General features: G+C 41.0%; 3 protein-coding genes across 5 annotated transcripts; 2 read left to right on the top strand and 1 right to left on the bottom strand.

Moving 5' to 3' along the window:
* Positions 1-16,835: 16,835 nt before the first annotated feature.
* On the bottom strand, positions 16,836-19,033 carry LOC121723280. Of its 2 annotated transcripts, XM_042108840.1 has the most exons (5): positions 18,748-19,033; positions 18,625-18,641; positions 18,270-18,415; positions 17,669-17,956; positions 16,836-17,493 (listed from the first exon to the last, which is right to left on the bottom strand). In XM_042108840.1, the coding sequence occupies exons 1-5, from the start codon at positions 18,829-18,831 to the stop codon at positions 17,024-17,026; spliced, it is 1,005 nt and encodes a 334-aa protein (XP_041964774.1). In that variant the 5' UTR covers positions 18,832-19,033; the 3' UTR covers positions 16,836-17,023. The 2 variants fall into 2 exon arrangements, with proteins under 2 accessions (XP_041964774.1, XP_041964775.1); XM_042108841.1 differs by lacking the exon at positions 18,625-18,641.
* Positions 19,034-27,704: 8,671 nt separating this feature from the next.
* LOC121723284 lies at positions 27,705-30,381 on the top strand. The gene is made up of 5 exons (XM_042108854.1): positions 27,705-28,417; positions 28,616-28,809; positions 29,317-29,464; positions 29,553-29,757; positions 29,836-30,381. Exons 1-5 carry the CDS (start codon positions 28,316-28,318, stop codon positions 30,138-30,140), a joined length of 954 nt encoding a protein of 317 aa, XP_041964788.1. The 5' UTR covers positions 27,705-28,315; the 3' UTR covers positions 30,141-30,381.
* Positions 30,382-34,762: 4,381 nt separating this feature from the next.
* tmtc3 (transmembrane O-mannosyltransferase targeting cadherins 3) lies at positions 34,763-107,286 on the top strand. Of its 2 annotated transcripts, XM_042108748.1 has the most exons (15): positions 34,763-35,014; positions 35,125-35,171; positions 41,316-41,524; positions 49,068-49,286; positions 51,414-51,513; positions 53,566-53,681; positions 67,705-67,877; positions 70,568-70,820; positions 77,010-77,158; positions 84,016-84,136; positions 84,271-84,382; positions 90,677-90,780; positions 98,697-98,866; positions 104,918-105,144; positions 105,413-107,286. In XM_042108748.1, exons 3-15 carry the CDS (start codon positions 41,336-41,338, stop codon positions 106,258-106,260), a joined length of 2,781 nt encoding a protein of 926 aa, XP_041964682.1. In that variant the 5' UTR covers positions 34,763-35,014; positions 35,125-35,171; positions 41,316-41,335; the 3' UTR covers positions 106,261-107,286. The 2 variants fall into 2 exon arrangements, with proteins under 2 accessions (XP_041964682.1, XP_041964683.1); XM_042108749.1 differs by lacking the exons at positions 34,763-35,014; positions 35,125-35,171; positions 41,316-41,524 and adding an exon at positions 47,094-47,219.
* Positions 107,287-144,179: the final 36,893 nt, after the last annotated feature.

The following is a 144,179-nucleotide window of genomic DNA, read 5'->3' as shown; positions in this document are numbered from 1 at the left end:
TATCATTAGGCTGTTGATTAATTTCACATTGATGTTTATTATTGTTATTTTCCTTAATGTAATCCTACCATGCTATTGTTATTATATTATTGATTGAATGGACAATATTGTTTATTATTGCTATTTTCCCTCATTTTCATTGTTTATTTCAATATGCTATTGACTGAATTAACATTGTTTATTACTATTGTCCTTATTATAGTCTGACCAACGTCTCATTCTGTTCCCTGTTTAATTTAAGTATTTTATTGTTTTGTATTTGTATGTCGCTTTTGACCAAAGCATAACCATAACCACAAATATATGTTCATGTTCAATTTGATGCCAGCAACATGATTCAAAAGACAATTTAAAGAGATTTGCAGATTATTACATTCTATTTTCATTCACATTTTACACAATGTCCCAACTTGTTCTGTTTTGGGGTTGTATATTAATTTAGACCTTTATGTAAAACCACCTTACTTTCACTGCTTCCTTGATTGTTTCTGTTTCTATTTCTTCTAGGTGTTCTTCCGCTCGGACATTCACTTCATCTGTCTCTTCATACTCTTTTGTTACAGATGCTGATGCTGTTACTAGACACTTCAACCCTTCGACACCTAAAAGATGAAGACGGCCTGCACTTCAGCTGCTGCTATTTTCTGCTGTCCAACTATACATATGGGCAATACCTACCAGTATTTTCAAATCTTTCCAAGACACGGCGTCTACCATGACTCGATGGAGGGGGGTTAGGGCAGTTAATCAGGGTTGGCACAGCATTGTCAGTTAGACGCTTTCTTTGTTGCTGCAAAATACATTATCATCAGAAAGAACCTTTCCTTAATCATGTATTGTTATGCTTATTTAGGTGAACTGTGATGTAGTTGACAACCTGAAAATCAAATAAGACTGTACCATTTGGTAAATCATGTCCGGTTCAAAATGAACCTCGCAGACTCCATAACTGCCTTTTCTGGGCTTGGGGCAGATGAATGGAGAGATCGGCGCGCTTGATATTAATAAGCCACCTCTTTCTCCTAGTAGTTCAATAAAATGGTATAAACAAATTTTCTTTTTTTTACTAGTCTTTGTACTTCATTCAAGACATGTGGAATGCCCTTTGAAAATGAGCTGATACACACACACTTTAACATCCTGCTGTACCCTAAATTATGTTGTATGAGTATGAGTACCAAAGTTTCATGCTGATTGTAACATTGCTATTCTGCCAGTAGGTTTGGCTGGCATTATTGATTCACAATTACAATATGTGTAAACTTTATGTAATGTTAACAACTAGGAGGTACTTATTGGAGTTGATAACATTATTTTAGAGTGTTATGTAATGCAACAAAAAAATGTGTAATGTACCTGCATCTTCTACCTTACGTAACGTTATGCTCGATCGTACTACTAACAACTAAGATAACCTATTATCTAGCAAATACATACCTTTCTGCGTCTTTTGGGAATGAAAATACGGACACATTTTTGTTGGAACAGCCAATTGCCAAGCAGAATTTGGGCATTTTCAATGTAGACTTAATAGTTTGTTCAACAACTACAAGGTAGGCTACTATAGTTATACCTAAAGTACGTTATTTTAGCAACGGTTCCTGGGCTAGTGTGCTTTGAGAACAGGTAGCCTGCACGAGCGCTGGGCTTAGCGGAGACAGAGACAGACCACAAACAAAGTCATTTTTCTCTTTATTTATTTCGCTGAAAAATACAATTTCAATGTGGGAATGTTAGAAAGACACGTGGCTTGTAGAAAATGGGTTCATAACTTACATCGCTGAATGTAGGGCTAAGGGAATGGTCATAATCCGAGAAAATGTTCATTTCTCCCATAGGAATACATAGACACTGGACCTCCCGCTAGACTCCTAAAAAGGCGTGGCAGTTTCGAACCCTACGTCATAGCGTGCCAGAATTTACCCCCTTATGAATCGTCTCGCTTTATCAACCGTCTCTACTTTAAGCATACCAACTGGCCCTATTAAGACTACACACCCTATTCAACTGCTTCAAAATAAAAGTCCTCACTACAATATTTCACTGTTAAACAATTTAACCCTTTAAACTACTGAACTTTTCAACTGTTCAGCCATTTTAACTGTTTGTCTGCTTGTCATCAACTATGACTCCTACCCACTGTAGCTAGTTAGCTAAGTTAGCTAAGTAACATGGTTAGCATAGTTAGCATGCTAGCATGTTATCATGCTAGTTAGCATTTTTAGCAAAACTGCTAAAAACGATTAGTTAAGTTAGCTAAGTAACATGGTTAGCATGCTAGCATGCTAGTTAGCATAACTGTTAAAAATGATTAGCTAAGTTAGCTAAGTAACATGGTTAGCATAGTTAGCATGCTAGTTAGCATTTTTAGCAAAACTGCTAAAAATGATTAGCATAGTTAGCATGCTACCATGCTAGTTAGCTAAGGTTTTCATATTTAGTAGTTATGCTAAGTTAACTAAGTTAGGTAACTTGGTTAACATTATTATCTTTGATAACATAGTTAGCATAACTGCTAGCAAACATTAGAGCCATTCCAACTGTCAGTTATCGTCAATTATCTACCTAAATAATTTAACCATTTAAATTATTCATCTATTTAACCGTTCAATCATTCCAACTATATTAAACCTTATCTACCAAGCAAATCATTTAACTATATAAACTATCCACCTATTTAACTGTTCAGTCATTCCAACTATATTAAACCTCATCTACCTAGCAACCAATATAGTTTGTTTTTACTCTGTATGATATTTTACATCATATTTATTGCATTTTCATGCACTGTATTTCCTTCAGGAAATGCTTTTCTAGTTATTATTATTCCGCTTACCACTTTTTCCGTACGCTATTTCTCTTGAACAGTTTAACTTAGAAACTTCATTCAAATTTTGTTACGTAGGTCTTCAAACAGATCGGGTTGGTATGACTTTTCAACTTTGAAACTTTTATACTTTTTAAACTATTAAAGAAAAACTTTTTAAAAATCCCCATAGACTTAACATTGCCGATTGTGACATCATAATACGGCCGTTAAGCAATTAGAATCCTATGGCAGGTGTTCAGGCCACCTGCAGCCTCAGGCTTTAAGCATACAATCTGGGTCAATTAAGACTACACATCCTATTCAACTGTTTCCTCTGCCCAAAACTGTTTCAAAATAAAAGTCCTCACTACAATAATCCACTGTTAAACAATGTAACCCATTAAACTACTGAACTTTTTACATTCAACTTTTAAACGGTCTACTTTTAAACTATCATTAAACTATCTATCTATTAAACTAGCTGTCTATCAACAACTTTTAACTTGTCATCAACTATGTCAACACTTTTCATCAACTATGACTCCTACCCACTGTAGCTAGTTAGCATGGTTAGCAAAGTTAGCATATTAGCATTGCTAACATTGTTAACATTTTTAACAAAACTGCTAAAAATGATTAGCTAGGTTAGCTAAGTCACATGGTTAGCATGCTAGCATGTTAGTTAGCATTTTTAGCAAAACTGCTAAAAATGATTAGCTAAGTTAGCTAAGTAACATGGTTAGCATAGTTAGCATGTTAGTTAGCATTTTTAGCAAAACTGCTAAAAATGATTGTAGTTAACTGTTCAAGAGAAATAGCGTACGGAAAAAGTGGTAAGCGGAATAATAATAACTAGAAAAACATTTCCTGAAGGAAATACAGTGCATGAAAATGCAATAAATATGATGTAAAATATCATACAGAGTAAAAATAAACTATATTGGTTGCTAGGTAGAATTTTTAATAGAGGTAGAGGTTTAATATAATTGGAATGACTGAACAGTTAAATAGGTGGATAGTTTATATAGTTAAATAGATGAATAATTTAAATGGTTAAATTATTTAGGTAGATAATTGACGATAACTGACAGTTAAACTGCTAAAAATGATGCTAGTTAGCATTTTTAGCAAAACTGCTAAAAATGATTAGCTCGGTTAGCTAAGTAACATGGTTAGCATAGTTAGCATGTTAGTTAGCATTTTTAGCAAAACTGCTAAAAATAATTAGCTCGGTTAGCTAAGTAACATGGTTAGCATAGTTAACATAACTGCTAAAAATGATTAGCTAAGTTAGCTAAGTAACATGGTTAACATAGTTAGCATGCTAACATTGTTAGCATTTTAATTAGCATAGTTAACATAACTACTAAAATGATAAGCTTGGTTAGCTAAGTCACATGGTTAACATAGTTAGCATTGCTAGCATAATTAGCATGTTTAGCAAAACTACTAGAAAATGTTAGTTAAGTTAGCTAAGTAGCATGGTTAGCATGTTAGCATTGCTAGCACTGCTATAAAACATTAGCTAAGTAGCATGGTTAGCAGAATTAAAAATCTTAGCATAACTGCTAGCAAACATTAGAGCCATTCCAACTTTCAGTTATCGTCAAATATCTACCTATACACAGCCATTAAACTATTTGAATATCAACATTCATTCAACTTCCAGTCTGTCAACAACTTTTAAACTATTTACCTTCAACTTTTAAACGGTCTACTTTTAAACTATCATTAAACTATCTATTAAACTAGCTGTCTATCAACAACTTTTAAACTATCTACTGTCTATCAACAACTTTTAAACTATCTACATTCAGCTTTTAAACAGTCTACTTTTAAACTATCAACTTTTATTAAGCTATGCAACCACCATGTCTATCCTAGCATCACCGCAGTAACCATCTCTGTATTATCTGTTTTAACTATACATGATATTTTACATCACAACTTTAGCATTTTCATGCACTGGTAATTCCTTGGAATTGCATTTATAGTTGTATATTGATTTACTAATTGCAGCACAAGTCAAATTTCATTCAACATGTGCGTGTCATTTTTTTATATAATTAAGTGTTCCACGTGCGCTAAAAAGTGCCCCCCTCCCCCTCCTGAGCACCTGCCCCCCAAAATGTCTGTGCACGCCACTGTCAATATCCCAAAACCCGTGTATATGGCCTGCATCATTTGCACCACTAACATATTTCTCATTCCATGTCATTCCAGTTCCATGCCACAATTTGTCCTGACAGAGGAGTCATGCAACCTGTTACTGTTGACAAAAATTTACATGGGTGCTGTGTGTGCTTTAAGCGGGGCAGTTACGCTTCTATGGTAGCTCATGTGCAGACACATGAACGGTCGGCTGTGAAGCAAACAAAACCTTTGACTGTGTTAGTTGTCATCAACATAATATTAGATACGTTTTTTTATCATGTGGAGCAGTCTTGCTCACAACACAAAGTAGAAATGGTAGGTTACCTGGAGTGTTCCAAGAAAATTTCCCATTATCACTGTTTTTGTTCTAAAATAATCATTCGGACAAATCTTTTTATAAATCATCTGAAAAAGTGCCCAGACAGCCCCAGTCCACAGTCTTCCTCCAGCTGCCCGCACAGCCAGTCTCAAACTTTTTTCACATCTTAGACAAATCTTTACTCTAGTCTTTACTTTAAGTGTGGCATTATGGCCCATATAGGCAAGTTTTAGATTTGCATTATTTGCATCATTTGCATTATTATATATTTGTTTGGCGGAATGAGATTTAAACATTCAGACCACATTGTACATTTGGATATATGACTTGTGAGAGTAATGTTGGGTGGCGGAATGTAATGGGTTGCGGAACCACACGTGATCCGCTATATCTTTTCTTATATCTTCAAACAGAATGACATTCGCACAAAAGAATTCATTATAATTCCAATTTGGACACCAGGACATTACCAGCTATGTGTAAGTTACAGTTCTCAGTTCTTTGTTCCAAAAGCTAATAGAAATTTCTGTAATCTCATATGAATATAAAACGGATTGTTGCATCTCTTGAGAACTTTAACATTATGAAATGTTTATTGCTTAAGTTGTAGTGTCCATTCAACTCTAACTGCATATCTGCATGTTACGGATATACTGCATGTCTTCATTAGGTGTTGAAGCCTGTCATTTGGGAGATTCTTTTACTTGATTCTAGGTGTTTTGAGACCCCGCATGACTTTGATCAGAGATATACCGCTCTGTTGAGGTTACAATAATGGAATTATGTTCTGTTCAAGGTAGGGGTGGGAATTGAGAGCCCGGAATAGAGTAGAGTCAAGAATCAAATGCTTCAATTCACTGGAATCGTATCCCTCTGACATAATCAATTCGTAATTATAAGCTAGTCATCTAGTAGAATTGATAAAAAATTGGACTGATATGACGTTGATAAAATCCTATCAATTCCCACCCCTAGTTCTAGGATGGTCACGTTCATATGACCATTCTTATAGACGTTACAGTGTTTTGTTCAGTTCCTTTATTTCTGTGGTGTCAAACTCATTTTTAGCACGGCCACATGTGAATCATTCAAACTGATTTCAAGCAGGCCACAGAGCTGCAATTGTTGTTCAAGCATTTAAGTATAAGTAAGTAAGTATAAGTATATATACTCTTTTGATCCCGTGAGGGAAATTTGGTCTCTGCATTTATCCCAATCCGTGAATTAGTGAAACACACTGCACACAGTGAACACAGTCAGGTAAAGCACACACACTAATCCTGGCGCAGTGAGCTGCCTGCAACAACAGCGGCGCTCGGGGAGCAGTGAGGGGTTAGGTGCCTTGCTCAAGGGCACTTCAGCCGGGGCAACCCTCCGGTTACAAGTCCGAAGTGCTAACCAGTAGGCCACGGCTGCCCCATTTGGGATCAGGCCGCATGAAATAATGTGAAGGGGTGGTTTCAGCCCTGGACCATATGTTTGACACCCCTGCTTTATGTTATAAGGTCATGTTCATGTGGACCTTACGCTAGGACAGTCACCTTCATATGCCCTCATAAAGACAAGAATGATAGTGAGTGCATCAGGGGTTTACTGTTTCTTTCTGATTAGTTGCACAATACACAGAGATCTTGCACAAAGGATAAATCCTGGGGAATGGACAGAGAAAACTGGGTACCATTTTGAGGTAAGTGATATTCATTTGTATCAAGCTTTACAGCCTGCATTTATTTGCAATAGTAAACTTCAATTGGCACCATTGCAATCAATGCTGATGGTGGTATTATTCTGTTAGAAGTTTCCTCGTCAAACCAGTGGGAATGACTGTGGAGTCTTCATGATAATGGTAAGGCGTATTTAAATGTTTTCATGTCTTGCTGTCATTCGGGTGTTCACCAATTCATGTTTTACTTGTTTGTTGTTTTTTGTGCAGTTGGCCTTGTACGTTGCACTTGATGCTCCCTTCGATTACACCATCGTAAGGAATGATTATTTATATTCGGTGTGATGGAATTTATAATAACTACATATAAATATGTCATAAGTCTACGTATTTTATGTTTAGGTGGATATGCCAGCCCTTAGGAGGTGGTGGTGTATCATGCTGATGGAAAACTTCACACTGGACAAGTACTTATTTAACATTAGGGCATTTACAGATTCTCACATGATTCAACCTTTAATAGCAGGATTCACACTTCAAGTCATTGCATTTCTGATAATTTTTGCATTTTCCACTCTTACCTTCCTCCACTACCTCATTTAGCCACGGCAAGCTTTTTTTACACTGGACCAATGAAGCAATGGATCTCCTAAAAGGTCATCGGCAGCCTGTGATGCGTCTGAGGAAGCACAAGTTTGAGGAGATGGAGGTAATAGGTTTGCCTTTCATAGAATGCCTGGTCATAAGTATAAAAGCAAAATCACTGTTATGGAGAAGCAATATTTAGTATGAAAGGTGGTGGTGTGGCCACCCGGTAAATGTTATAATAAATGCAAAATGGTCACAAATGAATGACAATGAAAAAATTACATGTGAAGGCTTTCTCATAACTATCCTCCTGTTAGTGAGATTGTTCTTGTCTGGTTTCTATCAGTAATATTTATTTTAATTCATTGTTTTTTATCATTCTTTTTCGTTTTGCCATGGGGGCACGTCTCTTTTGGAACTTGGTTGCCAAGGTGAGGAAGACCACCAGCTGTGCTGACTGACAACAAACTGAGGGCTAGTCCACACGTACGAAACCAATCTTTTTTTCCTCCGTCTTCCCTGAAACCGCATCAAGAATATTTGCGTCCAAACGGATCCATCTCAACACGACTCAACACATTACTTCATACTCCAGGCCTATAGGTGGCACTGTTTCTTTACAGAAATTGACCAAAGTTTGTGCTTTACAAACAGACAGAATAAGCTATGACAAAATGGCTAGTGCAAGGAAACCAGAATTGTTTGTGTGGACTGATGGTGAACTGTCAACTGTAGTCAACTGTAAAACTAATAAACTTTATTTTACGGTTTGTGAATGGTGCAGTCCCGTCCTTTATATGGCTAACGCAGGTAGGCCTACTAATCACCTTTACTTTCTTTGGTTGTAGTCCGTGATTCACATTAGTTTTGGCTATCACTAAACGCAAGGCTTACCCAAGTTCTAGGCTATTCTGTCGCCACATTTATAATATTGCTATAAAACCTTCGTTAGTAACAATACGTTTGCCTGCATCAAATCAAATCGCGCATTTGCAATCAGTGTTCTACCGAACTGTGAATGCATGTATATATGTTGTAAGACATGTCAAATAAATGAATGACACTGGCACTACGCACAAATTAATGTAGCCTGAACTTACACCGCACTTTCCTAATAACTTAAGTTCTCTCGCGTCACTGACAGTAGCTAGAATGCATTAAAAAAAAAACGGGAAAAACAGTGTTCAGTCCACCAAGTCATAAGCTATCGGCGCTGCGCAGCACCAGTTGTGATATTTATCTTACGGAGTGTAATCGTAGGTAATGTCATGTATGAAAACTAGTATTGTTAGGCAATACTATAAGTGCAAGTCCAGGGCAGCTGAGGTGACATCATCGATACGCAAGCAGGATGTGCGGTTTCGCTGTCTAAACGAATTCAAACGGGCTACGGTTTCAGATTTCTCCACTCTGGGACCAGGTTTCAGAAAAGTGCGGTTTCGGGCAGTGCGTTTACAGGATTCGTTTGGACGCTCGGCCAAGACGAAGCAAAACCTCTGCGTTTAACCTAAAAAGCGTCTCCGTGTGGATGGGCCCTGAAAGAACGGTAAAATGGCTCTTGAGGAATACACAGAGTTTATCACAGAACTACGACGGAGTATTAGGGCCACACATGAAGGAAGAAATATTTTTGCCATGACGAGATTAAACTCGCCATGTCGACATTAAACTCGACATTTCGAGAATAAAGTTGAAATGTAATGTCGACTTTAATCTCAATGTATCGACTTTAAAGTCGCCATGTCGACATTAAACTCGACATTTCGAGAATAAAGTTGAAATATCATGTCGATTTTAATCTCGACGTGTCGACATTAAACTCAACATTTTGAGAATAAAGTTAGTTTGGAGAGAGAAGGACTGCTCGGGACGATTGAAAGGGAGGACGAATTAAACATTCCAGTTTTCTTCGACTGCAACAATGATTAGACATAGGCCTATATCATGTGAACAAAACATAAAACATTAACCTCCGTTGCTCAGCCAAATACTGTAGGTCCTTATCACGGAGTTAAGGCCCATTCACACCAAGAACGATAACGATAACTATAAATAAATATCGTTCTCGTTAATATGAATGATGACGTTCACACATAAACTATAACGATAACGACATGAAGAACGATATCGTTGGGGATCACTTTCAGAGCGATTTTCACAACGATAAAATGCTAATAGCCAATCAGAACCCATCGAATTTTAGCCGTCACATTTATTAACACAAGGAGAGACTTTGTTTATCGTTGTTCAGTGTGAGCGCTTTTATCGTTATGGTTATAGTTATCGTTATCGTTATCGTTCTTGGTGTGAATGGGCCTTTACAGGCGATAAATGCGATTCAAAAGTAGCCTAAACGTCATTAGCGTTTTTTTTTTATTTATTGTAGGCCTATTATTAAAGTGTGTGTAAAGAGTGTTTTTCATCTAAAGGTTCAACTTAATGCTTATGCACTAGACTAGGCATACTAGGTGCTCTCCCCAATCCTAGAATTTCACATTGCTTGTTTGTAATGGATGCAAAACAGCCTATTGCTGAATGTCTAGGGACGAATGAAGCTGTCCTCCTCCCGACCACCCCATGTACTAGTAGCCTACATGCGCACATATGCACACACAGTGCATAAATAAAGTATACATGCACACATATTCCCTCACGGGATCAAAATAGTATATATGCTTAGGCTATACCTGTGTTTATAGCCTCCTATGTTTATTGCAGGTGAGACATGGAAAAGCAGTTTTAGAGAAATTAGTTAAACTATGATGGCCTGGTTCATGAAGGGCAGTTATTTGAATGTGCGGTGGCCTTACCCACGTAAAACAGAGTGAAATAGCATTTTGTATAGAAACATATCATTGGATACATGTATTATTCTAGCTATATACTAAACGGCATAGTGCATGGTATTTCCAACTGCAAGATACAGCACTTCACGATGACGGCAATGAGTAACAGACAAGACGCAATCTATCTGAAAGTCGACACGTCGAGATTAAAGTAGATATTATATTTCAACTTTATTCTCGAAATGTCGAGTTTAATGTCGACATGGCGACTTTAAAGTCAACATGTCGAGTTTAATCTCGCCATGGCAAAAATATATTTTTTTCTTCATGTGTAGCCCTAATACTCCGTCGTACAGAACTGTTTGAGAGTGGGAAAACCCATTCTGAAATTGCCACTGAGCTACAGTGAGTCGGTGCACAAAGCTGCTCATTAATGACAGTGAGAAGGTTTTGTTCAGAGCACAATCTCCGAAGGAGAAACTTCGTCTCAGACGAGAGCTTGGGATGCGAGGTGTTGTCTGCCATTAACCAGGTATGTTTGTATTTTAACTATTTTGTGTAGCTAAAGTCCAAAGTTAGACAGCGACTTTGGATCTATCTACATGTATTTATTTCGCTATCAACCCTGAGTAAAGCGAGCAAGCTGCGAGCTACAGTAGTGACCATAGACTGTATATAAAGAACTGGACAGTGTGCCGTCTGTTAAGAGTGATGCGAGCGCTAGTCCAGAGCCCCCTGGTGGCTGGTTGCAGTACAAAGCGTAACTCCGCCCATCTCCATGTATTTCAATGGGCAAGTAGCCAACTTTCCGTGTCACTTTTCTCACCTAAAACTATTTTTGCATCTACAACTTTTTATTCGAAAAAATAGTTTTCAAGATGCTTCAATACACACTATTTTTCTTTTCTCGCTGAAATTATTTTTTTAAATGTTATTTTAACAAATCTAAAAAGGGCGTGTTTACACCTATGATTGACAGCTGGCTGGCAGCAGACTCGACTCTTTGTCGCTACCTTATTTTAACGACACCTGATATCAACACATAATCTAACCTAAATAAGTGTTGCTGTTATTATCATTAGGCTATATCTTATCACAGTCTGATTAAATACATATTGATAGTCATACATTGTGTGATTGTAAGAGACATCGTTGTTAGTTGTGACAGATTCTTAGTGAAACAATGTGCTGTTCTTTCGTAGATGCTAAGTATATTAGCTTATAGCATGCTAAATCATGCTAGCATTAGCCAGTTGATAGGTAAAGTAAAAGGGCTCTGCTATATTCATCCGAAGTAACGTTAGCCATTGTCACGATCATTTACAGTCCTACTTGTTTCAAATGGTTTAATGTAACCAGTGATTGCCTCCACCACCGTTGCAACTTCATTTGAATACACTTAAGTCACTGGGAGAAGGCGATGTTAAGTTTCATTAACGTTAACTCTTGCTTAGTTTTGCACGAATGGCAATAAACGTCACCTAGCCTGCTAGGTCGACAACCTCGGTATGACCATTTATTAATAAGCCAGACAAATAACGTTACTTGTTTTTTAGTGAACACATATTGGACCATAGCTTAACGTGAGGAGGGATTCAAAGTTACAAATGGACAATTTGCTTAGTATGCTCATAACAGCGGTATCTGAAAATGCTGAGTTAAGGTATCATTGTTACCTGCGATTGCACTGCTGGAGAAACATTTTGCATTTGTATGATTTGATCAGGTCTTGCCAGTGATGTGTAAATCCTCCCGTAGACGTACCCCATTTCAATACGTCTAAATTGAAAACTGTGACAACTCATCATAGGCTCTCTCAATATGTCTGTAATCGTATGACTCTACCACAGGGTTGCTAGTACTAGTCTTTCACCAGAGAGGGTGCTCCATTATAAATCAAAAATGTAATATTGCAGCCTTCATGTCAGCTGTAAAAATATGAGAACATAGACCTACTACATCAGGATACTCTGTAGACATTGTACACATAATCAGGAAGCTACTTTGCTGTTCAGTGAGTCATGTGTTTAAAGTGGTACTACATTTAAAGAAACATATTTTTATTTTTTGCTTCAAGTGCATAAGAAAATACCACATTATGATGGCTAGGTTACACTTTTGTCCAAAGCCATATACAAATACAAAACAATATAATACTTACATTTAACAGGGATCAATCAATAGCCTAATGAAATAAACAATGAAAATGAGGGGGGGGGGGGCAATAATAAATAACAATGCCAACAATTACATGGTAACACTACATTAAGGAGAATATCAATAAAAAAACAATGTCAAATTAATCAACAGCCTAATGAAAATAACACAGTACTATACAAACCATAACACTTAAGAAGCGCTTAATGAACTAAGTGCATGTTGAACAGATATGCCTTTAGACCACTCTTAAAAGACCAAAAACTATTACAGGAATGAAGAGCGCTGGGCAACTCATTCCACCAACATGGAACCACTGAGGGAAAGAGTCTTGAATTTGACCTAGCGTTTAAGACTGGTCGACATAACAGATGCTCAACAGAAGACTGCAGTGGGCGGTTGGGGATGTACATCTTGATCGTTAAATCAAAATAACAAGAAGCAGATCCAGTCGGTGTCCTATAGACCAAAGTGAGAGATTTAAATTTAATTCTGGCTACTATAGGGAGCCAATGGAGAGTAACTAGGAGAGGAGTTACATGTGTCCTCTTAGGCTGATTGAAGACCAGGCGGCATTCTGAATGATACTTCAAACTAAATAAATAAATAAAAACATTCAAAATTGATTTAGTATCAACCAATAATTATTCTGATATTAATGTTCTTCTAACTTCTACATCTGTGTGTAGGCTACTGTTAAATACCAAGGCAGTTAAATGCAGTGGTATAGTCTATGTGATACACAGGACTACACAGTAAACCCACTTAAAAAGCATCACCATCTCAGTATACCCATTTAAAATAGGCAAGGATTGCTCACAGTATACCCACCACTACAGCTAACTAGACTACACCACTGGTTAAATGGCGCATTGCAATTTACAATTTGTGTGAGTTCAGGGGCATACAGAAAGTTGAAGTTTGGGTGGCATCAATAAAGAAAATAGAAACAAAGTGATGTGTACAGCCTCAAGTATGAATGATGTCAAGTTAACAGAAGGTTCAGAGCAGCGGCAGACCTATCTTGGTGCCACGTAAATTATTGAAAGTCATGTGTTTCGTAGTGGTGCTGTGCCCTGTCCCATGTATAAGGGGCTTCAGGTTGATCCATTGACAGTAGGTGGTGTCAGGGAGATGAATGTCTGGGAACTTTGGAGAAAGGGGGAGGACATGCCACCTCAGACCACCCCAGCCAAACCACTTCACGTAGGCATTCCCTTGCAGACTAATGGAGACCTCCTTGCCGCCACCTCCAGTACATTCAGCCATCACCCATACCTTATCTGCAAAAAGGAAAGTTACAATAAAGTTAGTCAACAATTTTACAATATCACAAAGCATATAATGAGGCACTCAACACCACTAGTAATACCAATTAATTAAATATATGTGTGCAATAAATGTCACTGCCTACCTAATGTTAACTACACGTTTAAACATGCGATTTTAATATTAAATTCTATATTTAAATATGTGAATGTTATCAACTTGCGTCAGCTTGAAAAATAACGTTATCAGTATGACTGATCATGGACGTTAGATGACAAATTGAGGTGTTACTTTCTTAATATTCACCGATATCCCTGGGAATTTGTGACTGGTTCTTGGCGTAGTGTTTAATGCAGGCGTTGCATTTATCGATCATTCACTTATGCGGTCTACAACTACCGACCTACCGTCACAGATGTAGCTCTAACGGAGGTGTCTTTGTTGTTAACGTTAGAAAAAATGCAACGTTGGCAAACTGGCTAGTAGTTACATTAATATGACAAGTTGATGAGGTCCATGCTTCATATAACGTTAACTTACGTTGCTTTATCACATCATAAACTGTACTGACTGTGCAATCTCCATGTACAGTCAATGGTTACTCCATGTTGAGATGGCATACATTCAGATTGAGATATTTGAAAACAGCAAAAACTAATAAAACCGACTAAACATGCATCGACTCTTACGGGAGCTGTTTGCTAATCTTCACCTCAATGACTAACTTAGCCTACAGTTTACAGTAACGTTAATATAGCTGCTAACGTTAGCATGTAATTCGCTGTCCGTATTTCTGTTGTTAGCTGATTAGTATTCACCATACTAATTTCTCACAGTCTGTAATCAACATAATAAGCTCTCTTAGACGTATTTAAGAACAACAATAGACAAAAAAACGTTTCAGTTGATACACAACACTTACCAGCAAAGAACAAACCGAAGACTGTTGTTTGTGCTGTTTAGCTAACTCACAGCCGCTAAATTCATCCAGCCAGCTAGCCTTCGGCGCCGAGTCGACCTCATTATCGACCTGTGTTGTGGAAAGGACAAGGGGGCGGGTTTCTATCGACAAGGGGCGTGTTTAACTCGTTGAGTGGGCGTGCCTGACCATAGATATATATAGAACACTAGATCAGAGAGGGTTCAAGCGGAGCTAGTAATCAAGGATCTTTGACTAGATGTCTCGTCCGCATCGCTGGCCAACGGAGTCGAACGTCCGCACACGGCGGCCATCTTGCTACAGGCAGCTCACTCCCCATAACATTGTGTTAGGGGTAAGGGGTAAGTGTACTTTTTAAATAACCGTAACTTGCTCAATTTTCAACCATTTTTTAAACGGATTGGTTCGTTATAAATGTCAGAGATGTATTTATGACACTGCATACTTATGAATAATCATGTTATGTCCTAAAAAATAGAATAATGTTCTAAAATATGTAGATTACAATATTCACAAATAGGCTATAAGGCTGCATGTTGAAATCCCCACCCTGTACACCATGCATTTATAACACTGCATACTTATGAATAATTGAGGCCTTGAGACAAATAACCATACATGTCCATATTTCCATATTTTTAGTGGAGGCTAAACATAAGTGAAGTTTTACCTCTGAAATTTCAGAAATAGTTTAACCACCTCTCAATAAATCTCATGCACCTCATAATATAGCATAATCACAAAATGCACTGTATGAAGTACCACTAGTATTGGTGTAAACATTAAATAACCTTCAGCATCATCAACTCTGTTCTGAATGTCTTTTTTAAACAAGCGCATTACACAGTCAACCTTACTGCGATCACAGAATTAATAGTTTACCCACCTCTTATTTTACCACTAGACCCCTATTTACATGAAATGGTAGTAAACCAGTCTGAAACACATTGTTTACAAATATTTACTTCATTACATATTATAAAGGTACTTTTCAAATATTTTTGAAGATTTCCTAAAATCAGAATGTTTGAACAAAGGTGTTACAGAAGCATGATGATCCTTTAAAAAATATGGTCCTCATCCAGCTGGGCCCACAGCCAGTTCAGCCTCAGCAGCCATCGGAGTTCAGGTGACGCATCATCTCCACAAGCTCAGTGGAAATTAAACAATTCTTCTTTTTATGCCAGAGTGAGTGTATGTTTGCGAGAGTGTGTTAGACACAGATAGAGACATAGGCGCACACAGAAGCACACCCTTCAAATGACAAGCTAATTTTCAACAAAAACTCTCAACCACACACATCAATTCACAAACACATACATTTCAATTAAATTTTACTCAGAGGGCGCCAAAACATTACACATGTACGACGGAGTATTAGGGCCACACATGAAGAAAAAAAAATATTTTTGCCATGGCGAGATTCTCATGTCTGAGTCCAGTGTAGGAAATAAATTGTCCATAGGGATTAGGAATTGTCAAGTAGAGCCAGGTTTTGGGTCGCTAGGCTGTGCGGGCCAGGAAGTCCGGGCAAGGGGACAGCAACAAGAGATGGTAGGGTAGTTGTAGGGATGGGATTTCAGGTGCGATGAGAGTCAGTGGGACATCAAATACAAGGATGGCTGAGGACTGGTAAAGGTTGACCTCACAAGTGAGGTAAGAGGGGAAGAAAGAGAAATAGAGTGGATTAGTGTTACTATAAGTCATGATGGTTAGTATTAATAAGTACACTACACAAACACAAGACAGGACCTGTTTAGTTGAGAAGCTCGCTCACCACGGCAAGGTACAGATCTTTGAGCGAGAAGACGAGACGAGACAAGAGACAATATTATTAGCTTATTTCTTTTTTCAAAGTTTTGTTAAACACGAAGCAGACAAAGATACAAATATCACAGACATGAAGCTGACAAAAAACGTACAAACTCCACGGGTACATGCACACAAAACATTAGTTATTAAGAGCACATAGAAACATACAGTAGATTACTCCCAAACAACACGAACACTATAGAGGATCACATATTACAGAACAAAGTCTAATAAAACTATCTACATATCTATATTCATTCCAAAACAACAACTATACTACCACCATCCTACCGCATAACCATTACACAACTAATAACCTCATTACATACATACCATACCTTGCTGACGATTTCTCCAAAATACTGTAGAGGATCACACTAAATTCACAATAACTAATTACAGAACAAAGTCTAATAAAACTATCCAAGATGCATACAAACCATTCCATACAACATGGGTGGGGGTGAGGGGTGCTGAAACCCAGTGTCCAGCCTCACGGGAAGACCCAACAGAAACTCACATTGGGCTAATGCCCTTTGAAAAGGACTGTTTTGTTGAGTTTCTGTCGCATGTTGTTGCTCTGTAAGCTAAGTGTAGTCATCTTAGCGATGTGGTGCAGCCTTAGCTTAAAAAACAAGGACGCAACTAATGTCAACAGCCTATGGTGGTGGCTGTCTATGACATACTGAGTGCCCCTGATGTGCTCCCCGAGCTCAAACACATCCTCCGACCCAATCCTCTTCCGTACAATGTACGTGATATCCAGCAGTTGGATGGGCCGTGATCGTCTGCAACTATCTGAGGCCTGGCGAATTACCCACTCTGCTGCCCTGACGACCCTAACTGTTCCCCCTGATGGAATCACCAGGCCTCCATTGTTTCTTAGACACAGCAGGTGATAGCTCTGGTCCTTGATGGCAGATGCAGCGTCGGTCACCAGGCTGGCACGGCAGACATCACATGACAGCTTCTTCAGAGCCCGTCGCACAACAAATCCTAAAATAATAATAATCATCAATAATCTTATAATCATCAATAATCTATAAATGAATAAGCATGAATATAAATGAAGACATTTCTCTTTTTATGACTATCGTCATTGTTGTTTTCCCACTGATTTGACTATTGGCACTATTGGTTACAGCAAAATCAACTTTCAGTCAGCCTTTACCTGAAATGTACACAAGAGCATTGTCCGCAAGACCATTGAAGCGGACGGGAAGATAGCTGTGATCATGGACTAGGGCCGGAATGTCTGCAAACGGAGAGGGAAGATCTTCTCCTCCTGCTGCAGAGGACACATCTACAGCTGACAGGCTTGTAGAGATGTCGATGGTGGCTGACTCTGTGTCATCCTGTTCTGTAACATTGCCTCTGCTACTCACAACTCCACACCGGGCCATCAGCTTCCTAAATATATACTTAAACTGTCTGGCATTGGGGTTGTTATTCCAGCCGCCTTAAAAAAACACAAGATTATCAAACAATTCAGACTGTATCAGTGGTGATGAATTCTGCAAACAGGTCAAATAGAGACATTTTTTTAGATACTCAGTTTGTGACACTTGCATGAAATGTGTATGTCTTCAGAAAACACACACAAAAATATATATACATACACAGTATATACAGTACAGGATATATATATATATATATATATATATATACACACACACACACACATATATAAATGGACCGACAACCATAAAAGCATTTGCTGAAACTTTGTGTCACTTGTGTTGTAGCTGGTAAATATAAATTATGAACCCTACCAGATGCTCTGATGGAGTTAAAGAGAAGCTCCAAGTGGTCCTGGCTGAATCTGTAGGTCAGGACATAACGCTGGCCTTCAAGTAACACAGGGACCATCGACATCAACGTGTCAATGTTGATGACGAAGCCCAGGACAGAGAGGAACCTTCAAAAGCAAATATTGTATTACTATGATGATTCTGCCAAAACAGGACACAAGAAAGCAGGGATGCAAACTAACAGTATAGGATGAAAATAGTGAATGCTCCCAGAGCAGCACTCACTTCTCAGGGCAGACACAAATTCACATTTAAAACAATTTTAAACCTTCTTGAATTAATTCATAACATAACATGCAGACCATGCAATACATACCATTTTGACACAGGCATCTGGGGAGAAAAAAAACTGAATACAAGAATTGGAACACAGACAAAGCTGCAGACAGCAAACACATTGGAGCAAGATAGTATCATATGAATAATATATAATACGTACCACTTTATGAACTTGACGCAGACTGAAAAGAGCATCTAATGAACTCGATGCAGAAAGGACAGAACATCTCACAGGAAAGAGCATCTTATGAACTCAATGCAGGCATGAGGACAGAGCATCTGAACTTGATGCAGAAGATGGTAGATAAACAAGAGAACAGAACTTATTTCATGGACTTGAGGGATGCACTGAAACCGGTAGAGTATTACCTTAGATAATTTAATTATCTAAGGTAATACTCTAATTTAATAATCTCTTAGATAATTTAATGATTTGTAAATTCACTACTTGTGTCAGACACCAAACAGGACGAGGACCACAATTGCGTCACGTTCAAAAGTTTATTTAAGGGTTGGGGGTTTCAGGGGTTCCGGGGGGGGTACAGGAGTTCCAAGAGTCTGCGTGTGTGTGTTCCCCCAGTAGCCGAACAGCGAAGGCAGGAGCTGGATGATCCGGGAAGTCCTGGGGGAAACACACACACAACAGCAATTGAAACGAAGCAGCAGTACAGTCAAGGACTAGGCGGTATTCGTAGAAGAGGGACGGAAGGCAGGTCAAGATTACCGGGGCTGGAGAACACAGAAGTAGTCGAGCGGGTCCGGGATCACAGGCAAAGAGTCAGAGGCGTTTTCAATAAACAGGCAGGTAACTGGTGCTGGTTGCAGACGATCTGACAAGTGTGGACTGAAAAGCAAGGCTTTATATAGAGGGCATGATGAGTGGTGAATGCAGTGCAGCTGGTAGGTAACGAGGGTGAGGCAGAGCAGAGCAGGAACAGGTGGAGGTCATCAGACTTCAATCAGCACGTGTTACCAGGCAGAGAGAGAGCTCATGACAGAACCCCCCCCCTAAGGGACGGCCCCAGAAGTCCCCAAGAGTGACACCACGTCGGGAGGGCGGAGGGGAGCCGGTGGAGGGCTAGAATTCCTCCGAGCGGTCCGAGTGAACATCCTCATCCTCGGAGGGAGCTGGAGGGTCGTGGACAGAAGACGGGACAGGTACCGAGACAGGGTCAGGGTCAGGCACATGACAGGAAGCCGGGCGGGCAGGACGGTTAGGGACCCCTCTGGGGCGGCCCCTACGGATTGCAGGTTGATCAGGATGCAGACGGTGGAAGTCGGCGATGAGTGTCCGGTCCACAATCCGACTGGCTGGCACCCAGGTTCTCTCCTCAGGTCCATAGCCCTCCCAGTCGACGAGATACTGGAGGCCCCTACCTCGCCGTCTGGACCGAAGCAGGCGTCGAACGGTGTACACCAGCCCACCGTCAACGAGGCGAGGAGGAGGAGGAGGAAGCGGCACGGGGACCAGCGGGCTTTCATGCGTCGGCTTGACTTTCGAAACATGGAAAGTAGGGTGCACCCTCATGGAGGTTGGCAACTGGAGCCGGACTGCGGTTGGGCTGATGACCCTCTGGATAGGGAACGGGCCGAGGAATCGAGGTGCCAGTTTACGCGATTCCACCCGCAGTGGGAGATCCTTGGCTGACAGCCACACCTTCTGGCCAACACGGTAGGCGGGTGCCGGCGATCTTCGGCGGTTAGCCCCAGTGGCATAGCTGACAGCTGACTTGAGTAGCGTGGCACGAGCTTGTGACCAGGTACGACGGCAACGGCGGGCATAGGCGAGGGCAGACGGGCAGGACACATCTCCTTCCTGGCTGGGGAACAGGGGGGGCTGGTAGCCATACACACACTGGAAAGGTGACATACCAGTGGCAGAGCAGGTGAGGGAGTTGTGAGCATACTCTATCCACATCAGTTGTTGTGCCCAAGCCTGGGGTTTGCGAGAAACCATGCACCGCAGCGCCTTCTCCAGCTCCTGGTTTGCCCGCTCGGATTGACCATTGGACTGGGGGTGGAACCCAGAGGTGAGACTCACTGTGGCCCCTAGAAGACGGCAGAACTCCTTCCAGAATGTAGAGGTAAATTGCGGGCCTCGGTCAGAGACAACATCCCTGGGCAGCCCGTGTAGACGGAAGACATGATCAAGAACAGCCTGGGCAGTCTCTCTGGCAGATGGCAGTTTAGGGAGGGGAATGAAGTGTGCCATCTTGCTAAACCGGTCAACCACAGTGAGAATGACAGTCATCCCACCTGATGGTGGGAGGCCAGTTACAAAGTCCAAGGAGACGTGGGACCAGGGTCGTGTGGGCACAGGCAAGGGCTGGAGTAAACCAGCGGGGGGCCGAGTGGAGGACTTGTTCTGATTGCAGGTGGGGCAGGCACGGACGAATTCTCGGACATCCCTTCTCAAAGACGACCACCAAAAGCGCTGGGCAAGGAGATGGCAGGTGCGGGCGGAGCCCGGGTGGCAGGCAAGGCGGGAGTTGTGTCCCCACTGTATGACCCGGGACCTCAAATTATCTGGGACGAAGAGACGACCGTCTGGGCATGCACTGGGACTGGGATGGTCACGGAGGGCCTCTTGAATTTCCTCCTCGATATCCCAGGTCAGGGCAGCTACGACGCAGGGATCGGGCAGAATTGATGCAGGTTCCTGGGAAGGGGAGTCATCCTTATGAAACTGACGGGAGAGAGCGTCCGGCTTGGTGTTCCGAGAACCTGGGCGGTATGACAGGGTGAAGTTGAATCTGGTGAAAAACAAGGCCCAGCGGGACTGTCTGGGGTTAAGACGTTTGGCATTGCGGATGTATTCGAGGTTTTTGTGATCGGTCCAGACCAGGAACGGAACTGTGGACCCCTCCAGCCAGTGACGCCACTCCTCCAGGGCAAGCTTGACAGCCAACAGCTCACGGTTTCCAACATCATAATTGCGCTCTGCAGGTGAAAGCCGGCGAGAGAAAAATGCACAGGGGTGCAACTTGTTGTCCTCCTCTGCCCGTTGAGAGAGTATGGCCCCGACTCCCACGTCTGAGGCATCCACCTCGACAACGAACTGCCGGTCTGAATCCGGCATCTGGAGGATGGGGGCAGTGGTGAACCGGGCCTTGAGGGTATGAAAGGCTGTGTTGGCCTCTGGGGTCCAGGAAAAGGGGTGTTTGATGCTGGTCAGAGCTGTGAGGGGAGCGGCGACGGAGCTGTAGTTCCGGATGAATTTCCGGTAGAAATTGGCAAAACCGAGGAATTGCTGCAGCTTCTTCCTATTCCCCGGAACTGGCCAGGAGGTAACTGCCGAGACCTTTGCGGGGTCCATCTGGATATTGCCTTCAGCGACGATGTATCCCAGGAATGACACAGTCTGAGCATGGAACTCGCATTTCTCCGCCTTGACATAGAGAGAGTTCTCCAGGAGCCGTCGAAGAACCAGCTGGACATGACGGGTGTGTTCGGACAGAGTTCTGGAGAAAATTAAGATGTCGTCCAGGTACACGAAGACGAATTTATTCAGCATGTCCCGCAGCACATCATTCACCAGCGCCTGGAATACCGCTGGGGCGTTGGTGAGGCCAAATGGCATTACCAGGTACTCATAATGGCCGGTGTGGGTGTTGAATGCTGTCTTCCACTCGTCACCCTCCCTTACTCGCACTAGGTGGTAAGCATTTCTAAGGTCCAGTTTGGTGAAAATAGTGGATCCCTGGAGCAATTCAAAAGCAGAGGTGAGTAAAGGCAGAGGGTACCGGTTCTTCACTGTGACATCATTCAGACCTCGATAATCAATGCAGGGGCGAAGAGAACCATCTTTCTTTCCCACAAAGAAGAACCCGGCACCAGCAGGAGAGGAAGACGGGCGGATGAGTCCAGCTGCCAGGGAGTCCCTGATGTAATCCTCCATAGTTTTTCTTTCAGGAGGGGATAGTGAGTAGAGGTGACCTTTGGGTGGAGCAGTCCCAGGGAGGAGATCAATGGCACAGTCGTACGGACGGTGTGGGGGCAGAGATGTGGCTTTGGTCTTGTTGAACACCTCTCGGAGGCCATGGTAACATTCAGGGACATTAGAAATGTCGTGGGCAATGCTGGGGGGTACTGAGCCGGGGGGCAGCGAGGCAGCACGCAAACAGGTCAGGTGGCAGGCATTTCCCCACTCTTTCACAGTTCCGGAGGCCCAATCAAGGTGAGGATTGTGGAGACGGAGCCAAGGGTAGCCCAGGATTAGGGGTTGGCCTGGAGAGCTGAGCAGGTGGAAGCGGATGGTCTCTCGGTGGTTTCCTGACACCATCATTGAGATGGGGGCTGTGATGCTGGTAACTGTGCCAATTGCGTGACCGTCCAGGGCCCGGGCTGGAACAGGAGTGGACAAGCGATGGCTTTCCAAGCCCAGCTGACGAGCAAGTCCTGTGTCAATAATGTTTGCTTCTGCGCCAGAGTCCACCAGGGCTGCCAGTGTGTGGGTGGAATCAGACAGGTGAAGACAGACTTGGATGAGGGGTTTACGGCTGATGGAGGGCTGAATGTTCATTGAGCTCATCCGGATTCCTCCTACATCTGGTGAGCTCCGGCTTTTGCTGGACAGGTGGCGACTCGATGACCATCACCACCACAGTACAGGCACAAGTTGGAGGTGATGCGTCGCTGGCGCTCTGCAGGGGTTAGGGAGGTGCGGCCGATCTCCATCGGTTCAGACTGGTCCGGCTGGCTAGATGGTGTGGCAGGTGCGGACAGAAGGGCAGTTGGGACACTCCGTGTGCTGGTGGATGGACTCTGGCGCCCTCTCTCATGACGGCGGGCCTGGATCCTGCGGTCGATGCGGACAGCCAGAGCAATGGCTTCATCAAGAGTGGGGGGTTGATCATGGGAAACCAGCTCGTCCTTTATGTAGTCCGCCAGGCTGTGGAGGAAAGCATCCACCAATGCTTCCATGTTCCAGGAGCTTCGACTTGCCACGGTTCGAAAGTCGATGGAGTAATCCGCAACAGTCCTTCTGCCTTGGCGAATACTCATCAGGATCCGAGATGCCTCGGCTATTGTGGATTCCAAATCGAATACCTTGAGCATCTCCTCTGCGAATAGGTTGAAGGTTGCACATGCTGGGGTCTGGCGCTCGAACTCCGCCGTTCCCCAGAGTCGAGCTCGGCCCGTCAGGTGAGTGACCACGTAACCGACCCTCGCCCCTTCAGTGGCAAAAGTCCTGGGTTGCAGGGTAAACTGGACACGGCAGCTCGTCAGGAACGCCCGTACCTGGGTTGGGTCGCCGCTGAACCGCTCTGGATTGCCGATCCTGGGTTCTGGGGCTCCGGCAGCCACGGTAGCAGTGGACTGGGCAGGAGACTCGGATGCTGGGCCGGTGAGCAGGCTGGCTGGGGCTGGGCCGGTGGGAGCAGGCAGAGGAGAAAGGTTGGTGAGAAGTTGAATGATCATTGCAAGTTGTTGCTGTTGCTGCTGGAACTGCTGACGCTGGCTCAAGCCGGCTTGAAGTAGGGAGGCAATGTCAGCAGTGTTGCGGTTTACCTCTCTCTCTGTCTCTTCCAGGCGTTGCATGGCGGTGGGTGGTTCTGGTTCGTCGGTTTCCATGCTGGTTCGACCGTGCGCTGGGTCCATGTTTGGTCAGATCGTACTGTCAGACACCAAACAGGACGAGGACCACAATTGCGTCACGTTCAAAAGTTTATTTAAGGGTTGGGGGTTTCAGGGGTTCCGGGGGGGGTACAGGAGTTCCAAGAGTCTGCGTGTGTGTGTTCCCCCAGTAGCCGAACAGCGAAGGCAGGAGCTGGATGATCCGGGAAGTCCTGGGGGAAACACACACACAACAGCAATTGAAACGAAGCAGCAGTACAGTCAAGGACTAGGCGGTATTCGTAGAAGAGGGACGGAAGGCAGGTCAAGATTACCGGGGCTGGAGAACACAGAAGTAGTCGAGCGGGTCCGGGATCACAGGCAAAGAGTCAGAGGCGTTTTCAATAAACAGGCAGGTAACTGGTGCTGGTTGCAGACGATCTGACAAGTGTGGACTGAAAAGCAAGGCTTTATATAGAGGGCATGATGAGTGGTGAATGCAGTGCAGCTGGTAGGTAACGAGGGTGAGGCAGAGCAGAGCAGGAACAGGTGGAGGTCATCAGACTTCAATCAGCACGTGTTACCAGGCAGAGAGAGAGCTCATGACAACTTGTAATTAATTAATTTAATTAGGAATTTGTACTGGGTATTGGTGACTACAAATGGTGTCAGTGCATCACTAATTGAACAGTCACTATTTTAAAAGACCTCTTTGTTCGATGAAGGGGTTTGCCATCCTCCATCTTCAAAGAGAGCAAAAACTCCCTGGCTTTTACCAAGAACTCCCTGGTGCTTGCCCAATTCCTAGAACCAAGGGGGGCTTTGAACCCTTTGGCTCTGGGATTGCGACTGTTCAGGATGTCAAACAGCCTGTCTGTTATCTATAAACAAATATCTTAATTAACTGATAGCATGTAAATCATCACTATAACTTAGTGTCAACAGGTATCAGATAGTAAACACCCAACTATGAGGCATAGTTTCCATTTCCATCCCATTTCCTCTGTGGCGATGCGTTTTAAAATTAACTTCCCTCATCCAGCTGATCCTTCACAACTGGTGTTTCATTTTTGGATGTTCCCATCTTACTGAAATTGGTTGGGCACACTTTGGCTAAGAAAAAAAGTGCTACAGACAGCAGGTGGGCAAATAAGATGGCAGTACATAGTGAAACTGGGTAGACTCCATAAAAGAGGACTGAGTCATCCAGACAATGGGACACAGAGTGGCAAATGCAGTGATGAAGGTGGACAAATATTCAGTCACAGTGTAGCAGATGACCTGCAGTACTGCAATGAAGAGCTGCACCTTCCTCAGTTCCAGGGGTGTGAGGACGAGAGACCGTTTAGTTCATTCGTGGTAGTCCTTGAGCAAGGTAGTTGTTCTGGGGAGATATAAAATAAATAAATAAATAAATGAAAAGGGATTTGAGAGGTATCTTATTCTTGTTAGGATAAATTACATGTGAATAGCCTAATACAGTGTTGGGCAAGCTACTTCGAAATTGTAGTGAGCTAAACTATCAGTTACTCTGCCATGAATAAAACACTACACAAAACTACCACCGAGTCAAATGTATTAGTAACACAAACACAGCAGTAGGCTAGTTCACTACATAGGGAGCTACTTTAAATTGCGCTAATTTCACATGACAAGAAAAAGTGTAGCTTGTGTGGCCAAGCTACTTGATAAATAAAGAAGTTAAGCTATTGAAAAGTTACTTTGTTCAGGAGAGTGAAGCTACCACCAACACACTTAAGCTACAAGTAGCGACTGCCCAATACCACTTGTATAAAATTCGCCGGCCAATGTTACACCAGTAATATTTGATTTATATCTACAATAGCATTCTTGTGTCAGTTGTAATCTAAGTCAGTGTTATGGAATATGACTTATCAAGTCTTAGTTTAGCCGGGTGAACACTGAGAAAACATAGCCTAGCTAGCTGGCTACGATTTTCATACAGTAATATCAAAGATTGCTCCTTCTCAATTCTCTGGTAATATTCTATTCCCAAAATACAACCAATAGTATGGTAATGTTAAATCTTACTTGTGAAAAGTAATCCCCCGAGCCCTGTTTGCGATGGTCCGCCGATTTGAGCAGGAATATGCTGCACAGTGCTCTGACATCTGGTGTCTTCTGCTGCAACGCAACGAGGAGTATGACCGGTCCAAGATGGTGGCCGCATTTCTTATTTCCAGCAGCCAATGCGCGCGTCTATGTATATTATGTATATGGTTGTTCTAGGCTTTCATTACGTTACATACTTCCAATGTTTCCCGCCGCAGTACTTTGTTGCAAATTTCAGCCTCTTCCTCGATCATTCGATTACCTCAGGCAGGCAGCCAGATCAAGAAAATGACGTCTCCGAAGATACGCCACTTAATGTTTAGTTTGGAGGAGACGGGCTTTACACTGAATCGCAACCCAGTTTTCCGACTCCGATGTCAGTGACACTAGTCTTATAGCCTTTATTCTACTGTCCGTAATAATATAGCGATCATATTCTCCATCGCTCGCATGCGGGAAAAATTAAGACAGTAATTAAACAGTGGGCGAGCTGCTAGATACGTTAGCTAAATCCACCCAACTTCCAATATCTCCTCAGTCACCTCATTTGGGTCATCTTTTTGTGTGAAGTAAAACAACAATATATTAATACTATTGTCATAGCCCCGCTGTTCCTGTGTAACATAACCTGTATAGAACATACTTCCACTAAGTAACTAACGATTATCCTAAAAATAAATCATAATAATGTGCTAATATCTTACCGGTGAAAGGTAATCCCACGGGTTCTCACTTCCAGACAACGTCGATTAGCGCATCCATAGGCTGCACAAAAGTCTGGCATCTTATGTCAGCAATTTCTTGTAGAAATCATGATGTAAGATGTTTTTAACAAACCAACCCGAAAATAAAAACCATGAGCAACTTCAGTTATATTGAAAATAAAGACCAATTCTGCCTCTCCCATCGATGTAAAATGATTGGGTGCTAGCTAGTAGCCTAGCCATGATACACAACTAAGCTGCAAGATTAAGTCGTTTTTAGAAGAGAAAAGCTGCGATTTTAACATGTTCAAGCATCCAGGATTATAACCACGCTAATAACGTTTTAAAGAAACCAAACTGTTTGTAAATCCATCAAAATGTCAGCGAGATAAGAGTATTTATGTTTGTGCAGATCACGGACCTTACCTCAGTTTGCCTCAGGTTCCACAGATTCTGACAGAAAGCTTGACTGTAGTAAGATGGCCGACCTCTGCGGACGTTCTGGACGCCGCCGTAAGACATCTAGTGTTCTATATATATCTATGTGCCTGACCACGACTCCTCTTTACTGCGCATGCTTCAACTTCTGCTGCGCAGCCGCACTTCAAATTGGTTGCAAATTTTCCAAGATGGCGTCGCCTCGGCGGCTTCAATTCCATAGAACACTGCTGAATGCAACCACACTGTCCAGTTCTATATATACAGTCTATGGTAGTGACAGTGGGGGCTAGCAAGGATAGCGATAACCTAGTCTAGCTATCTACCTGTCAGATTTGTTTAACGTTACCTAGCAACTAGTCATCTACAATCGCTGTAGCTTAGATCCCTCCCATCTGATCTTTGACAAACTCCAAGGCTTCTGGTCATGTTGTAAACACGTTGGCTTTGTCTTTTTACTCAAAACTCTACGATGTTAGTTGACACAGCTGGTTCGCTCAATGCAAAGCGACATGACTCAAGTAGATCAGTAGGCCTACTCCCAACTCTAGGCTGTTGTGCAGATGTTTCTGCTGTGATCTGAGAAATCTGAGTAAAATTGCTAAAACATGTAAAATGTTTCTTTGGCCTCATCCCATGAAGTGATTTAGCTTTAAAGTCAATCCTGTAATTTAATAGGAACCAGGGATTTCAGTACTGGGGTATTAAAGAGAAAATAGGTAGCCTACTGTACATAAATTAGTCCATCTGAACTTACACACATTGGCCCCAATGTAAACTTAAATCAGCATTTTTTTCCCTAAATAATGAATTATAGATGTATACTATAAATTACATAAATATAAGATGGAACTACCCTCCCTGTCACACACACATACACACTATCATTGTGAATCCTTAACATAACCTCACTCTCCCCACCCCTCACAGACGGGCCCGTCTTATGGATGTAAATTTATGACTGGATATCTGTCAACTCTGGGCATCAAGGCAGGCGAAGGACGTGTCGGGAGGATACTAAGGGAGGTGCATCAGCCATATAATATCTTGCGTCGTCAGGTAAGATTGATATAGACAAAAAGTCAGTGACAAAACAGTTTTAACAAAAGGTCATCATCGGCTGTGTCGTATATCCTGTGTTATATTTGATCAATACTGAGTATATGCCAGTTACACAGAACCAGACATGCCATGTGCTTGCAAAGTATTTTCATGATTAGGCCTATTTTAGTTAAATTTGTATGTTCTTTGTTTTAGGGAGCACGCAATCTAAACCCTATTCCATATCATGCGGAATACATGGGACATAAGCTTCACATGGACCAAAACGAGAAGCTGGGGATGTTTGGTGTCACACATGTTTTGGCTGTTGATGGCTTCAGCAGCAAAATTGTAGCCAATGTTACAATGCCAGTGAAGAACAACCTGGTCATTTACAATGAAGTGTACAGGTAAATGCAGTGTTGGGCAAACTACTTGGAAATTGTAGTGAGCTATGCTATCAGTTACTCTGCCATAAATAAAGCTTCTCTACACAAAAGCTACCACCCAGTCAAATGTAGCAAGCCAAGTTACACAAACACAGCAAAAGTAGTTCTGTACATACTGTAGGAAGCTACTTTAAGTTGCGCTAATTTTACATGACACACATGTTTAAGTTGAACCAAATGTCATGCACATGTTTGTGTGTGTGTTAAATTCTGGATTGAATCTGTGATTAATAAGAAGTTTCCATTCCAAATATAGGCCAACTAATTAAAGTATATCAGGGATATTTTCTATGCGATGAATGGCTGCGCTGTGTTTAGCCACAGAAGTACTCCAGAAAATTGTAGCTTGTGTGGTCAAGCTACTTGATCAATAAAGGAGTTAAGCTACTAAAAAGTTACTTGATTCTGGAAATAGTGAAGCTACTGCCCAACACTGGTATAATACAAGTTCATATTATTATATTACAGAGCAGCTGTTGCCAGCAATGGTATGTGGGACCAAATCAGAGTGGACCACGGAAGGGAATTCTTCTTGTCTCTTTACGTTCAAGAGAAACTGTCCCAGCACCGATTCAACACCAATAGGGTACCATACAAACAAACAACATCATCAAAGGTATTTTTCTTTAAAACAAAAAAAAAGAGGAAAAGACATCACAATACTTAAAATGTTTTTTTGGCTCACCGCTTCACTTCTAAAACAGAATCTCCGTGTGGAACGAATTTGGCCCAAAGTGAACACCAGGGTGAACTATCCATTAAAAAGAGCCCTGGTCGACCTAGTTGATACGGACAGTCTTGACATGCAGGACAACAACACCAAATACTGTGTCTCCAACCTCACGTGTCAAGTGAGCCAAATTGGACTTGAGAGAGCAGTGCAGTCCTGGAATGCCCACAGAATACCAGGTAGGACACTTGCAATTATTGCTTTGGAGCACTTGATTGTGTGTGAAACTGAAGATTCTTTACCCACATGACTTTAAGGCAGAGGAATACCAAACATGCTTGCAGCTGGTGGTTGTCCACAAAGGATATCCATGGAGCTCCTCCCCAGTGCTGCAGAGGCTGCAAGAATGTATGAGGACGATTTAGGAGCCTCCCTGAGTTGGGCGTCAGCCTTTGGGACGGACCCCTTTTCCTCAGAAGAAGACCAACAGCAGGCAGAGCAGGTGTTCTTGCAAGAATACCCAGACATAACAGTCCTCTTTGACAGGGCGGTCAACAATGACCTCAGTCTTTTTCAAGACGCGCTGTTGTGCCTCATCAATGCAACAAATAGGTTTGCATGAAATCAATAAATGCATTTTTTTTTCCCTAAGTGGATCTGTTTCAATTTCCTTATGTCTCGCCACAATTAATTAAGTACATAGTACCTGTTCTTTGTCCCATGTGTGCTTAGTTTCAGCATCCCTGCTGGTTTGAATGCAATACGATGACATGTCTTCTTTTATACTACATATACCTAATATTTCATAATCATAATCTCAATATTGCGATTGTTATCTTACACTTAATTTTTCACTGAATCAAAGGGAAACAGAATGCTTTTGTGAAAACATTACATGTAATGCAAATTAGACAAAAAAAGCAAATTAGACAATAACTTGAATTTAACTGAATTTATTGAAACAGTTTTTCAAACGGGGCCAACGCCTCTGACAGCCCTGCTACCTCATGGCTGCAGCTCTCCACTGCATCTGCCCGGCACTTTGGACATGAAGGTCTTTCTTGTGTCCACACACGGACACACCTCTGGCACCCAATAATGCTCCTACAGCATGTGGCAAACACTGGTCTAACAGCAAGACCTGTGAAACACATTGAATAATTTGTTTTATTCGTTTTCATTTTATTTATTCACAGGACTCTTTTTTTAGGGTAGGATACTTTTTGCACCAAGTTTATTTATATGACAACACAATAATGACAGGGAGGATCCATAATTGCTTTAAATAAAGAACATCAACGTTTTGGAGAGGCCCAGTCCTAGCCCAGACCTCAATAGCAATAGAGAATGGAATGGAATGAACCTTAAGACTACTCGCACCAGACATCCTAAATATATGGCTGAATTAAAGAAAGAAATACCACTTGGGCATTGTTCATTATCTGATTCACAGTTAACAGGCACTTGGTTGAGACTATTACTGTTAAATGAGGCTTAAACAGTAATTCATTCCAAGGGTTCACTTATTTTTGCCACTGGCACTTTGGATGTTTTATGAATGTTTTGAACAAAGACATGACAGACAAGAATTCCTTTTGCACAATTAGGTTCAGCACATTGTGTTTGGTCATACTGGTGAGTTAGAAGATGAGATCAGATTTAGTGACTCATTTTTGCAGAAAACCAAATAATTCCAAGGTGTTCACAAACTTTCACGTGGAACTGTAGTACTGTATTGTAGAACTGAGTGTTGGAGCCCAAAAGTAGTCTTGGAGTCCAACAGTTGAATCATATATCTCATTCCCTGACAATGCAATCAATTTAATGAGTGAGAAAGGCACAAAAACATCACCAACCTTTGCAGATGAGACAACCAAATGCCGCCCTTATGGTTGTCACTTCTGGTTCGGCCAACACCAGGACAGTTGACCGTGCAGACGCGCCACTCAACTCCTTGATGACCTTCGTCACCTCCTTCAGTTCCTGGGCTGCCTCAACCACCTCCTCTATCTCGGCAATCACAGAGGCAGTTTCGTCGCGCCGACTGAAAAACATTTTTAGTTCACATTTAGAAATTCCACAAGTCAGCCCAAAGGAGGTGACTGTTGCTTTCTTTGGGGCCTTTCGCTACACATAAAAACGATCAGTATGGTCCAGCTCCCTAAGTCTCTTCCTCTTGTTGGCCTGTAGATGACCCAACTGATTCTCCGGCACGGCAAACACCTTCCTGGAATTTTGTTTCCAAAACCATGATCCTGCAATGACAATGACAAATACCAGAATGTGATAGGAATTAACATCTTCAAAAACAATTGTAGGTGCAGGTAAAATTATTTGAATGGACTCATATTCACCCCTGGTGCCCTCAGAGTCAAGGATCTCATTTCCTTGACTGTCCGTCAGAATCATGGTTTCCTGCTCTCCAAGGGCCTCCCTGACTTTGGCCAGAATTGACGGCACACAGGCCTCAAATTCCCCAAACCGGACCGATTTCTCTCATTACTTGATCCAAACTCTGTGATTTTTGTTGTATAAATGTTGTACAATTATGTAGTTTCGTATCAAAGTGGAATGGTTGTTTTCATAAGTCAGCGGCGTTAGTTTGAGCACATAATTGACGTTTTGTTATGTGTTCAATGTAAGTCAATGGAAGCCGGAAATCCATAAATATCGGCGTCCAAAGAATCTTTTGCCGGATAGTGAGACAGCGGTGCTCTCACCCACCCCTCGCTGCCGTTCGATGCTTTGCTGAATATTGTGTAGCCTACCTGTAGGTCGGTCGTTGGCACCTTTATTTGCGACCGACATGTAAGTGCCTGCTTTGCAGGTCAGGCACTCAGCTTCATGTTGATATCGACCGAGACAAAAACATGGAAATTTACGTTTTAATTCGTCAGTGAACTTACACTAAACAAGGAAGTTTGCGCTATTGAGGTGACTGACTGACCAATTAAATGTTTGAGATTACTATCGACCAATGACAGTAGCTAACCGTGCTTTCGAGATGTCTCGTAAATGTCTCGTAAATCCGCCGCCCGAGTTGGAAAGTGTAAATTACCCAGCTTTCTTGCGGCATTTTGGGCAGGCACGCCCACTTTACCTCGGAGTACTTGAGGATACCCCGAGGTGGACGTACGACCTTACAACAAACATGGCTGCGCCCACAGTTGAGATGAGACGACATGTATTTTTTTTTGCATGTACTGTGTTGGTCATGTTAAAGTTGATGTAATGCTCTTACACACTAGATTACATTGCTGCTTCAATCCGGTCACCAATTCATGCATTGCACGGTCTTGCTGTGCCTGCAATACAATGTAACAATTTGTTTTCCAGCCGTTTAGCTAGAGGCTACATGTAGCACAAAACAATAACAATGACTAGCCTCCTGCTAATGCCCCTCGTGGCTCGAGAGAAAGGCGTTCCTAAAGCCACTCATTGACATGTTGTACGGGTGAGTGTACGATGATTTACGAGACATCTCGAAAGCAGCATAAGGTCAGGCTCAACACCCTACACTTTCCACTCGAACTGTAGGGGGAGGGCGTGACTAGTATGTGAATGAAAGACATAGATATATAGGCTATCCATGAATGAAACATGAATGAAAGAGAGAGCAATGCAAATTCGCTGTAAACACGTTTGAGGCTAGAATAAACAAAATCCCGGATGACTTTGAAATTCCGACCGGACACATTTTTAGGTTTCAAAAAGAGGACATCTGATCACCCTACCATAGGTCATGGTTTCCGAGTGTGTTGCGATAATATTTTGTCTCCTTGTGGATTTTTAATGTTTGTCAACATCATTCAATGATAATGGTTCATGAAAGTCTTGATATAAAGTTATGTAAATAACAGTGATTATGCACTCTTTTTTTTTTTCTTTGATTTACAGGGGTGACCCCCAAAACGGACGGTGGAATCTGCCTGCCTTCATGGAAGTAACGTTATCACAAGCTTTTTCTAGCTATCTGTTCAAAAAATAAACTGCCAAATAAATAAATGTCGAACTGTTTTATTTCATTGCATGGCTATTGTTGCCCATTGGATGGATTTTAAAACATTATATTGTAACATTAATGATTTGCAAACATTTATTTGAATTATTATAAATTAATAGTGATTGGATTAAGGAGGAAAATTAGATAGAATAAACCGTAAATTAGGTCAGCATAACCCAGAAATGACAGTGAAAATAATATAAATCCTGGGTTGTATAAGATAGCCTACCCAACGATTAAGGTTTAACCTAACAGTTTTATCCCAATATTTGGGTTAGGCTATCAACCCAACTCATTGGGTTGACCGAACAACCCAATTTCCAGGGCTAATATAACTCAGTGCTGGGCTCGACCACTATTTAACCAGTGGTTGGGTTGAAATTGGGTTGATTTTAACCCAATGTTTTTTAGAGTGTAGGCAGAACCAAAAGAGAATTACGAATAAGGATTAATGAACATAAAAGCAATATCAGGAACCATGTGAAATCGTCTGTAGCTATGCATTTTAACGAAGTCTGCACTTTAAAATTCCAGGGCATTGAGGCAGTGAAACAACTCAAGAGGGGTGGGGACAGAGAGCGCTACCTCCTCCAGCGAGAAGCCTTCTGGATTCACTTATTAGACACCGTACACCCCAATGGCCTTAATAGTATTAAATTGCTTTCTCTGAACTCTTTATAGGCTACTTGTGGATTGGTACGTGGGAAATAGGGTCGCTGGTACACCTGTCAATTTTTGTCAAAAAAATGTTCTGCTAATGAAGTTTATTTTGACCATCAAAACTCGTTTATCGCCTGTAACTCTGTGATAAAATGACATAGCAGGAAGATATTTGGCTGACAAAAGGAGGTTAACATCCTCTATGTTTTGACCAAAGGACGTCTGTTTATCATCATTACACTCGGAGAAAACGGGAATGTTTCATTCGTCCGGTGTTTCAATCGTCCCGGCTCTCCCTATTATTTTAGTTTTATTTTCCTGTTTGCGTCTTTATTCATTTTGTCTTCTATTATCTATTATCTATTTTTTTTTTTTTTTTTTTTTTTTTTTGAGGACTTTGGTCAACCACAGGTTGTTTTAAATTGTGCTATATAAATAAACTTGGAGTAGCCTATGACAAAATATTTTCCCCCATGGGGGCGTTTCAGCCACGGTAACCACGATTATGACTAGATGCCAACTGTAGAATGCGACGGTAGAATGACTCTTATTTTGAAATGAACTTGCTTTCGGTGGCAAAACGACACCGGAAGTAGTCCCTGCAGTTGAGGTCTTATATACCGGACAGCACACAGCACAGCACAGCACAGAATTATTCTTATAAGTAGGAGCATAGTTTCAAGCTGCTACATTTTCTCCCTTTTGCAAGTGGATTCATATTCATGTTTTCGCAGTTTCGTTGGTATGAATAGGCAAGTGCAGTAGTTTTCTGATGACCGCAGTAATGTTATTGCTCGTACGCTAATACTGGGATAGCTAACGTGCTATTCAAGGTAACCATCAATGCAATATTATATTGATTGACTCTGACTTTCTTATAGCAATAACCCGCAGCTTTAATCTACCATATATGTTTGGTTGCTGATCTACCCTCACATTACAGTGACCACACACAGGAACTTGGGAGACGGATAACGTTATCCAGCAAATGTAAGTTTAACGTTATGATACGATCTGAAACATGGTTATGGTTAACTTACGCTTTGTTTTGAAACACAGAGTTAGTTCACAGTTGGTCCACTTTGTTGTGTGATTACTACGCTACCAGTGTCACAGAAAGCCTGGTGGGGCAAAATAAATAACAAGCGAAGTAGTCTTGCTCAGTGATACAACTTGATTAAATCACGAGCATGGATAATGTAACAGGGGCAGTAGTACGCCGATATGAGACAGAATATAAATATGAGTGGCATTATTGGTAACTGCATTTGATTTCTAAGAACTGGTATAGGCTACCAGCCTGTTATTATTAAGCAGTTAATGATCACTGCTATAACACCACTAAATTTGATTTTCCCCTTGGGGATCAATAAAGTATCTATCTATCTATCTATCTATCTATCTATCTTCTAAGCAACATTGCAGAGCAAGGAAACCCATTGATTCTGAACATGCACTCAAAACAACCTGGCAATAAATGGAAAATAAAGCAAAAATGTTCACTGCTTGAAAAGAAAAGTTGCTAAACGATCTTTCTTCTGGCAAACTTTTTTGTTTGTCACTGTTCTGTCAATGTCCATCAATGGACCTTTTCCACACAATAGACCTTTTCCACAGCAGCCATCAGTAGCAGTAGGAGCAAAAACTGTACTGCTGTGGCGTGTGGAGGTCAGGACCAAGGTGTGCATTCACGTATCCAAATTTATTTGTATTTTCCTGTTTTTAATAGTGGCTTATTTCTGCAAGAAATAGGGGAAGGGGGGCATCAGTCAGGGTATCTAATCTGGCCTTTTAAACATACTTAATTTGATAATAAATACATTTGAAAGTGGACCGCTGAACAGTTTTTGATCGCATCCTTGATGGTTGAGCTCTGTGCGTCGTAGTAGCCTGCCTGCTCATACCTAAACACGTTCGCCGAAAAGCAGTGCCTTTTTTCTCTCATTTTCCCTCATGGAACGCAATAGGGTCATTCCATGTGAAAACAGCTAATATCGGGGTATCATGTACATGGTACCTCTCAGATTTTGCTGAAAAGCTGTGAAAATATGCCCTATCTTACCAAACGAGGGCATCTGAAGTTTCAGATCAGTATCTCAAACGGTTTGCCTGTGGCGTCCATTTGAATTTTGGGTGCCACGGCCCTAATTGACACATTGGGATTTCGCATTTAATCTTTTGGCATATTTGGAGGCCCATAACTTCTCTTATAATAGTCTGAAAATTGGTGTGTTAGTTTATTGTAGTTTGTACTACACAATTCTGCAGGCAGAATCAACCTTACTGTTTGGATGAGAGGTGGGTCACCAAAGACCTAAAAAATGTTGACAGCATGTGTGATTTTTCACTTTTTGGGTGGCCCTAGCACCACAATTAATGATCATATTTATTCTAATCAGGATTATTTGTTATATGTGGGAACCTTGCTCTTGCCAAAATGAATTTGAACGGTATGGTACCACTGGTGGGGGTTTTATTGGGGTCCAAAAACCCTCTCCGGCAGAGCTGACTCTTTTGGAACCCCATATTTGGACCCCCAAATGACATGTGGGCACTAATGGGATTTATACCAGATAAAGATACATATTTGTTCTTTCTTTTAATGAAATAAAACTTTTGACTATGAAGCTCCATAATATTAATTTTATTCTTCATAATGCACCATTTTGGAAATTTTTTCCAGAAGTCCGGAATGTAGATCAGGGAGAATTTAGTGATGATAAAGCATGAAAATGGTGGAAATAAGTTAGTATTATGATCAGTGATGGCAAACAATTAAATACTGAGACTGTTACAGATTAACCCCTTATCCCCCATGAAAGAGACCCGCCATCAAAGTAAAAAAAAATAAAAAAAATAACAAGAATGTTAACATAGTGGAAAATAATATAATTGCGATTTTGGTAATGTTGCAGCAAATTTGCAGCAATGTCATTATGCAAATTAGGTTTGTCACCAGAAGTTCACTGGAAGTTTGCCATTATTGGCTAAGTGTGATGGCAAATCACTGGTGAACACATTTGCCTCTAGCGGCCAACACTGACAAACATCTGGCGATATTTTCTAGTGAACTCATTTGTTTCCCTCAAATCACCCACAAGTTTGCTGCAAATTTGCCTTAAACATTTAATTTTTGTAAGGGCCATTCTATGACCGACACAATTTTGGATAAATTAGGCCTAAACTGTTCTTTCCTGGGGGCAGAGCTTATGTTATGATGACATTAGGTGGTGCATGAATTGATATATGAATGACATTTTTATTTAACTACTTCAATCACAGTATATTTGTTGAACTTCCAGCTTTGTAAACATGTAATAATTATCATCCTGCTCTCATCATGCCTCCTTAAATAAAACCTGTGTCCCCTTAGCAGTGTTTCCCACAGCATTGGATTCAATTTGTTGTGGGTAGGTTTAAGTTGAGTTACTGTCACTTTAAGATTGTCTTGGTAGTGTGGAGATCTAAATTGAGTGCCTGTCATTTTAAGATGTTCATGAGGGAACCCTTGCAGTTTTAACACAGTTGTAAGGCTGCTGATATGTGTGAATGCAATTCATAATGTTTTCTACGTAGTTAAAATAAAGGTTCGTATTTCTCCTTGGGACAAGCACTTTTGAGTCTTGGCCTTGCACGAGTAACCTAGTCGAAATTGACAAGCAGCTGTACAAGGATACAAGGAAGTTTATTGTCACATGCATATACTTACTGGAAGTAAGAAATGCAGTGAAATTATGTCTGGTGTCAGCCTATTTGTGCATTTATGGGGGGGGGGGGGGGGGAGTGCAGTAGAAGAGGGGTTTAGTAGATTAAGTGGCAAGGGCTGCATAAGAAAGGTGGGGGAGGATTGGGATTGGGGGGGCACCAACAAGGAGCACCCAAGAGCAACAGGGGCAAGGAAAAACTCCCTTACCAAGGAAGAAACCTTGGGCAGATCCACGGCTCAAGGGGCTAACCCAACTGCCATGGGTCTTGGTGTGTGTGTTGGGGGGGATGACAGGGGAGATGGGATAGTGTGCTGTGTATGTGGGGAGAGGGTAGTGTGCTGTGTATGTGTGTGTGGGTAGGTGGGGGCAGTGTGCTGTAAGTATGTAGAGGATGTGTGTTGGAGAAGATCCTGAAGACAATGTGCTGTGTATGTAGGGGGGGGGGGGGGGTGCAGTGTGCAGCAAGTATGTAGAGGAGGCTTACTGTAGCAAGCAGTGTGCTGTATTTATGTGAGGTGATGACAGTGATGATGTAAGTGTGTGTATTTTGTGTGTGTGTGTTGGGGATGGGGGGGGGGGGCAGAAAGGCTAGGCAATCAAGGACATGGGTAGATAGATGGAGGAGAAATCAAAAATAATAAATAAAAAGTTCTATGGAGATGTGCAAAAGTTGGAGAAAGTCAGATATGTGTGTGTGTTTTGACGTGTGATGAAATAAGAACATAAATAAAAGGTCTGTAGCATAGGGAGAGAAATGTAAAAGTGCTAAAAGTCATGTAGGTGTGTGTGTGTGTGTGGGGGGGGGGGGGGGGGTCATGAGTGCTGAGGAGTGAATGAGTGCAAAGTCAGTATAGTGTGAGTTCAGAGTTCTGATGGCCTGGGGATAAAAACTTCTCCTGAGTCTCTCAGTTCTGGCTTTGTGACTACATAGGCGTCTTCTTGATTTCAGCGGTAGGAATAATCCATTGTTAGGATGAGAAGAGTCCTAAGCATGTAAGTCCTAAGCAACTAAGCATTTTAAGTTGACATCCAAACAGTATTTTAACGTTAGCTTAGAGATATGGCTTGATTGCATAACTTAACTTAATTTAGTCTCCCCTATGTACTATGTTGTGATAAGACAGGTTTTTCTTTCTTCTGATAACCAGGTTTTTCTTGGTTAGTGGTGTTATTATTGGGGGCCAAGCAGCGAAGCTGCGAAGGCACCCATTGTGTTTGTTAGTTTTCTTATTATTATTCCTCTGGCATGGGAGTCTATGGCGACTGGTGAAAAGTTGTGAAATTTGGCAAACTAATTAGGCACAGTCCCATGATTAATTTCACCAAGTTTCAAGTCGCACCTCGAGCACACCTAGCGCCACCAACAGGCCAAAGTTGGACGTGCGTTCATGCAGGTAACTTTTGACCCGTTGGCCCGATTGTCAAATATGAGGTATCGTTGGAATCCTTGGACCAAGCCGAGTTCAACGCACCCTATGATGTCATTTTCCGCCATGATGGATTTTCCGCCATATTGGATTTAATCAAAAACACCTAAAAGTTTTCACAGGTCACAAAGTTTGTCCAATTGACACCAAACTTGACACACATAATCTTCAGTCCCAGCCTCAAAAAAGTTATCCCTTTTTGTCTTCAAATCTAAAACCGTTCGCCCGTAACAGACAATCAAAAGGAAGTGAAGTGATATCTCAGAAAAGCTTTCACGTATCAAAACCAAACTCAGTACATGGGGTCAGGACCAAATGAGGAGGAGGCTCAATAAATATAATGACTTTTGACCTATAGGTGTCGCTATAATTAGCAAAATTACCTTTTGACCTGTAACGGGTGTTGTGTTTGGAATTAAAACTTACTAATGGTGATTGTTAATACTGTGGGAGGTCCTAAGTCAGAGAGATGTGAATTTGTGACATCAACATAATTGATCCGGCCACCATATTGGATTTAATCAAAAACACCTAAAAGTTTTCACAGGTCACAACGTTTGTCTGATTGACACCAAACTTGACACACATAATCTTCATTCCAAGCCTCAGAAAAGGTATCCCTTTTTGTCTTCAAACCTAAAACCGTTCGCCCGTAACAGCCAATCAAAATTGGCAGCGAAGCCACCAAACAGGAAGTGACGGGATATCTCAGCAATGCTTTCATGTATCAAAACCAAACTTGTTACATGGGCTTAGGACCCAATTAGGAGGAGGCTCAAGAAATTTGGTAAATTTTGACCACTGTGTGGCGCTATAATCACAGGAAGTAGGCTCATATCTCAGCAATGCTTACACATATCTAAACCAAACTTGGTACACGGGCTTGAGACCCCATCCTGAGGACGCACAATACATTTGGAGTCTTTTGACCACTAGGGGGGTGCTATAATGACAGGAAGTAGGCTCATATCTCAGCAATGCTTTCACATATGGAAACCAAACTTGGTATATGGACTTGGGACCCAATCCTGAGGGCACACAATACATTTGGTGACCTTCAACCACTAGGGGGGCGTTAGAGATACTGAGATATGAGCTAATTTCCTGTAACGCCTTTACGTATCAAAACCAAACTTGGTATATGGACTCGGGACCCGATCCTGAGGATGCACAATACATTTGGTGTACTTTGACCACTAGGGGCGCTATAATTAGGAAGACTTTCTCATATTGACACCAAACTTGGTACGTTGATTCGTGAACACATCCTAAGGACCCACAATATATTTGATGACGTTTGACCACTAGGGGCGGTATGATTAGCACTGGGACTACCTCCTGAGGATGCACAATTAATTTGGTGTGCTTTGACCACTAGGGGCGCTATATTTATTAACACTTTCACTGATTGAAACTAAACTTGGTATGTGGAGTCATGACCCCATATTAAGACAGCACAACTAGGGGCGCTATAATTATCGCCACTTTTACCGATTTAAACTAAACTTGGTATGTGGTCTTAGGAGTACATCTTGAGGACACACAATAAATTTGGTGACCTTCGAATCCAGTCCGGTCCAATCCAATCCAATCAAGTCCAATCCAATCCAATCTAACAGAACATAGTCAAGTCCAGTCCAGTCCAATCCCAACTCCTGCTCAACTGCTTGGCCCCCTCATTGCTGCTTGCAGCTATATTTTTTTATTGGTATTAAAACAGCAATTTGTGATTGTGCACCTGACCACACCTAGTTTTTCATCAATATGCCTGTGGGTGCACAATATTAATTTGACAACTTGACAACTCATGAACCTGGTTGAATAATGATCATTGTGCCGGTGTAAACTATCAATGAATTGTGTGCCATGGTGTATTGTTACATCCTTAGTGACCTTGTGTGTATAGGACCTTTGTTGTCTTTACTCTGAACCCAGAGTGTAGTGAATATAATGACTGAGTGAATTAATGTGCCATCTCTCTTCTTTTTGTACATCTTTAGTCCTTTGTGAAGGCTTTGCCATGTCTGCAATGTCGTGGAGGGAGATATGCCTTCTGACTGGGCTGGTGATACTTTGTTACTGGAACAGCTTATTTTGTGGTTTTGTTTTTGATGATGTGTCTGCCATACTGGATAACAAAGACCTTCGACCTGCAACGCCGCTCCAAAACCTCTTCCGAAATGACTTCTGGGGGACACCAATGTCAGAGGTAATGCAATTAAATCGTATTGTCAATGAGCCTGTGCTATTTTGGTTGGTATTATTAGGGTTGCAAAATTCCAGGAATTTTCAAAGTTGGAAACTTTCCATGGGAATATATGGGAATTAGGGCTGGGCAAGTTAACTCATTATTATCACGTTAACTCAGTAATCAATTAACGCCGACAAATACTTTATCTCGTATTAACGCAGTTTTTAATTATTTATTTTATTACTGTAAAAGTCTGTTGCTCTTTTCTTATCACCAGATTGCTTTGAGTCTGAAATATCACCTAAATGCAAAAGCACACAGTTGATACCAGCCAATCATTCAACGAAACAAACAGTGGCGCGAGGCTTCAGCAGACTATTAGATGCAGCGTGTGGGAGAAGTATAGATAAACAAAGGCAAGAGAAGCTAACAAAATTTAATGTCATAGCGAAGTGCATAGCTACAGACTGCAGGCCAACTAGTGTTGTAGAGGACGTCGGTGTTCAAAACATTCTAAGAATCGCAACAAATGACGGCAGTTATGAGATTCCCTCAAGACGCACCATCACAAGAAGAATACAGACTTGAATGAAAAGGAGAGGAATGCAAAGGCGACAACTTTACAACGTGCACCCGCTGTTGCTCTCACTGAGGACTACTAGACATCACTGGGTAATAATTGGGGGCCAAGCAGCGAAGCTGCGAAGGCACCCATTGAGTTACTAGCTTTTCCTATTATTATTAGTCTGCCATTGGAGTCTATGGCAGCCCATAGAATGCCTGGCTAAAAAGTTCCGATTTTTTGGCAGAAAGTTTCGGGACACTCCACTGACCACTCACACTTATTTACAGAGCTCTAAACCCAGCCATCTAGAGCCACCAACAGGTCAAAATCTGGCCGAAAATTGAATCGCTGGGTCTAAAGTTATGAAATTTGGTACACTGATTCAGCACTGTCCCATGATCACTCTCACCAATTTACAGAACTCTATGCCCAACACTCTAGCGCCACCAATGGGTCAAAACTGGATTGCATTAACGCATGTGACCATTGAACGGTGCATCCGATTTTCACAAATCAGGCACTGTTGGAATCCCTGGACTGACCTAAGTTCAATGACTCCTATTACGTCACTTTCCGCCATATTGGACCTCCGCCATATTGGATTTAGTCCAAACTCTACGAAAAGTTTCAGCGGTTACAAATTTCATCCGATTTTCACAGAACTTGGCGGAGATGGTCTTCAGCCCGAGCCGCACAAACGATACTTGTCAGATTTTTCAATTTCATTTTTGTTTGCCCGTGACAGCCAATCAAATATGGTGATGAAGCCGCCAAACAGGAAGTGGACTAACATCTCCGTGACTCTTTGAGTTAACATAACAAAACTCGATACCATTAGTCAGGACACTGTCCCAATCACTCACAGCAATTTTTATGCATATACATTGAACACTCTAGCGCCACCACCAGTTCAATGCTGGACATGCGTTCATGCACGTGATCCTTGACTCTTTTGTCTGATTTTCACAATTGAGGTAGCGTCTTAATCCTTGGAACATCCCGAGTTCATCGACCCCTATCCCATCACTTTCCACCATATTGGACCTCCGCCATATTGGATTTGGTCCAAACACTACGAAAAGTTTCAGCGGTTACAAATTTCATCCGATTTTCACAAAACTTGGCGGAGATGATCTTCAGACCGAGCCGCACAAACGATACTTGTCAGGTTTTTTAATTTCAAGTTTATTTGCCTGTGACAGCCAAACACACATGGCGACAATGCCGCCTTACAGGAAGTGGGCTAACATCTCGGCTATGCTTTAATGTATGAAGTCCAAACTTGGTACAGGGACTTGGTATCTGATTGTGAGGACGCACTACGAAATTGGCATCATGTGGCCTCTATAGGGGGCGCTGTAATACAGGAAGTGAGCTTGTATCTCAGCAACGCTTCGGAGTAAAAAGTCCAAACTTGGTATAAGGACCTGTTACCTGATTATGATGACGCACTAGGAAATTGGAATCATTTGACCTCTATAGGGGGCGCTGCAATACTGGAAGTAAGCTCCTATCTTAGCAACGCTTTGATGTATGAAGTCCAAACTTGGTACAGGGAGTTGGTACCTCATTGTGAGGACACAGTAGGAAATTGGCATCATTTGGCCTCTATAGGGGGCGCTGTAATACAAGAAGTGGGCTCATATCTCAGCAACGCTTCGTTGTATGAAGTCCAAACTTGATACATGGACATATTAGCTGATTGTGAGGACATGCAAGGAAAGTGGTCTCATTTGACCTCTAAGGGTGCTGTAATAAAGAAAGTGAGCTTGTATCTCAGCAACGCTTTGGTGTACAAAGTCCAAACTTGGTATAAGGACCTGTTACCTGATTGTGAGGACACACAAGGACATTGGTGTATTTTGGCCTCTAGGGGCACTGTAACAAAGTAAATGAGCTTATTTCTCAGCCGTTCTTTATCCAATTGCCATCAAACTTGCTGTGAGTGCTTGCTCATGCCATGGCAACGCCATTCCTGCTATAGCGCACTGCTAGGCCCCCGCATTGCTGCTTGCAGCTATATTTTACAAAGAGATTGTATCACAATGAAAGCTCATATTTTGTCACTAGCAACCTAGCCTATATCTGTCATACATTGCATTATAAGCCCTGACCAAAACCGTTCAGTAATTATTTATGCAAAAGTGGAACGTGCGTAATGTTTCATTCTCCCTCCTTTTCGACACAAATGAAACAGCATGAGAGAGCATGAACCACATCGTTTCTCCCTTATTTTATTTGGCAAATTTGACAAGTCAGCTTACATTTCAAATCATAGCCTACTTCTTTCTCTTTATCGCCATGGCAGTACGCATTTAGAATAAAGAATAACATTCGCAAACCCTTTTGGTTTGTTGTCAGCATAAACAAGCTTACCATCGGCCTATCCGCAAATTTGAAACAAAAGGGATGAAATGAACGATGACAAAGTTGTACAATTTGGAACTCTAGCTTTTCCCCACCGAAGTCTGGCTAAAGCATAATTCACACCAAAGATTCGCGACGAGATGAGCTGCAACATTCTATAAACCAGTAACTTGATGCAACAGTGCAACTGTGACTAGACATGGTGAATGCTTTGCGACGGCTTGCAATGACGTGCAACATCTAGGCTAATTCACACTGCTGCAACTCCTTTCTGCAACGGTTTTGTCTCATTGCGAATCTTTGGTGTGAATTGGGCTTTAAACAGACGATCTGACGGGTTTTAGAAGATTAAAGACAACCCGAAACTAAAAACAGACCAGGCCTCTATTTGAGACCGGCCTTTAACCCAAACCTGTAGCCACACCAGGCGTTTAAAAAAGACAGGCGTCTATTTGGGATGCGGCTATTATTTGAAGTTTTACGGTATGAAACAGTTTCAGTGTTTCCCACAGAATTGGATTCAATTTGTGGCGGTAGCTGACTTGGACAACGGGGGTAAGATCGTCTTGGTAGTGTCTAGGTCTAATTGAGTGCCTGTCACTGTGTTTGAGGGAACCCTTGCAATTGTCAAGTCAAGTCAAGTCAGATTTATTTTTAAAGCGCATTTAACATGCACATAGTGCAAGCCAAAGCGCTCCACAAACAAGACACATAACAACAAGACAAAAGATGCCGGATGGAGGGCGTAGTCGCCAGCGTACCCATGACATCAAGACATGACAAATACATTTAAAAAATAACAAATACAAAAAAAAAATACCGGATGGAGCGGCGTAGTCGCCAGTGTACCTGTGACACCAAGACAGACAACAAAACAAATAAAAAAAGAAAATATATTTAAAAAGGGGGAAAAGTGATGTTAAAATTAGCCCAAATTCCAAACCAGCTGAAAATTCTGTGTGCTGTGTCTTCACAACCGATGCAATGCCAACAAAGTTCTTTAGCAACTGACCAACCCGGTGAATTCACTGGCAGTCTGGAGATAACGTTAACGTTAGAAGCTAGGCCTTGTAGACTGCAGTCTGGAGATGACTGGAAGCACAGTCCAAAGTACTGGGCGATCGTGTAGATCCGCAATTCGGTGCACTTAACAGCGACCGTTTGTTGCTCCGTGAGATTGCAGCTCTTCACAGTTAACGTTAGTCTACTGTTGGCAAGGCAGCTCGCAGGTCAGCAACAGCTCGGCGGCCACGGCAGATCTTTCGCAGAGTAGCTAGCCTAGGTCCAGCTGTCCCGAGAGATCCCCTCGACCAGACAGTGAAGTGCTGCACCGCTCACGGATAGATGGAAGGATGTCCGATGCCCAGCTAGGACAAAAGCTAGCCATAGCAAGCTCCCAATGGACAAATGTCAACGACATCAGCTGACTTGTAACACAGTTGAAAGGCTGCTGATGTGTGGATGCAATTCATAACGTTTTCTAGTACATAGTTAAAATAAAGGTTTGTACTTCTCCTTGGGACAAGCACTTTTGAATTTTGGAAAACACTTTTCCATTTACATCGGGATTTTGCAAACATTCAGTGTCAGTGTCAATAAAATGACCCCTTCAACGAAATTGACAAGCAGCTGTAAGTAGGCTAAGCATGCTAAATTCGACATCCAAACTTAGTTTAGTCTCTTCATTGTAGCCTACTATGTTGTGATAAGACCTTAGCAGAGTTCACTTCAATGCTGCAGTTTTGAACAAATTTGCGCAGCATGGTCACAATGCTAAGCGGATTTAATAGCAATTTAGCCAGACGTCTTTATATGCAATGCTTCTATGTGGCAACTTCTATGTGGCAACAACAATCGTGAATATTTTGTTAAATGCACATGCAGAGGAGTGGCAGCGGGCTACGAGAGAGAGCGGCCGGGGCAACGAAAGGCTGCGTGCGTAAAAAGCGCAGCTCAATGGCAATGCAAGGATTTGACCTCATATTTAATTTAAATTAAATTCAATTAAACATAGAATATTAATCTGTGGCGGCCGATTTTTATTTTGTGGCGCCCCACCACAGATTAGTCAATGTATGGGAAACACTGAGTTTGTATGAATTACCCCAAATTCCCAATTAATTCCCTTAAATTCCCAATAATTCCCATAATTTCCTTTAATTCCATGAAAGTTTCCAATTTGGAATATTTCCAAAATTCCCCAGCTTAACTTCCCATGGAAAGGCTACGGAAATGTAACGGAAATGTTCCGCCCCTTTGCAACCCTAGGTGTTATTTCATGTGAAATTACTATAATTAAACACAAATTAATAATAATGTAAAACTGAACTGCTAGCTTCATAAAGTGAGAATATTTATATCAAACTTACCAACAGTGTTGAAGGAAAAAAAAGGTTTGTTACCGCTACAAAATGGGTATTCTAAATGCAGGTCCATGCAGAATGAGGTGAAAACCAGTACTCACATCCCAATTAAGGAATGATGCATATTTGTCTTATTCACCCGGCGGCCAGAACGAGGCTACAGGGTATACTTGCCATCACACTTCAGTCCAGCAGATGGTGGTAATTCACTCTGTTTGCAAACTACCAAAAACAAAAAGCTCACAGAAAAAGAAGGGTTCGCTGGCCTGCCACATAGATATATATAGAATGGCTAGATGTCTCATGGCGGAGTCTCCAACGGCATCACCGGCGGCCATCTTGTCACAGACAAGCTATCTGGTGGGCTCTGTGGTACCTGATGGCTCTTCTTCTACTAAAGGCAGAACAATGCCCCCAGGCTATAACAATGACACCTTCAGGTCACTACCAGGTCATTACAGTGCACAATTGAAACACAATGTTGAGTTAGCTAGCTGACTGTGGCAAGATGGCCGCGAGGTGCGGACGTCGAGCTCCATTGGCAAGCAGCGCGGACGAGACATATAGCCATTATATATATATATCTATGGCCTGCCAGAGTAACCTTCTTCAGTGAGTTTTTGGCAGTTTGCAAATGGAGTGCATTGCCACCATCTGCTGGACAGAAGTGTGATGGCAAGTGTGTCTCGTTTTTGGCTGCCGGGTGAACAAGGCGAATGACATCTGGGTAATAGAAGTTCATACATGTTCGAGGTGGTAATGTGGGCACAATGCAAAGCATAGTGACCCTCACACCTAAAAATGCATTAACTTCTGCTACCTGAACGTTGTTATACCATTGTTGCCCCAAGGAATCTGAGGATTTTTTATTTTTTCAGATATTCCATACGGATCCTGAAATATAAAGATTCCATACAGAGAGCCAGGGAAATGGTTGAACTGTTGAAGTATTTGATCGATTCAACATGTGAAAAAAGTTACAATCAAGGGAGGAAATATGGGACTAAGAATAAGCACTCTAAATTTCACCCTTTTACGATTAAGCGATTCTTGAGTTATTGACATGTCAATAACAGCCCCTTTTAGCCGATTTGTGTCATTCGATATTTTCGACATCTAGTCATAATTGTGGTTCCGCCCCCAAAGCGGAAGAGAAAACTTTAAGTTATTTGCATAACCCTGGTTCTCTGATAGCATGAGAGAGACCTGGCGTGTAGACACACCGCCCTACATAGGATATTCCTCGAAGAGAGCCCACAATGTGACTAGACCCTTCGTAGAGTGTGCATGCAAACCAACTGGTGCTGTCAGACCTTCACTGGAGTACCGTAAAACTTCAAACAATAGCCCGCCCGTATTTTCCAAAATAGCTGAACTACACCGGCTTGTATTTGGGACAGGTGTCTATATGAGAAAGGCCTTTAATTCCTTTCACACAAAACTTTATATTACCTTAGTAAAGATGGGAAATATTATTGAATTAAAGGTGCCATGTGTAATGTCCTCCAAAAAATCAATTCATACTCCACATTCCATAAAAGATGGGGGCAGTATACCTCCAGAAAGCGAGTTGGTCTACCCTAGAGTAATAACCAAGACAAGTGTATTGCATTTTGGCTGGCGGTTATGTTGCCCGCATACCGCCTCCCATGGCCGAAACTGGTATTATGACACCTGTCGGGCTGTGGCTAGTAATTTAGCATGCTAATTCAGGTTGATATCTCTGCAGCACTATACCTTGTCATTTTTTTAATGACACCATCGCCCTTATTTCTTCTTATTCTTTTCATGCGTGTAGCTCATTTTTTGGATATTTTAACCTCAATTCTTACACATGGCACCTTTTAAAGGAGAGCTAAGAGGGTTTTTTTTTAGCTTAATTTACCTTAACTTAACAGCTTGGGAGTCATTGGCATGGTTATATGACTTTTTCCAGGTTGAATGGTGGCCGCCTTGCTTCCCCCTAGCTGTAACAGATTACTTTACAGCACCATACACATACACGCAAGGTACCGGCTAGAACAAGGTAGCGATGGAGTTTCTCAGACATTCGTCATGGCAGAGCCCGCAAAAAAAACAAAAACGGAATAAACTGTTGTCAGAGGAACAGGGAAAGAGGAAACGGAAGGCCGACCGAGTGAGGAGTGTCGTAAAATATATACTGCATAGGGTACCTTTAATTATTTCAAACACACTGAATGCCTAATAGGTATAGGTGTTGTATTTGGTGAATAAATTAAATGTATATTAATTTTGTTTTTTGCAGGAGAGGAGCCATAAATCATACAGACCACTAACTGTGTTGACATTTCGACTGAACTATGTGTTCAGTGAGTTAAATGCTGCCTCTTACCACTTATTAAATGTGGTGCTTCATGCTGTAGTGTGCATTCTCTTCATGCGGGTCTGCCGTCTCTTCCTTGACGGAATGTCCAGTCTGTGGGCCGCTTCACTATTTGCTGTGCACCCCATCCACACAGAGGCTGTGAGTACTAAGGGAAACACTATATATATTTTATTTCTCCTTCAGCATTTCTTTTCAGTTTTAAATCACATCATTCTTTTTTTGTTAACTGCATTCTTTCTCTTAGTTTTACAGACATAGTTGATAGTTTAAAGCTGCAGTAGTTTACTTGTCTAAAAAATAACTTCATCATATTTTCTAAAACGGCAATGATGGCCTGACGATGGTACACTAGTTAAATAATTTACGGGGGAAAAAATCAGGTTGCTCAGGCACAAATGCAATTTGCAAGAATCCACTGCTCTCGGATCAACAATAAGAGCAAGGGAGGCAGTCCCCCTCCCCATGTGTCTCCTAATTCTTGTTTTAAACCAGTCAATTAATGTTAACTGTTCTTTATCTTCCTGTCACATTGATTGGCAGTTTATGCCTGATTGTTTTAACAATGATACACGTTTTTAAAGCGACACTGTATTAAGTTATAATGAAGATAAATCAACCAAATACACAACTTTGTTGTTAATCAAACTTTATTTTGAAAGACAGATGAGCAACAGTGCTTAGTCAATCATTGTAGCCCACCCAGCCTGCTTCTCAATGGAGAGACTCTAGACCGAATTTCCTGAAAAATGTTGTGGGCGGGGTAAATTTGGGCTGGCTTCCAGGCAAGGAATCGACACTATGGTCTTTTTCTTCAACATTCCTCCAGATCTTATGACTTTCTCAGGCTTGAAAATTCCAGCCTCATATCTTATTTCATTGTTGAGATGCCTTTTCAATTATGAATAGACACTACCTAGACATTGCTGAAAATGCTATTTGAATAAAAAAATTAGCAATTGGAAAAAGTCCCATTTTTGTTCTCAAGTGGTCTTGAATGTGGAGCACTAACAATCTTGAAACTTTGCACATGTGTAGTCCATGAGAGAGGGTTTATGCTGAAACAAATTTGAATGGTTATTTATTGATTGTTAAAGCCATAAGCCCTTAAATTTAGCGACTTTTTGGGACTTTAGCACATTCACCGTATTCCCGAGTTTGATAAGTCGATACATACCCTTCTCTCCGTGCCTGTAGTTATTCGGTCTGACGCACCCACCGCTAGCCTAGCTTAGCACAAGTGCCTTGAAGTGACCGGCTTCATTAGCCTACACCTCCCAATAGTGACAAGAATTCCAACATTTTCATACATAACAATGTCAAATGAGACACAGCCATTTCGTCGGAATATTCATACTTGGAACTATGTTTTCATTCAGGGAAATCAGTGCTTTTTGGGGTTTGAAGAAGTAACACCTGAGCTTTTTAGGTGCTGCCTGCAAATCATTTTGCCCAAGTAGCTGTGCTTCGCCGGAATGTGAACATAGTACCAAGTATGTATAAGCTTACAAAACCGTTTTTTTACCATCCCCTCAGGAAAAATAAAAAGAGAAATGTCAACTGACAATTGTATGCCACCCTGTAGGCAGTTTAAAAGCATAGGTCTAACTTTTGCATTTTTATCATATCATAGGACATGCCCCAAACTCCAGGAGCTTAAATGTTCAGGTGGATCAGGTGCTACAGGACTGAAAATGTAATATATTATAGATAAAATATTGAGGCAGAGATTATGACCTACAGCATCCGTGCCACATTCAGGTCCAAGTGTCCATGGCGACCTGGGTTTGAGTTCCTTATCCCTCCCCATCTCTCTTCCACTCGTTTCCTGTCAGTCTGTTCATTGTCCTATCATATGAAGGCAAAAATGCCCCCCAAAAATATACTTTCTATTTTGTACTGCTATGTAGTTTACAAAAAAGGGAAAAAAGTTCCTGAAAAATCTTTACAGGCCTCATGATTCGATTTGATTATTGAAAAGGTAATTTGATTCAGATCATAAATTGATTTTTGTTTCATCAGAATACAGTTTGTCCTCTGATTTCTTTTTATTGTAAATTAAAATACTCAAGTAGGTTTGAAGTTTGTTTTTATAAGATATTTGTTTTCTAAACTTTTCTAAAAAAGGAAATTGGTTGCTATGGAGTCACTTTATGCAAACATATTGGATGAGACAGGGCTTATGTTTACAATTATACTGTGCTTTACATACTTTACTATGTTTACACTTATGTTTATACTTACGTTATATTTTACTTTACTTTTTAGGTAACCGGTGTGGTTGGTAGAGCTGAACTGTTGTCGTCCATATTTCTGTTGGCAGCATTTTTAGCCTACACTAAATCTAGGAGCCCAGATCACTCCATCGGTAAGTGTGTTGAAAATAAAGAATTCCTTGGGCAAATACATTAGCACTACCATACCTACAGGTCCATTTTGAACTGTATGTGTGTAATTGGGATGGCCGTGCGTTGGTGGAATCTCAGAATAGAAGATAACACAAAATATTTGCCACAGACAAAAATCAATTACCATACTTTACAGACTATAAGTCACACTTTGGTCCGTCCAGTCAATAGTCCCGCATTCAGGCCGCTCCATTATCAGATTAACGTTATCAGACAGCGCTGTAAAATGTGTGGGAATTTCTCGCATTATGATAGCTGGAGTTGCGGCACTTTTATTATTATGTGCAATACTTAATAACTCATGCGCAATACCCGCAATACCCGCAATCCCGCGCTGAAATTTAGGCCCTGGTTTTAAATGTGTTGTGAATGTGATGAATCTTTTGTAAATTGCTTTACAATTAGCGTCGGGTCCTAGTTGGCCGCCTTTGGCTTGCCTCTTGCCACTATTTACTCCTTCGTCTTCATTAACATTCCCTGTCGAATTCTCAATATTTTTGCCCTCTGTGTCCAGTCCAGTTCTGTCTGTTCTTGGTCTTGGATTTTGTGAAATAAATTTCTAAATATCACCTGCTTGCTGCAGCTTCGGTCTGCACGTCCTTTTAAAACCGCATCTTTCTCTCTCTCCTGAGCATTTAATCTGCTGCCGGCTTGTCTCTCCATATTGCCCAAAATGCTTGATTGCATTGCATTCTCCACATTTTTAGATACATTTTCATGTACCACATCAGCATTTTTGTTCAGTGAATCTTTTGTAAATTGCTTTACAATTACCGTCAGGCCTATAGGCCTATCCCTGGCTTGCCTCAGCTTCGGTCACGTCCTTTTAAAACCGCGTATTTTTCTCTCGTGAACATTTTAATCTGCTGCAAGCTTGTGACTCCACATCGCCAAAAATGCTTGATTGCATTGTATTCTCCACATTTTGGTGTACCACATGGCCTTTTCTTTTAGTGAATCTTTTGCTTTACAATTAGGTCTACCTTCCGGCCCTCCATGGCTGCATTCACTCCTTCCTCTTCATTAACATTAATCTTTTTGGCCTCAATAGTCCAGTTACATATAGTAATACGTTTACAATACAATACATTTCTAAATAAATACGACTTAAAGTCCGGTGCGACTTATATATGTTTTTTTCCTGTTCATGACTAATGCGACTTATACTCCGTAGCGATTTATAGTCCGGAAAATACGGTAATAACTCTAATAAGCTTAACTCTAACTACCACTGAATTCTGGAATACTTACCCCCTCACTGCCGAAGAAATATGACTGAGCTACATTCTAAATCCCAAAAAAACTTCAAACTGTGGATAAAGTACTTTTTTTCTTGTTTTACATCACTTCTGATAGCTGCAGTCAAATAATAAAGGATGTAACACCACTGCCTTTCTTTAGGGCTCCCAGAAACATTGTGTATTTCATTGTGGTCATTACAAACAGCATTTACACAATACAATAAATTAGAATGAATACTAATGAATTGTCATGTCAAAAGTACACACAATATGCAGATACTATGCATAGGAAAATATGTAATTTAAGATATGATATATATATATATATATGGTTATATACTGGTTACATTTTTTGACTGATGCGACTTATATTTGAAAATATGGTACTTTTAATTTATTCTTTTAAAGTTGATCTGGCTCTTGGGCACTACAATTTCATTACTTATAATTCCTTTTATGAGTACATGATGACGAACTACTTGAACTTGAACTTTACGTACATGATCCTCAGACCAAGCCTCACAAAAGTTACCGGCAGGAATCACACTTTTGCTTAGGTCTCACAAGCTTAAGCTTTTAGCCATTTTTCTTTACGACTAGTTGACTATTGACTACAACACCGACTAGTGATTTTAATAGTTGACTCGTTGATGAATCCCTTATTACTCAATAGAAAATTAAAGTTGTGCTTGAATTTACTTGACCACTATTGAAGAAAAAAAAAATCCACTTTGTCCTAATGTATCTAAACCCTTTCTCTTTTTTGACAAGTGTGGACGCCCATTGCAGTCACAGTCATCCTGGTTGCTGCTGCTACTCTTTGCAAGGAACAAGGGATCACAGTCATTGGGATCTGCTGTGTTTATGAGGTTTTTGTTGCACAAGGGGTAAGACACACGTTTCATGTTGTTTCTCATTTTTATTTCATTGACATACAAGAGTCTGAGCTTGTCATGCACTTTTGAGTTTGTTTGACCTTCCTTGCATTTTTTATATTTTTCTGCATCTTTGAATAATTGAAGAAGCAAAACATACATCCTTGCTACAAATGCCAAAATCAGCATCAGCAATCTGAGAGCAGAAAGAATATTGTATTTTCTGGTTAAAAAAACACAGTTGTCAGTGGCACTGTGCTAACTACAAATTTGACTTGCATCTGATGTCGCAATACATCATACTTTCATAAAATCATGCAACTTTCTCTACCGTCAGTCTGTGGACACCGTTATTTGCAAAGCCGGTGCTGGATAAACAAATAGCGTGCGTGCGAAAAGAGGAAACAGGAAAAGTTATTTGGTGTTGTTAAGGATTGGAATGAAGGTTTCTTTTCAGTAAGTCAGTGGCTTACAACATTGGCAGTGGGCATCTCATGCACGAGATAAAGCCTGTAAGTGTTGAATGACATTGTGTAGGGGGCAAAGAGGGACACAATCATTTTATAAAGTTACAGTGGGTATCAGTTAAGTTTGGACGGTTTCCTGCATGAATCACGCACAAATCGCGCACCATATTCTCGGCAGAAATGGCACAAACTGCAGTTGACACGAACAACCACAAGGTCTGTAATCTGCCTTCTGTAATCCACTACCATTTCCTTGGTTTTATTGATATTCAGTGTCAAGCTGTTAGATTGACACCACTGTGCCACCTCATCAACCTGATCCAAGTAGAGCCGTTCATTGTTGTTATTAATCAGGCCCAAGATCACTGTGTCATCTGCAAACTTGATGATGGAGGTATGACTACTGTTGGCTTTGCAGTCATGTGTGTAGATGTTGTACAGCAGTGGACTCAAAACACAGCCTTGGGGAGCACCAGTGCTGATGGTTAATGAGTCAGATGTCAGACCCCCCACTTTAACCACTTGTGAACGGTTGGTGAGAAAGTCAAATATCCAGTGACACAGGGTGGTGTTTAGTCCTAAGGCCTTCATCTTTGGGACCAAGGTGAGAGGTACTATTGTGTTGAATGCTGAACTAAAGTCAATGAACAGCATCCTCACATAATTCCCATTCACCTCCTCCAGGTGAGTTAAGGTGGTGTGCATGAGGTTTGAGATGGCATCCTCTGTAGACCTGTTGGCTCTGTAAGCAAATTGGAGGGGGTCGAAGGAGGCAGGGAGCAGGGCTCTACACTAACATTTTTTTCCAGGAGCACTTGTGCACCCAAGTTAAAAAATGTAGGAGCACAGACAAAAATTTGGGCGCACAGTCAGTTCTGTACTTAACTTATACATAATCTAACATTACACTCTAGCTAACAGTTAAACATGCCAGTGCACCAATTGCGAATATTAAGAATGGAAACAGGATTTTAAGACTTTATTTTCAGTCTGTTCTATTTTCCTACATTTTGTTAATGTAAAATAATATAATACATTGCCATATTTGCATTTAGCCTGTATATCAAGTATCCTGCCAAATGTAGGCTAATTTTTTTTATTTGTGAATCCATCTGTAGCTAATCCAAATATGCCCATGGTGACCTATCTGACTGCATACTGCCTAATACTACTACTAAAACAGTCCATTTTCTCTTCCACAAAACCCAACATAGGCTATCAAGGATGTATAATTTTTTATTATCTGCATTGATGGGGGCAGTAGGCAAACGTTAGGCCTACTTTCGTTTTGCACTTCAGCTTGTATTCGGTGTAAAGAAAACAAGCATGCATGGAAGCCTGGAGTTGTCAGTAGCGTTATACCTTTGAATAAAATGGGAGTATTACGGGAGGCTACTTTTGTGCCTGTTCGCTACAGCTATATTTTGCATATTGCAGCCAATACGTCAACTGGGCTAAAAGGCATGTTAGGTTACCTTTCCTTCTTTCACTGCATTCTCAGAATCTCATCCTGTTCCTCCTATATCCGATGAATTCGGTGGATAGAAGCACTAATTTCTTCAATCTTGGCGTCAGGGCTCATTCAGACATGATGGACTTGTTTTTCGGTACTGGAACAATAACAGACTGCTTGAGGCAAGTAGGAACTGTCTCTTGAGCCAATGATGTGTTAAAGATATAAGTGAACACAGGAGCTAACTGAGCAGCGCAGGATTTCAAAACCCTGTTAGAAATTCCATCCGGTCCAGCAGCTTTTCTACAATTAACCCTCCTAAAGGCATTGCTCACATCGACCTCAGAGACACAGAAAGGTGCATCCTCATTTGCTTCACATGCTGCAGCTAGTGCAAGATAGTCTGTGTTTTTCATGTCAAAGCGAGCATAAAACGCATTAAGTTTATCAGGGAGGGCTTTACTCACATTCATCATAGGAGGGGACTTTCTTTCAAAGCCAGTGATGGTTCGGAGTCCTTTCCACACTCGTGCTGGATCACCCTCCAAGAAATCAGCTTCAACTTTATCTCTATAGCGCCGCTTAGCATCTTTAATAGCTCTACGTAAACTATAAGATGCTGCTTTGTAATCTGTCATATCCCCTGAAATAAGCCCAGCATTATAAGGTGCGTGACTTTAATGCCGTTCTCACTTCTCTATCCGCCCATGGCTTCTGGTTAGGGAAGCTTCGGATCTGTAATGATCACGCTATATTCAGTATTACTGATGATGTCAAGGTGGTGGGGGCCCCCAAATCAAATAAAATTATTTTAATTATTATTATTATTAATTCTAACGAGTGAAAAACAGTTTGCAGTACAGCTACTATTTATTGGCTAAATGTTGGTCCCTCCTCTGTCTCTCAGCGCCCTATGCACAGTGCGTGATGCTTCTGGTGGTGGTGATCACTGATCAGGCAACTTTTTAAAACTGAACATTTTCGCCTACAAGCTCCTCACGTTCCATCTTCAGCTAACTCCATAGACAATAAAATAAACGACCTTGCTGCTTAGGTATTGCAGCCTCCATTACATGACATCAGCCACCCATAAAGAAAAAAGGAAATGGGTAAACACAATGCGTTAATTGCGTTAATATTTCGTAACGCGTTATGTATTTGTGTTATGTACTAGTGTTGTCACGATACCAAAATTATGACTTCGATACGATACCTGCCATAAATATCACGATGCTCGATACTGAAACGATACTAGGCGAAATCCTAAGATATCTGGAAAAGAAAGGACTCATATCTCCTCCAAGTGTATTGAGTCATTTGTTTTGAATTCGGTGCACTTTTGTAGTGTGCAGGTCAATTCTGGGTTCTAAACTTCTAAAATTCCTACATAATTATTATTTTTTATAGTCAGTAAAATAGTAGGCCTACTTTGTGTGATTAAGTCCTTTATTGTTTGTTATAGTTAATTTACATTGTGTTGTGTTTAAGCAATAAAGTAGCTTTAAATAGCCAAACTAGGCTAGAACAAGGTCAGTGTTGAAATTACTGCATGCAAATCACTAAATGCTATGCAGAGGGGCTTAATCTTTAGGCCATCTGATGTACAGTATTGATGGGTTTCATCAGGTCCCTTTTCACAGGTGTATTAATCAAGCACCATGCAGTCTGCATTGATAATCAAGGTGCTTGATTTTATACACCTGTGGAAAGGGACCTGATGAAACCCATGAATAGGCTACCCTAGGCCTTCCCGTGTTCATGGGATTTCTTTGACAGTTGCAAAAGGAAAAATGTGAGGATAGTCTTCTTTGCGCCCAGTGTACAAGTACGACGTTCCAACCACTCAGGTCTTCGTCAGATAGGCCTACACCATTACCTGTTGCAATACAGTGGGCATCGCTTTCAAATGACCACTTCATTCGCGCATTACGCGGCGTGAAGCTGCGTGAAGCTTTAGTACCACTTTCAGCCACTGTACATCGCTCTGCCTGCCGTCCCTTACATAATTGTTGCCGAGAGTAATCCCAGCCTACGAATTCAATAACAAAATAAATCATGCATAATTAAACATTACCTGGATTTAGGCTACTTGGGTATGGCTTAAGGCTTGACTACACGAAAATCGAAATCGAAATTTGCTGTCTACATTATTGTCAGTGTTGGGGTTAACGCAAATACGCAAATCAAAACAGTGGTGTGATAATTGAGCCAGTAGAGAAATAACTGTTCAGAATTAATCTGTAGCCTTGGGTAGGCTTCTGCAGAAAACAATGTTGTTGCCGATTTAATACTATCTGGCGACGTTTTTAACAGGCTACGCAATAGAGGCTTAGACAACTATGACCCACGTTTTGGTTTCGTAAATTAATTTGCCCTACTTCTTGACTGCAATGTAGTCAATTGACTGCTTGACATGTCATTTTTATTTTTCTGTACGATAAACAATTACATCTGCTTTATGCCGCAGAATTACATTCATATTTGGCTGACTGCAGACGCGCCACTTCCCTCCCCATATTCCAATATTAAGATAGTATAAAGTGCTTTTTGTATAGGCTACTATCATAAAAAAAAAATAGTTAAAACGAATAGCTATTTGCAATTTGACAAAACACTGGTCCTCATTTTGCGAATGCGAGGACGATATGAGCCTGTTGCATTTAGTTAGATGTCCGAGTCACACATAATGTTTGAAAACCACTGGCTCGTAATCACAATAATTTAACACACGACAGTTGGATAACCTACTTCATCATGTCCCCATGCCTACATTTTTGTGAGTAGCATAGAGATCGTTAAAAACAATAAAGTATGGCTCTCCGTTTGGGACATCGAAAACTTTTTTTAATTTTTAATAGACTACCGTCGAAGATGCTGACTTGCAAAAGCCTCGGGATAACACGTTATCTCCACTATCATCAGTCATGCCCCTTGATCAAAGTGGGGAATGAAATAAAAGTTTGATAACCACTGGCTTAACAAGTTACCTGCAGTCCAGAACACAGAATCTATTGCAATATTCTGATGATCGGCGATGATATCGGCAAATGTTTGTTTTCCAAAGTAAGAATTTCACTTCACCATGCACCTTCGACAATACCTGGCCTACCTGGTATCATTACAAACATTATTCTGTGTCCTAAAACTGGCATATTTTATGGCATTGTGTCATGTAAGTTCGTTGCAAAATCTAGAGAAATGTGTGAGGGGACAATTGAGACACACATTGGATTGTGTTATTACTTGAACATTCCACACTATCCACAGCTGTGGTAGGCCTATCAGGGGCAGGAGGATTACTGTCAGCGCAGGCTTTATATAAAATTCTTCAACAGAAGGCCTCGAATGTTGTCTTGTTTGTGGAGCGCTTTGCTTCGCTTCTGTAATTTCGGCTTCATTGAAAATGAGGGCTTCCCTCAATGACCCTCCGAGAATAAATAAAGGTTGAATGAATGAATGAATGAATGCAGGCTTGCCCAAAATAAAGGCATGTGGTTTGCGCAGCCTACAGTAAATAACAGACCCGCCAGAATGTGCGTTATGATGCTTTTTTACGAGCAAGATGTTTTTGGTACCCTACGCACACTGCATGTTCTTAAATAACAATGATCATCAGTAATATTCGACCATTAATTTGGGTAAATGGGCAAGCGTGACCACCTTGATTGGCTGATTGGCTGATGATTGTAACGCGGGCATGATTCCAAACACCTCCCTTACGATGATGAGTGACAGGTGACAGGTCTCAGAATGCGTGCGCTACACAAGGACGGAAGATGATGAATAACTGGGGCCGTAGGCTATTCACAAAGGCTTTTATCTTACTACTAGGAGTAGGCTACTCCTAAATCGCACTTAAAGATTTTAGATTGGAGTTTTCTCTTAAAAGTTATTCACAAAGCCTTTCAGACAACTCCTAAACTAGGAGTGAGTCTTCGTGGCTATGGATGACGTCATTACTCATGCAAGTAGTGCGAAGGACGGAAGATGATTAATAACTGAATAAAAAGGCCTAGCCTAAATGAATAAAGAATAAGGCAAAACAAATAGCTTTGTAGCCTAATGAAACATAGGCCTATGGATTGATGCAGTAGCCTACCTTTGCAACATTATTAAATGAATCTGTCACCATATCCCTAGGCTACGTTTGCAAAGAGGAGAACATTTTAATTTGATTCACAATGAAACATTACATTTCATTTACATGTTAACAATGAGTAGTTTTGGTTGTTATTGGTGGCGTTATTGCATCCCTTTTATGAATGCAAAATTGTTCCCTCGCGATTGGAAGCTCCTGTTGCGCATAGGCTACGCATTTCAAAACATCGCAACGTAAAATGCCACAAAAAAGCTGTTTATGAATAGGTCTTAGTGAGTTAGGAGTCCTCTCGACTTAAGCTGTCCCAGACTTAGGTGCTACTTTTAGGTCTAAAATGCTTTGTGAATTACTTTTTGTGAAAAAATTAGGAGTCCTAAAGTTAGTGACACGCCCATTATTTTTAGGAGTTGCTCCTAAATTCGCCAGTTAGGAGCTACTTTTAGCCTTAAAATTCTTTGTGAATACGGCCCCTGAATAAAAAGGCCTAGCCTAAATGAATCAAGGCAAAATAAATAGCCTAGTAGCCTAATGAAGCATACGGATTGATGTAGTATCTTTGTAACATTATTAAATTATTCTGTTACTATTCCTATGTTTGCAAAAGAGAACATTTTAATTTGATTCACAATAATGTTACATGTTGACAATGATTAGCCTAGTTTTGGTTGTTGTTGGCGGCGTTATTGCATGTTAGTTATGCCCACAATGCAAAATTGCTTCCTCGCGATTGGAAGCTCCTGTAGCTGCATAGGATTTCAAAACCGCAGGTTTGTGATATAGGTCTGTGAGTAAGGAGTCCCCTTGACTTCTTTTAAGCTGTCAGAGGTGGGAAGGTGTGATTTTTTGGGGGCAGGGCCGGATTAACTGGGCACAATTGTCTGATGGCCCCCCTTCCCCCCAGCCAACGTGAATCGGGTGGTTAGTTAATAGGCCTATCGTTAAGATTTTTCCTGCCATCTAAGGCACGAGCGCATCTGTGAGGCCAAGCCTCACCAAGTAGCTCGTTTGTTTACAACTAACATTCCATTTAATTAAACTGCTTTATAGGCTATGCCGAAATAGTTTTCAACATTTTGAATATTAGTGTCGGGTGAATTGAAATGTTCTCAAAGTAGCCTTATGGCTGATAGCTGCTTGGGATCCCCCCCCGTCAAGCAATATAACCATACAAACGCGCTTCCTGCACTCATTGTTTCAAAAGGAGTAATTTTGGCTTTGTCAGAACTGTGGACGGCACGGCACGGTATGCCCAATGAAAATAAATTAACGCAACGCAACACAGACCCCGCTTCTCTCGCGTCAGTCACTGACATGAACGAAACACAGAACCCGCTTCTCTCACGGCAGTCACTGACAGTAACCTAGAATAAATGCATGGGGAAAAACACTTCCCCATGACAAAGACATCGTAAAACACTGAAATTTAATATTTTGTCACTAGCAACATACATCTGTCCTTTGTCAAATGTATTATGTTCCAAGTAGCCTATGCGTAATTCTGCTTAATTAAGTTGAACAAATACATTTGCTTATTTCACAGAAAAATATAAATAGCCAGTCTACAGTGCAGAGTTGGTAAGTTATGGTAGGCCAACTTGCAGTGAACATACAAACAGGGGAAATTATTTCTCTTGCAGCTGAGTAGCCTCAGGTGTGCACGTAGACATAAGGCCGAACATGCAAGCGTCAATGAATCGTGCTCTCACGACAATCGCGCCGTTAAACTTAAATAGGTTAACATCACTCTAAGTTCGCCTTCAAGCAAGGAAAACGATGATTTGAAGACATCTGTTTCGTTGGAAGGGCAAGGGGTAGCAACAGGGTAGCAAGAGAGGGTCATGCAACTTCCAACTGAAGCACTCAAAATTCCTCCGGTGGCCCCTTCAATAAATAACGATCAGTCCCTAGATTGCTGCTGGGCTATGTCTTGGTTCTGTTAACAACTCATTGTCAAACGCATAGCCTATCTCGCGGTTGCATCCATTACAAACAAACATGCAATGTGAACGTCTGGGATTGGGGAGAGCACTAAATGCTCTACTGAATAAGCATGAAGTCAAACCTTTAAATGAAAAACACTCTTTAATAATCCAAAAAAATAAACCGCTAATGAAGTAAACTTGTGACCATCAAAAATCGTTTGTCGCTTGTAACTCCGTGATACCAGGACGTAACAGGAAGGCATTTGGCTGAGCAACGGAGGTTAATATGCTCCATGTTTTGTCCAAATGATGACTGTCTATCATCGTTGCACTCGGAGAAAACCGGAATGTTTCATTCGTCCCCGTTTCAATCGTCCCGGTTGTACCTACTCAAAACGCAGATAGAACCTTATTATTCTAAGGTAGCGAAATAGCGTTCAGCATGATTCATGCCCAATTAAGTGTTCGCCTTTGTAGTTTGGTTTCGTGATAGCCTATGATAAACGGCTTATGGCCAAATATGTGAAAACGTTAAAATACAGTAGGCGATAAACCCGGAAAAAGTTGACAGTGATTTTTTCATAATCACTTTGGAGGGTCATAGAAAAATGTATTGCTGGCGAGGGAGGGTCACGTCTTTTTGGACTAATGCTCCCAAAACTCCTCCGGTAGCCCCTTAAATAAATAACGAACAGTCCCTAATGAAGTAAACTTGTGACCATCAAAAATCGTTTATCGCCTGTAACTCCGTGATAACAGGACGTAACAGGAAGGCATTTGGCTGAGCAACAGAGGTTAATATGCTCTATATTTTGTCCAAATGATGTCTGTCTATCATCGTTGCACTCGGAGAAAACCAGAATGTTTAATTTGTCCTGCGTCTCTACGGCTGCAAACGGGATTCACTCGCAGTTAACCAAATATTTCTTTTATTAGGGCAGGGCAGGCATATTTCTGGCTATTACATTATTTCTAAACCAGTCTGCTAAAGTCTGTAGTGAAGTCTGTGTAGGGTTTTCCAGGCTCCATTTCTTTTTACGAGACACCCTGCTCACTTGAGCCATCTACCGGTTGTTTGGGTTGTTGCAGCGTCTCACTGGAAAAATACAAATTAAAGTCGCGTGATACCGCGTGATCCTACGCGCGGACCGCGAGTGAAGCTGGCCAAGTCGAAGCACTGCCCACTGTATATCTGTGTGCATTCCTACATTACGTCTATTTCTTTGATAACATGATTTGCTACGTAAGGGATAATGGACGACACGGTGGTCTGTTCACAGAAGTTAATGCACGGTCGAGGTTGTAAAACGGCACCGACACGAAGCGGTATATCAATTTAGTAATTTTTTCTGAATTTCGGGAGGTCTTGTTTTGGAGGGTATGTTTTACATTCATCCCTATGGGAAACGGTCGCGGTTACACTTTCAACTTGACAACGACCCTATGGTCTAACAAAGATAACAATGTCTTCCGATTTTAGTTTAATGCAATTTTCTGAATTTGAGAGGCCTCGTTATGAGGCTACATAATGCACCTATTCAGTTCAATGCATTATGCTTATAACGTTACAACACTTTTTTTTGTTACCGTCAGTGAAAGTCAACATTTTCTTTATATCTAGTGATAGTGATCATGTCGTTAGTTCAGATAAGTAGGCTACCGGGCAAACTTAGTCAGAAGATCAGAATATAAAGCATCATGATAGCTAGCTATGGGCTAACTTTCCAGTCCCACCTGTGAGCCACCCCTGTTGTTGCAAACTTAGCTTCTAGCCGCCGCCGATTAGGCTGGTCGTGTCTTCAGCATTCCATAACCACTCATTTCATGTATAGCGCCACCTAGTTAAACACAAAAAAGTAAAAATGAGGTGTTGTAATTGAAGGTATCTGTGACCTAACATAGTCAAAACTGCACGAAATTGGAAGTGTAGGATCATTATGACACCCTCTGTATGCACGCCAAGTTTTGTGGAATTCCGTTCATGGGGGGCCACACAATAAATTAATTTATGTTACTATACGCCAACTGGCCTGTAGGTGGCCGGAGACAGTTTTCTGTGAATATCTCAAGAACCGTAGGGCCTAGGAGGTCCACCTTTTTAATGTATGTTGGTCTTAAGGGGGCATGTCAACCCATCCCATTACCACTTATTTCATGTATAGCGCCACCTAGTTAATTCAAAAGCAAAAAATGTGTTCATCACAATATCTCTGGCTGACAAGGTCAAAACTGCACAAAATTAAAAGTGTAGGATCATTATGACGCCCTCCGAATGCATGCCAAGTTTTGTGTACTTTCGTTCATGGGGGGCCTTACAATAAAATAATTTATGTGTACATTTAGTGATGTACACCAACAAGGATTCCCGGGACACTGAAAGACCGGGGTACACAAAACTTGGTGGACATGTACCCCCACATGGATGGCATGGAACCGTCATTTTTCGTTTTGATCTGTAGCCCCCCCGCTGGACTGGACCCCCCGAAAGGAGGGTAGGGCAGACACAGTTCTCTGTGAATATCTTGAGAACTGTAGGGCCTAGGATGACCATTTTTTCCGTATGTTTGCCTCCAGGGGTCATGTTAACCCATTTCATGTGCGCACATGTGCACAAACAGATACACACACACACACACACACACACACACACACACATTCACAGTAATCATACGTATGACACATACTCACACAGTAGACATATGTACGCTTGCATGCATAGGCACATACGCAGGCACACACACACACACCCACACACACACACACTCACACACATAACATAAACATAACACAAACAATCAAGAATTTCTCAGAATTATGAACAGGCAAGATGGAGGTGGGGTTGTATAAAATGAATTTTACATGTGAAATCTATGAACTAATCATGTTTTGGTACTTGTTGTCTAGCAGATACCAGTGAGAATTGAGTGTGGATAATGCAATTTAGTGAGACAGTTAGAATCATATAGGCCTTTCAGCGTGATTTCTTTTTGTGGAAAAAATGTGCTGGACTGGGCGGCGGTCATATTTTGTACCGCTCTGCGGTACATCTAGTTTTAATAAAGTATCGATTCTAAAAACGTCGGAAATCGTATCGCTTTTTTGCGTGAAGGCATTGTGATACCTTTTTAGTATTGATACACCGTGCAACACTATTATGTACTGTACATGTGTTTACTTTTTACTTTACTTTACTGGCTAACTCCCTCCTCTTTCAGTCTATGCTCCTTGCTCTGGCTCCGTTCATTCTTCTAATTCCTTGTGTTTTCTGGTAGACGCTCCGTTCGTTTCCATGATCTCTCGCGCTGGTTTCAAACTGCGCGCAGCCGATGGGCGTATGAAACGTCATCACGTAGCATTACGGCACAGTGGTCATGGGAAATGTAGGAAGTACTGCCAGGGGGATAGATGCCCAAGAACAGAGCCTTATGTATCATGCATGTAATGCCTCATGCATCACCGGCCAAACTGGCTAGTAAGTAATAAATAAATAAAAAAATAATAATAATAAATTTTAACCCGCATTTGGCGGGTTGGCGGGTGTTAATTTAGAACCCTGCTGATGACCCCTTGGTCTCTGCACGGATCTCTGCACGGATTGCCTCTCAGACATGGATGACCTTCAGCTAACCTCTCGGAAACTGAACTGCTGGTCCTTCCAGCTAAACCTACTATACACCATCACAAAATTGACTCCTGCTCGATAACCAACCAACCCTCTCCGATCATGTTGCCTCGGTCGCCCGGTCGTGCCGTTTCACACTTTACAACATATGAAAAATCAGGCTTTACCAGACTCAATATGCTACCCAACTCCTGGTACAGGCCATAGTGATCTCACGACTACGACATGATTACGATAACGCCCTCCTGACAGGTCTCCCAGCCTGCACAGTGAAACCCCTTCAAATGATCCAGAATGCGGCGGTGCGCCTGGTTTTCAACCAACGCAAAAGGGCACATGTTACCCCATTGCTCACCGAGCTACACTGGCTACCTATAAGCGCCCGTGTCAAATTCTGATCACTAACGCTTGCCTACAAAGTAGTCTCCAGCTCTGCTGTCTATCTATCTATCTATCTACAGTTGAGCTCATACGTTTATGAACCCCTGCTAAAGTTGACGTAATAAAAAATCATCTTTTGGAAATTGATCGTAATGCCTTAAGTAAAAAATGAGGAAATATCCTTAGGCCAGAGTATAGCATTTGACAGATCATATTAGAGTATAGCATTTGACAGAGTATAAGCATATTAGCAGAGAAGTTTTATTTTCAATTGTATCATTTTCAAAAAATTATAATTATTGCAAGTTGCACTACTTTTTGTATTGGTTTTATACAAGATGTTTGTGAAATTTGCACAGTAAAAATCCTGTTTTTTGACTGCAATTGTCTTTGCATTTTGATTCCTCACTTCATTAGAATCATGAGTGGCTCTTCTTTGTAAACAGCATCATTTTTGGGGCCATGCAAACCTGCATTACTACTAGTGTAGAATTATTCTACAATATTCACTCATCATGACAATAAAATAGACCATTCAAAGTCAATCTACTGCAGCAATTCCTCTCTCAACCAGTTGAAAATGGCGTGAACACATGATAATGCATGGGAAAAAAATATATACCGCCCAGCACTAAGGGCACGTCTGGCAGTATGGGGGCGTGCCATCACGACAGTGGTTTCCCTTTGTGATGAAGGTAGCCACAACAATGGACGATGTCCCAACTCGAGGAGCCGTAGGAGACTCGAGGTCCCACTATTCAGGAAAAATTAGAGCAAAAATAATTTGTCCTCTGCTGTGAACAGACACATAAGTTAACTTGTGACATAACAACAGGTTTTATTAAATCATATATCATTTTATCGTTTCATCATATCATTTTATTTTCAAAGACTAGATGTGAGGGTATTTTTGAAGGGAAAAAAAACATTAACATTCACTGATGTCAGATTATCAAAATCATTTGGCGGGACAGATAATATTGTTGGCGGGCCAGTTTTGGCCCGTGGGTCACCTGTTGCCACAGAACCTCAGATAGAACTAAAGACAGATTCAGACTTGACCAAAAAATACACAGCATCGAATTTGCTAAACCCATGCTAAAGTTGACTAAAAAGAGGAATATAAAATAATCTGTTAGAAATTGATCTTAATGCCTTAATTAAAAAAATGATTAAAAATCCAACCCGAACACCAATTTTAGTGAATGAAGAATGTATCGGAAATAAATAAATGTTCTTCCTTAAAATACAGGGGTAAAGTATTCGACCCCTATGTTAAATTCCTATAGAGGCAAGCAGATTTTTTTTATTTTGAAAGGCCACTTATTTTATGGATCCAGGATACTATGCATCCTGATAAAGTTCCCTTGGCCTTTGGAATTATGATATCCTTACATCACCACATACCCTTCACCATACCTAAAGATTGGCATGGTGTGTTGGTGTCTATTAGCTGGTTTGATGTTCATTGAGTTCAATGCAAATCGAACTAGCTAATAGGCTAACTGAAAAATACACCATGCAAATCTCTATGTATGATGAAGGGTATGTGGTGATGTGGGGCTATTTTAAATCCAAAGGCCAAGGGGACTTTATTGATCATTAAGATCAATTTCTAACAGATTATTTTATATTCCTCTTTTTAGTCAACTTTAGCATGGGTTCAAATACTTATTCTCCCCACTGTGTGTGTGTGTACAGTATGTATATGTGTATATATATATATATATATATATATATATATATATATATATATATATATATATATAAATAAAATAGACTGTGAATAAAGATCAGAGGGAAAGTGGATCTATTCTAGTAGACTCCCAGAATAGTTATAAACATTAAACATGTGCATAATAAGTCCACTAAATGACAATCATATTTTGTGAAGTGTTGATTAAAGCAAGGTCACAGTATTCATTTGAAACTATCTGAAGTGCTAGCTCATTTTTGATGTCAGGGGTTTGACTGTAGTACCTTTTCAAATGTTCCACTGTAAAAAAATAAGCAAAAGAAAATATTTTTCTGAAATTGTACAATTCATGTTTTCTTTCATGTTTTCTCTCTCATTTCTTCATTCACTGACAGTTCACCTTGCCTGCCCTGATGGACACTGTTCTGCAGGTACTGCGAGGGAAACATATCTTGCCATATGGCATGCTGCAAACGCTGCTCAAGCTCATTGTTCTCATCATCAGTACCTTGCTGCTGGTAATCATCAGAGTGCAGGTCATTCAGTCGCAGTTGCCAGTTTTCACCAGGTAATATGAGGTGGCTTGCTGTCATGTCTGTCAGTGTGTGTGTGTGTGTTTGTGTGTTAACCGCATATCTGTCGAACCATTTGTCTGTTCGATTTCAAACTTGGCAGGTGTTTTACTACGGGCACAAGTAAGTGCAGTGCCAAGTTTGACGTTGTTTGGATAAGAAATGCAAAAGATAAACGGGTTATCAACGGGTTCTTGTAGTGAGTCATAGAAATCCATAAAAGGCCTCCAAACCTTAACAAAGGCCTGTGCAGACCCTTTGGAGAACAATGGTGTTGTACATTGTTTCCAATTTAAAAGGATCAGGCGCCTTGCAACGAGTGTGGTAAAAGGAATGACCACATAAGCTTTGTTTGGTAGGTCATCACGGGACTCCACAGGAATTAAACCAAAAAGAGCGCAAACAGTGTTAGGGTCAAATCGCGTTGCAAACATTTCACTAAAAGCATTAAAGACATACACCCAAAAGGATGAGAGGTTTGGGCAAAGCCAAAACGTGTATTAAGTCCGCAGGTTGGCCCCTGCATCATGTACATAACGGTTCGATACTGGGATAGATCTTTGGATAAATGTACTCGGTGAACCACTTTCATCTGCATTAAACCATGCAGAGCAGATGTGGATGATGTGTCTATCAAGTCTAAGATAGAGTCCCATTGGTCCTCTGTTAAGACTACCCCTAAATCTGTGTCCCAGGCTCGTTTCAAATGTGCAGTTGTGTCTGGGTTAATGTTACCAATACAATTGGAATTGAGCTCAAGGATACAATATGCTAATGACAATGGTAAAGAGGCCCAACGGGACATGTCTGGTTTACACTTATTTAGCAGACCAGTGAAATTCTTTGTGAAGGTAGTTGAGAGATTGAGAGTGACCTCAATTTTCACCTCAACCTCAAAACAATGTTCTTAAGTTTGAGTAGGAGTGTCTCCCTTTGACAAATCCAGTCTGGTTAGGTGAGAATCTCTGGGACCACATTTTCCAGACGTCTTGCTAAAACTTTGGATAATACTTTGAAGTCCACATTTAACAATGAGATAGGATGATAGGATGAACAGAGCAATGGATCTCTATCCTTTTTTTCTAATAATGAAATAGAGGCCTGTCTCAGGGTCATAGGCAAAATACCAGATGTGCGTGCCTCACTAAACATGGCTTGGAGAACTGGAATGAAATTGTGGAGAAAACTTCTTATAAAATTCAGTTATGAATCCGTCAGGCCCGGGAGATTTACCATTTTGCATCGATTGTATGGCTGCAATTATCTCAGAGGTTGAAATGTCGGCACATAGGATGTTATTTTGCTCCTTAGACACAGCAGGAATAGTAAGGCCTTCAAAGAAAGCCTCGTTACTGTCGGTATTGCATTCAGATGTGTAAAGGTCAGAGTAAAAATCCGGAAAAGCTTTGTTTATGTCATCATGATCTGTCAAGATCTGTCCTGTATTTGACTGAATCTTTGTAATAGAGCGGGAGGTCGCATCTTGTCTAGCTTGTCGTGCCAGCAGTCTACTCGCCCTGTCCCCAAATTCATAAACGTTATGCCTTGATTTCAAAAGAAGACGTGTAGCCTCATCAATGGATAAAAGGTTAAATTCAGATTGTAGCCTTAAATGCTCCTTGTAAAGTTCTGGGTTTGGGGACTGGGTGTATTTTGAGTCGATGTTAAGTATTTGTTGGGAAATATCAGAACTATTGCTTAAATGAGGAATAGTGGAAAATAATTTCTAAAAGAAATTACTGTCATCAGAGTTGGGAGAGTATATATTGACTAAAATCACAGGATTGGCAAAGACTTGTCCAACTACAATGATGTATCGTTCATTAGGATCACTAATTATTTCATCACGATTAACGTGTTAAAGCTGACACCCCTAATCACAAGCTAATAATACTTTGTTAGAATATCTAAAATTAGGGGTGCACCGATCCGATATTAAGAGCGAATATCGGCCCCGATATTGACAAAATAGCTGGATCGGAGATTGGAAAAATAAGCAGACACAGACACAGACACAGACACAGACACAGACACAGACAAGTTCATATTTGAGATTCCAGTTTTAAATTCCAGGCGTCTTTACTGCTCTGAACATGACCTACTAGGCAAAGCACATTAAAATAATATATTGTATAATGTATGGTATCGACAATTCAGAAAGATAAACAGCTTGCAATCATATATAAGTATAAGTATATATATTCTTTTGATCCCGTGAGGGAAATTTGGTCTCTGCATTTATCCCACTCCGTGAATCGTTGAAACACACTCAGCACACAGTGATCACACAGTGAGGTGAAGCACACACTAATCCCGGTGCAGTGAGCTGCCTGCAACAACAGCGGCACTCGGGGAGCAGTGAGGGGTTAGGTGCCTTGCTCAAGGGCACTTCAGCCGTGCCTACTGGTCGGGGTTCGAACCGGCAACCCTCCGGTTACAAGTCCGAAGCGCTAACCAGCAGGCCACGGCTGCCCCAATATAATGCGTTTTTGTGCATGATATCTTTTTGTAATATTTTTCTTCTGACAGAAAAGTTCAACTGTAGGACAAGTAGAAACAATTATGTATATTGTTGCTGACTGATGAATTTGTTATATTGTGGAAGCATTTTGGGCATATCGCTGAACCCATACAGCACCATTTTATGATCCCTAAAAAATGTAAGAAAAACTGTTTTCCTCTTCAGGTTTGATAATCCAGCAGCGGTCAGCCCTACACCAACCAGACAGCTGACGTTCAACTATCTTCTACCAGTCAATGCGTGGCTCTTACTAAATCCATCTGAGCTCTGTTGTGATTGGACCATGGGTACCATTCCATTGGTTGAGACACTGTTGGACACCCGTAACCTTGCAACCGCAGCCTTCTATTCTCTTGTTGGGGTTCTAGCCTGTCAGAGTCTCCGAGATGCACACAGCTCAGGAAAAACAGTTATAATGGTGAGATTACACCTTGGTATTGTTGGATGTGTACATGATGAGGCTGCAACTAATATTCATCTTAAGGCGAGACACTACATGTGAATAGGGTAACATTTTTAACTAGCAGATATCACTATGAAACTTCCCCAGTTGATTATTTACATTAATATGAGAAAAAAAATGTATTACAAATTTTCTGTAATTTAATGTTTACATATGCAAATTAGGCATTATCTAATTAAATATGCGCTCATTTGCGTACATGGGCTCCCTGGGTTTTAATCAACATCAACTTTGTTTATTTCCTGTCGCAGTTTGATGATGCTGCAGCCTCGAAGGCTTTCAAACTACCGTACTCACTCCACCAGTGAAATACGTGACTGAAAGGCGCTTTGTCATTGGCTGAGGATGAAGCCCTGAACTTTGTGAAAGAAGAAGCGTTTGTGATGCAGTCGACTCATAAAATTAAATGAGAATCGAAGTCATTTAAAAATTAAATCGCGCAAAGGGATGAATCGAGATCGCGATTTTATAACGATATATCGCGCAGGCCTAGACAAGACTAGAGGAAATATGTTCGTCAACAACCTTTTTTTCCATGACTAAGACGAGACGATGACGAGACTGCACTAATGTCCTAAAACACTGACTAAGACTCTCTTAAGATGCATTATTGAAAAAAGACGAGACTAAAATGTTTTGCATGAAACAAAAACGAAGATAAAATCTCTCGTCTACAAAATGAGAAGACAGAATATTGAATATCTAGCTGTTACATTTTCAAAATATTCTGAATGAGTTCATGCGCAGCAGCTTTCCTGTAGGTTAGTCTATGTGCTGTTGCTGCAACCCTGTGGTAACCCCAAGTTAGCTAAGATGAAAAGTTTGGGGAATGTGTTGCGTTTGGGCGCATATCGCCATCTAGCGTGGCGGAGTAAAACATTAATACTTGGGTCTACGACAGCGTTTCTTTGTCTTCAGACAAAGGACCACTTAACTATTAAAAAAGAAACGCACGGACCACCTAGCTAAAAAAAAAAATTAGAAATTAGACCTACTTTAACTGTATATTAACCTACACAATAGGCCTACTCACTGAACCACCTTGCTTATTAGGCGGGTCAATATATGGAAAAAAAAACACCTAACCTCAAAAAAATTGATACAAAAGGTTTTTCAACTGATTATGATACCTTTAGATGTACTTAATAACATATTAAAAATAGGGGGTCATTTTCAAGATGGCGTCCAAGATGGCCACCAGAAGCTAATTTGGGATATCTGAAGCATTAATCAGCCTAGGTGTTTTTCATGTTTAATCATATTTAGAGGTCACTGATTCATATACGTCACACTAAAGTATCAGATCATCATTTTCAAAGACTTGTCATTTTCAAGATGGCCACCAGAGGCTAAGTTTGGCTATATCAGAAGCATTATTCAGCCTAGGAAAGTGTTTTTCATGTTTTATCAGATTAAGAGGTCACTGATGACTGATAACATCTCCACCTTTTTTAGTGTTCTTATAGTAGGACCTGAGGATGCATGATGTTTTCTCTCTCAGTGTCACCATGCCTTCAAAACCTTTCCCTTCTGTGAAACATATGTCATTCCAGTACCGCTCCCTCAGTTTAGCTTTCAGATACTGATTACCGAATGGAATGGAATCAACCTCAATCAAATACTCTTTCATGTTAGATCCAAGTACAGAGACAGTCAACTGTTCTTAATTGTGTGCATTTCTGCAAGACACTCCGCTGTTCGTCTAGAAGATATGGATTACCTTGCACTGCTGCCTGTGGAACGTGTCAAAATGAACAATGTGACAATCCACACAAGTTCCTTTCAGAGGAGTCGGAGGATGATGAATAATCATATAATAATAATTTCTGATCTACTTATGCATATAGTTTAAGATTCAGTTTAATTAGCTCCCCCCTAATGATAGATGCCAACAATTTTTGATCTACACAAATATACAATGCATGCCTATACAGTACATGGGTCATGGTTCATTAAAGTCATAAAACAGCCACTTACTCGCAAACTCTACTCTACATATTGTAAAAGCATATACCCTGTACATGAAATATAACATTAATCAACAAAATAACATTTCCATCTTCCTCCACGCCAAGCATAATACGTACTCTATTCTGTATAGGCAAATATAGTGTAAAGCCGATACATTTTGGCATATACAGTCCAGGGAAAACAAACGAAACACCCTAAAATATATATTTTCTGAAAGCATATAATCTGTAGATAAGATATAGCACCATTTAAAACATGTCCCATCTTCCTCCATGCCATGAACAATGCATTGCCCTCTATTCTGTATAGGCAAATCTAGTGTAAAGGGGATACATTTTAGCCTATATTGTCCAGGCAAAACAGAATAAACACCCCTAACCAGGCCAGGTGCCATGTCTGCCAAAAAATCAATTCATACTCCACATTCCATAAAAGATGGGGCAGTATACCTCCAGAAAGTGAGTTGGTCTACCCTAGAGTAACAACCGAGACACGTGTATTGCAGTTTAGCTGGCGGTTATGTTGCCCGCATACCGCCTCCCATGGCCGAAACTGGTATTATGACACCTGTCGGGCTGTGGCTAGTAATTTAGCATGCTAATTCAGGTTGAGATCTCTGCAGCACTATACCTTGTCATTTTTTTAATGACACCATCGCCCTTATTTCTTTTCATTCTTTTGATGTGTGTAGCTCATTTTTTTGGATATTTTAACCTCAATTCTTACACATGGCACCTTTTAAACATCCTAAACTATATATTTTCTGAAAGCATTTAACCTGCAGATGAGATATAACACCAGTTAAGACATGTCCCATCTTCCTCCATGCCATGAACAATGCATTGCCCTCTATTCTGTATAGGCGAATCTAGTGTAAATGGGATACATTTTAGCCTATATTTTCCAGGCAAAACAGAATAAACACCCCTAACCAGGCTTGGAATTTCACCATTGTAGGGGCAAGGCCACTTGGCCTTCAGTTGGGCATATTTGGTGGGGGGCGCAAAGGCCACATGTCAGGGCACCAAGGCCAAAGTTAACTATACAGTAGTATGCTATAAAAATTATCAAAGTTGTATTCACTGCAGTAGACCTGCATCACTGTATGAAACATTACAAAAACATAAAACATGACATATTACATATAACTGTAAATCATTTGATCATCTAATATTTTCAGATATCTAGGCTATATTTAACATTTATTTTGTATTTGGCCTGTTATGAAATCATGTATTGAACAATTTAAGCACAGCTCAGCTTTAAGAAACTCAAATAGCCTAGATACATGCTTAGCATTTTGTGATCATTAAGGCTACTTTCACAAACTCTTATTGTCAGCTGTCCTCTGATTTACCGATATCTAGGCGACATTTGTAATATTTATTTTGTATTTGGCCCGTTATGAAATGATGTGGAACAATTTAAACCCAATTTAAATCCCAAATTTGGAGACATCCATGTATGTTGAAATTTACTGCAAATTCAAAACGGGATTAGTCTGGAACGGCTAACTGTACAGGGGACTGTTTTACCTGTTTTACCTTTCTGTTCGGTAAGGTCTGCTGTTTATTCTGATATATGGTTTGTCATATGTTAAACGAAGGGTTCGTGAAGTATTCCACCGAGATGAATGGGTAGGGAGATGGACGCAAAACCTTCAGTAGAATTTATGATTAAATTGAATTATATTTACTTTTCTCGCGAACCGTTCACCACAGCAATTAGCGGCTAACATCGTTTAAAAGCTGAGAAAAAGCTCGTTCATGTGATACTTGTGATGTCTGTGTGATGAGTAGGCTACTTCGCGAGTAGTTCAACTGAGAAGAATGGGTTAATTTGGACGCACTTTCTTTCTTGCGCTGTCACTTTCTCCACTGCGTAATTTGCGCTGTGAATGCTAAGATTATTGACAGGCCATAGGCTAAATATATATCGCTATTAGTAGGACGCAAAGCAGAACATTTAAAGAAGGGGGCACCAAGGCCACCGTGGCCTGTAAACCTCTGATTTTCAAAGGGGCGTCACGGCCAACGCAAGGGGCTACGACGGCCATGGCCGTCGTGGCCGCCGTGAAATACCTACCCTGCATATAACCTCTAGATGAGATATAACATCAGTTAAGACATGTCTTATCTTCCTCCATGCCATGGAGATGGCTAATAATCCTGTATTGCATTTGCTCTGTATTAAAACGCATTGATTTTAATTCATGGCTGAAAAAGGTAGAGCATTGAAACATTTTAAATTTTAACATTTAAAATCCTATTCTTGTTTAATTTGACCATCATTTGATATCAATTTCACCCCTGTAGGCTGAATAGTAATTGAGATATAGCCATTCTAACCTGTTGACAGCCATTTTGGCGGCCATTTTGAAAATGACCCCTTTCCCAAGGTCAGATTTTACTAGATTTTTAGTATGTTATTTAGCATGTCCAACAGTACCAGAATCCATAAAGAAACCTTTTGTATCAATTTTTTTGACGTTGAACCCTATATTGACCCGCCTATATTGTCTTTGCACTTTACTTATTGTGTCAGAGGATTCATATGATTTAAACTGGCATATCTTACAAAGACAGTGTTGCAGAACTGTTTGAATTTACATACAAGTTGGTTCAATATTGCAAACAACTCATTTATATTATAACATGTAAAAAAAGACTAAGATGTTCTGACTAAAACTTGACTAAAATACCTTTAGTTTTCTTTTGACTAAAACTAGGCTAAAATAACAAGACTTTTAGTCGACTGAAACTTGACTAACAAAAATGATATTTGAATGACTAAATATGACACAGACTAAAAAGGACATTTCTCTCTGACTCATTTCTCTCTCTCTGGTGCATCCTATTTCTATCAATGGTCCTTGAGATGCTTCTACAACTTGACACCTGTGTCTAAATTAAATAAATTGTGTCTTGACCACCTGTGCCTAAATTAATTCATTGGCCATTATTAGGACAGGCAGACATCTCTTTGTATACGGTCTCAAAGTTGATGGTGTATGTCAGAGTGAAAACCAAGCCAAAAGATCGAGACAATTGTCCGTAGACCTGCGAGACAGGGTTGTGTGAAGACAAAGATCTGTGGAAGGATTCAAAAAAATTCTGCAGCATTGAAAGTGCCCAAAAGCACGGTAGCCTCCATTATTCTCAACTGGAAAAGTTTGGAACAACTAACAGTCTTCCTAGATCTGGCCACTCAGCCAAACTGAGTAATCCGGAACGAAGGGCCTTGGTCAGACAGGTAACCAAGGACCCAGTGGTCACTATGAATGAGATCCAGAATTCCTTTGAGAGGATGAGAGAAGCGTAAAGAAGGACAAACATCATGGGGACTTGGGTTTGAGTCCGAACCGGGTCATTTCTCGATCCCACCCCATCCCTCTCTCCCACTCGTTTCCTCTCAGCCCCTTCAATGTCCTGTTGGTAAAAAAATTGAATGACCTCTGTGTATGACTTGACTTGACTTGCATCAAAAACAACAGTAAAACCGAACTGGACACTACATGACACTATATGCTTGTATTAGAACTTATTACTCTTAACAACCATTGTTGCTTGTGAGCAACACAATTTTTAGCGACCTCACTGCAAGTTTGTTTTTCTATATATACTTACTTTTAATGAATAAATATTATCTTCAACTAATCAATAACCAATATTTTCACAGAAATGTGTCAGGAAGTTGCTCTAAATTGTGAATTCAAAATTTCATTATTCTTACCCACATTATGGTCCCTTCCACTTCGGTGCTAGCAGCCACTCTGAAATGTGTCTCGATGACATAATGAAGGACTTAGGTGCCCCCCACATGATTTAAAAAGAACTACATATGTTGCTGATTAGAAACACTAGTTTACTTAGCGGAAAAAAAGGGAAGTGTGGGGGGCATGTGAATTCTGTGTTGCTCCTGAGCAACAATGGCTTCTAGATTTGAAAGAACAATTTGGAATAGCACCTATTGAAACTTGGAAGGGACATTATTCTAACTTGTGGCAGAGGTTTTGCTGGAACTACGACACCGTATCTGTCTGCACAGTATAGGCAATATCCTTTTCACCCGCCAAGCAGATATTATTGGGTAACCAGCCCACATTTTTAAAAATGGTTTCACCATGCTGACATTAAAGTATCTTGATTCTATTCCCTTCTTCTTTCCTTTCAGGCCCTGTCTTTAACAATCCTTCCTTTCATCCCGGCATCCAACTTGTTTTTTCCTGTTGGGTTTGTGGTGGCAGAGAGAGTGCTTTATGTACCCAGCATGGGGTTTTGTATATTAATTGCACATGGATTCAAAGCTGTTTCAAGAAAAGGGCAAGTCTATTCAAAACAAAATTGAATTACTTTTGACCTGTTTTGTATAATTGTTATGTATATGTATGTATATAGCCCGGGCTTTTATTTTCCCAAATCGCACAACTGTACCGGCTAGTATTTGAGACAGGCATTTATATGAGACAGGCCTTTAATTCCCTTCACACAAAACTTTTCCTCTGCAAAGATGGGAAATATTATCGAATTAGTAATTTCAAACACACTGAATGCCTACCCATAGTACTAGGCTATCCGATGATAGTTACAGGGCTACAGACTAACTTTTTGCATTGGTTGTACTTTTTTTATTTTGGTGCACCAGCATAAAATTTAGGTGCACCCAAATTTTTCATGGCGTCACCTTTAACCCTTAGAACCCGATTGACGCAAAGTGCGTCAAAAAACACACCCTTTCTTCTCTGTTACATTGCTCCGCGACTGTTCATCGCAACGAGATAAAACCTTTATTGCATGACAGAGAAGAAGTGGGGCTTTCCAAAGAGACTACGCACTTGTCTGTACGATCAAGTATGAAAATTAAAAAAAAATCATGAAATTAAATCAAATTGCATCATATTTACAGTCTATACTTATCTGCGTTCACCTGCGCACCCATTACTCTCGTTTGAATTACTCGCGAACCCGTGATCGCATAGATATGGCAAGCATATCAGATGAAAGAGGAGAAACGGCTATCCATTGGTACCATGGATATCGATCTTTCTGGCTTATAAAAACAGACGAAGTGACTGCAAAATATTAACGTCATGTACACAAACCAACGCTGCACACCCATTACTCTCGGAGTAATTACTCGCGGACCCGTGATCGGATATATATGCCACGCATGTTAGATGAAAGAGGAGACACAGAGCTATCATTTGATACCAAATACATCCTTCATGATGTTTTATAAACAAAGTTCGGGTGGAGCCTTCGGGATGATTGACAGCAATTAACTCACCCACTGCCGCCGCAGGGTAGGCCTATTTAAGCCGACCTCCTTTTCCATACGTCACACGCTCCGACGTTCGCGAAATCATTCAGTCTGCGTATCGTTCGCATTGACAAGACAGCTCTCATGGAACTGGAAATCCACCCAGCGCCAGCAAGGCGTTGACCCTACCCACTGGACAGTGGCTCGCATCCGCAGCACTCTCCATTCCCGCGGCATCGCGTTCCGTATGTCGGATAGGAAGTTCCATCTCCTCCGCCTTCTAACGCAGTCGGATAACCCGGTCTTTTCGCCCTCCCGCTCCCTCACTTCGTTTTCCTCCCCAGACCAGGAAGCAAGCTGCTCCTTCTGGCATCCCGACGCGGTTCCTTCCGCCGGCCATTCAGCCGGACGAAGCACACACCACCAGCCACCTCGCAAACCGGGCACGCCGACAGCACTTTCCGGCACCACACGCTTCAGAGCGTATCATTCCGCTGTTTCAGCCACAGCCACAGCCACTGCCACGTCAGCGGCTCAGGCCCATTCCCGCCGCATCTCCGCCGTATTTCCGGGTCCAGCCCCACTTTTCCAGACGGCCCCGGTAGCGACAGCGTCGCTACTCTCCCCCACTCCTTCTTTCCCTCCCCCATCCACCTCCCCTAGCCAGGACTCGGTCCAGGCCTGCCCCACCTCCAGTCGTTCCGACGACTGCTCCCTCCCTCCCCCCTCTCCCCCCTCCCCTTTCCATTCCGGGAGCCACGTCTGTACAGCACGCCTCAACTCACGAAGCGTCAGCTCGAAGAGTCACCTCACTAGCTCCCCATCTCTCTTAGGAGTTAGCGAGCACCTGGTCTCAGTCGGCGCCGATAGCGACAGCGTCGCTACTCCCCCCTAACCCTCTTTCCTTCCCCGTCCCACTTCCCGCGACCCTGTCCCAGGTTGCTCCCCTTCCGGTCGCGTCAGCGACCGCTCCCTCCCTCCCCCCTTTTCTCCCTTCCCATCTCTTCCCCGGCTCCGCGCTAGACCAGCCCGCAGCAGCGGGTCATCAGCACTCCGCGAGTGCTTCGGACCACGACGTACCGTTCCGGCAGCAAAACTATTCTTTAGCCACAGCACAGGCCCTGCCACCGCCTCCTCACGCTGCAGCATTCGAACCACCACCCGTCACAGCGTCCACCAGGAACCTCATCTTGTCAGGTGCAGACGTAGACCTTTCTACCATTCTTCCCTCCCTTCCTATTCCCTCTCATAACCGGGATCTAGTTTGCGGCGAACTGGTTTTTCTCTAAAAAATTCTGGCCCAGCATCAAAAACCCTGTCATTTCCCGAGTTCACCGTAGCTTTTACCAACTACACAGAAGTCGTCTGTTTCGTGTTCTCCAGTCGACGCAAATGACTAAGCTAAATGACTACCTGGCCATCATCGCCGGCCTAGCCGTATCCTACGGTGGAGCTCATTTTCATACGTAGGCTACCACCGGCTGTTTTCAGCAAAATGCGCTGCCAGAGTCGGCCTCTGGAACTAAAACCCCTACTGGGGCGCGCTCGATATGGAGCTCCATAACCGCGTTTTCCTAGGACTTAAGCCATCTTGTCCCCTCTGCAATAGCCCCAGTCACGGCGCGGTCGAGTGTCCACTAGTCAACTCATTCCCCAGGGCCGCCCTTTCATCTCGCATCTCCTAAACTGCGCTCAGCAACCCCATCTCTCGAAGACGTCGTATCTCTAGATGCCCAGTGTCTGGCCGATATCAAACTCTGGAGGATGTTTTAGACGAATGGAATGGTCTGTGCACGTTCTACGACGACTGCCAATCATCTCCAGAAGAGCTCCAGTTGTACACCGACGCAGCCCCCTCAACAGGCTTCGGAGGCTTTTTCAAAGGGCGCTGGTTTGCATCCCCGTGGCCACTAGAGTTCAGAGAGCTAACAACTGGAAACGAATCGTCAGCCGTGTTCGAACTCTACCCCGTAGCCATCACGGCCCTACCTGGGGGAATGAGTGGACCTCCAAGAGTGTGATAATCCACAGCGACAACGAAGCCGTAGTGCACGTCATTAATAACTCGAGCTCAAAATCGCCTGCGCTTTCCCCTCTTATTAGGCGTCTAATCTGGATAGCAGCCAGCTACCAGCTTATTATAAGAGCCGCGCACGTCCCCGGTTGCCACAATGGAATTGCCGACTCTCTCTCTCGTCTTAAATTCCAGAGATTCAGAAGCTCGGCTCCAGAGGCGGACCCGTACCCTACTCCACTCCCCAGCTTTTCGGAGACCATCTTCCCATAAACCACCCCCTCAGCTATCTTCAGCCCATCACGGCCGACCTAGCCCTTCAAGCCCTCGCACCCAGGACCATGCAGTCCTACTGGACTGCTTGGTCGTGCTTCAAACAGTTCCACGCAAAGCACTCACTACCATTTCCCAGTTTCGATGCAGTCACCATATCATCATTTATCACCTACGCCCACACTTCACTCGGGATCAAAGTTTCTTCCATTAGAGTCTACCTAGCTGGCATTCATTTCTTCTACAAACGCCCCCACGGCTCCGAATGCCCCTTCTCCGACACCAGGATAGGCTTGTTAATTAAAGGTATCCCTAGGCAACATCCAGTCCCCCAAGACTCCCGCCTTCCCATTACCTCAAGCATTCTCGCCACCCGCCTCGCTACCCTTCGCAAAGGGTCATGTCACCGCATTCCGATTCCACCATCTCCGTTATGTTTCTACTGGCCTTTTTGGGCTGCCGAGATGTAGCGAGTTTACATGCCCTTCGTCTCTCTTCATTCCCGATGTCCACCCGTGCATCGCAGATCTAGAGCAGCTAGACCAAGACACCATTCGATTTACCATCAAACAGAGTAAAACCGATCAGTCCCGAAAAGGACACTCCATATCCACTTAACTCCGCCTCAGATCTTCAGCCTTTCCAATACCTATCTCACTACATCTCATATCGGTCAGCTCAAGCTTCGTCTACTAGCCCGCCCTTCGTGTCAGACGAAGGGCTACCCATCACTCGCCACAGATTCCAGACACTCTTAAAAACCATTCTAGTCAAATCTGGTTTTCCCGCGGATCGCTACTCCGCACACTCCTTCAGGATAGGAGCTGCCACAACAGCTGCGCTCAACGGCTTATCGGAGCAACAAATTAAAATACTGGGCCGTTGGTCCTCGGATGCCTACCAGTCTTACATCCGCTCCAATCTAGCGGATTTACGACTCGTTCAGCAAGCACTTATGTAGTTGGTAGCGGCCTTTCTCTGTGATCTTTTGGGGTGCAAGCGGTCATCGCTCTATCGCGATATCCGCTCCAGGCACTCCAGGACCACGGACAGCTACCTTGCCAAACACGCACTTCTCCCATACATTCTAGTCTAGCTGAAGCAATCATATAGAAGGGCGAACTAGTGAAATGATGTTTTATAAACAAAGTTCGGGTGGAGCCTTCGGGATGATTGACAGCAATTAACTCACCCACTGCCGCCGCAGGGTAGGCCTATTTAAGCCGACCTCCTTTTCCATACGTCACACGCTCCGACGTTCGCGAAATCATCCCCCCTCCTCCCCCTACTCCTCCATTTCACCAATTGCCCTGTTACTCATCCTCCTTACACAGGGGGGTGCAAGCGGTCATCGCTCTATCGCGATATCCGCTCCAGGCACTCCAGGACCACGGACAGCTACCTTGCCAAACACGCACTTCTCCCATACATTCTAGTCTAGCTGAAGCAATCATATAGAAGGGCGAACTAGTGAATGGGTTATAAAACAGACGAAGTGACAGCAAAATAATAACTTCATATAGCTGGACTTACCCCACGTTTTTGTCTGTTTTTGTGGCAAAGCATGCTTTATAATCCAACTCTATCGTGTGTTTCTCTATGGCAAAACATGTTCATAATCCGGTTTTGAGATCCTAGCAAATTCCTGCATGGCATCCAATTCAAGGCTCACATTGCATCCCAATTTGTTCAACAAAGAAACACCTTTTTTGACTTTACTTTGTTCATGGCAATGCAGTAAAAAGTTGAGAATCATCATGAGTGCATACACCATAGTCACACATGCTAACAGGCAAACTTGGGTCAAGTCAGGTCAGATCAGTTCGTGTCACAGATATGAAGTGCAGAATGGTCATTTTTCATCGCTAAATAAAAAATGGCATTTATTTCCGTAAATCACACACCACATATTTCTGTAAATTGCTCAGCCCCAGAGTATCCCTCCAACATGACAATTATATTGCCCGTTTCAGGACAGTCAGCCCTACACACACATGAAATGCATGTAGAGCTATGAGCTTGCTGTGGTGAGATACAGGTCAAAATATAAGAATTTTTATAATATGATCTTTATATTTTAATTCTTTAAAAATCAAAATAAAATCAATGCTAGTACTAATACATGACATTATTTGGATTATCTGGATAGCCTAGACTCTGCTGAAAAAAACAATATATAATATGTGTGTGTGGCACTTACAATGACCAGAATAAATCCTTATGAATAAAGGTAGTGAAAATGCCCTAAAAATAGCTTAGGGTTCTAAGGGTTAATGGCACAATTTCAAGGTCACCTTTTTATCGCTCTCCGTGTCTGAGCTGTTGTCAGAGCATGGACCGGGAATGACAGTATTGTTGTATGCCATTAAATCAGAACTTTAGCGTGCTCAATCTGCACCATAGAACTGGCTTAAAGCTACATTGTGTAATTTTTTGGGTTGATTCTTAGCAAAAATCTATTTTTTCCTTCAAAAATATGTGCTCATTCATGTGTAATTACTTATGCCAACAAATTGTAGCAATCTTTTAAATGTAGAATCTGCCATTAAGAATACATACGGGAGAGTCGCCCGTAAGGCGGCAGCCATGTTTCTGCCTCCATCTTTAGAATACGTTAGCCAAAGATGGACATACCTGAAATTCCAGCTCAGCCTTTCGCGTTTGTCATTCAGTTACCGCTGGAGTTGCAATATACCATCTCACCGCTAGATGGGATAATTTCCCCCAGGAATTAACCCAAAAACTACACAATGTAGGTTTAAACAGACGATCTAATTGAGATTGAATACAACCTAAAACTAAAAAAACAGACCAGGGCCCGTATTCGCAAAGCATTTTATCTTACCACTAGGAGTACTCCTAAATCGCCCTAAAAGATTTTAGCTAGTAGTTTTCTCTTAAAAGTTATTCACAAAGCCTTTCAGACCTACTCTTAGTTTAAGAGTTGTCATTTTTCCTTACTAAGAGTGAGTCTTCGTTGCTATGGTTGACGTCATTACTCATGCACAAGCTTAACTGAAGTGACCACTTGGATTAGTTGTTTATTGTAACGCGGGAATGATTCCAAACACCTCCTCTACGATGATGAGTGACAGGTGACCGGTCTGAGAATGCATGCGCTACACAAGTAGTGCGAAGGACGGAAGATGATGATGAAGAATAACTGAATAAATAGCTTAAATGAAAAAAGAAGAAAGGCAAAACAAATAGCCTAGTAGCCTAATGAAACATACGGATTGATGCAGTATCTTATCAACATTTTTAAATGAATCTGTCACCCTATGCCTATGTTTGCAAAGAGGTTGTCATTGTCATTTGATTCACAATCAAACATTACATTTAGTTTACATGTTGACAATGAGTAGTTTTGGTTGTTGTTGGTGGCGTTATTGCATCCCTTAGTTATGCCTACAATGCACAATTGTTCCCTCGCGATTGGAAGCTCCTGTAGCCGCATACGCATTTCAAAACGCCAGTTAGGAGCTACTTTTGGCCTTAAAATTCTTTGTGAATACGGGCCCAGGCTTCTATTTGAGGCCGGTCTTTATTTATCCTAGCCTGTGGCCACACCGGGCGTGTAAAAGAGTTGGTATGTGTATGTACAGATATGTAACATATGAATTTGTTAAACAGAGCATCAAAGAAAATATCATGGCTATTGATGGGAATTCTCCTGTTAACTCATGCTATGAAAACTTTCAACCGGAACTGGGACTGGGAATCAGAGTACACCCTTTTCACCTCCGCATTAAAAGTATGAAATATTTTTTTTATTTTTCTATTGTGGTCCCAGTTACTTTTTTGTTGCTTTTGTTACAAAAAAAGTTCAAATTGAAAAGGCAATTTGGCATAACAGATCTCATTTTTGTTTTGTTTGTTTTTTTGCAGGTGAACAAGAACAATGCAAAGCTTTGGAACAATGTGGGACATGCTCTTGAAAATCAGAACAGATATGAAATAGCCTTGAGATATTTCCTTCAGGCTACACGAGTACAGCCAGGTAAGAATTTGTTTAACCCTTAAAGCCCCACTGTGTAAGAATTTCTCCTATCTAGTGGTTAGGTGTTATATTGTGACCAACCTCTCAAGCGCTGCCTCGTTTAGAACTACAGTAGCCGTCGCACATCAAAAACTGGCACTAGTTCCGGACTCCTAGGTGCGTCAAAACATCATAAACTTTTCTCTGAATAAGCAATAACAAAATATTAATATAATTTTGTGTACTATTTTATTGCCATTGCTTGTGTATGATGCCAATGAAACACTCTTTCGGACACGGAATAAATAGTTTCATTTTGCCTGTTAACCGCATGTTAAGCTAGCTAGCTAACGTTAGCACAGTAAACGGAAAGTGAATGGGAACGGCTAACGTTACAGATGTTCGCTAGCTAGGAATCAGCTAAGGACTTTGGTTAAACTTGTATATTGTTGCAAACTAACCTGAAATAACACACGCTCAGCAACTTTGTGGTAGTCTACCAGTTCTAGCAAAACTATGTTAGATTAGTTTATTAAATGTCTCTGGGTCGAGAGACTAGAGATCAAGTGAGACAGTGACAGATCACGAACCAAGTTATTTATCTCTTTATTTAGTTGGAAAATACAATTTCAATGTCGGAATGTTAGGAAGACATGTGGTTTGTAGAAAATGGGTTTGTAACTTACATTGCTGAATGTAGGGAAATTCTGCAGATGAATCCAAGCAAATGTTTTTTCTATGCATGTAGACGCCAAAGACTGAGCTGTATTTCGCATACAGTGGGTCCCAGTTAAAAATTGACACTTCATTCACGATCATGGTGAATGGTGAAATGTAAGTACAACTGCAGCCGCTTGGGGGCAGCATAGTCCGCTGTGGAGTTCCACGGTCGAACCAGACGGCGCATTTGACAGCAAGGGCTGTGATTGGCCGAGTTTTCAGTGCGTTTCTCTGTGTTTTTAGCAGCCCCTGCAACATGCTAGTCCACTGTAGCCTAAGCCTTGTACATAATGTTAAACATAGTTTTGGATTCAGTGGCAAGATTTCTTGATTGTACAGTGTCTGTCTCTCAGTAATGTTTTAAAATGAGAGCTTCGTCAGCTGGCAGTAGGCTACTTTGTCGGTAGTCATGAGAAGTTCGCTTGCTAACAGAACATAAATATGCTGCCCAGAAACCTTGTGAATAGTTCTGATTTTTTTTTTACTACACTAACGAGGTTGAAATATAGACTTTGCCTACAGCATCTCCTTAACAGTAATGTTAACAAAATGACAGCATTCATATGACAAAGAAAAACGAATTCGGTCACTCAAGACTGTGCCACAGCAACCAGTGTAGGCTACAGTCCTACCCAGTAGGCCTACTCGAAGCAGATAGCGTTGTCTGACAGTCGAGTGAGTTAATGCACGTATTTCCAGAACAGGTCTGCAACTTTCAGGTAGTTCTGAGTTCGAATCTAGGCAGGAGCAGAACCATATAAAGGCCTAGGCCTATTGTTATCATTTTTTGCAAGGTGTTGCTCCTGGCAATACTTGTTTATAAGACGTTTGGTGATTAATTGATAGCTGTTTTTGGGACACGTTAAACGTTCTTTATAATGAGCGCATCCGGGGAGTAAAACGACTGTTACGCGCTGTTACAACTGTAGGCTACAATGATTGCAATACAAAAATATGCGCGTGTTAGTTTTGTGATGTTTTGCACTTTTGCCTCATGTGTTTTCAGGTTTGAGGGCTTTTTTGGCAAGATTGACCTTGGTTAGACTCTGCATATGTTATTTCTCCGTATGGAAAATAAAGTCAATTTTCGACACACGTCTGTTATTAGTTCAATAACAAGTGTTGCTTGTTAAAACATGTGACTAGTGAAACTCAAATGATTTTAGAAATATTTAGCCAAAGCCAAAAAGAGAAGGAGAGACGGCGGTGCAGCTCAGATGTCTTCTTAATTTTCTTTATTCTTTAGTAAAAGGTGCAGAACATTATTAAACTTTGACTAACGTTTCGATGTTCGTTAGTCAAAAACATCGACACATCGAAATGTTAGTCAAAGTTTAATAATGTTCTGCACCTTTTACTGAAGAATAAAGAAAATTAAGAAGACATCTGAGCTGCACCGGCGTCTCTCCTCTCTAAAATATCTGTCCTGGCCTGATTGCAACGGATTGTGGCCAAACGACAGAAGCGCGGAGAACCCTCCTTTGTCTACCAAAAAGTGTTACTTTGTGCCCCGCACTCCCCCACTGCTTGTGAAAGAAGGGAAATGCTCGTGAAAAAGCTTAATGTCACAAAACGGCAACGAGTCGTTTTAGGCTACAGGCCTTCATAATGGTAGGCTACAGGAAGTGGGGGGAGGGTATGGGATGACCAGAGCCGTCATCTATCGTCTTTCCAGGCACACAGCTCGTTATATAGCCTATCGACTGCCTTAACAGATAGGCTTTGCTCTTGGGTTTGGCCTTACAGCGAACTCAATGCTCTTGTTGCTTGCAGTTTGTTAAATAAAGCGATGCAGATTACATTATTTATTTCTGATTAAGTGCGTCTTTTGCTGTATTTTGCAACATTTGCTTGTTAGGCTGGGCTACTGTCAATGTCCTGTAAGGGTCAATGTTCAACAATTGCTGGTGTAGGCCTAGGCTATTAATCAATTAGGGACTGTTCGTTATTTATTTAATTAAGGGGCTACCGGAGGAGTTTTGGGAGCGTTAGTCAAAAAAGATGTGACCCTCCCTCGCCAGCAAGAATTTTTTTCTATGACCCTCCAAAGTGATTGAGAAAAAACGCATGACCCTCCCCAGTCCCAAAAATTTATTGATGCCTTAGGCTACTGGGTCAATTTGGGAGCTTGCATGCTACGACTCCTTCCTTGAAAAGGCTGTCGTTTGCACAATTTCACAAATAATCACCGGGACCGAAACAAACCTGTCAAACTTTTCCCGGGTTTATCGCGTATTTTAACTTTTTCCTCGCTGTCTTAGGAGGAGCTGCAGGGCCGTCGCAAGGGGATGCGAGGCCCTGTGCGAACTTGACAGATGCAAGGCCCTTTTCACTTACGTGCATGAAATCATGCGATAGCTTACTTTACACATAGCCAAGGGTACCGTCGGTGTATTTTAATAGTAGCCTAGTCTAATAAGCTACACCAGCTTGCCTTTTAAGAGGGGAAATTCAATTGTATAGCCTATAACATTAGCTGAGTCACATATTTGGCCATATGGTGTTTATCATAGGCTACATCACGAAACCAAATAGTGTAACAAAGGCGAACACTTTAACAGGGGGAATTAATTGGGCATGAATCATTGTGCTGAACGGTATTTGTCAATGAGCAGAAACACACACGACATTCAAACTATTGATAAGATGTACTGGTCTGTATCTACAGGCTAACATTGGACAAATAAATGACACTGACTCGCCATATCCTGACTCAGGAAAAAAAAACATTTTCTTGCTTTGCCGCAAACTCAGCAATGAAATCATAGGCCAGTTTGCAGGTAGCCTAACGTCTTTTTCATAGAAGGGAGAGCCCAGTCTCTCCTGTGACATGGAGGTGCGCAAATAGTTTTTAATAGCCTGTTCAACTTCGAAAAGCTTCATCTTTTTAAGTTTTAAGTGCAGTGGCCCCTATCTGCCCCCTTTTGGAATTATATCTCGAGCCTATTATAAGGTCCAGTGCGTTATGTCCTGGGATTCGGATGTGCTCAAAAAGAAAAGAAAAAACACTTTTTTATAGATGGTTATGAGGAGCAATGTGAGAGAGAAATTTGATGATCATTGATCGTTGTTTTGGGACGTTAAGCCTTTTCCATAGGCGTCCGTGAAGGAGATTGAAGAATGACCATTTTTTTATACGAAAATATTTCTAAACTACAAAAACTCAGTGTCTAAAAACTCAGTGTCATTCAGACTCAACCCTCTTGTTGTTTTATTATCTTTTTCGTTGTCGTTTGAACGTTGGCAAGCAGGCATGTTGCGGTTGCAATTTAAGTGAAATTTCTACAGTAGGCCTACAACATGCTGTTAGGTTGGGCTACTGTCAATGTACTTGTACAGGTAAATGTTCAACAATTGCTGGTGTACAGGTTATATAATCAATTAGCTAAATCATTTGTCCAGCTGTTTAAACATTTTTTCGTGCTACATTCAAACGCAAAAGGTGCTTTGATATATTTTTCGTTTGAACGTCGGCAAGCAGGCATGCTTTGGTTGCAATGAATGAGGATAATTGCTTTTTTTTTGCATTATTTTGAATATGACTCGCTCCAGTCTCAACAGCACGTACTTTTTCCACATGCTAAGTTCTAACACACATAGGCCTATCCCCTCTCGCTTTCTCTCTCTCCATCCCTGCACACGGTGCTTTCTTAAAGGAGCTGCACCATTTTACAACAATTGCATCTACATTTTCATATTAGAATGTTTTGTCAAGTGTAAGCTTAAACTACCGTGATCAATTTAAGTTCCCGTGCCCCCGCTGCGTCATGGAAGCAGTAAGTCAGTCGCATCAAAAATAGTAGTGGCACCCAAGTGACACCTTGTGGTTGTTTGTGTCAACTGCAGTTTGTGCCATTTCTGCTGAGAAAATGGGGTGCGTGATTCATGAAGGAACCCGTCCAAACTTAACGGGGACCCACTGTATGTCTCTTGCTGGCCACCATTATTTTAAAATGGCGCACGTACATGGAGAGTCGCCCCCGTGCTATGTAGATGGAAATGAGGAAGCCAATAAGTATGCTTCAAATTGGTGGTGGTGGTAATTAAACATGAATGGGGCCATATTTATGAATGGGAAATGTTGATTTTGTTAACCAACAACTAGAAAACGTTACACAGGGGACCTTTAAAATTCAGCCGCCACGGATCTGTGCTGCTGACGCATCCTTGGGAAATTACTAATTGTAATTATATATTATGTAATTAAATATTTTTTGACCATCAAACCAACAGGAAGCAAACTGAAATGACCATAGGAAGTGTGTATGGATGCCATTTCCAGCCCAGGAATTGGTAGATTAACTAGATCAGTAACAGCGCCATCTATCCGTAGACCGTAAGCCACCCAAATGCCTTTGCACAAGGAAATGCTAGATCTTGATGAACTAATGATAGAAGATTATGACACATTGACTCACATAAAAAATTAAACCCCATTATAGTTTTACAAACAATAACTTTCATGTCACACCATATGACAATTTTAGTCACTAACACAACGAATGAAAAATATAAATTCCAATACAAAATCTAAAAGACCATACTTATTTTCTGTGATGGGAATAACGGCGTTATTAAATACACTGTTAACAACGCCGGTACTTTTTTCAGTAACGAATCTAATTTATTACTCTTCCCATCTTAATAATGCCATTACCGTTACTGGCAAAAAATGCGGTGAGTTACTATAATTGAAGCTGTTTTTTTTTTTTTTCATCAGACCAAGATCTCTGAGCCGAGAGGCAAAGACCTTTTTAACTGTTCTTCCTTGGTTAGTGGGCAGTGGGCACGAGATAAGCACATAAATGCTGACGATTGGCTGAGGTTGAGTAAAATTTCATGGTAAGCCAATCAGAGGTAGAGTTGGGCGGGTGTTTGAAAGCATGCATAGTCGAACACACAACAAACAACACAAGCAAGTCAGTCAGTCAACGAAAGACAGGTAGGCTATGGCGAGCCCAAATAATCCAAAAGTAGCTTTCTCTAAATGGAAGTATAGCCATTACTTTCCCCTCCAAGAAATTAAAGAAACAAATGTAATCGTGAAATGCACATTATGCTCTAGGCAAAAGTGCCAATCCACGTCGCATATGCTGATAGCCTTGGGGTTCACCTACAGTGTGAATGTTTGAATTAGTATTCAGTATTAATAATAACTTTGATGCTATATATAGATGTGTCAATTATTGTGATCAAGATGAATACTATTATTTTATTTGAAAGCAGCTGTTTGTTGGTCATTATTTTTTTCTTGCCACTATATCAATTTGGATATACATTCAAAATCCAATGTCATGCATCCCTCATGCAACAGAAATATTTATGTTAATGTATTTGTTTTTGTTGTCTTGTGTTCAGTTTATCTGTCTTTTTATTTGTTTGTATGTTTGTTTCAAATATGTTGCTGTATTTTCCTTTGGCCAGAACTCTCTTAGAAACAGACCATATCGCAATGTGACTATTCTGGTGATATTAAATTTAAGAACATCCAGCACCTGCCTTAAATTAAGTCTTTAGATTTATGAGGTTTTTCTTCATGTGGTTTATTTCTTCACTAATAAAACATATATTCTCAATTTATTTTATTTATATTAGATGACATTGGAGCTCACATGAATGTGGGGAGAACTTACAAAAACTTAAACCTATCCAAGGAGGCTGAAGAAGCGTACATGGTTGCAAAGTCTCTTATGCCACAGGTATGTCTATGAGTGAATATTTTCTGGATAAGCCTTTAAGGCATTTCAATTATGGAAGAAATATAATATATATGACGAAATATCAACTGTTGAAGGAGAGTAATTTGTATTGTTTTTTTCGAAAATGTATATGTTAATTTTGAATGTAATGCCAGCAACACGTCTCAAAAAAGTTGGGACTGGCATTTAAATTTAACAACATTGTCTAAATGTTTAAGAACTGAGGAGACTCTGGGGACTTCATAGTCATGTTTTTCATTCCATGATGCACCCATTTAGACAGGTCTGGACTGCAGACAGGCCATTTTAGCACCTGGACTCTTCCTCTATGGAGAAATACTGTTTAAATATGAGCAGAATTCATATTGCCATTGTTTTCCTGAAATAGTCAAGGTCTTCCCTGAAAAGACATTATCTGGATGACCGTAGCCTATATGTTGCTCAAATCTGAATTCAGAATTCATTGTGCCTTTCCAGATGTGCAAAATGCCCATGCCATAGGCCAGGGGTGGCCAAACTATGGCCCCTGGGCCAGATCTGGCCTGCCACAGACTTTAATCCGGCCCGCCGAGCATTTAATTAGATTATCATAGGCTGCTCGCTATTTTTTTCCTGCAATAGACGACGTTGTGGTTAGCTTTACTGCAAACTGCTTTTCACTCTTCTTAAAGAACGTTTATAATGTCAGTGTCAAAACAGCATGTTACATAGAGTTGATACTCTTTGTAATCTCCATTGCAGCAGATCTAACTTGAACGTTATGTTACTTAATTTAATTGGGAACGTGTTTGAGGGCGCACGAGAGGGAGAGAGAGAGTGGCAGGTTCCAGCTGGCTTGTGATTGTTGATAATTGATATCTCCTTTTTATAAGAAACTTTTAAAAGGAAATCATGAAGGCAACAGTAGTTGCCACTACTGGCCATTTATAAACTGTGAGAGGGCACATTCATAGGCACAGCACTAGCCATAGGCTATATTTTAGTGGAGCTGGCTAAAGATCATTGAGAACTAAATGTGTAGACACAATGCGCTTAAAGTGACAGTGCACAGAGTTAAACAGCATCAAATTAGCAGTATTTCTTACTAAATTAATATTCTGCAACAAAATAACTTTGTCATTATTATGTGGCCTGCCGCCCTATTTTCAAAACCCTATGTGGCCCTTGAACCCAAAAATTTGCCCACCCCTGCCATAGGCACTAATGCAGCTCCACATCATCATGGATACTGGGTTTTGAACTGAGCACTATATTTGTACATTGGATAGTTGAATAGTCCCTTTCCTATTTAGCCTAGAGGAGTCCATGATTTCCAAAAAAGAATTGCAAATTGTATAGGTCTAACCACAGGACCCTTTTCCAATATACATCAGTCAATTTTAAAGTAGCTCAGGCTCAGATAAGATGGTAATGTCTGTATCATGTCTAAATGAAATGTCTTCTTTGAATGGTAGAGTTTACACTAGCATTTGTGAATGGAGCATTAAACTGTGCTCATAGACAATGGTTATCAGAAAATTTCCTGAGCCCGTACAATGATTTTCTTTACAGAAAAAGGTCTGGTTTTAATGCAGTACCATCTGAGAGATTCGGTCTCTCTGGGATGCTCTTTTTTTATAAATCCCATCACCTAATTAATTGTGAAATGTTCCTACTTTTGTTCCTACTAACATTCAGGGATGCAAACAGCGTGCTTTTCGGTGCCTCCCGCTTTTTTGAGGCAACTCTCTCAGTTCGCACTAGGCTATCTTACCTTCACAGTAGATCTACTTCAGCTGAAAGTTTTAACACGCAACTGTGGACTTGATTAGTGTGTAAGCTTTCATTCAGCTGACGCTGGTGCTGCCATCTGACTGTGATCATCCAGAATTGTACAATTATAAAATTATCCACCTATGAACCTATCAGTAATGAAGTTCGAACCAGTCATAGACATAGTAACCGACATTTGTTTTATGTAACTTAGGCCTAGTATTAGGGTTGTGCCGATGGACGATATCATCGTGATGGCACGCCCCCACATGCCAGTCCTGCCAGTCCGCCCCCACATGCCAGTGCCGATGGACGATATCATCGTGATGCCACGCCCCCCACATGCCAGTCCTGCCAGTCCGCCCCCACATGCCAGTCCTGCTGTAACAGGCTAACACATAAAAAAACTTTATCCTGGAAATGAAATTGAGCCTACTTCAAAGGCTGTCAGCCAAACAGTTATCAAGTATTAGTCTACCGTCTTGTAAAATAAAAGACTTATTAGTCTACCGTCTTATTCAAATAATTCCTGACTGTGACGTGAATATGTAATTGTCTTTTTGTAGCCTACATGTCTCGCAGGCCTATAGCCTACATTGGACGTAATATATGTAGCCTAATGTTTTAGCAGAAAATAGTCCTATTGAATTATTATTGTTAGGCTACGGCTAGGACATTCTAGCGCTCAAATATTTTTGCGAGGCTACAGCGAGCGCCAAATGCGTCCTTCTCCTCTGTGTTAAAATAAACCATTTCTTTCGTTAATTATAGGATCAGAAGGTAGCCCATCCGTCTTTCACTGTAAGGCTTGTATTTCATGCATTTAGCAAAAGTCCCAGACAACAGCGGAGTGGTAGTCCTAATCGGGATTCGTTATTTGTAAAAGTTTTTTTTACTTCGTCCTCCTATAGCCTGGACTGCGCGATCGCAGCCCTTTACTTTCACTTCCCGCCGCCCTTATAGTCAGCATAGACGGTAGCCTGATAACGTGGGATGCTGCATAGTGTACTACTGAAGATTTTAAATGAGTGACCACGATAGTAGTCTTAAGTAGCTTTTTTGCTAAGCCCAGCGAAGGCTGGCAATGTGTAATATTCCGCTGGTTGGTGCACACGCAAGTGTTCAGATTGATTGTCTATCCGTCTTTCACGACGATTTTCACACAACTTCGGTAGCCTGGTCAGTATGTCTCTCTTAGCTGTCCACTTTCATCAGGCCATATAGCCTATATATTTTTATTTTTTTATGTAGAAAATTATAAATGTATAAAAAAATAAATTTCTGTACAGACATATGGTAATTATTATTAATAATAATAATAATAATAATAATAATAATAATAATACAGACATATGGTAATAATAATAATATGGTAATTACTGTTTACTACCCCCCCCACCCCCGACGATATCATCGTCCATCCCGATGTTTTACTGTACACATCGTCAAATGGCAATTTAGGGGACATCGCCCAACCCTACCTAGTATGTAATGTTATGTGGGAATTGCAAGAAAACGACTGAAAACATTCCTTACTTTAATCAAGCAATTGCATGTGTCGTTTATTAAAACGGTGAGAAAACTGAATCAAAGACGGCGTGTCCATCAACAAAAACAGCATGAAGTGGCCCCGGCCGTGGCGCAACTGGCTGGGGCACCTGCACTGTACGCCGGCGACCCGGGTTCGATTCCCACCCCGTGGTCCTTTCCGGATCCCACCCTGACTCCCTCTCCCACTCGCTTCCTGTCATTCTCCACTGAGAAAAGCAGCTTAAAAAAAACAGCATGAAGTTAAAGTGTAATTTTAAGGACATTTAAAGGGACAGCCTTCACTCAAGGCCTACACCACAACGGAGTGATGAACGTGGAATGCTTTGAATAGCCTACAAAATACTGCATTTAGATGACAATTGCATGCTAATTTACCTAATGGTGAATTAAGTATATAGCATTCACAATTAAAGCATTCAGTAACCTAATGAAAACTTGATCAGTCAGTTAAATTAGCACAGCAACCATGTCTACTCTAGCAACACCCTAACTACCATTTCAATTACCCTAGCAACAACTACCACAATGTCACCCTAGCAACCACCATAGCCATACATTACCATAGCAACCAGCATAGTAGCCACTTTTAAATAGCATAGCAACCACCATGTCTACCATAGAAACATCATAGCAACCATCTCAATTGTCCGATCCCATGCCCCGCCCCATTTCACTGTGTCACAATGAGGACCTCGGTCGACCTTAGTCAATTTTCTAGTGTCCACTCTGTATTACGATATGCTATGCTTATTTTGCAAGTAGCCTAAGTAACTAAATAACTAAAGAGTTCAAATGGTTAAAATATGTGCCTGGGGTACTTTTAGAAGTGACGATACTCTGACCATGTGAGAGACAAATTGTAACATTAACCACACATAATTTTGCATTGAGCCAATTGAGCCTACCCTTACAAAAATTAAATGTTTCCGGCAGATTTGCAGCAAACTTGTGGGTGATTTGTGGGAAACAAATGAGTTGACCAGAAAATATTGCCAGAAGGTTGGGCGCTAGAGGCAAACTTTCAGCAAAGTTCTGGCAACAATGAGAAGTTTGCCACTAGTGGCAAATATATTCACCAGTGATTTGCCACCACAGTGAGCTTCTGGTGACAAACCTAATTTGCATAATGACATGAACCTGTCGCCAGTAGTGTTTTTAGTGTAACTGTTTTTGTTAAATTGTATTGTTTTAGTGTGTTGTACTGGTAGTCTAGTGGATAGGAGCAATTACATGCAGTAGCCTAAAATGTTGAGGGTTCAAGCCCCGGCTTCCACCATTGTGCCATTGACATGTGTAAGTCGCTTTGGACAAAAGTGTCTGCTAAATAAAAAAATGCAAATGTCACCTTTAGAACTCAATTGTAAATTGCAAGGCATAAAAAAGTCCTCACTTTAGCTTACAAAATATCATTAACTAACCACTTGTAACTCCTGAGATAATCATGAATTATAGTTTTAGGAAGTGGGTTATAAAATATGTATCCACACCCTAACTAATCTTTAGTGCATATGCGGTGTGAAAAGGCAGAATCGCGACTAGGGGTGGCACGGTTCATAAAAAAAAATCCGAACCATTCGGTTCACTTGTCTCGGTTCGGAACATGTGTGCATCGCACGGTTTTGACGGTTCATGGCATGCGTAATGTAGCCTCATGCCCATATGTGACCCCAGACAGTTTTCCCCCTTACGTGTGAAAGGTGTGGAGTGCTGCGCGTCACAAATGGCAAGTGGGAGCGATAACATAGGCAGCCCGGAGTTGGAGGATGCGCCAGCGTCGCATAAGTCTGGTGTGTGCGAACATTTTGGATTTACAAAACGGTAGATAGAACTGCGACTGTGTGCAAGCATTGTGCAGCACATAATTATGGTAGTACAGGCCCGGAGTGGCTAATCGGGAGCTTTGGGAGGATGGGCCGGTCTGAATATCGTGAGCTGAAATGTATTGTTTCTGAAGTTCATTTGCTGCGCGCTCGCAGCACTTTAGCAGCTTAGGCTGTGCGATCGCAGGCCCTTACTTGCAGTTTCATAAATATTAGCAAATTAACCTCACAAAAACTGTTTGGAAATCACAACCAAGGAGTAGGAGACTATATGAGCAGCCCCTCCTCCAGTGGCACGGCTCTGACGAACTCTCATATGTGCAGGGGAGACGTGTAGTAGGCTAATAATAACTAATTTTACTGAAAGGTAATACTTAGATCTCAAAAGCCCTCGAAAAAATAAAATATTACAATGTGTGTTGGGTCCTTCTCACATAAGATCTAACGTTCAGTTTCAGTGAGCAAATAGCCCTGTTGAGAGAAACTAGAGGAGCGTTCAAATGCGGCAGAGACGGGAGATAAAGTGCATTTACAAGGCTTGTCAATGTTATGTGGTAGCCTAGAACAGTGTTTTTCAACCTGTTTTGTGCCACGGCACACTTTTGACACTTAAAATGTCCCACGGTTATTTTCTGCAGCACACCTGATGATCTCTCACGACACACTAGTGTGCCCCGGCACAGTGGTTGAAAAACACTGGCCTAGAAGCTATTTTGCATAGCTCGGGTAGACTAAGCTATGTGTAGAAATAAAATATTCCATAATATCTCAGTCAATCTTAGTATGCTACAAAGGCAAAGAAGTTCCTGCAGATAGCAATAACACATTCTACTTGTTTGCCAAATAAATCAAAAGCAATTTGAAATCAATGTCTTCACTCTTGCTGTATCAAAATCTCCCCTTTCCTGGTGAGAGATGGTGTGAATGATGTGCTCAAAGTCAATTCTTTCAGTTTGTGCATAATTACATGATATAACTATACTAATACTATAGCCTAAATGGTGGATTATTAAGCTATACATCATATGCTGAAGTATGGTATTTCTGAAGTGTTAAAGATTAAAAGGAAAAATAACAAGAACTGTACAGAACCGAAAACCGCGACCTTAAAACCGTGGTACAACCAAACCGTGGGTTTTGTGAACCGTGCCACCCCTAACCGTGACACACCCTTTTTAGTGTTTCACGCAGTGCTTTGCAGCTTACGTGGCCGCATAAGCAACACACATCTCCCGCTTTACTTACCGGTAGCCTACTGTACGTTGTCCACCAATTAACACTTGGTTAGATTTTATTTTGTGCAGTGTACCTTTGTAGCTGCCTGTCTGCACTAGCTACTTAGCAGGATAACTCAAGCTAAAAATCACAAATTAAAATTAAAAAATAGAAAAAAAACAATTGTACCTACAATACTCTGTGACCTTGGACAACAGGACCCTTTAGTATGTTGAAAACGGCCGGAGTTCTCCTTTCATGTAAGAACTGCATGAAGTTACCAACTCAAGTCATTATAGGCTGGTCTCAATGCAAATTGATCTGGCTCTTACTGACTAACTGGTCTGGCAACCTTTTGTTCAACTAGATGTATATGATAATTGAGTTAACCTCTCACTTTTGGCTGGGATGGTTTCCAATGGCTTAGACTACGTCTACACGAAACCGCCGGATGAATTTTCTCCACTATCACACCTTTAACGATACCGGTAAAGAAATATCTCCCATGCACACACACAGGTAAAAGCGGCTAAAAGTGCTGTAGTGATATGCCAGACCAGTCGATGGCGCCAGGCCGTGCAGAGGCTTCACGTTTAATTTGTGTGAATCGCATAGAAGAAAACATTGTTGAAACAGTTTGTTAAGCAGTCCCATGGAATAAGGAGACTACAGACAATTTGTTTTTTTAATTCGACTGTTAAACTAATAAAATTCATTTTCAAGGTATGTGACTGCTATGTGAAATTTCAAATGCTTACTCATTGCATTTGAACATTTATACATTTTATGATGATAAACAAATGGTTTGGTTTGTTTTGACAAGCAGCGTGTCAGGCGAGTGCCGTGGCTGAGGTGGGGCTATGTCGTCATAAAATTGCCGGCTTTGCGTCTACACGGCGAAAGTAAGCCGGCGGTCTCAAAAATCCCCACTTCTGAAGCCGGTTACAAAAACGATCGGTTACAGTCTCCTAAACTGCCGGCGTCGTGTACACACAAGGCGTAACCGATAACAAAAACGGCGTTGTGTAGACGGCCCCTTACCTCCAAAACCCATTCTACGATTGTTGGTGTTTCACACCTAGCCTGGCGCCAAAGTGTCTGGCCTGCCATCAGAACAATCACAACTTCATCTTTGTTGGAGAAATGATATCACTCATAATTCGGTATGATTCATTCCTTACAACAGATTTAAACTATGATACAGATATATCTTCCTGATAGCATTATATTCTATTCTGTCAGAAAACCTCAGTAGCCTAAATAGCAAGACAGACCTAAGTAAGCTAAGTTTCTCTTGTATGGTGGGCTACGTAGGCTACTTACAGCTTATTTTATTAGCATTTGTAATATTAACTTTAAAATCCACATTTTATCAACAATCAATCACCAACATCTTCCTCTGAAGCATTGTTTCAGTCGTGAATATGAAAATGAAACCACTAGGTAGTTCAAGCTTTATTATGATAGTTAAGTTACCACTGGGTAGTTCAAGCTTTATTATGATAGTTAAGTTAGTCTGTGAGACCTCATTAAACAGCTTTGGAAATATTGTAAATTTCATACATTTATTTATTATAGATAATTCCAGGGAAGAAATATGCTACACGTGTTGCACCTAACCACCTGAATGTCTACATAAACCTTGCCAACTTGATTCGGGCAAATGATTCACGTCTGGAGGAAGCTGACCAGCTTTACAGGCAAGCCATCAGTATGAGACCTGACTTCAAGCAAGCTTATATAAGCAGGCAAGTTTTTTCTTCCACCTGAAAACTACTCCATACATAATTATATTTCCTGGGAAAAGCCAAAGTGTGTTAACTTCTTTAATTCCAAGGATTTAATCATTTTTATTTGTCACATATACAAGGTGTAAAATGTATAGTGCAATGATTGCTCAACTCTGTGAACTCTGTCAGTGAAAAGAACACCATGACATTGATCGCTGTTTTTGCCACATATCAATGTCATATTTGCATTTCTATGAAATCCCTATTTTTCTTCATACAGCCACTCACAAGAGTATGGTCACCCCTTTAGAAATTAGAAATTAAGATTAAACTCATCATTGAGGCCTTTTGGTGATGGTGTCTGTAGAGTAAATATCTAATATGCCTCACATCTTTAAGTAGCAAGTCATGGTTACCCCACCTTCGTGGTAAACTAACATGTTCAATTAGGATGTACACGACATGAGTGGAGGCGCAAGTGATAACACTTTTTATTGGAAAAGACTTATTGTTGTGAGAGGGTGGCGAAACGTGCTTGTCAAAAGGAGGGTATTCTTGTCAGTTTATTTGCAATGGAAAGTGGTCGATAAAGAGGCACTCTTCTGAAAGTAGTATGGGGAATCGTGCAATTTTAAGAACGGTTCATATAGATTTTTGCAACTGGTGATTTTTTACTTGCTAGGACCCCATTGAATACAAAACAACCTGTTTCCAATTTTTTTCTTCATTTTCAGTGCCAAAATTCAAGATGGTGGACAATATATGCAGAAAAATAATATAAAGGCTTAAAGTGGTCAATTTACACATATAATAAGGTAGACAAGTGAGATACAGACTATTTACAAAAGATGTATTGCATCATTTGCCCAGAAATTTGGAGAAAAAATGGGAAAAATAGAAAAACATTTAAAAAATCTGCATTTTGTTTCATTATTGAAGAGTTCAACAAAACATTGTCACTCAAGTATTTATCCTCACCACTGTCACTGTCTTTTTAATATTGGTCTACATCTCCTCAGAGCCTTCACACCTGCAAAGTTGTGTGAATGGTAAGTTATTACTCTTGCAAGAACACCTTCTACTGCATTGGCTGGCAAGACAACAGCACTTCACAAGCTCCACAACAGCCTGTGGTGCTGGTGGAAGTTTTGACAGAACAGGAGCCCATTGCCTATCAACAATTTGCCTCTATCCCAGTGATAGTGAGTCAAGAATCTTTGGAGCAGGCACTGTATCTTGTGCCCAAACATTTGCTTGCCTGTGTGCTCTCAGAATTTCAATTTCAACTTAATTTCACTTATAGAGCGTCAAAACATTACCCATGTCTCATGGCGCTTTACAGAGTGTTAAACATTCAGACAGAGCCAATGAGTAACAGGGGCGAGGAAAAACTCGCAAGAGAAACATATCGGATGAAACCCTAAGCAGATCCACGACTCAAGGGCCAAGGTAGAGGACGAGGTTGGCTTTGGTTTCCTTCGATCCCAGAAAGCTTTAAAGTCTTTGATTGGTGTAGTCTTGTATTTTGTATCCCTTATCATGTGCTTTTTCCCATTGTATCGACCTGTCTCGTCCTGTCTTTCATGGAGTTTGTGATGGTATAGTTGTTAAATAATAAGTAGCCTATATGTCATTGTAGCCTCGTGCCTCACTTTCAACATTTTCAAAGAAGCATTCTGCCAGATCTTAGCAACAGTTTATGTCACTTTTCCTGACAACCATCTCCTGCACAACAGGCATGCCATCTATTAAAATGCTATCCAATGTGTGTGTTAATTGCACTGAGCTACTCTCTGTCAGATGATGCTGTTTCTGAAACCAGTCATAATTCATAGATGAAGGCAGACTTAGCTGTAGTGGGCAGCATTAGGCTTGCATATAATCAACAAATTCATATGTTCCCACAATTTCCTGCAAGTCCTGTTAACAGAATTATTGAAGACCAAAGAGCTCATTGTGGACTTCAGGAAGCTTTCTATCTGGAGAGGCTAAAGAAGGTCCACCGCCTCCTCAGATCTTGGTGAACTTCTACCCCTGCACCATCAAGCGTATCCTTACCAACTGTGTCACAGTTTGGTATGGCAACTGCTCTGCCCACGACCAAAAACATTGCAGAGGGTGGTGAAAACTGCCCAACGCATCACCGGTTCCTCACTCCCCTCCATTGAGGCCAGCCAGGGCAAGTGATGCTTGCATAAGGCACACAGCAGGTTCAGAGGAAGCTTCTTCCTGCAGCTGAACTCTAGCTCTGCATCCTGGTGACAACCAACCTACAAAGCCACCCCCGCCCAATGCCTCCTTGTCTGTGCCTGTTGAGGTGTCCACGACCATAGCAATCTTGACAGGGACAACAAGGAGGCAGACCCCCCCCCCAATGTATGTTGTTTATACATTGTTCACATTACATAGCCATATTTATTCTGCTCTTATAAAGTAACTGCTAACATACACTGCACATATTTATATTACTCTAAACCTCTCTACCTTATATAAATGTATACTACTGTCTACACTGCACTACATTTCTTGACCTGTCTGTGCACCACCTGTCTATACTTTGTATATCACATTGCACTTTTCTCCTTTTTTGCACTTCTGGTTAGACGCAAACCACATTTCATTGTCTTCATACTTGTACTCTGCAATGACAATGACTAATCTAATCTAACTAATCTAATTTATTGTGGTGAGTGCAGAACATTACTTTAATTCAAATGATTATTAGGTTATGTGAAGGAAACTTTTAAGCAGTCAATGTGTTTTTCCGGGTATGCCAATAAATAGCATAATGGTGGTTACACCAATCACTGGTTGATAATCATGACATCTCATGTCACCCATGGTCATATTTATTAGCTAAGTCATTCAATTTTATTAGAAAATGTATGTATATAATGATAATACCTAACATATATCCATTTAAAATGTTTAAAAGGCGATTATTTGCAATTTTTGGTGATATATCCGCCATCTTGGATTTTGGACCTGTGCAGTCCGGGAAAAAATTGGAAACAGGTACTTTTACAAACTATAGGGTCTGAAGAAGTGAAAAAACATAATTTGCAAAAATCTATATGAAATGTTCCAAACACCTTTTTTTGCTACATATCGCCCTGCACTAAAGACCCACATGTCCAAAAAATGGACCTTCTCCTGGCTATAGTCCATTGTAAACGTCAAGTTCTCATTAAAGCTATGCAACAAGGCAAGGAATTAGAGGAATTCTTCCACTGAACCATGATAGAGGCAAAATACATCAACAGTTGTTTTTCAACATTCATGACAAAATTTCTTTTGAAAAGACCAACAAACAGATTTGCATTATTAGGTACGCAAATAGAACCCATGCTTATGCCAGACACCTGTAGATAAAAGTCTTCATCAAACAAGAAATAATTTTTCTTCACCACCAAAGCAGCTAGGTCAATCAATAGCTCACTAGGCGGAGTGGCAGTATTGTCTTGGTCTTTTAAGTAAAAGGCCAATGCCTCCAGTCCACCGTCATGCGGAATATTAGAATAGAAGCTAGCAATGTCCAGTGTGACTAGAAGGACTTCATTAGGTAGATCAGTTACATCCGAGATCTAATTTATGAAGTCAGTAGAATATTTTGTATAGGCAGGTAATGTGTGCACATAGGGTTTGAACAAATTCAGACAAAGGCGCCAATAAAGAACCATTCTGCACAACTATGGACCCTTTCAACAATTAAAACAAAAACAATGCTTGAACGTTCTATTTGGGCCCCAATCTACTTCCTCTGCATTAAGATAACACATGGAATGTTAAAAAGGAAGTCTTTTGGGGCCAACTATGATGCTGATAATGGAACTCTCTTGAAAGGGTCCATAGGACGCCCTGGGGGGTCAGTCAAAGATTTACGCACTTTTGGCAGTGTATAGAACACAAGACGAACTGGGTGCTGGCAATATAAAAATGCAAACTGACTCTAAGGAACCGGAAAATCAGGGCGCAGCCCTCCTGTGCATATTCCCCGACACAAACAGCCTTGATTGCTACTACCATGCCTCACTGAATAACAGCAAATTTCCGTGCCTCCAACTGGGACTCCAGGAGCAGCAGGATGTACTAGCCAAGTCGGGAGCCTCACACCAAGTCATAAACACCTGTCATCAGTAAGAGTAAACTGCCTTTGTAGATGTCGCACAGGCCTACTGTATTGTCTGCACCACAGGCTCTGGCTCAGGGGTCAGGCCACCACCTCCTACCGGTAAGGGGTGGAACAGGGTACTGCTCGCCTAAGACAACAGATCTCTCCGTACAGGGAGCCCTCAGCGGACCGTCTAACAGAGTTGTATTGCTGAAAGTCAGAATCAACCTAATCTGCTCCATCTGCACCTGCAGAGGATAGGCTGGAGGAGAGTGAAGGGCTGAAAGCTGTACTGTAAAACCTGGGACCATGACTGCACCACGGCTTCCCAACCCAGGGAGGGACCGTCATCTCAGGGAGAAAAAGAGCCGACAATGTGTCAACTCCCTGGTCATAAACAGGTCGCCCTCTGCCCTGCTGATGTGAGACCAAATCTCCTCGTCCACCTGGGGGTGAAGTATCCACTCTCCTAGGCTTGGACTCTGTCTTAACATGATGTCTGCTGCAGAATTCAGTGGCCCCGGCACATGTATACCATAAAACTTCAAATAATAGCCGAGTCCCAAATAGACGCCTGTCTCTTTTAAACGCCTGGTGTGGCTACAGGTTTGGGTTAAAGGCCGGTCTCAAATAGAGGCCTGGTCTGTTTTGGGTTGTATTTAATCTTCTAAACCCGTCAGATCGTCTGTTTAAAACCCAATTCACACCAAAGATTCGCAATGAGACGAAACCGTTGCAGAAAGGAGTTGCAGCGCTGTGAATTAGATGTTGCACGTCGTTGCAAAGCATTTACCATGTCTAGTCACAGTTGCAATGTTTTAGAATGTTGCATCAAGTTGCTGGTTGCTGAGGATCAGGACCAGCAGCCTTACGTGCATCAGTCCTGTTCAGTGCTGCACACACGTAGGTGGGGGAGAGTGTGCCCTTTAGTGGTGACTGATGGGTTTTCAAGAGTTTTCGTAGGACCCAATGAGGCCGAATGTTTCCATTTACATGTTAATCAGTATATTCTGAATAAACCAGCGGTGTGGTAGAAGTAGTATCTGCGTCATGACGTCTCAACGGTCTCTATCCCTGAATTTCATTCATGACCGTGAAAATAGGTGAACTTGGCCATATTAGAGCCGCTATTGTTTTGCATTTTATACTTATAATAGGCCACTTTGAAGGGTTATTTGAGATGTAGAAGCATCTCAATGACCATTGATAGAAGTAGGATGCACCAGAGCTCAGTTGAAAGTGTCATAGCAAAGGGTCTGAATACTTATAAATGGGATATTACCACTTCCGTTTTTGTGGTGTATTAGAGTATTGTGTGTAGATTGATGAGAAAAAAAAAAAATAATCCATGAAATGAATAAATTAATTGAATCCATTTTAAAATGAGTCTGAAGCATAACAAAATATGGAAAACTTTCCATTTGCACTGTATGTGTCCATTCCTTGATTTCATCTTTTCAGACTAGCGGTATTTTGAGACATCCCTCTCTCTCTCTCTCTCTCTCTCTCTCTCTCTCTCTCTCTCTCTCTCTCTCTCTCTCTCTCTCTCTCTCTCTCTCTGCACAAGGTTCACCTGGTAACACTCAGTACTATATCAAATGAATGATTCATAATTAATACTTTATTGAACAGACTATTTTAGTAGGCAGATTTTCAATAATCAATTTGATAGCATATCCCATCTTTGCTGAGCAAAGGTTTTGTGGAAAGGACTAATCAATATAGACACCTGTCCCACATATAAGCAGCTTATAAGCCTGGCCATTAATTCATTTTTTACGGTATTTCTAATAGCAAAGTTTTTTCAACATCAACTGAAAATTGTGGTTTTGGATTAAATAACAAAGTTCAAAAGGGTCTCTTAGAAATGCTATCTTGCAAGATAGAATGATATTGAATTTGAATGTTTTTCAAATCACAGAGCAATTTGCAGCTCTAATATTTACTTTAAATTACAGGGGGGAGCTTTTATTGAAGATGAATAAACCTACAGAGGCTAAGGATGCCTATCTCAGGGCCCTTGAGTTGGACCACACCAATGCTGATCTCTGGTACAATTTGGCCATTGTCAACATTGAAATGAAGGAGCCTGCAGAGGCCCTAAGAAACTTCAATCGCGCCCTTGAGCTAAATCCACGGCATAAGCTGGCTTTGTTCAATTCAGCTCTACTCATGCAGGAGTCTGGTAAGAGACCATTGCATTTCTGCAGACGGTGAATACACATATTTTCAGTTCCAGCAGATTTGGAAAGCAGATGAGGTCCATGTGTGATGCATGTAACAATACAAAATTATGCCTGCAGAACCTGTCTCTACATTATCTAGTATTCCGAGAGGCAATTTGTATGTTCTATCGAAAAAATCTGCTCTGATTTTACATTGAATAATTTTCAGATCCCTAATATGATAAATCCATCAGGCTTTTAATTTGTCTTTCCCTACTGACCCAATAGGTGATGCAAGACTCCGTCCAGAAGCAAATCGGCGTTTCCTCACTTATATAGAAGAGGAGCCTAATGATGCAAATGGCTATTTCAATCTAGGGATGCTTGCCATGGATGGCAGTGAGAATGAGGCAGCTGAACACTGGATGCGTAAGGCCATCCACCTGCAGGCTGGCTTTCGAAGTGCTTTGTTCAACTTGGCACTGCTCTATTCCCAGTCCCAACGGGAGCTGGATGCCCTGCCTGTGTTGAATGAGTTGTTGCAGTACCATCCTGAACACATTAAAGGCCTCATTCTAAAAGGAGATATCCTAATGAACCACAAAAAAGACACGCATGGAGCCAAAACCTGTTTCCAGCGCATCTTGAGCATGGACCCCACCAATGTGCAGGGCAAACACAACCTGTGTGTGGTCTACTTTGAGGAACGAGACCTTTTACGGGCTGAGCAGTGCCTCCAAGAGACACTGGCCATGGCTCCACAAGAGGAATATGTCCGCAGACACCTGAACATTGTCCGCAATAAGATGGCAGCAATTAGTGCTTCGGGGCATGTTCTGTTACCAGTAGAGGGTGCTACTTCCTCGGTGACTGAGGGGGAAAGGAAGGAGAGGAAAGGGCAGGCTGTTAGTGCAGAAGCCAAGCAGGGGGATGGGAATGAGAAGAATGTACGGAAATCCTCCCCTGTAGAAAGCTCTGACAACCAAGGCCAGGACCAATCGACAGACCTGGAGGGCAGCCAACTTGACAAGCGGACTAAGAGCAAATCCACAAAAGAGATTAAAGACATTGAAAAGAAAAGAGCAGCTGCCTTGAAAAGACTAGAAGAGATTGAGCGCATATTAAGCGGTGATTAACCCTGTTGTTTATCTGTCACAGGCTACTTTTTATAGAACAATTTAAAGCACAAATGTGCATCCATTCTCAAAACATGTCCTGTTTGTCTTTGCATGTCTTATTAACTCTGTGTCAGAGTTCCTTATCAGATACTGTTAAGTAAAATGGACACAATAACATTTCTCTGAAGACCGTTGAAAGAACCCATGCGCAAAACGGAAAATAGAATGGTCCTTCTTGCTGTGATTTGATGTTAATTTATATGTTTTATGCAAATTATTTCTTTTAAAATCACTGGATCTTTGTTTGTTAGTTGATCTTTATCATTCTGTGATCTCATGATCATGGCATTTTAAATATAGCTGCAGAGGGGCTTAGATAATCATGACATCATATTGCCATTGATTTAATCTTGAGTCAAAGCTTATCACCTCCCTCCAGATGGGTATGGGTGAGTTCCTGCATGCATTGTAATCTTGGTGCCTTAGTTCATAGTTATTTCATTGTGTTAACCCCCTATCCTCTAGTTCTTACATAGCTACACCATTTGGCATTTAATTGTTCGCAAAATCTTTTCCTCCTTCATGGTTGCATCATGTCCTTGTATTCTAATTAGACAAGTATTGCCAGTTAAGAGTACTCTGTTTTAACCTGTAATTATGTTAACTTTTTGGTCACTTTCATACAGGACTTTGCATAGGTTCTTCTTTCTTTTTGTGTCTCAATCTTCATCTTGCCAAACAGCTTCAGAAACTTTTGATTTGTTATCTGATTTAGATGACAATATTGCCTGACAGATTACACCTAAAGTCTATCTTTGGTATCATTGGCAAAAAAATTCATTTACCAGCACAAAGCAAATATAACACACAAGCCGTAACCTGAACCTGAATTAAGACAGACTGTTTTCCTTTGTGTTTATAGTTGATGGCTAAACCTATGTTTAAGCATTAAGATATCAGAATATGTATCAGTTTTCACATTGAAATTTTAAAGATAGTCTTTGAATATTTGCACTCCCACTAATAAAATGACAGTATCTCCAACAGTGTCCTGTTATAATAATCCTGTAATAACACATTTACAGTAAATATTGTTGCAATGTTTTTATACCCTCACTTGTGCTCCCCACTAATTACCTTCATCTTGGGAACACTTAAACAGGATTTTCCTGTCCTGTCACAGAGTGGTTGGAACTTCAAACAATGTAATGGTTCAGCCTTGAAACCAAGCTTACAGTGTATTGTTAAAAATCAGTGTTTAACCCACATGGTGTCACGTTCCTATTTTAACTTCAAATTGCCATCGAGCTTTACATCACCATTGCATTTTCTTAATGACATTACATATAATGAATTGAAATGTAAACTTCCAGGGCAACTTTCCTAATGTTCAGCATGAAATGGGTGATTTTAGGAGAACGATTTTAGGAGAACAACAGTTACTGAGACTAAATCATGGAGGTCCCATTGAGCTGTGAACGTACGGGTGAATTCACAAAACTGACTTGGAGCTTTGAGATGCTCTCATACTCATGAAAGCATATGAGGCATCAGTTTTTTCTTTTCTACCTTCAGAGCATGCCCAATCTTCTCTCTGCGACCCAGCTGTGCATGTTAAAGCATTTGGATCTCAGGCTATTGACTTCTGTTCAGCTGAGAAATCACCTTCTCCAGTCCCACATCTCCGGTCCTAATTAACAACTCCATGGGTGTTCAGGAGCTTGGGTACCCAGGGTGTGATTTGATGGGGGGGGGGATGTTGCCCCCCCCCCAGGTCTTGATATCCTCATATCCTCCCCTCTTCTTAATTTTTTTCATCACCGAGGGGGGGGGCAACATTTATCCCCCTCTGCCCCTCATATTGATTAATACTACTTCATATAAGTAAAGCGCTGCAATGTGAGAACAGTCTAGTACATAATAATCTGACATCAGAAACGCACCGTCACTGTCAGCGCTCGTGTTGCTGACACAGTGGCTGCGTGATGACTGGTTACTTTGGCCTTGATCATGCAGGACATTTCAGAATGTCGACTGTGTAACCAATCATAAATGGCTAGTCTCAATGGAAAAGTTAGCTGGACAAATGAATGAAAAAGCTTATACAAACTTTTTCAAAATCATCCCCCCGTTTTTTTTTTTTTCGCTAATCGCACCCTGTGCGTACCCACAGAAAATAGTGAACACCCACTTGGAAATCAGTCAGATCTACCCAAGGCAACCCAAATGAACTATTGGCCCATTCAGTAAGACTCATGTTTTTTTTTTTTTTACTTTAATATTCACATTATCTTGAATGTCAATGTGTTTTGTGTTCGGAATGCGATTGTGTATTAGTGTAATAATAATTATAATATTTAGAACACAACTTCCTCTGTTATATGTTGACTGATTGATGTTATGTTATGCACCTCTAGTTCTGTCTGAGTTTGCTGTACCGTAGCCATTATAGATGTAGCATCTTGACAACTGTTAACTGTGTCTAAACAGTTATCACTGAGCCACATTCTTAAAAAAGAAATGTCTGGAAGACTGAATAGAAAGATAAAAAGATGCTTTGGGTTTCTGCCAATAAGAAAATGGTCGCTACCATGGCTGTTCTCGGTTTCTAATACTAATGTGAAGTTCAGTGTTTGCAATGAATCCAGTCAGACTATCTCAGGGGCCTTGACAGATTTTCATCACATTTGACATTTCATCACACAGCAAGTCTAACATCATTATGGTCTCTGTCCATGTGAGTGGACAATTTGGGTTTTTATTGGATTAAATGCACACTGACTCTTCTGCAATACCTGATTATTTACAAACAACCATGTCTCTATCCTTGTACCCTGGGGAAAGGACATCAATATCAGAGGGATTAACATACATTGTAAGACAGCTCTAAATAGATGCACTTTGGTAGATGCTGTGCAAGAGGCCCACAGAGTGACTGGCCAATGAGTTTTCTCCCAGGGCTCCCAATAGCCATGCTGACTATGTGCTGACTATGCCAGTAATGACATGCCAGTGACTTCACTAGTACACTATGTGATCAATTTGTTGACTGTTATGACACTTTTTAGAAAGATGAATGTAGTTTGGTTAAAGACTTGATGTACAGATAGATACATTATTCATCCTGAGGCAAATTGTGGCATCCAGCTTATATGACACATACAAGAACACACATTAAGAAAAATAAAAATAATAACTAGAAAATGTAATTCCGAGGAATTACCAGTGCATGAAAATGCAAAACATATATTAACATCAAGTGCAAATCAAACTTTTATTTGGAAACAGTTAAACAGGATCTGTAGTCTTAGGTGAGCCAGATTGTATGCTTAAAGCAACACCAAAGAACTTTTCCTCTTTTCCTCACACACTATTTGTTTATCCAGCATCAGCTTTGCAAATAACACAAACTAAAGATCCGCTACCCGATCCGGCAAACTTACATAGTGCGGTTATAGCCGATAGAGGGCCGCGAAGCGAATGCAGAAAGTGCCAGTCACCCTGTTACGAGTTGATGAACCACTGAAACGATTTTGGAAACATTATTTTAAGGTACAAAAAACTCTTCGGTGTTGCTTTAAAGCCTGAGACAGAGAAGATAGTTTAAACATTGAATGTACATAGTGTAATGGATGTTGATAGACCGAAAGTTTAATGAATGTTGATAGGCAGATTGTTTAATGGATGTTGATAAATAGTTTAATGGGTGGATGAGTGAATGGTTTGTAGAAGATGGATGGATAGACAGTTGGATGGAATATGCCTCATATCCTTGTAGAATGGAGAGACACAGAGAGAGTTGGCCTAGTTGAGCAGAAAGCAGCTGATACAGGTGCAATCAGTTTAACTGGCTCTTTGAGGGGGCCTAGTTGAGCAGCTGGCAGTTGATACAGGTGCAAATCAATTTAATTAGCCCATTGTGATGTCATAGTGCCAAGGCAAAGTATATGGGGAAAAATAAGCATGTCTTTGAAAGTGTCCTATTTTAAGACCTACGTAACAAAGTTTGAACAAAGTTTCTACGTTAAACGGTTGAAGCTGAATTAGACGCAGAAATTTGGTAGGAAGAAGAAGAAGACTTTGGATAACAGAACAGTGCATTTTCATGGACTGTAATAATAAGAAGACGACTTTGGATAACAGAACAGTGCATTTCCATGCACTGTAATTAGACGCAGAAATTTGGTGGGAAGAAGAAGAAGAAGACGACTTCGGATAACAGAACAGTGCATTTTCATGCACTGTAATGATGGAAGTTATAACTGTCAAATGATTTGGAGTATGGACTAGTGGAGGTAATACAGTGAGATAATTTGGTAGAGTAAGTGTCAGTGGAGGTAAGGCAAGGATAAATAGATGTTCCCCTGTGTTTTGGTGTCCCGGGTATCGTTGACCAAAAATTCAGTCATAATAATTCAAGAAAACAGCTCTTTCTATGAAACGGGTGCCATTTTCGTCACATTTGATTAGATGCATAAGATACAAACTATAGCTAAAGTGTGTTTCTAAAACCTAAAGCTAATAATTCAAAGGTTCTTGTTACAACAAGAAAATACTATTATTAACCCTTAAAGGAGTACGGAATGTTGGGAAATTAACATTCTAAAGAATATCTGGGTTCATTGAATTCAACATAGAATTTTAGAACCTTCAATTATTGCGGAACTTAGAATGTTCAAAAACCTACACCTTTAAGGGTTAAAGAGCATCACACTATTTTTAACCATTTAAAAGTGCATGGCCATTTCCATTTGTCCCGGTTGACCGACAGAACATTTACATCTAAAATATCATCACTTAGATGTTATATTCTTATCAAACTTTTGTTATTTACAGAATTAAATATATTTTCCTGATGGCATTAGACATATTTATTTATAATAAAATGTTTTTTTGGTAAATATCTTAAGATTTTTTGGCATCCCTTGGTTTGACTAACCACCCCGTCACATTAATTTGTTTGCCTGTAAATAGCATAATGTTACTTGAAATGAAATCACGAAGGCAATTTTTAAATATAGCCGCAAGCGATGATGGTGGGCCCGAGCACCTGCGGTCCGCGATCCCATGACATTTCGCAATCCAACAATGCACTCACATGTCGTGCATGCATCAAATGCACGTATCAGGTGTGTGTGTTTTTGCAAGTTATATACATTGGAAACACTAACTCACTTCCTGTTGGACGTGAGGTTTTACACTAGGTGGCGCTACATCACAATATGTAGGGTACAATGATATGCTTTCAAGTAACCAATTTATGGCATACATTTTGTGATATGCAATGCAACAGTTGACAAGTTATCCCTAAAATTCCCCTCTAACATAATAATAAAAATATAGCCGCAAGCGGCAATGGCGGGCCCGAGCACCTGCGGGCCACAACCCGTGACATTTCAGAATCCAACAAAGCACCGACGTGGTGCATTTGTAAAATGTACATATTTGATGTGTGTGCTATTTGTTTTTGCATGTTATTTTCTGGCACATTTACTTGCTTGGCCAGGTGGGGGCGCAATGCAAGGCAGGCCCATTGTGTGTCATCATAATCATAATATATATTAACCCTTTGCAGACGGCCCATTCTAATTTCGGTACCCCAGTACCGATGACGTTCAGTCTAACAACTCCGCCATACCCCAACCAATTTTATCACTGAAAACTTCCTCAAAAACGTCACATCATAGGCGATATGATTGGTTAAGGGATTTGTGGCGTGAATTTCTTTTACTACGTGAAGGAAAAATCAAGAGTTGACATCTCCCTCCACTAGAGGAAAAACAGCAGGAAGCACTATGCATCGTTGATCTTGACGTCGTCTAAAGGAGAAACTACTGGATCATCTGAGGTAAAAACAAGTCTTTTTATGTTATTATTACTTGTTATCCATGTTATTACTTCAAAATCGTTTTTAGTTATTTTTGCTGGTAATTACACCTTGTATGCATGGCCGTAACATAATGCGTGTGTGTGTTCACTTCAGCTGATGACAGCTGGTATTTTAGCACACCGTAATCTTTAGTAAACTCATCATTTTCAGTCATTTTTGGGGGGCTACTATATGTCAACCAAGATTACAGACCTACTAAGACTGAAACTTTAACGATTTGTTCTATTTTGAACGATGTTGCTTGCTTGTCATCTGATAGAAAACTAGCTAAGTTAGGTAACGTTAGCATCAGGAGAGGCTGCAACATGTCCTTGACGCGTAGTCGCGATAAAGTTCACTCCCGTGCTTCATGACTGCCAACTTTATGTCAAGTCCACCTAATCGGTATTTTATTGTCAAATAAACCTTTCATTCCTTCGTAATATGTATAGCACAATTTACAGTTGTTTGTAGCCAAGTTGCTTAGCTTACTTAGATAGAAACATCTGACATGAATGACAACGTTAATGTTACGTTACCGACGTGAAGACTGTGTTGATCACCGATGGTGTAACGTAAGGATTTTATTCATTGACTGCTGTTTTCATGAATACATGACTGAAGATTTGTTATAAATGTGTTTTAGTATTGTTTAGCTTTTAGGCTGTAAGGTTGGCTGCTACGATTATGAGGTTTTTGGGTGGCTAACTATGATGGGAGCTCATACACCCAAGCCTACTCGTCAACACATTATTTTCTAAGGGGGTGTTTTGTCTTTACGCAACTGCAGTAGCCTATGCACGGTGTGCATGTGTATGCATATGCTGTTTAGATGTTTTCTGTCATATCTCCTGACTCATGTTAATAAATAAATTTTTGCTTGTAAGCTGTTATGCTATGTATGGTTTAGGCAAGGCAATAACACTTACTGTAGTGAGCTCTGAGACTAATGTTACCTCTCCAAGCAATATTGGAGTCCTCCAGTGACAATAATACTTTTAGTGAAAAGAGTCATGGTTGGTGGTGATTAAGATTATGTGGAAGTAATGTAAAATAAAAGTAAACAACCTATTCACTATCAGACCTGTGATTTGTTATTTTAGATGGAGGGAGAGAAGTACGTGCAACTGGGGTGAAAGCAGCCGACTGCTCATGGCAAATATGACCCCAAGGACCACGATGGCATGGACATGGGACATGGATGGGTAGCTTCTGGATGAAGAAGAAGACAATGATGTGCTACAGGAGGAGATAATCTTACATCATCCTCAGCTGGGTAAGCATGTTTGTGTGTGTGTGTGCGTCCATCTGGGCGCAAGCACATTTCTGGTTGTGATAAGAGTGTTGCTTATAACAATAATGAGAGGGATTATAGTGATAATAGTTTGGTTAGATTTGTAATTCAATTTCTATATTTCTTATCTGACAATTTCTTTATTTTGAGTTTGGTCAAGTCCCATGTCAGGTAGAAAGCATTCACTTTGCCTATCCTTCCAACACAGACAGAGACACCAACTCCAATAGCATTTACACCCCATCGTCTGCTAGGCTTAGATGGACACACACATGCATGCACACACACACACACACACACACACACACACACAACCATGCCACAGCTGTGACAATGCACACACCACGGATCTGGTGTGAATGTGGCGTTAGTGTATCACCTTATGTGTGGGGCAAATGATATGGATAATTATATATTGTATCGAATTATATGCTGTATGGTTGTTAAATGTATTGAATTTCTTCTGACGTTTTAATTGTTTATATATATGTGTGTGAATGTTAGTATGAATTGATGTTTTGTTCACCATGTAAGGTTTGTTGATCTTTGTTATACTGTTGTCTTGTCATTCTTGTAGTTCTAATAGTTACTGCATGTTTGTAAACATATGTTTGTTATTTACCTGAAGTTGTTGTTCCTGGTTATTTAATCACATTGTTTAAGACTTTTCTAAATAAAATGATTTATTTCTCCTTTCGTAAACCTAACACATGTGCCAGTGTCTCTATATTCTTGTTTTCATAGTAGAATGAAGCACACGGAGAAGCAGTTACAATCAGCTAGTCTGTCTTTCAGCCTTTATCTGTCCTCCCCACAATTGATTTAGCCTCTTCAGAGTACAGTAAGACAACCCATATTGAGCTTGTTTTGATTGTAAAACAGCTTATTTTTTTACATGACCATTATATCTGTATTTTTAGGTCAGATGCCAAACCGGGAAATGAAAGTAATTCTACTTGTTACTGTTATGAGTAAATTAATCATAACTTCTGAACCAAAGGTGATAAATTGATTCTGTTTTTTTTCACTGAGGAGAACACAACACTGGCTATCCTTTGCACACTATATCTACAACAGACATTAGGTGAAAAGAAAGATTCATCTTGACAAATTGATATTTTCACGTTTTTTGATGTTGAATTTTGAAGGTTTTGTTTAAAAACAATGTGTGTTACCCTCAAACTTATTAACTATGATATGTACCATTTTAAAGGGCTAGTTCTCCTGATTACAATGGTGGGTATATCTTATCTCTGTCATGTTGCATGGCCACACAATAAGCCTTTTTGTCTCACAAGGGCATCAAGTATGAAAAAACGGAATGTTTCGTGCCGTCTGCAAAGGTCTAGTAAATTTATCATAACTTTTGAACAAAAGGTGACACATTGATTCTGTTTTTATCACTGAGTAGAGGACAAAATTGTGAATCTCCCATACACTCTATGTTTTTCTCTATCTACAATAGAAATTCACGTCCATGGTATTCAAAGACCTGTGAAATTTAAAACATTTCAAGCCATGCATTGTGAATTAAGACACATTTATTGTTTATGTGGAAGGGTATTAAAATTCATAGTTTTTCCATTTCCTCAAACTACAACATATCAAAAAAAGCTTCACAATTTAGAATCAGATGCATATTGGTATCATGTATACCAACTTTCACATGGATCGGATCAACCGTCTAGGAGAAGTACGTTAAAATTGATCATGTCCACAACGCACAAAATCTCAATTACCTCACTTCCTGTGGGCGTGGCTAATGGCATGTTAATACAATCCCAAATTTTTTTTGGGAGTTACATACACCCACCAAATTTGGTGTGTGTATATAAAACTATATGCCAACCACAAGTCACAGTGACATAAGGGGGCGCTATGGAGTTCCTGGGCAACGCCCGGTGCCAAGGCTTTTCCCCTGTGTATTCACGGTACCTCTTGACGTGTGTGCCAAATTTCATGCGTTTGCACCGATGGGAAGCACCTCTTTTGGCATCACAATTCATCACATTTTAGTCCGCACAAAATCCCAAATACCTCACTTCCTGTTGGGCGTGGCTAATGCATTGTACATACGAAAGTTGTTCATCTTGGGGAGATACACACACCTACCAAATTTGGTGTGTCTAGCTGAAAGTATGTGCCAACCACTGGATCAATCACCTAAGGGGGCGCTACTAAGTCCCTGGGCCACGCCCGGGGCCAAGCCTTTATGCCTGTGTAGCCATTGTGATACCAGATGTGTGTGCCAAATTCCAAGACTTTTCATCCATGGTAACCACCTCAAAAATAGCAAAAAGGTGAACAAAAAATAATAATAAATATAGCCGCAAGCGGCAATGGCGGGCCCGAGCACCTGCGGGCCGCAACCCGTGACATTTCAGAATCCATCAAAGCACCGAAGTGGTGCATTTGTAAAATGTACATATTTGATGTGTGTGCTATTTGTTTTTGCATGTTATTTTCTGGAACATTTATTGCTTGGCCAGGTGTGGGCGCAATGCAAGGCAGGCCCATGTTGTGTCATCATAATCATAATATACAGTATTTTAACCTGAGAAATTTCAGATTATTCATTTTAAGCAAAGAACATTTCTGATACACTTTTTGGCCAGATGGTGGCGCTATATTAGGCATGTGAATTACACATGTGAATATCATCACAATAATGATATCCAATATTTTGTAAAGTTTCAGATCAACCAATAAAGGCATTACCAATTTCTGGCACATTTTCCGTCTTGGCCAGGTGGTGGCGCTATGCCAGGCAGGCCCATAGGGTCTCTGGATATCATCATAATTATAATATCTATTAACCTGAGAAGTTTCAGAACATTCATTCAAAGCATAGAGCATTTCTGCCACATTTCCTGCTTGGCCAGATGGTGGCGCTATGCTAGGCCTGTGAATTACGCATGTGAATATGCTCACAATAATGATATCCATAATTTTATTTTATAAGTTTCAGATCAATCACTTAAGGCATTTTCCATTTCTGGCACATTTCCTGCTTGGCCAGGTGGTGGCGCTATGCCAGGCAGGCCCATTGGGTGTCTGGATATCATCATGATATCTATTAACCTGAGAAGTTTCAGACCATTCATTCAATGCACTGTGATTTATGACACATTTCCTCTTCATGTGGTGAGATATTAAAATCATATCAAATATATCTAACATATCAAAAATCCCTTCACAATTTAACATCAGCGACATCTTGGCATAATGATTGCCAAATTTCACATGAATCTGACAAACCGTCTAGGAGGAGTATGTTCAAATTGATCATGTGAAATCAGCATAATTGCCATTCTTTCTGTTGCCAGTTGGTGGCGCTATGCCAAACATGCATTATGGGCATGTGAATATTACCTTAATGCCAAATATATTCCAAATATACCTTAATGTTCAAAATGTGGTGTACCGTTCAAACGTTATGTGCATAGATGTAATAAAAAATTTGAAATGTTGGTGGCGCTAGAGCACTCAAAGTGCAGACTTGAAACTTTGATAAATTAAAGATATGACTGAACCGAATCAATGTGCCGAATATCCCAACTTTTTACTGTATGGTTTAATGGCAAATTAGCGTTTTGTTATAATAATAATAATAATAATAATAATAAATATAGCTGCAAGCAGCAATGTGGGGGCCAAGCAGTTGAGCAGGAGTTGTCATGGCAACCCAATGTTGTTACATTATACACACACCCAATTAACCCCCCATCCCACACACACACATATACACAGATAAACCTCCTTTCCCACACACCCCAATAACCCCCAACACATACGCATACCTCAAACATCACCAAATTTATTGTGCGTAGTCAGGTTGTAGTCATTTGTCCACATACCAAGTTTGGTGTCGATACGAGAAAGTGTTGATAATTATAGCACCCCTAGTGGTCAAAAGTTACCAAATTTATTGTGCGTCCTCAGGTTGTAGTCACGAGTCCACATACCAAGTTTGGTGTTGATACGAGAAAGTATTGCAAATTATAGCACCCCTAGTGGTCAAAGGTTGCTAAAATTATTGTCTGTCCTCAGGATGAGGTCCCAAGTCCATATACTAAGTTTGGTTTCAATATGTGAAAGCATTGCTGAAATATGAGCCCACTTCATGTGATTATAGCGCCACCTATAGGTCAAAAGTCATCAAATGTATTGAGCCTCCTCCTAATTGGGTCCTGAGACCCTCTACTGAGTTTGGTGTTGATACGCAAAAGCCTTGCTGAGATCACTTCACTTCCTGTTTGGCGGCTTCGCCGCCAAACTTGATTGGTTGTCACGGGCGACAGGTTTCATATATGTCTCCAAAAAGCAATGCGTTTATGAGTCATGGTCTGACGATCATCTGCGTCAAGTTTCATAAAAATCGGAGAAACATTGTGACCTTTGATGCCTTTTAAGTGTTTTTGATGACATCCAATATGGCGGTCGAATCAATTATGTTGACGTCACATGTTGGCATGTGGCGGCCTAAGGACCTCTAAAGGTATTAACAGATATCACTAATATGCTTTAATTCCAAACACATGACCCGTTACAGGCTAAAACGTAATTTTGGTAATTATAGCGCCACCTATAGGTCAAAAGTCACCAAATTTATTGAGCCTCCTCCTAATTGGGTCCTGAGACCCTATACTGAGTTTGGTGTTGATACGCGAAAGCCTTGCTGAGATCACTTCACTTCCTGTTTGGCGGCTTCGCTGCCAAACTTGATTGGTCGTGACGGGCGACGGGTTTTGAATATGGCTCCTAAAAGCAATGCATTTATGAGTCTGAAGATCATCTGCGTCAAGTTTCGTGAAAATCGGACAAACTTTGCCAACTTTGATGCCTTTTAGGTGTTTTTGATTAAATCCAATATGGCAGCCTGATCAATTACGTTTACCTCATAAATTCACATCTGCGTTGAGTTCGGTCTCATCCAAGGATTCCAAATATACCTTAATGTTCAAAATGTGGTGTACCGTTCAAACGTTATGTGCATAGATGTAATAAAAAATTTGAAATGTTGGTGGCGCTAGAGCACTCAAAGTGCAGACTTGAAACTTTGATAAATTAAAGATATGACTGAACCGAATCAATGTGCCGAATATCCCAACTTTTTACTGTATGGTTTAATGGCAAATTAGCGTTTTGTTATAATAATAATAATAAGAAGAATACGTAGAATCACTATGGGTTGCCTCGCAGCTTCGCTGCTTGGCCCCCAATAATAAGAATACGTAGAATCACTATGGGTTGCCTCGCAGCTTCGCTGCTTGGCCCCCAATAAGAAAACTAACAAACACAATGGGTGCCTTCGCAGCTTCGCTGCTTGGCCCCCAATAATAATAAGAATACGTAGAATCACTATGGGTTGCCTCGCAGCTTCGCTGCTTGGCCCCCAATAAGAATACGTAGAATCACTATGGGTTGCCTCGCAGCTTCGCTGCTTGGCCCCCAAATATAACCGCAAGCGGTGATTTACGGGGTCCGAGCAAAACGAACATGAGGTAGCATAGCTTTTTAGTTTTACATATGCTTTGATTGTTTGGGCCCAATTGTTCAAAAGAAACGTGATCGGATTTCGGTTATCGGATTTCAGTTACCGGATTTCGGCTATCGGATTGGATCAAATCTTGAAAATGGCTTGTTCAAAGGGAAACAAGGATCCTGAAATTGGATTAGATCACATAATCTATTCTTGGTTTTGATCTGGATAAAACCTTCACTTTGTGTTGTTCAAAACTTTTGAGTTGGATTGGAATAAATTTGATGCATAAAATTAGGATTACCCTGTGCTGTAACGTTATAGTGTGCTAACCTCCACAACCTAATAGTATTCTAACAATACCCTATTCTAGTGTGCTAACCTCCACAACCCAACAGTATTCTAACAGTAGTATTCTAGTGCGCTAATCTCCACAACTCAATAGTATTCTAACAATACTCTGTTCTACAGGACTATGCATTTGTCATGGATAAGATGAAGCGTCTGTTAATGGAAGGCAGTGTTTCCCACAGAATGGAATTGTATTTGTGGTGGTAGGTGAAGGGGGGTGGGGGTGGGTTCTGTGTTGGAGTCAATAAGATGAACAACCTATAATTATGCAGTTATACTTGCCTTGCACGACAAGTCCTGTCAAGTAGCTGTAACGTTATAGTGTGCTAACCTCCACAACCCAACAGTATTCTTAACAGTATTCTATTCTAGTATGCTAACCTCCACAACCCAGCTGAAAGAACTGTAGGGGGCGATGTGGGTCGAGGTAGAGTGAGTGTGTGGCGAGTAGGCAGAGCCTCGGTCAGAAGGCTCAATGGTATGAAGTGATGACACGGAGATGGCAGGTTTCGGTGCAACACAAGTGAACTTTATTTGAGTTTCAATTCATCTGTTCTTTTGTTCTTTACTTGTATGTGTGCTGCATCAAAGAGGAAACAAACAGAAAATGGAGTAATCAGTGAAATGGGGTAAATCAGTACAGATCCCAACTCACAAACAAACCAATTGACATTTGAACAATAAACTGAAATCATATGGCTATATAAGGTACAACTAAACAATACTTGACATCCCAAGTCAACCAACATCACCTAATCATCTCTCACATGGGACTCCAACACACCAAACCAACAAACAAAGACCTTAACTATACACATGATGGCAGAGCTACTCTACAAACTGATAAACATCACAAAAGTCATAGTGAGGGTCATTAAAGTGATGACTTACGTTAACTCAAAGACGCACACAGAGTAGGACACACTGGAGTGCTGGGTTGAGATGAACAAAAGAGTGAACTGAGGGCAAGCAAACAATTTATCCTGGTCTGAGCCCCTGCTCAGGAGCTACAGGGTTTCCCAGCAGGTAAACTGGGTGTGGTTAGGTGGCAGAGCCAAACAATCCAGCAATTTCTCCACAGCACTTTCACCACAAGCCCTCCTTACACTGACAGACTTTGGAAAGATTTGCAAAGATTTGGAAAAGATTTTTGAAAGACTACAGTCTCAGACCCTCTCACATCTAAAGACAAGTAGTAGAGTTTTAAGTCACAGACTATGATTTTGCAATGACTAGGGATCTTGCAGGGTCACTATTTACAAGACTGCAACACGATTCCTTTAAATTATTACCCATCGTGCAATAGATAAACAGGAACTGAAAAATTATAGCCTACTAAACTCAAAGTCGTATTTTCGTGTTTCTGCAGCATTGTTTCATGCGTGACATCTTTAACCGATACGGAGTTGTTCTGTCAAGTGGAAGAGCCGACTAAATATGTATAAGAAATGACAAATATTATAAGAATAACAAATAATTATAGGCTACAGCTGTGTCGGAGTCAATAAGAAAAACAGCCTATAATTATACAGTTACACTACAAGTCCATATTGACAAATAGCTGTAATGTAATAGTGTGTTAACCTCCACAACCCAACAGCATTCTATTGTAGTATGCTAACATCCACAACCCAACAGTATTCTAACACTAATGCTTCAAGTGGGATTTGAACTCTCAACCTAAGGATCACCAGTACAAGGCATTATCTCACTGAGCCACTGTCAATCCTACATGTTGGCCAGTCACATTCACATGGTGAAAATGTGTATTGGTAAACACACAACAAGAAAAACTCTAAGCATACATTTGACAATAAAATGAAGGGCTTTCCTAAAAGAGTACACCTGAAAACTTTTTGAAATTCTGGGGCAATAAGACATTTGTAGAGAAGAATACTAATGGATGAAATATAAATATGATAGACTTTATGATGAAGGAAAAATAATGAACAAAGAAGTTCCCCTAAATGTCAGAGTGTCTTGTGTTCTGATTCTTGGCAACTAATGACTGTGTATGTTGATTGCCTGATGTCATTCAGGTGCTGTTCAATGGTGTGAATCTTCAATAACCAATAGCATGTGCAGCTTGATCCTGAAGTTCTAAAGGGGATTTGAACACTCAACCTAAGAAACACCAGTAGAAGGCATTATCCCACTGAGCCACTAACAATCATACACATTGGGCAGTCACATTCAAATGGTGAAAATGTGTGTTGGTAAACACACAAGAAAAACTCCAAGCATACATTTGACAATAAAATGAAGGGCTTTCCTAAAAGAGTACACCTGAAATCTTTTTGAAATTCTGGGGCAATTAGACATTTGTAGAGAAGAACACTAATGGATGAAATATAAATATGATAGACTTAATGATGAAGGAAAAATAATGAACAAAGAAGTTCCCCTAAATGTCAGAATGTCTCGGCGTTCTGATTCTTGGCAACTAATGACTGTGTATGTTGATTGCCTGATGTCATTCAGGTGCTGTTGGTGTGAATGGTGTGAATCTTCAATAACCAATAGTATTCGAACTAGAGCCTAAAGCACTACCAGGGATTCGAACTCTCAACCTAACAAACATCAGCAGTAGGCATTATCCCACTGAGCTACTGACAATCCTACATATTTGGCAGTCACATTCACATGGTGAAAAGGTGTGTTGGCAAACACACAACATCAAGAAAATTCCTAGCATACATTTGACAATAGAATTAAGGGCTTTATAAAAAAGAGTACAGATCTGAAAATGTGCACTGTTAATGGTATCCACATAATGATGGTTGTATGGTTGTTCACCAAGGAAAAAAAATTACTCATATAGGAATATAGGTGATATAGGAGAAATGGGCTGAGTGGTCGAACTTTATTGGTCTATATCTCTGAAATGGAAAAACATATCCAAATTCTTTTGATAACTTTTGTGAGGCTTTGTCTAAACATTGTCTGTGAAAATTTTGGTGAAGATTTGATAATTTTTGAAGTATGTGAAACTTTTTATGATGTTTGGCTTTTCTCTGAAATTGTGGCAAAAGTAAACATTTTTAGAGCATAAGACCAGGGTGAAAAAGATGCATCTGAATGTAGAGATTAATATCATGAAAGAATTTTGAGTCTAGGTCAATCTGGTAAGGAGAAATAAGCATTTTTGACAAGAGCGCCACCTTTAGGTGCAGTACCCCAAATTTTGGGTTATGGGTAGTGGGGGGTACTGGGAACAATACTTGAAAATGTGAAGTTTCTAGGACTTACGGTTTATAGGAATATAGGTGATCTAGGAAAAATGGCCTGAGTGGTCTAACTTTATTGGCCTATATCTCTGAAATGGAACAAAATATCAAAATTCTGACCGATAACTTTTGTGAGGCTTGGTCTAATCATTGTCTGTGCGAATTTTGGTGAAGATTTGATTATTTTTGAAGAGTGTGAAACTTTTTATAATGTTTGGCTTTTCCATGAAATTGTGTCAAAAATAAACATTTTTAGACCATAAGACCAGGGCCAAAAAGATGCATCTGAGTTTAGAGATTAATATTATGAAAGAATTTTGAGTCTAGGTCAATCTGGTAAAGAGAAATTAGCATAATTAACTTTTTTTTCCAACAGCGCCACCTTTGGGTGCAGTACCCCAAATTGTGGGCTATGGGCAGAGGGGGGTACTGGTAACCATACCTGAAAATTTGAAGAGTTTTGGAGTTACGGTTTAGGCAGCAGTATGACTTTTACAGAATTTTGGCCAAAAATGAACGGTACAGAAACAATAGGGGTCCTGCAGCTACGCTGCTCGGACCCCTAAATATAGCTGCAAGCAGCAATGTGGGGGCCAAGCAGGAAGTTCAGCAGACCAGATTTGGCATGAAACTCAATGCCGTGGCATCAGGCATATAGCATTAAGCAGTCACAGCAAGTTCCATGTCAAACAATCCAAGATTGGCTGAGTTACAAGGTCAAGTTTCACATCAAAACATAACTGATTTTGTGGGGCTGAACCAGGGCTGAGTGTCGCCGCCCCCTCACCCAGCCAACTCACCGCCGCAATCGCCCCTGCCCGTCCCACCCCGCCCCACCCTTGCACGCACGCATTAGAATGAACTGGATGGAACTCAGTTTCACATCAAAAATAAAAGATCGATTGAGATATGATCATGCTTGCTGTAATTTCAATGCCCCCATAGAGGTCAAAGGTCACCAACTTATTTGTGCATCATCAGGATGAACCAGACGGTTCTATGGGCTGCCATTGACCTCCATTGCAGAAGAATGCAGCAACTACAGGCCAAAATACATTTTTGCTAATTACAGAGCCCCCTAGAGGTCAAAGGTCACCACATTTCTTGAGCGTCCTCCTGGTGGGTCCTGAGGACCATGTACTAAGTTTGGTTTTGATACATGAAAGCATTGCTGAGATATGAGCTCACTTCCTGTTTGGCGGCTTCGCCGCAAATTTTGATTGGCTGTTACAGCCGAATGCTTCTGTCAATTGTTCCAGAAAGCAAAGTACTGATAAGGCATGGTCTGCAGATGGGCTCTGCCAATTTTGGTGAGGATCAGGTGAAATTTGTGACTTGCGAATACTTATTCATGTTTTTGATTAAATCCAATATGGCGGCCGAATCAATTATGTTGACATCACAAGTTGGCCTGGGTCAGCCGAAGGACATCGAAAAGTACTACTAGACACCACTAGTATGTTTTAATTCCAAACACATCAACAGCTACAGGCCAAAATGCATTTTTGCTAATTACAGCGCCCCCTAGAGGTCAAAGGTCACCAGATTTTTTGTGTGCCCTACTGATGGGGTTATAAGTCCATGTACTAAGTTTGGTTATGACAGATGAAAGGGTTGCTGAGATATGAGCTCACTTCCTGTTTGGCGGCTTCGCCGCATATTTTGTTTGGCTGTTACGGGCAAACAGTTTTAGTTCCGAAGATGAAAATCGATAACTTTTGTGCGGCTTGGTCTGAAGATGTTATGTGCTAAGTTTCGTGAAAATCGGACAAACTATGTGAGGTGTGAAACTTTTTAAAGGTTTTTGAGAAAATCCAAAATGGCGGAAAATCCATCATGGCGGAAATTGACGTCATAGGGTGCGTTGAACTCAGCTTGGTCCAAGGATTCCAACGATACCACATTTTTGGCAATCGGGCATACGAGTCAAAAGTTACGTGCGTGAACGCACGTCCAAATTTGACCTGTTGGTGGCGCTAGAGCGCTGGAGGTGCCGGCTTGAAGCTTGGTGAAATGAATTATTGGACTGTCCCCAATCAGTGTGCCAAATTTCACAACTTTTGACCAGTCGGTTCTATGGGCTGCCATTGACTTCAATGGCGGAAGCGTAATAATAATAGGGAAGAAAACATAGAATCACTATGGGTTGCCCTGCAGCTTCGCTGCTTGGCCCCCAATAAGAATACGTAGAATCACTATGGGTTGCCTCGCAGCTTCGCTGCTTGGCCCCCAATAATAAGAATATGTAGAATCACTATGGGTTGCCTCGCAGCTTCGCTGCTTGGCCCCCAATAATAATAAGAATACGTAGAATCACTATGGGTTGCCTCACAGCTTCGCTGCTTGGCCCCCAATAATAAGAATACGTAGAATCACTATGGGTTGCCTCGCAGCTTTGCTGCTTGGCCCCCAATAAGAATACGTAGAATCACTATGGGTTGCCTCGCAGCTTCGCTGCTTGGCCCCCAATAATAATAAGAACAAATAGAAAAACAATGGGTGCCTTCGCAGCTTCGCTGCTTGGCCCCCAATAATAACAACAGTAAGAAATAATAGAAACACAATGGGGCTTCGCAGCTTCGCTGCTTGGCCCCCAATAATAAGAACAAATAGAAAAACAATGGGTGCCTTCGCAGCATCGCTGCTTGGCCCCCAATAATAGGGAAGAAAACGTAGAAACACAATGGGTGCCTTCGCAGCTTCGCTGCTTGGCCCCCAATAAGAAAACTAACAAACACAATGGGTGCCTTCGCAGCTTCACTGCTTGGCCCCCAATAAGAAAACTAACAAACACAATGGGTGCCTTCGCAGCTTCGCTGCTTGGCCCCCAATAATAATAATAAGAAAACTAACAAACACAATGGGTGCCTTCGTAGCTTCGCTGCTTGGCCCCCAATAAGAACAAAGAGAAACACAATGGTTGCCTCGCAGCTTCGCTGCTTGGCCCCCAATAAGAAAAGATAGAAACACAATGGGTGCCTTCGCAGCTTCGCTGCTTGGCCCCCAATAATAAGAAAACTAACAAACACAATGGGTGCCTTCGCAGCTTCGCTGCTTGGCCCCCAATAATAATAAGAACAAATAGAAACACAATGGGTGCCTTCGCAGCTTCGCTGCTTGGCCCCCAATAATAAGAAATCATAGAAAAACAATGGGTGCCTTCGCAGCTTCGCTGCTTGGCCCCCAATAATAATAATAATCCTTACAAAAACAATAGGGCCTTGCGCCCTTCGGTGCTCGGGCCCTAATAATAATAATAATCCTTACAAAAACAATAGGGCCTTGCGCCCATCGGTGCTCGGGCCCTAATAATAACTAGAATGTAATGCCAACACTTAAATAGGATGTGTAGTTTTAGGGAGCACCAGATTGTATGCATATGAAGCTGAGACAGTTGATTTCACAGGTGACACCTGTGTCAGTGTACTAATTAGCCCGGGAACTACTCTGGGAGCTTAACAAGCGCAGCTGCCTTTAGGCCATTATGACATCACAGCCTTTGAAGTCTAAGGAAATACAGTGCATGAAAATGCAAAAAATATTATGTAAAATATCATACAGAGTAAAAACAAACTATATTGGTTGCTGGGCAGATGAGGTTTAATATAGTTGGAATGACTGAACAGTTAAATAAGTGGATAGTTTATATAGTTAAATGATTTGCTTGGTAGATAAGGTTTAATATAGTTGGAATGATTGAACGGTTAGTTAACTCTTAATGATTAAGAGGTGGATAATTTAAATGGTTAAATTATTTAAGTCAACTTTATTTCTATAGCACATTTAAAAACAACTGAGTTGAACCAAAGTGCTTACAAACAAACATAAAACAATGACAATGGTACAACAACAATATAACATGGGGGGGAAATAAATAAATAATTGAAATAATACACAAATTGGTCAAAAATAAAATAAAGAATAAAGAGTGTGTGTGTGTGTGGGGGGGGGGGGGGTATTAAGGTAGATTAAAAGCTTGGGAGAAAATGAAAGTCTTTAAGTTAGACTTAAAGCAGTCAATGGTTGGAGAGGACTTAATATGTAGACTATTCCAGAGTTGGGGGGCAACAACAGAGAAGGCTCTATCACCCTTAGTCTTAAGGCGTGTTTTGGGGATATAGAGAAGATTCTGAGATGAAGACCTAAGTGATCTTGGAGTGCTGTAAGGAATTAGTAGGTCACCTATGTAACTAGGTGCCAAACCACTGAGGGCTTTGAAGACAAAAAGTAAGATTTTAAACTTAACTCTGTGCTCCACAGGTAACCAGTGCAGCTTAGCCAACACAGGAGTTATATGCTCACGTTTCTTAGAGCCAATTAATAATCTAGCTGCTGCATTTTGAACTAGCTGAAGTCTGTTGAGAGTGGAGTGGATCAGGCCTGCATATAATGAATTACAATAATCTAGTCTAGATGTTATGAAAGCATGTATAAGAGTTTCAAGATCGGAGAAGGACAAAAAGGGCTTCAGTTTTGCAATGGTTCTTAACTGGAAAAAGCTGCCTTTGACCACACTATTTATTTGCTTATTAAAATTTAAAGAGGAGTCAAAAAAAAACCCAAGATTCTTTACTTCACTGTGGCAGTTTGCAGAGAGAGGTCCTAGTGCATTTTTCAAGATAGAAGCATCACTTGGAGGGCCAAAAATAATTATATCAGTTTTACTTTCATTCAGTTGAAGAAACTTTCTTGCCATCCAGCATTTGATGTCACTGAGACGGTTAAAAATATTCTCCAAAGAACAAATGCCATTAGTGTTAACAGGCAGGTAAAACTGAGTGTCATCTGCATAGCAGTGATACTGAATGTTATACTTTTTAAAAATTGAGCCAAGGGGTAGCATATAAAGAGAGAATAAAAGAGGGCCCAAAATGGAACCCTGAGGAACACCACACTTTATAAGGGCAGAGGAAGAGGAGAAATTGCCTAAACTAACTGAAAATGATCTATCACTAAGATAAGAAGAGAACCATTGCAGAACAGAACCCTGGAGACCAACTTCATCCTCCAAGCGTTTTAATAGGATGTTATGGTCAATGGTGTCAAATGCTGCACTCAGATCAAGAAGCACCAAGAGGGCGCAAGATCCAGAATCAACTGCTAAGAGAATGTCGTTTTGGACTTTAAGCAAGGCCGATTCAGTGCTGTGCAGAGATCTAAAACCTGATTGGAATTTATCACATATATTGAACTCACTCAGATAAGAAGAAACCTGAGAGAGGACAACCTTTTCTAGTATCTTTGACAGAAAAGGTAATTTAGAAATAGGCCTATAATTCTTCAGGTCACTGGGCTCAAGGTTAGGTTTCTTAAGTAAAGGTTGCACAATTTGCACGTTTAAAACCTGAGGGGACCACTCCATTGGTTAGTGAGTGATTAATTATGGCCAATACAAGAGGGCAGATGATGGTAAAAACTTCTTTAAAAAGGCGTGCAGGTAAAACATCTAAGTGGCAGGATGTAGATTTCATATGGGAGACAACCTCAGAAAGCTGGGAAGAAGATATAGCCTGAAACTGTTGGAGGCAGCTAGGTGAAAGTTCTATCACTGAGGGATCCGAATCTGGAGGTGAGATTTGAGATTTTATTTTGTCAATTTTATTGATGAAGAAGTTGAGGAACTTCTCACAGATTTCCCTTCAAGAGTAGATGACGCAGAGGCAGGATTTATAATAGAGTTAATGGTATTAAATAAAACTTTTGGCCTATGAGCATTATTGTTGATAAGCTGAGCATAATACTCAACCTTTGCTGCCTTAACAGAGTTTTGGTAGGTCTTTAGAGAATCTCTGAAAAGGTCATAGAAGACCTGAAGCTTCTCTTTTTTCCATTTGCGCTCTGCTTCCCTGCAAGATTTTCTGACAGAACGGGTCGTGGCATTTAACCATGGAGTGGTGATAGTTTTGACACACTTTTGTTTTAGTGGGGCAACACAGTCTAAGGTCTCAAGACATGATGCATTAACGAGAGTGACTAATTTTTCAATGTCAGAGCAGGTGGTAATAGCTGGAGATAGTAGGTGAGTGAGAGAGGATGAAAGTATTAGAGAATGTTGTGGCTGTGGTGGAATTAATAGAACGGGCAAAGGAATAGGACTTAGGGGGAGATACAGGGGGACCAAACAAAATAGATTCAAATAAAATCAAAAAATGATCAGAGACCCCAACATCCATAATTTCTAAGTTGGAAACATTGAAACCATAAGACAATACTAGGTCTAATGTGTGGCCTTTCTGATGCGTCGAGGCCATAACAGATTGCACAAGATTGAAAGAGTCCACATGGCATAAAAAGTCCTTAACCAAAGGTTTTGATGGGCAACAGATGTGAAAAATCATGAATCCCCTAAAATCATGAAATTGTCAGAGCGAGAGGCCATAAAAGATAGTAGATCAGCAAATTCTTGAATGAAATTACAATTAAGCTTAATTTTTGGTGGTCGGTAAACTAATGCACAGAGGAGGGTGGCATTTATCTTTACAAGCTGTACCTCAAAAGTGGAGAACATATCAATTTGTACAATTCTACATTTAAAGTTGTTATTATAAACAGTGACCAGACCACCTCCACGACCAGTAGCCCTAGGGGAATTCATGAAGCTGCAGTGAGGAGGGCAGAGTTCACCAAGTGGAATGACATCATTTCCGCTGAGCCAAGACTCCGTTATAAACAAAAAGTCCAGGTGATGAGACGTGAAGCGGTCGTTTAAAATGAAAGTCTTGTTACAGATAGATTGTGCGTTCAATAACGCAAATTTGACGGGAAGAGGGTCTTGCGCATGCTGCAGAACTTCCTGCGGTGAACCAGCTGTGAGAACCTTTACCTTCGGATGAAGGTCTTGCGGCGGTTCAGGCGCAGTCTGACATGGTGATGTGACATTCTCAGCAGCTCCATCGAAGTTGTCCAAGATGTGAGAGACAGATTCTCGCTGCGTTGTTGGTCGCTGTGCATTTTCATGCACTATAATTAAGAATAATTCGGATAACAGTAGAGTGCATTTTCATGCACTCTAATAAGAAGCCTAGGAAGAACAGTACAGTGCATTTTTATGCACTGTAATAATCAGAAGAAGAAAAAGCCTTGGAATAACAGTACAGTGCATTTTCATGCACTGTAATAAGAAGACTTTTGGAATAACAGTATAGTGCATTTTCATGCACTATAATAATAATCCTTACAAAAACAATAGGGCCTTGCGACCTTCGGTGCTCGGGCCCTAATAATCCTTACAAAAACAATAGGGCCTTGCACCCTTCGGTGCTCGGGCCCTAATAATAAATAATAATCCTTACAAAAACAATAGGGCCTTGCGCCCTTCGGTGCTCGGGCCCTAATAATCCTTACCAAAACAATAGGGCCTTGCGCACTTTGGTGCTCGGGCCCTAATAATAAATAATAATCCTTACAAAAACAATAGGGCCTTGCACCCTTCGGTGCTCGGGCCCTAATAATAATAATCCTTACAAAAACAATAGGGCCTTGCGCCCTTCGGTGCTCGGGCCGTAATAATACTCCCTCCCCTTATGTTGGTCTTAGGGAGGTCCATATCCTTACCAACTCTTGTTTGTGTGGGTGAAACAATATGGAGTCCCTGGGCCTCACCTAGGGCTAAATCTCTGTCCCTGAGTAGAGACTGTGAGGGATGATGGATGATGGAAGGATGGAGGGCTGTATAACCACCCATATAACTCAGGTAAGAGAACGATGGATGTCTTCCTCAGCTTAATGTCAAAATATGGTCCAACATCACGCTTTATTTTGGCAATCCACTACCGATGGATGTTTGTGCCTCTTGGGAAATTATGAAAAAATGGTTCTTAGTTCCGTCGTTGTTAAGAAATTTACAGCAATAAGCTATTACTCCATTCACTCACAACAACTTTTCAAACTTTCTACCTTGTTTTTCGCCTAGTGTTACAAGAGTGAATAGCCATTTTATCTGTTGCAACATGGTGGCACTATACCAAATATGCATTGTTGGCATGAGAATTATCAACATTGCCATAATAATTAATAACGAGGTTTGTGCCATATCAAACAATGCATGGCAAAATTATCATACAATTCCTGCTTTAGGGCAGCCGTGGCCTACTGGTTAGCGCTTCGGACTTGTAACCGGAGGGTTGCTGGTTCGAACCCCGACCAGTAGGCACGGCTGAAGTGCCCTTGAGCCTAACCCCTCACTGCTCCAGCTGTGGTTGCAGGCAGCTCACTGTGCCGGGATTAGTGTGTGCTTCACCTCACTGTGTGCTGAGTGTGTTTCACTAATTCATGGATGGGGATAAATGCAGAGACCAAATTTCCCTCACAGGATCAAAAGAGTATATATACTTATACTTATGTGGCGAAGTATGTAAATACATCATATCGCTATTTCAGCATATTACAACATACCCATTTTTTGCAATTAAGAAAAATAATTCTAATTGTGGGTTATGGATTATGAATTTTGTGCCGCAATCACCCCCAATTAAACTTAAGACAGCCACAGCAAAGATCACTGGACCAAATGCTTCAGACATGAAAGAAATAATCAGTTTAACAACAAGGCTATCGTGAATTTAGAACTGTTACATTCATGATGCTTATGCTTCTGTTACAACGGTAGGCTACCGCATTTTTTAATGGCTGCATCAGGTTGTAACAAAGGTAGGCTACATGTCGCTAAATTCTTAACAAACTAGAACATATTTTTTCTGTTGTCTATTTGTCTATTTCTGTTGTCTATTTGTTCATTCTTTCATGGAGTAAACATGTATTACTCCTTTCTGGCCAAATATCACAGCTTTCAAGTCTCACATCTTTGTGTAAATCGAGTTTGGAGAGAATAGAAAAGTGTTAAGATTGTGCTGGTTCTCCCCTACTCTCGCATAATAAACACAAATGGAATATTGGAACATTGCGCTCCCCAACATACACGCAGAAGGTCAGGTTTGCTTCATCTTATGATGATAAGTTTTGAAGTTTTGTTTAAAAAAAAAACTGAATCTTTGTCACATCATGACATTATATACCATGTACACACGTGCAGGCCAATGTTTCACGGATTTCTTTTTTTTTTTGCGGTGATGACGGTGACGAGCTCAGACGCGCGGTAGGCGTCATGTGACCGTAGTATTGCGGTAATGCGGTTACCGTCCCAGACCTATGCTCAAGTTCACAGCATTGTGAAGCTAGCACACTATTGTTCTTTTCCAGTTTTCTTATTAGTGTGTTTACTGAAAATAGCACACTATTTTTGTTCTTTAGTTTTCTTTAGCTCCTGCTTCTAGACCTTTTGAGATATCGCCACCACTCCAACTCTGGAACGTCCGTCCGGAACCAGTGTAGTGTGGAAATTGAAAATGGCGTCACTGACCCATGTCGTTCTTCCGCCATATTGGATTTACTAGAAAGCGAAAGTAAACTTTCACAGGTCACAAATTGTGTCCGATCTTCGCAAAACTTGACATACACGATATTCAGACAAAGTTACCAGAAGGATTTTGGATTTTCAGAAACGTTCGCCCATAACAACTAAACGAAATCGGTGGTGTAGCCACCAAACAAAAGAATAGAATATCTCAACACTTTCACGTATTGAAACCAAACTTGGTACATAGACATAAATTGTGAGGATGCACAATTTGGTGCCGTTTGACCCCTAGGGGGTACTGCAATCAGCCAAGGCCTTTCGGCGTTTTGCACGTGCATTAATGCATATAACTTTTGACTCGTATGTCGATTTTCAAAAATGAAGTACTGCTGGAATCATTGGGTATCGGCCACATTTTGGATTTTTGCGAAAGCGAAACTAAATTTTCACAGGTCACAAATTTTGTCCGATCTTCACAAAACTTGACGTACATGATATTCAGACCATGTGTCGCAAAAGTTACCTGGATTTTTGATTGTCGAAAACATTCACCCTTCACAGCCAATTTAAATCAGTCATGAAGCTTCCAAACAGGAAGTAAGGTCATTCCTCAGCAAAACATTCACTCATCAAAACAAAACTTGGTACAGGGACTAGGGACTCCGTGAGGACACATATGAAATTTGGTGCCCTTTGACCTTTAGGGGGGCGCTGAAATTAGCAAAAATGTGTTTTGGTGTTTCAGACGTACGTTACTGCACTTAACCTTTGTCCCGTATGCCCAATGTTGAAAAATTAGGTACTGTTGGAATCCTTGGATCAAGTCGAGTTCAATGCACCATATTTCACTGTCACATAAGTAACCCTTGAGCGAACCCTTGAAAGAAAGTGACCCTTCAGAAAAAGAAATCAACCATTAGTTTCAGCACTTCAACACAGCTAATACTTGTAGCTAAAACCACTAGCATTTACAAAACACAGTTGATAACATGCACTTCTCATATTATGGTCATGACACAGAATTGATGCTGTAACTTTTTTAACAGTTATTTAGCAGACTATGCAACTGATGACCTTTCTGATGGCATAGTTATATTAGGGGAAGATCATACGGTAACAGAGTTACAATCCCACTAGATTTTGTGGTGTCACTCAGCAATTAATGAAGCAAAATTTAAGAACAAAATGTCAGTTTGTATGTGACTACATGTACTTAAATGGTAACACAAAATGGTCTGGTGAATGGTCTTCAAATGGCCTCTCAGTCTATAGGATGTCTTTCGCACCGGCTCAGGCATAGGAGCTGCCCAGGCCCCTTTCCAGTTATTTCAGTGCGCTGGACCTGAACTTGGAGACAGCCTGTTGAAAGCCAATCCCAAAATCGCGTCCGGACCCCTTGTGGATCTGACCACTGCCATGCGTTTACTAGCTGTCATCCCAGTTGCCACATGTGTCCTGCGCACCGAGCTGCTTCAGTTACACCAGGAACGTGATGAAGCATTCCGTGCCTTCACTGAGTGCCTCAAGCCTCATGCCCGGACTGTAAAAGCACCTTTAAGGTCTTCACAGAGGGTTCTCGCGGATGGAATACCAAGCCTCACCAGATTTGCATTAATTGCTATAGGGCCCACCGACAGAAGCGGCGGCGACAGCCATTAATCAACAGTCAGCAGGCTGCCCTGGAGTCAGAGCCGATCTCCCAGATTTCAGTGGTTCAATTCAGAGCACGCCTTGGCCGACGCTGCGGGGGCCGTCGCCACGCTCAGATTACACACAGCACTGTCAATAATCCCACACCCATCAGGCTTGAGCACCACATTTTCTCCAGGGGTGAATGGAGGCGGGCCAAGCTAAAAGACCACCCCCGAGTCTTAATCACCATCTCGGTTGACAGGTCAGTCGGGCCGAGGGACAGCATCAGCAACCAAAGCTTGGACAATGAGGTGACCATATCCACTGTTGCAGACACTGGCACACAATCTGATCTGTGGTCTCTGGAGGAGTTCCTCGCCTGCGGATTCTCACGTGCCGACCTGCGCCCCGTCAATCTCAGCCTGTCGGCCGCCAATCGTTCCCTCATAGCCATTGAGGGAGCTTTCTTCGCTAAGCTCTCGACAGCCCCCAGCGACATAGATGTGGCGTCCTGCCGCTCAATGGTGTACGTGAGCAGCTCAGTTCAGGCGATGTACCTCTCCTATGAGTAATTGCTTGACCTCGGCCTCTTACCTAAGGACTTCCCATCAAGTAACAGTAGAGGAGGGCCCAGTGGGCATGGCCCTGACACCCAAGACACACCGCCAGGCATGGGCGGCGAAGGAGGATGCCCTTCGGACCGGGATATCCCGCACCACTGAGTCTTTGAGGACTCACTCAAGACCACTCCGCCCATTGGCACTTGGTGAGAAGGTATTCCTCCAGAATCTGCAGGGCCCAAGTCCACACAAGTGGGACAGGTCCGGGGTGGTAGTGGAGTCGCTAGGTCATGATCAGTATCGGATTAAGGTTGACGGGTCGGGACGCTTGATTTTGCGTAACCGACGATTCCTTCACGGTTACCCGCCGGCTAGCCCATACGACCAGCAGCGGCCGGCTGTGCTGTTGCCACCTCACACGACCTTGGCACGCCAGCCCCCGCCTGTCCACACGGAGCCAGTGGTGCCCCAGAGAATCATCCCACGAGCAGCAGATGGGCCCCATGACACGGCTTTGAACGCCTCCCCGCCAGCGCCATCTGGTGAGTCAACCACTGATCTCAGGGACCAAGCTCACCCTGTTCCGACTTGCACAGCCGAGCCGCACAAGGAAGCCGCCCAAACGCTACGAACCCGAGTCGGGCCATTGGATACAGGACTGAGTCCGTTAACCTATACCCATTCATAGCTTTCCGGACTGGGGGGGATGCAGAGTTTACCACTGGCCACTAGGGGGTAGTATCTCATTAAGACAGCTTACCTTACCAGCTCAATTAGGAGTCGGCCATATTGTTGTTGCCAGCATTACAGACGTTCCTGTTACAGAGGTTGAATATTAAGCTGTGAACATAATTCATGTAAGTCCACTCTCATTCTTTATTACTATTTTGTTGCTGTCAAGGTTGGTTAAGTTCCTACTGATATTTATGTTAGACATGTGCATGTAGGAATTACTGATTGTAGCTTATGTTGCTATTTTGTGTATTGCTGCAGGGCTTCAGGAGTGTATTTCTTCAAGGAAGGATGAAAAAACACGCGAGAAACACACAAAGAAGACGTGCATTTCCTCCATAACGCAGAAGCGATGCGGGCCATAGTTTTGCACAAATTGAAGCAGAAATACACCAAATGTTGAAAATAAAATTCACGTGTGATGAAGTCTTGGATCTGTTTTTCACCTATTCTGATTCTGAAGGAGAATATCTGCCTTGCGGAGAATATGATCGATTGTCTATTGACTGATAGTCACGGAGCATCTGTGAATGGAGGTGCGTCTTTGTGACAGTGTCCACTAAGCATACCATGCTTATTTCGACCCTCTGCCCAACATAGTTGGAGGTGCCAGTGGCAATAGTGATGATAGTGTCCGTAATGGACGTGGTATAGACAGCAGGGGTTGTAAAAATAGGGCTCTGAAGAACTTCAAAGTCACCCGCGATATGGAACTGATTTGACCAGGTTACTTTATTGTATAGTAGCATAGGGTTTGTGATTATAGTAATAGTTTACTATTGTTGATTTACATGTGACTGTTTTCCTGTTCATTTGTTATGTCGGTGAAATGACAAAAAAAGAAAGTAAAACTGCTCAAATATGTTCAACATCTAGTATTTACTGAAATGTGCATAATTCACGGTGGTTACCATCCAGTGACGTCATAATATGCAAATTAGATGAGTAAATTTACCCCCTTTATAAACTTCTGTTCATACTTCATACTTCATAGATTTTGACATTTACAGTAGGACTTCATCCCTGACCACTTGCAAGCCATGGCCTTTTGAAATTTTGATGTAAAAATCCAATTTATTTTTTTTAAACCCTGGCGGCTAAAGGGTTAAAGCCCAGTCACACTCCACTCTCTGTCTGTCCTCATCTATGGAGACACGAAGCACTGCTGCGCACGGACTGTGTCCCTGTGTTCCTCCACGCGGGCCTCCACAACTCCAGGGTTTCTCTATCGACGTTCTTCTGGTCAGACTCCCCCCTACCCTCTTCAGACACTGGTCCGGATGGTGAATTGTTAAGTTGGACTTTTTCAGTTAACTTTATTCCTGATCTTCTGTGTTTTCTGAGATTTGGTCCCTGCTTCAACTGCCTTTGTTTCATCTTCAAAATAAACCTGAACTTGGAATTGAATCTTGAATCCAGAATCTTTATCCTGAGTCTGTGTGCCCTGACAATCAGTCATTCGCAACAGTCTGCATAATCTTTGCAGCCAACCTTACAGTGTATCTCAATAAACATTGTTGCAATGCCTCATCATATCTGCCTCGTTTTAACGGTTAGGACAATGCTGAAGAGAAAGTCATCATCAAAATAACCTTTGGCTGTGAGTTTTGTTTTCATGGATGTCTGGATAACAGATGAGGAATGTTTAGGATACATCATAAATCCTCAAATTATGGCCAGGGTGTTTTATTTACTTTGGCTGACTGATGGGCACTGAAATCTGGGGGGTATTTGATGGTTCACTATTAATTTCATGTAGTTGAAAGAGTGTCGGGATTTCCACCCGCTGTTTATTGTGAGACAAGGCATCCGCTTTCATTCATTCTTTGAACGTACACTGTGCAGTAATGGAAACCTTATCGCGTAGCCAAGTAGGCCTACGGTAACCTAAATTGAGTTATTTTCTTAATTAGGCCTATGCATAATTTACATTTTTTATTAAATTTGTGTAGTAATGCCTCACGGCAACAATTGTGTTTAAATGTAGGCTAGTACTGCTTCAGCCTCTGACAAGCTCAGAAGGGGGCGGCAAGCGACTATAGCTTGAGAGCGACGTGTTGGAGACCCATGGTAGAGTTTTCAACGGGTCGGGTCGGGTTCGGGTCGAAAATATAAGCAAAGGACTCGGGTCGGGTCGGACCTCGGCCTTAATCTTTTCTGCTCAGTGAAAAAAAAAAATGTATTAATCATCGCAGCTGTTCACCGTAAAGAAAGTCTGCTGCTGCGTGCAACATGCATCATGGACCTGCCGCTGCGTGCACACCTTTAGCCTGGAGAAGAAGATGGAGTTGGTGAAAAGTAGGCTAAACTTGCCGCAGGTGAATTCACCGTCGCTACTACAGGAGTGGGAAAATCAGAGGTCTGGAAAGTGTTTGGAGTGGTGCTGGATTCTGATGGACATTCTACAGGTTATGTGCAATGCTCAAAATGCAAGGTGCTGATGAGATATGTGACCCTGCAAGGCGAAACCAGTCGCTTTGGGAAAATTTACAAAATTAAGTTATTGTGCTCATATGAACGGCCATAAACTAAGCTTTCCAACGATATGTATATCGAGGGTAATCGAAAAAAGTATGCCAAAAGTTGGCATGGTTCTTCCGTCACGATATGCCAGAAGAGGAGAAAATCACCGTTTTAAGTAAATTGTCACGGTAATGTGTTGAATCTTCACCTAAATAAAGTCAGGGTTTAACAGTCAAAACGTAGCCTATGTTTTACGTCGGGCCGCGGGCCGGGCTCGGGCCGATAATTCATGTTGATGTGTCGGGTTACATCGGGTCCGGGCTTTAAAAGCCATGGGCCGGGTTGGGTCGGGTTGTAATTTTCAGGCCCGTTGAGAACTCTAACTTTTGGTCTTAAGTACGAAAAAATGTCTGACCTGTCGCAAATTCACCAAGCTCCCGATCTCATTCCAGAAGCCTAGTGCGCCCTGGTGGCTGTAGACGGTAATGTTTCATGTAGGGTTCATGTCACCCAATATGAATTAACATTTAAAAGGGCCACACATGAAGAAAAAAATATTTTTGCCATGGCGAGATTAAAGTTGAAATATTATATCTACTTTAATCTCGACGTGTCGACTTAATAAATGCCGACATTAAACTCGAAATACAGTTTAAACTTAGCCTACAGTTTAAGCTATGTAGCCTACACAATATGTGACATGAATAATAGGCCTACTTCAAATAAGTAGGCGGGTCAATATATGAAAAAAAAAAACACCTAACCTCAAAAAAAAATTATACAAAAGGTTTTTCAACTGATTATGATACCTTTAGATGTACTTAATAACATATTAAAAATCTAGTAAAATCTGACCCCAGTAAAGGGGTCATTTTCAAGATGGCGTCCAAGATGGCCACCAGAAGCTAATTTGGGATATCTGAAGCATTAATCAGCCTAGGAAAGTGTTTTTCGTGTTTAATCAGATTTAGAGGTCACTGATTCATATATGTCACACTAAAGTATCAGTTCATCATTTTCAAAGACTTAAAATTTTCAAGACGGCGTCCAAGATGGTCACCAGAAGCTAATTTTGGTTATATCTGACGCATTATTCAGCCTAGGAAAGTGTTTTTCGTGTTTAATCAGATTTAGCGGTCACTGAATCATATATGTCACACTAAAGTATCAGATCATCATTTTCAAAGACTTAGAATTTTCAAGATGGCGTCCAAGATGGCCACCGGAAGCTAATTTTGGCTATATCTGACGCATTATTCAGCCTAGGAAATTGTTTGTCGTGTTTGTAAGGCCCGTCTTTTGCCCAAACCTTCTGCATTTCTAAAGAATGCCCTTTTGCATTCAGTTTACATGTGTGGATGCCGGTGTTTGATCTGTATTGTCTTAGCTGGCCATGGCCAAAGATCCCCAACACCCGCTCATGCATAAAGTGACCATTTGCTCCTTGTTCTGGCCCCTCTACTGAGAGATAACTCAGTCCTGGGCCTACTTGATGTCTTGTGATGAGATAGGCCAACCTCATTATCATACAGTATTACTCTGTAAATATGTGTTGTGAATAATACATTCATGTTTGGTCTTGAATTAATACTTGTAACGTGGGCAACAGTCTGATTATGGTTTTGGTACAATTGAATGTATCTGTGCATAGTTGTAGATTAAGAACTAAACTGTAGCATAAAGTTATGATATCCACCTGGGCCACACCCATCCACCTCAGACAACAAAGGCTCTGATGAGTCGGGGGTGGCCCAAGTGAATGATAAAAGTGGAGGCTCTGGTCCTCCAGCTCGTCTGTCTTCTTTCCCATCTTGGGGCTTCTTTTCCCTTCTTCTCTTCCCTCTTCCTCTCCCTCTCTCTCTCTGTCTCCCTTTGTCTTTCTCTCTCTCTCTCTCTCTCCCCCTTTCTCTATCTCTGGGTTTGTGGGTGTATCTGTTATCTTTAACTTGTCAAGTTTACCTCTGTGAATTGGTTAAGTTTCCTTTGTTACCATTTGCTACTTTGTTACAGTAGAGCCTGTGAGTTTACTTGTACATTCAACTGAAGTGATATTGGTTACATTTACCTTTAAGACTTAATGCCTATTAAATTGTTAATTTGCCTACCAATCGGATAACTTCAATTCTCGTAGTGTGCCATGCCATTCTCCACCATAGCTGATAAACTAGTTACTTGGTAATTGATTGGTGATACAAATTATTAATCAAATGGAGTCAGATTAACGAGTATGTAATAATATATTTGCCATTTAACTCTTCACCCTATTTGTCCACACAAGCTCCTTCAAGTGAGGATATAGCTCGACGTCTCTATGTTTCCGAGGCTTTATATATATATATATATATATATATATCATTTCGGAAAGCTTCTTACATGTTTAATCAGATTTAAAGGTCACTGATTTATATATATCAGACTAAAGTATCAGTTCATCATTTTCAAAGACTGTCATTTTCAAGATGGCGTCCAAGATGGCCACCAGAGGCTAATTTTGGCTATATCTGAAGCATTATTCAGCCTATGAAAGTGTTTTTCATGTTTTATCAGATTAAGAGGTCACTGATGACTGATAACATCTCCACCTTTTTTAATGTTCTTATAGTAGGACCTGAGGATGCATGATGTTTTCTCTCTCAGTGTCACCATGCCTTCAAAACCTTTCCCTTCTGTGAAACGTATGTCATTCCCGTACCGCTCCCTCAGTTTAGCTTTCAGATACTGATTACCGAATGGAATGGAATCAACCTCAATCAAATACTCTTTTATGTTAGATCCAAGTACAGAGACAGTCAACTGTTCTTAATTGTGTGCATTTCTGCAAGACACTCCGCTGTTTGTGTAGAAGATATGGATTACCTTGCACTGCTGCCTGTGGAACGTGTCAAAATGAACAATGTGACAATCCACACGTTCCTTTCAGAGGAGTCAGAGGATGATGAATAATGATATAATAATTATTTCTGATCTACTTATGCATATAGTTTAAGATTCAGTTTAATTAGCTCCCCCCTAATGATAGATGCCAACAATTATTGATCTACACAAATATACAATGCATGCCTATACAGTACATGGGTCATGGTTCATTAAAGTCATAAAACAGCCACTTACTCGCAAACTCTACATATTGTAAAAGCATATACCCTGTACATGAAATATAACATTAATCAACAAAATAACATTTCCATCTTCCTCCACACCAAGCCTAATACATACTCTATTCTGTATAGGCAAATATAGTGTAAAGCCGATACATTTTGGCATATACAGTCCAGGGAAAACAAATGAAACACCCTAAAATATATATTTTCTAAAAGCATATAATCTGTAGATAAGATATAGCACCATTTCAAACATGTCCCATCTTCCTCCATGCCATGAACAATGCATTGCCCTCTATTCTGTATAGTTAAATCTAGTGTAAAGGGGATATATTTTAGCCTATATTGTCCAGGCAAAAAAGATTAAACACCCAAAACAATATATTTTCTAAAAGCATATAACCTCTAGATGAGATATAACACCAGTTAAGACATGTCTTATCTTCCTGCATGCATGCACAATACAATGCCCTCTATAATGTATAGGCGAATCTAGTGTAAAGGGGATATATGTTGGCATGTTAAGTCCAGGGAAAACAAATTAAACACCCTAAAATATATATTTTCTGAAAGCATATAATCTGTAGATAAGATATAACACCATTTAAAATATGTCCCATCTTCCTCCATGAATGCACAATACAATGCCCTCTATTCTGTATAGGCGAATCTAGTGTAAAGGGGATATATGTTGGCATGTATAGTCCAGGAAAAACAAATTAAACACTCTAAAATATATATTTTCTGAAAGCATATAATCTGTAGATAAGATATAACACCATTTAAAACATGTCCCATGTTCCTCCATGCCATGAACAATGCATTGCCCTCTATTCTGTATAGGCGAATCTAGTGTAAAGGGGATACATTTTAGCCTATATTGTCCAGGCAAAACAGATTAAACACCCCAAACCATATATTTTCTAAAAGCATATAACCTCTAGATGAGATATAACACCAGTTAAGACATGTCTTATCTTCCTCCATGCCATGGAGATGGTTAATAATCCTGTATTGCATTTGCTCTGTATTAAAACGCATTGATTTTAATTTATGGCTGAAAAAGGTAGAGCATTGAAACATTTTCAATTTTAACATTTACAATCCTATTCTTGTTTAATTTGACGGAATGGAATCATTTGATATCAATTTCACCCCTGTAGGCTGAATAGTAATTGAGATATAGCCATTCTAACCTGTTGACAGCCATTTTGGCGGCCATTTTGAAAATGACCCCTTTTTTTAGTATGTTATTTAGCATGTCCAACAGTACCAGAATCCATAAAAAAAAACTTTTGCATCAATTTTTTTGACGTTGAACCCTATATTGACCCGCCTAAAGTGTTATTTCAGATAGATTGCGTCTTGTCTGTTAACAAATCATTGCCATCATCGTGGCCTACTCGCGGTTATGGAAATACCATGCACTATGCTATTTATATAGCTAGAATAATACATGTTTCCAATGATATAAGGTTTCTATAAAACAATGTTATTTCACTCTGTTTTTACAACATGGCAAAACTAATTTTTCTAAAACTGCTTTCCATGTCTCACCTGCATAAAATATAGTAAGCTATAAACATAGATATGTGTGCATTTACTTAGAATACATGGGGTTGCCTGGTCGGGAGGACAGCTTCATTCGTCCCTCCATAGACATTCAGCAATAGCTGGCTGTTTTTACAATAAATAAATAAACCGCTAATGAAGTTTATTTTTGACCATCGCATTTATCGCCTGTAACTCCATGATAAAAGGACGTAACAGGAAAATATTTGGCTGAGCAACGGAGGTTAATAATGTTCTATATTTTGTCCACATGATAGGTCTATCGTTGTTGCACTCGAAGAAAACTGGAATGTTTCATTCGTCCTCCTTTAATCGTCCCGGTTGTAGCCTACCCTACTTTGGAGCGGTCGTTCTCTCTCCAAACTAACTTTATTCTCAAAATGTTGAGTTTAATGTTGACACGTCGAGATTAAAGTCGACATGATATTTCAACTTTATTCTCGAAATGTCGAGTTACGATGGAGTATTAGGGCCACACATGAAGATTTTTTTTTTTTTGCCATGACTAGATTAAACTCGACATGTCGACGTCGCCATGTCGACATTAAACTCGACATTTCGAGAATATAGTTGAAACATCATGTCGACTTTAATCTCGACGTGTCGACTTTAAAGTCGACATCCTGCCGACATTAAACTTGAAATACAGTTTAAACATAACCTACAGTTTAAGCTATCTAGCCTACACTAACACACAATACTGTATGTGACAATCATGAATAATAGGCCTAGCAGCTACTTCAAATAGGTGTTATTTCAGATAGATTGCTGCTATCTTGTCTGTTAAGAACTCATTGCCGTCGTTCACCATCATCAAACTACTCATTGTGTTGTGTCATCGAAGCGCATACTGTATGTAGGCTATCTCGCGGTTGTGGAAATACCATGCACTATGCCATTTATATAGCTAGAATAATACATTTCCAATGATATAATGTTTCTATAGTACAACATGTTATTTCACTCTATTCACTTTACGTGGGTAAGGCCACTGCACATCCAAATAACTGCCCTTCCTGACCCACAGGCCGTCACTCCGGTTAACATGGCAAAACTAATTTTTCTAAAACTGATTTTCCATGTATCACCTGCATAAAATATAGTAGTCCTAGGCTATAAACACAGATATACGTGTGTATTTACTTAGAATACATGGGGTTGCCTGGTCGGGAGGACTCAGCAATAGCCTAGGCTGTTTTGCTTCCATTACAAACAAACATGCAATGTGAAAGTCTGGGATTGGGGAGAGCACTTAATATGCCTAGTCTAGGTTACTGAATAAGCATGAAGTCGAACCTTTAGATGAAAAAACACTCTCTAGGCCTAGAATAAATAAATAAACCGCTAATGAAGTTTACTTTTGACCATCGCATTTATCGCCTGTAACTCTGTGATAAAAGAACGTAACAAGAAAGTATTTGGCTGAGCAACGGAGGTTAATAGGCCTATGTACTATGTTTTGTCCAAATGATGTATGTCTATAGTTGTTGCACTCGAAGAAAACTGGAATGTTTTGTCCTCCTTTTCAATCGTCCCGGTTGTAGGCTACCCTAATTTGGAGCGGTCGTTCTCTCTCCAAACTATTCTCAAAATGTTGAGTTTAATTTCAACACGTCAAGATTAAAGTCGACATGACATTTCAACTTTATTCTCGAAATGTCGAGTTTAATGTCGACATGGCGACTTTAAAGTCGACATGTCGAGTTTTATCTCGTCATGGCAAAATATTTTTTTTCTTCATGTGTGTCCCTAATACTCGCACCTGACTAGCCAAACAATGAAAAAAAGTTTGACTTATAGTCCGGAAAATACGGTAATAGAATTTTAATCATGTGATAAAATGACAACGAAAAAAAAAAATTCATCGTTTGACAGCCCTAATAAAAAATAAAAGACTGAAATATACCATTTACATAAGTATTCACACCTTTTGTTATGACACTTGCCATTGAGCTCTGGTGTATGTATCTTACTTCTATCAATGGTCCTTGAGATGCTTCTACAACTTGATCAGAGTCCACCTGTGCCTAAATTAATTCACTATAGGAGAGGCACACATTTCTTTATATAAGGTCTCACAGTTGATGGTGTATGTCAGATTAAAAACCAAACCACAAGGTCGAGAGAATTGTCCATAGACCTACGAGACAGGGTTGCGTGAAGATACAGATCTGGGGAAGGGTACAAGAACATTTCTGAAAATGCCCAAGAGCATGGAAGCCTCCATCATTCTTAAATGGAAAAGTTTAGAGCAACCAACAGTCTCCCTAGATCTGGCCGTTCAGCCTAAATGAGTAAT

This window comes from Alosa sapidissima, chromosome 11, assembly GCF_018492685.1.
Source record: "Alosa sapidissima isolate fAloSap1 chromosome 11, fAloSap1.pri, whole genome shotgun sequence".
Lineage (NCBI taxonomy): Eukaryota > Metazoa > Chordata > Actinopteri > Clupeiformes > Clupeidae > Alosa > Alosa sapidissima.
Note: the sequence above shows the minus strand (reverse complement) of the source record. Positions and strands in the feature narration are given on the sequence as shown.

Excerpts from the sequence above, each read along its gene's own strand:
- LOC121723280 (XM_042108840.1), bottom strand. The coding sequence starts at position 18,831 with ATGCTCTTTCCTGTGAGATGTTCTGTCCTTTCTGCATCGAGTTCATTA. Across the intron at positions 17,957-18,269 it reads TAACTCCATCAGAGCATCTG|GCGGCTGGAATAACAACCCC; the intron begins GTAGGGTTCATA and ends TGTTTTTTTAAG. Across the intron at positions 17,494-17,668 it reads TGCTCTTGTGTACATTTCAG|GATTTGTTGTGCGACGGGCT; the intron begins GTAAAGGCTGAC and ends TTATTATTTTAG.
- LOC121723284 (XM_042108854.1), top strand. The coding sequence starts at position 28,316 with ATGACTGGATATCTGTCAACTCTGGGCATCAAGGCAGGCGAAGGACGT. Across the intron at positions 28,810-29,316 it reads ATTTACAATGAAGTGTACAG|AGCAGCTGTTGCCAGCAATG; the intron begins GTAAATGCAGTG and ends ATTATATTACAG. Across the intron at positions 29,465-29,552 it reads AACAAACAACATCATCAAAG|AATCTCCGTGTGGAACGAAT; the intron begins GTATTTTTCTTT and ends CTTCTAAAACAG.
- tmtc3 (XM_042108748.1), top strand. The coding sequence starts at position 41,336 with ATGTCTGCAATGTCGTGGAGGGAGATATGCCTTCTGACTGGGCTGGTG. Across the intron at positions 84,137-84,270 it reads TTTTCACCTCCGCATTAAAA|GTGAACAAGAACAATGCAAA; the intron begins GTATGAAATATT and ends GTTTTTTTGCAG. Across the intron at positions 105,145-105,412 it reads TCTACTCATGCAGGAGTCTG|GTGATGCAAGACTCCGTCCA; the intron begins GTAAGAGACCAT and ends CTGACCCAATAG.